Here is a 144,179-nt window from a genome sequence, read left to right as displayed (position 1 = left end):
ATTCACTGACTCATTTACACATGCATTTGACATGTTTTTACTGGGATCCCTAGAGTGTTTATAATTACAGTATGTATAGGTGAATTAATCACAGCACCTGTCCTCCAAGTATTTACCATTCATAGGGAGGAGTTTACAAATATCTATGGTACAAGGAAGTGGCAAAAAAGTATCATGAGTGGACTAAGCACTTGAAAAAATACAGAGAGCTTTGTGGAACCACGCCCTCCCCATGGAGTCCTGGGCACAGGCTCCCACACCTCCGTCCCCTGCACCCTCCCTAGCACCTGCCCTTTGCCTTCTGGATTCCTGCTGTGCCCTTCTGACCATCTCTGCCCCAGTCTAGCCTCTCCCTGGCTCAGCTTACCTTCTGCACGACTCTCTGCTTGTTCTTCTGCAGTCCTTTTTTGGGGGGCCATTCTCTGTGGAACACTTTAGTGTCTCCTTTACCCAATTTTATAGGTGCTGTGCATGACTCCAAAGAAGATGAATGAAGACAGAGATGACCAGAAAAATCCCAGGCTCCTAAGCAGGATGCACACAGCCCCTCATGATGTGACCACAGCTTGCTTGCTTTCTACCTTTGTTGCTGTCCACCCTTCCTTAACCCTCTACACTCCTGCCATCCTGAATTCCTGGGGTCCTCACAGGCATGCCCAGCAGGCACATCTCCTGCCTTTACAGTCATCTTCCACCCCTCTCACACTGTCCTTAAAGTTCAGCTTATGGTTCACCTTGGCCTGGACATGTTGCCCACCATCCTCTTGACTCTGGGGAGAACTTACCATTTCCTGGTCCTTTAGGCACTGCTCCCACAGCACCTGTGGGTTTCTTTGGGTGCATTTTTGTTTATTTACACAATACACTCTTCACAAGCCTAGAAATGGCTTGAGGAGAAAGACAACATCTTCTGCATCTATGTAGCCCAGGGTTAGATGAGGGCAGTGTTGAATGAATGAATGAATGAATTTATTAGTGTCCTACTGTAATTGAGAGGAAGGGGAGGTGATGAGATGATGAGTCTGGAGTGATCTAAGGAAGAATTTCATTTTGCAACAAGGTAACTCATCACATATCTACTGAGGCCCATGTGTGTCAGACACTGTTTCAGAATCTAGAAAAACATTTGAATAAGTTTTAGAATTTTCTTAACTGTTTATGAAAAGAAATTCTGGGCAGAAGGAATGGAGAAAATAAAGTTATAAAGGTAGAAAGATACAGAGCATACTTAGAAAAGAGAAGACAAATTTGGCTTCAGCTTTTTTTTTTTTTTTATAAACTCATTTATCCATTCAATCCTAAAACAACTTTTGAGTATCTCCAATTTGAGAATTGTGTCAAGTTCTGGTCATACTGAGATAAATCTGGGAGTTTTCTGCCCTCAAGAAGCTTGCAGATTCCTAAGAGAGCTAGATATTCCCATAAATAATTATAGGATGGTTTGCTGGAATGATTCTTGGCCTGGGAGAAAGATCCCAGGAAAGATGGTATTTGAGCTAAACATGGTCGAATGTCAGTCAGAGAGCCAAGAGCTCAGGAAATGTGACAGATGCAGAAGCTCTTGAAAAGCAAGTAGCAGAAAATTGGCTCTCATACTTTTATTTGAGCTCAGAGTGATGAAAAGGTAGGTGTGTTAAAATCTACAGACTTCTCTTGGGTTTTTACAATGGGAATGTGGTGTGGAATTTTAGAAACAGGACTGTAAAGATCAACCTTGCTTTGATGCTTCAATGACAGTGTGCAGCACCTGCAGCCTGGAAGGTGAGAGGAAAGGGTTGACACTGTAGTCAGAGACCACAGTGCCTTCCATGATGACCACCTCGCTGACCAGGCCAGCCTTTCCTGGGCCCTGGCCGCCAAGTGAAAGAGAGCACCTTGCTGACAAGGGGTTGGTGTTCTGCTGGGATTTGGGGGGATTGGACGGTTGGATGCAGACAAAACATGACTGTAGTGCATTCCAAGTGCTACCTTATGGGAAGGCAGAAGGGTCTCTGGGGGCAAACAAACGGGTGCCTAGCCTGGCTGGGGAAGTCAGGGCACGTGGAGAGTTGTACTATGTCATGGCCTAAATTGTGTCTCCTCTAGAATTCGTATGTTGAAGTCCTAACCCTAGCACCCGAAAACATGACTGTACTTAGAGTTAGAACCTCTAAAGAAGTAATTAAGTTAGAATAAAGACATTGGCATAGGCCCTAATCCAGTATGATACTGGCATAGGCCCTAATCTAAGAAAAGGAGATTAGGACACAGACACACACAGAGGGAAGGTCGTGTGGAAACACAGGGAGAAGATGGCTGTCTATAAGCCAAAGAGAGAAACCTCAGAAGGAATCAACTCTGCTGACACCTTGGTCTTAGACTTCCAGACTCCAAAACTGTGCAAAAACAAATTTCTGTTTAAGCTCCCCAGTCTGTGGTTTTGTTCATCTGCAGCCCTGGCAGATGAATACACCATGTAATAGAGGGCAGATCCCTAAGGCAGAAGGGCTGTGAAGAAAGTGTGACTTTTTTAGGAGATGTGCTCATGTTTCAGGATATAGTAAGTGTCCTTTTAGGGAAAATGGTTTGGGCTCCCAGGGATAAAGGAAGCTTGACCTTGGTGGGTGAAATAAGCAAATAGTGTTGACATCACATCATCTCACAGTTGAGTGTGGTCTTGACACTTGGGGCCTGGACCCAGCCACAGTGGGCTGCACTTTATAAATTCACATCATCTCTTTTAGACATTTTGATTCCTCTCACGCCCATAGTCCTACAGTGGGAAGAGAGACATAAAACTGGCATGTTGTCTCCCGTCGGTGGGCCTGAAGGAGGAAGCCTGAGCTCCTCTGCCCTGAGACCCTTATGATGGCTCAGTGTTGGGGGACTGAGCAGACAAGCAGAGGGACCAGTGGCGCTTGAGTGCTCTGAAGTGCAGGGTACTGGGGGAACTAGAGGTCATTCAGAGTTCTCCCTTGTGCCAGGGAGGCAGGGATGAGCTGGATCTGTCTTGGGTGGAGCTTGGTGGGACCATGCGCTTTGTTAGTGTGGCAACCGGGCCAAGTAACTGTGGTTCTCAGAGGGCACAGATCCACATTTTTAGTTGTGTTTTTCCTACTGAGTGATTTTGCAAAGCACAGTGAAAGATAATAATCTTACAAATGTATTGTGTATCACAGTTCACAGAGCACTTTTATGCCCGTTGCCTCATCAAATCAACCCTCCTCGGGAGACAGTGCCCACAGCACCATGCCCATCTTACACAGGAGCAGACAGGAGGCTGGCGGATCCCTAGATGCTTGAGTTGCTGACACAGACCCAAGACCCTCCTGTCATAGGTGTCTCCTCTTAGCAGCTAGATTTGATGGTCAGGCTGATTCTTGGGTCCCACTCCAGGGAGGCGCTTCATTAAGATCACCTGGGCCCTGAGGCAGTGAGGCCTGGGGTTTCCCTGCATCGTTTGATGCCGAATGGTTTCCCACGAAAACCTCCGAGCTTCAGAAGAAGAGGTCTCTGCTTTTTTGTGTTTTAGGAATGGGAGCATGCTGACACACTACAGTGTGACCCCAGTGCTGAGCCCCACACTGAGTTCCAGTCTCCTCTCTAACGTTTAGAGGAAGGGACATGTAGTGGGAAAAATAGTCTAGGAGCTGGGGTCCCAGAGCTTGCACGCCAGCTCCACCACTGTGAGCTCCAAGCCCTGAGGCAGGTTAGCATGTTCAACTTTTCTGAGTTTCAGTTTCCTCATCTGTGAAATGGAAGTGATAATCTCCATCAGTCACAACCACTGTAAGTGCTAAAGCAGATGGAATAAATGGGAAGTGACTGGAACATGGGGAAGGTTGGCCAAAGGGTCAGGCCTTCTAGAGAAGAACAAAGCAGAACAGCACAAAAAACCCAGTTCTGTGATATTTACCCTACTCCAACTACTACATGTGTCTCTTCACAGTCACAGCAAAACTCATCTCTATTCTTGATTCTTCTTTTTTATAAAAATATATTTATTGGAGTATAATTGCTTTACAATGGTGTGTTAATTTCTGCTTTATAACAAAGTGAATCAGCTATACATATACATATACCCCCATATCTCCTTCCTCTTGAGTCTCCCTCCCAACCTCCATATCCCACCTCTCTAGGTGGTCACAAAGCACCGAGCTGATCTCCCTGTGATATGCAGCTGCTTTCCACTAGCTATCTATTTTACATTTGGTAGTCTATATATGTGCATGCCACTCTCTCACTTCGTCCCAGCTTACCCTTCCCCCTCCCGGTGTCCTCAAGTCCATCTTTATTCCTGTCCTGACTCTAGGTTTTTCAGAACCATTTTTTTTTTTTTTTAGATTCCATATATATGTGTTAGCATATGGTATTTGTTTGTTAGCATATGGTATTTGTTTTTCTCTTTCTGACTTACTTCACTCTGCATGACAGTCCCTAGGTCCATCCACCTCACTACAGATAACTCAATTTCATTTCTTTTTTATGGCTGAATAATATTCCATTGTATATATGTGCCACAACTTCTTTATCCATTCATCCAATGATGGACACTTAGGTTGCTTCCATGTCCTGGATATTGTAAATAGAGCTGCAATGAACATTGTGGTACATGACTCTTTTTGAATTATGGTTTTCTCAGGGTATATGCCCAGTAGTGGGATTGCTGGGTCGTATGCTAGTTCTATTTTTAGTTTTATAAAGAACCTCTATATTGTTCTCCATAGTGGCTGTATCAATTTACATTCCCACCAACAGTGCAAGAGGGTCCCCTTTTCTCCACACCCTCTCCAGCATTAATTGTTTGTAGATTTTTTGATGATGGCCATTCTGACTGGTGTGAGGTGATACCTCATAATAGTCTGAATTGCATTTCTCTAATGATTAGTGATGTTGAACCTCCTTTCATGTGTTTGTTGGCAATCTGTATATCTTCTTTGGAGAAATGTCTATTTAGGCCTTCTGCCCATTTTTGGATTAGGTTGTTTGTTTTTTTGATATTGAGCTGCATGAGCTGCTTGTAAATTTTGGAGATTAATCCTTTGTCAGTTGCTTCATTTGCAAATATTTTCTCCCATTCTGAGGGTTGTCTTTTTGTCTTGTTTATGTTTTCCTTTGCTGTGCAAAAGCTTTTAAGTTTCATTAGGTCCCATTTGTTTATTTTTGTTTTTATTTCCATTTCTCTAGAAGGTGGGTCAAAAAGGATCTTGCTGTGATTTATGTCATAGAGTGTGCTGCCTATGTTTTCCTCTAAGAGTTTTATAGTGTCTGGCCTTACATTTAGGTCTTTAATCCATTTTGAGTTTATTTTTGTGTATGATGTTAGTGAGTATTTCATTCTTTTACATGTAGCTGTCCAGATTTCCCAGCACCACTTATTGAAGAGGCTGTCTTTTCTGCATTGTATATTCTTGCCTCCTTTATCAAAAATAAGGTGATCACATGTGCGTGGGTTTATCTCTGGGGTTTCTGTCCTCTTCCATTGATCGATATTTCTCGTTTTGTGCCAGTACCATACTGTCTTGATTACTGTAGCTTTGTAGTGTAGTCTGAAGTCTGGGAGCCTGATTCCTCCAGCTCTGATTTTCTTTCTCAAGATTGCTTTGACTATTCGTGTTCTTTTGTGTTTCCATACAAACTGTGAAATTTTTTATTCTAGTTCTGTGAAAAATGCCATTGGTCGTTTGATAGAGATTGCATTGAATCTTTGGGTAGTATAGTCATTGGGTAGTATTGCTTTGCATTGGGTAGTATAGTCATTTTCACGATGTTGATTCTTCCAATCCAAGAACATGGTACATCTCTCCATCTGTTTGTATCACCTTGAATTTCTTTCACCAGTGTCTTATAGTTTTCTGCACACAGGTCTTTTGTCTCCTTAGGTAGATTTATTCCTAGGTATTTTATTCTTTTTGTTGCATTGGTAAATGGGAGTGTTTCCTTAATTTCTCTTTCAGATTTTTCATCATGAATGTATAGGAATGTAAGAGATTTCTGTTCATTAATTTTGTATCCTGCTACTTTACCAAATTCATTGATTAACTCTAGTAATTTTCTGGTAGCATCTTTAGGATTCTCTATGTATAGTATCATGTCATTTGCAAACAGTGACAGCTTTACCTCTTCTTTTCCGATTTGGATTCCTTGTATTTCTTTTATTCTCTGATGGCGTGGCTAAAACTTCCAAATCTATGTTGAATAATAATGGTGAGAGTGGACAACCTTGTCTTGTTCCTGATCTTAAAGGAAATGGTTTCAGTTTTTCACCATTGAGAACAATGTTGGCTGTGTGTTTCTCATATATGGCCTTTATTATGTTGAGGTAAGTTCACTCTATGCCAACATTCTGGAGGGTTTTTATCATAAATGGGGGTTGAATTTTGTCAAAAGCTTTTCCTGCATCTATTGAGCTGACCATATGGTTTTATCCCTCAATTTGTTAATATGTTTTATCACATTGATTGATTTGCATATATTGAAGAATCCTTGCATTCCTGGGGCAAAACAAACTTGATCATGGTGTATGATCCTTTTAATGTCCTGTTGGATTCTGTTTGCTAGTATTTTGTTGAGGATTTTTACATCTATGTTCATAAGTGATATTGGGCTATAGTTTTCTGTCTTTGTGACATTTTTGTCTGGTTTTCACATCAGGATGATGGTGGTCTCATAGAATGAGTTTGGGAGTGTTCCTTCCTCTGCTATATTTTGGAAGAGTTTGAGAAGGTTAGGTGTTAGCTCTTCTCTAAATGTTTGATAGAATTCACCTGTGAAGCCATCTGGTCCTGGACTTTTGTTTGTTGTAAGATTTTGAATCACACTCTCAATTTCAGTGCTTGTGATTGGTCTGTTTATATTTTCTGTTTCTCCTGGTTCAGCCTCAGAAGGTTGTGCTTTTCAAAGAATTTGTCCATTTCTTCCAGGTTGTTCATTTTACTGGCATATATTTTCTGGTAGTAATCTCTCATGATCCTTTGTATTTCTGCAGTGTCAGTTGTTACTTCTACTTTTTCATTTTTAATTCTATTCATTTGAGTCTTCTCCCTTTTTTTCTTGATGAATCTGGCTAATGGTTTATCAATTTTGTTTATCTTCTCAAAGAACCAGCTTTTAGTTTTATTGATCTTTGCTATTGTTTCCTTCATTTCTTTTTCATTTATTTCTGATGTGACCTTTATGATTTCTTTTCTTCTGCTAACTTTGGGGTTTTTTTGTTCTTCTTTCTCTAATTGCTTTAGGTATAAGGTTAGGTTGTTTATTTGAGATGTTTCTTGTTTCTTGAGGTAGGATTGTATTGCTATAAACTTCCCTCTTAGAACTGGTTTTGCTGCATCCCATAGGTTTTGGGTCATCTTGTTTTCATTGTCATTTGTTTCTAGGTATTCTTTTATTTCCTCTGATTTCTTCAGTGATCTCTTGGTTCTTTAGTAGTGTATTGTTTAGCCTCCATGTGTTTGTATTTTTTACAGATTTTTTTCCTGTAATTGATATCTAGTCTCATAGCGTCGTGGTTGGAAAAGATACTTGATAAGATTTCAATTTTCTTAAATTTACCAAGGCTGATTTGTGACCCAAGAGATGATCTATCCTGGAGAATGTTTCATGAGCACTTGAGAAGAAAGTGTATTCTGTTGTTTTTGTATGGAATATCCTATAAATATCAATTTGCCCGTCTTGTTTAATGTATCATTTAAAGCTTGTGTTTCCTTATTTATTTTCATTTTGGATGATCTGTCCATTGGTGAAAGTGGGGTGTTAAAGTCCCCTACTATGATTTTGTTGCTGTCGATTTCCCCTTTTATGGCTGTTTCCATTTGCCTTATGTATTGATGTGCTCCTCTGTTGGGTGCATAAATATTTACCATTGTTATATCTTCTTCTTAGATTGATCCCTTGATAATTATGTAGTGTCCTTCTTTGTCTCTTGTAATAGTCTTTATTTTAAAGTCTATTTTGTCTAGTATGAGAATTTCTTTTCCAGCTTTCTTTTGATTTCCATTTGCATGGAATATCTTTTTCCATCCCCTCACTTTCAGTCTGTATGTGTCCTTAGGTCTGAAGTGGGTCTCTTGTAGACAGTATATATATGGGTGTTGATTTTGTATCCATTCAGCCAGTCTATGTCTTTTGGTTGGAGCATTTATTCCATTTATATTTAAGGTAGTTATTGATGTGTATTTTCCTATTACCATTTTCTTAGTTGTTTTGGGTTTGTTATTGTAGGTCTTTTCCTTCTCTTGTGTTTCCTGCCTAGAGAAGTTCTTTTAGCATTTGTTGTAAAGCTGGTTTGCTGGTGCTGAATTCTATTAGCTTTTGCTTCTCTATAAAGGTTTTAATTTCTCCTTCAAATCCGAATGAGATCCTTGCTGGGTAGAGTAATCTTGGTTGTAGGTTTTTCCCTTTCATCTCTTTAAATATGTCCTGCCACTCCCTTCTGGCTTGCAGAGTTTCTGCTGAAAGATCATCTCTTAACCTTATGGGGAATCCCTTGTATATTATTTGTTGCTTTTCCCTTTCTGCTTTTAATATTTTTCTTTGTATTTAATTTTGGATAGTTTGATTAATTTGTGTCTTGCAGTGTTTCTCCTTGGTTTTATACTGTATGGGACTCTCTGCATTTCCTGGACTTGACTGACTATTTCCTTCTCCAAATTAGGGAAGTTTTCAACTATAACGTCTTCTAATATTTTCTCAGTCTCTTTCTTTTTCTCTTCTTCTTCTGGGGCTCCTATAATTCGAATGTTGGTGGGTTTAAGGTTGTCCTAGAGGTCTCTGAGACTGTCCTCAATTATTTTCATTCTTTTTTCTTTATTCTGTTCTGTGGTAATTATTTCCACTATTTTATCTTCCAAGTCACTTATCCATTATTCTGCCTCAGTTATTCTTCTATTGAATCCTTTTAGGGAATTTTTAATTTCATTTATTGTGTTGTTCATCATTTTTTGTTTGTTTGCTCTTTAGTTCTTCTAGGTCCTTGTTAAACGTTTCTTGTATTTTCTCCATTCTATTTCCAAGATTTTGTATCATCTTTACTATCATTACTCTGAATTCTTTTTCAGGTAGACTGCTTTTTCCTCTTTATTTGTTTGTTGTGGTGGGTTTTTACTTTGCTCCTTCATCAGCTGTGTGTTTCTCTGTCTTCTTATTTTGCTTCACTTACTGTGTTTGGGATCTCCTTTTCACAGATTGCTGCTTTGTAGTTCCTGTTGTTTTTGGTTCTGCCCCCAGTGGCTTAGGTTTGTTCAGTGGGTTGTGTAGGCTTCTTGGTGGAGGAGAGTGGTGCCTGTCTTCTAGTGGATGAGGCTGGATCTTTTCTTTCTGGTGAGCAGGACCATGTCTGGTGGTGTGTTTTGGGGTGTCTGTGACCTTATGATTTTAGGCAGCCTCTTTGCTAATGGGTGGGGTTGTGTACTTTTCTTGCTGGTTGTTTGCCTTAGAGTGTCCAGCACTGTAGCTTGCTGGTCGTTGAGTGGAGTTGGCTCTTAGCATTGGGATAGAGATCTCTGGGAAAGCTTTCACCATATGATATTATGTGGTGCCAGGACGTCTCTGGTAGTCCAGTGTCCTGAACTTGGCTCTTTCACCTCAGGGGCAGAGGGCTGACACCTGGCTGGTGCACGAAGACCCTGTTAGCCACATGGCTCAAAAGAAAAGGGATAAAAAAAGAAAGAAAGAAAGAAAGAAAGACAGAAAGAAAGAAAGAAAGAGAGAAATAAAGAAGAAAGAAAGAAAGAAAGAAAAGAAAGTTATTAAAATCAAAAGTAAAAAAAAATATTAGAAATTAAAAAAATTAAAAAGTAATAAAAAAGAAAGAAAGAAAGAAGAGAGCATCCAAACCAAAAAACAAATCCACCAGTGATAACAAGTGTTAAAAAGTATACAAAAAGAAAACCAAACCAAACCAAACAAACAAACAAACAAAAAAAAACGGAGAGACAGAACCCTCGGACAAATTGTAAAAGCAAAGCTATACAGCCAAAATCACACACAGAAGCATACATATACACACTCACAAAAAGAGAAAAAGGAAAAAAATCCATATATTAAAAAAAGGAAGAGAGTGGTGAAATCAATAAACAAATCTACCAATGATACTGAACTCTAAATTCTAAGCTAAGATAAACATAAGATCAAAAACAAATTAGATGCAGAAAGCAAACCCCAAGTCTACAGTTGCTCCTAAAATCCATCGCCTCAATTTTGGGATGATTTGTTGTCTATTGAGGTATTCCAGAGTTGCTGGGTACATCAAGTTGATTGTGGAGATTTAATCCACTCCTCCTGAGGCTGCTAGGGGAGAAATTTTCCTTTCTCTTCTTTGTTCACACAGCTCCTGGGGTTCAGCTTTGGATTTTTCCCTACCTCTGTGTGTAGGTCACCTGAGAGCGTCTGTTCTTTGCTCAGACAGGATGGGGTTAAAGTAGCAGCTGATTAGGGGGCTCTGGCTCACTCAGGCCTAGGGGAGGGAAGGGTACGGAATGCATGGCGAACCTGCAGCAGCAGAGGCCAGTGTGACATTGCAACAGCCTGAGGTGCACCTTGTGCTCTCCAGGGGAAGTTGTCCCTGGATCAAGGGACCCTGGCAGTGGCAGGTTGCACAGGCTCCCGGGAGGGGAGGTGTAGATAGTGGCCTGTGCTTGCACACTGGAATGTTGGTGCCTGCAGCAGCTGCCTTAGCGTTTCATGCCCGTCTCTGGGGTCTACGCTGATAGCCGCACTTCGTGCCCATCTCTGGAGCTAGTTTAGATGGTGTTCTGAATCTCCTCTCCTTGCATACCCTAAAACAATGGTCTCTTGCCTCTTGGGCAGCTCCGGACATTTTCCTGTACTTTCTTCCAGCTAGCTGTGATGCACTAGCCCCCTTCAGGCTGTGTTCACGCAGCCAACCCCAGTCCTCTCCCTGGGATCTGGCCTCCGAAGCCCAAGCCTCAGCTCCCAGGTCCCACCCGCCCTGGCATGTGAGCAGACAAGCCTTTCAGTCTTTTGAGTGCTGGTCGGCACCAATCCTCTGTGCAGGAATCTCTGCACTTTCCCTCTGCACCCCTATTGCTGCTCTCTCCTCCATGGCTTCAAAGCTTCCCCCCTCCCCGCCAACCCCCGTCTCCACCAGTGAAGGGGCTTCCTAGTGTGTGGAAATTTTTCCTCCTTTACAGCTCCCTCCCAGAACTGCAGGTTCCGTCCCTATTCTTTGTCTCTGTTTTTTCTTTTTTCTTTGGCCCTACCCAGGTACGTGGGGGAGTTTCTTGCCTTTGGGGAAGTCTGAGGTCTTCTGCCAGCGTTCAGTAGGTGTTCTGTAGGAGTTGTTCCACATGTAGATGTATTTTTGATTTATTTGTGGGTAGGACAGTGATGTCTGCATCTTACTCCTCCACCATCTTGAAGGTCTCCTTGCCTCTTTTTAAGTTATAAAATATGTAAAGTATACAGAAAAATATACTTTGCCAAATGTTAGCATTTTCCCATATTTTTTGCATATCTCCATAAACCCTAACTTTGTAGATATACATTTGTAGCTCTTGTCTGTGCCTTTTCCCTCCCTGCCCACCAGAAGTAACTGCTTTCTGACTTTGGCTTTCAGCATTCCCACACACGTTTTAAAACCTTTACTACATGTTAAAAATTTTTACTGCAGATGTGTATGTATGGTAACACTCTGATGTCTATTCTGTTGAAGACATTTAAGATGTTTCCAAATGTTTATTACAAACAAAATTATGGTAAACATTTTTGTACATGTCTAGTAGTATGTGCGAATAAGAGCTTTGGAGGTAGAGTGTCTTTCAAATAGCAAGTCTTGACCTATTAGTGAGTCATAAAATCAAGCAGTGGGTCAAGGCCAGCATTACAAAGAAGGTAGCATGATAGAATTAAAAAATTACAGTGCATCACATGTGAGAAGGATGAGTATATTTAATGGAATACACACACATATACATATATTGTGTGGGCCAAAAAGTGCCTTTGGTTTTTTAAGTAAAAATAAAAGGCACATTTTTCATTTTCTCCAAGAATTTTATTGAACAGTGTATTCACCCTTTTATTACACTTTCAGGAAACTTCATAATTTTTGCCATTTTTCAGGAAACTTCATAATTCCATCTTCCCAAAGTATTTTATCTTTTTGAGCAAAGAATTGTTTCAGGTGCCTTTTACAGTCTTCCAGGGAATTGAAATTTTTTCCATTAAGAGAATTTTGTAAAGACCAAAATAAATGGAAATCCAAAGGTACAGTGTCTGGTGAATACAGCAGATGAATCAGAACTTCCCAGCAAAGCTGTAACAGTTTTTGCCTGGTCATCAAAGAAACATGCAGTCTTGCATTATCCTGATTGAAGATTATGCATCTTCTGCTGACTAATTCTGGATGTTTTTCACTGAGTGCTACTTTCAGTTGGTCTAATTGGGAGCAGTATTTGTTGGAATTAATCATTTGGTTTTCCAGAAGAGCTCATAATAGAGGACTCCCTTCCAATCCCACCATATACACAACATTACCTTTGGATGAAGACCAGCCTTTGGTGTGGTGGTGGTTCATTTCACTTGTCCTATGATCTCCTCTGTTCCACACTGTTTTACAGTATTCATTCTTCATTGCCCATCACAATTTGTTTTAAAAATGGAACATTTTTATTACATTTCAGTAGAGAATCGCATGTGGAAATATGGTCAAGAAGTTTTTTTTCTCTTAACCTATGTGGAACCCAAACATCAAAGCGATTAACATAACCAAGCTGGTGCAAATGATTTTCAATGCTTGATTTGGATATTTTGAGTATGTTGGCTATCTCCTGCATGGTATAACATTGATTGTTCTCAATTATTGTCTCTATTTGATCGCTCTCAACTTCAACTGGTTTACCCGACTGTGGAGCATCGTCCAGCGAGAAATCTCCAGAATGAAACTTCTCAAACCACTTTTGACACGTTCAATCAGTCATAGCACCTTCTCCATACACTGCACAAATCTTTTTAATTTTGCGTTTCAGTTGAGTTTTTGCTTTTCTTGAAATAATAAAGCATAATATGCCAAAAATGTTGCTTTTTTTCTTCCATTTTCAATATGAAAATGGCTACACAAAAATTCACCAATTTTGATAAGTCTTTTTAAAAATGCATGCTGATATGACAGCTGTCACATACAATCTAACAAAATTGTTTCCAATGAAGTTAAAGACAACTAAGTGCTACTAGAGCCATCTTACAGAAAAAACCAAATGAACATTTTGGCCCACCCAATACATACACACACACAAACACATACACACCTATGTGTTCTGTATATTGGGCCATGGTATAAATAAATGGGTCTTCTACATGGAACAAGGTAAGAAGCATTTAAGAACCAGTTATCTACCTAAGAGCAATTTGCTAATCACATGGTAGGCACACCTTTTGAGGATTAGTGGTGCAGGCTGAGCACTTTACCATATTTATTGCCCATTCAAGTTGCATATTCATATCCTCCATCCATTTGTTGAGTGAATTGTTTGCTTTTTCCCTTTTGATTTATTAGACATATACATTTGACATGAATCCTTTTACAATTATGTGTATCACTTATTTTCTCCTTCACTGTCTTATCTTCTCATATTATTTATTATGTCTTCTGCATAAGTTTTTATTTTAACATGTCAAAGATGATCAGTCTTTTCCTTTATGGATTGTTCTTTTGGAAAAATTTTAGGATCTTTTGGAAACTTCTTTTTCCTTACCTAGAAGTCAGAAAAACCTTTTCCTATGGTTTCTTCCGAAATATTTAAAGAACTAATTAACTGTTCCTTGCATTGAATGGCCCATGCATTCTGCATTGATTTGTCACATAGAATGTGTGCATGATTTTGTGTCTTGAGTTTTCTGTTCTCACCTTGAGTCTACCTCTGATCCTACATCAGCATTCCACTGTCTTAATTTCATTATCATATGCCCTAATAGGGCCAAGCACCACATTCTTCTTTACAACTGTCTTGGTTCTCTTTGTCTCGTTGGCCCCTTTATAAAATTATAGGATCCTGTAAAATTTCATGAAAATATTTATGAGATTTTTATTAGAATGACATTGAATTTATAAATTTGGGAACAACTGACATTTTAATGATATTGAACCTTTAAATCTATGGATATGCTATATCTCTCCATATATACAGGCTTTCTTTAATGGCTTTCAGTCATAATTTTAAAGTTTTCCTACACTGTCTTTCATGTATTTATTCCTATGGACGTTAATAGTTTTTGTAACTATTTTGAAAATTTTTTCATTATATATTATAGTCGGTAATTATTGACATGTAGATGTATTATTTGTGTTGTATATTCTTATATCCAGTCAGCATGTTAATCTCTCTCTTTAGTTGTGATTTTATCCATAGCTCCTTTTTATTTAAAAAAATTTTTAATTTAATTTTTGACAACATGTAGAATGGTTTCTTTGAAAGTCCATTTAAATATATGATAAATTAGAAATCTTAAGGAGTATTATATTATTTGGCAGCCTTTCTGGAAAAAAAAATGAAGAGTAAAATGTAACCAAAAAATAAATGAAACAGAGACAAATTCATTTCTAAAAATAGCACTTTACAATTTACAACTCAGAACAATTATTTCTAAATTAAAAAAATATAAGTACAAGATCAAATTGAAAAGATATACTATCTTAGTAGTGAAATTTATGAATTTCTTCAAGAATGGGACTTGACTTCTTTTTAAATGTTTATCCAAAAAATTTTGCATTTGGATGAGTTAAGAACAGCACACTATCACCACCCCATTACAATTTGAACAATTTCCTGTAGCTAAAAAATGTGTCCTTTTAGAATTTTCAAATGCAACATCATTGCTTTATTTATTTATTTTTAATAGCATATTCTTTTTTTAACTTTTTATTTTATATTAGAGTATAGTTGATTAATAATGTTGTGATAATTTCAGGTTTACAGAAGATGATTCAGTTATATATATACATGTATCTATTCCTTTTCAAATTCTTTTCCCATTTAGGTTGTTACATAATATGACATAGGCTATCATAATAAAGTAAGGATGGTTTGATCTCTTCCTTCACAATTCTGATAACTTTTTTGTTTAACTTTTACAGCCATATCTTTAATAAACATATTTTTTCAAACTGTAAATGTCATACACACATTGGTTAACAGTGTTTAGACTGAAGAAAAGTAGAATGAAGAAAATAAAACCCCTCATGCTGCTACCAGGATAAACTATTGTTAAAATTTTCTTTTTACTATTTAAAAGTTTTTAATTTAAATATAGTAAATTTTACTGTTTTTTGGAGTACAGTTTTATGAATTTTGACAAATGTATCGAGTCTTGAAACCATCACTACAATCAGGATAAAGAAAAGTTCCCTCATCTCCAAATATTCCTTTTTTCTGCCCCCTGTAAACTCTTTTTTACCTATAACCTCTGGCAACCAGTGATCTAGTTTCTCTCAAAAGTTTTGACTTTTCTAGAATGCCATATAAATGGAATCACATACAATGTGAGCTTTTGAATCTGAATTCTTTCACTTTCAATAATGCATTTGAGATATATCATTGATGGGTATATCAGTTGTTCGTTACCTTGAATGTTGCATAGTATTGCATTGTGTGGCTATACCACATCTGTTTATTCATTCAACTGATGAAAGATATTTGAATTGTTTCAGTTCTTGGCAATTATGACTAATGATGTCATAAACATTCAAATACAGGGTTTTTGGTGAACGTATGCTTTTATTTCTCTTGAATGAATCCCTAATAGTGAGACTACTGGGTCATACTTGTGAGTGTATATTTCAAATATAAGAGAGATCCAAACTATTTTCCATAGAAGATTTACCATTTTGCATTCCATCTAGCAGTGTATGAGATTTCAAATTGTCTGCATCCTTACCAGCACTTAGTAGCCATGTGTGTTTCTTCTTCAATAAAGTGTTTGTTCAGATCTTTTATCCATTATTTAATGGGTTATTTCCTTATTGTTGAGTTTTGAGAGTACTTATATAATCTGAATACAAGTTCCTTTGTCAGATTTGTTATTTGCACACATATGCTCCCAGGCTACAGTGTGTTTGTCCATACTTTGGCCAATGTCTTCCACAGAGCAAACATTTTTTAAATTTTGATGAAGTACAATTATTATTATTTTTTCTTTTTATGATCATGCTTTTGGTGATGTATCTAAAAATCTTTACTAATTCAAAGACACAACAAAGATTTTCTCCAATTTTTTTTTCTTAGGAGTTTTATAGTTTTATCTTTAGATCTATGATCCATTTTAAGTTACTTTTGCATAAAGTGAGACATTTAGGTCAAGGTTTATTTTATTTTAAGGATACATAATTATTCCAACACCATTTTTGGAAAAAAACACCTTTCTTTTCTCCATTCAATTGCCTTTGAATCTTTATTAAAACCTAATTGACCTTACTTGGTGGCTTTATTGCTGAACTCTATTCTGTTCTATTAATATATGAGTCTATCAGTTCCCCAGTACCAGAGTCTTGATTACTATAGCTTTATAGTACTCCTATTGTCAGAGAGGGAAAACCCATCCACTTTTTTCTTTTTTTTTTTCAAAATTATTTTGCTGTTTTAATTCATTTTCTTTTCCAGGCAAAATTTTCAAATTAGCTTGGAAGTTTTGGCAAAAATAAAAATGATATTTAAAAAAATAAACATTTTATTTTAGGACATTTTTACATTTACAGAAATATTGTGAAGATAGTATAGAGAATTCCCATATACACTCAATTAGAATTTTGTTTCATGTTTTTCTCATGATTAGATTGGGGTCATATGTTTTTGGGAAGATATTTTCATCACATCATATTAAATGACTTATTGTTGAAGTTAACCATGAACATCTGGCTAGCAACTCTTTGTCAGCCTTCTCCACTGTAAACTTACTATTTTTCTCTTTGCTTTCATATTGAACTCTTTGGGAAAAAGTCACTATGTATAATCGCCACTTAACAGGAATAGACTTTTACTTCAGCTCTTTAAGGCAAAGTAACTACATAAATCATTTTGATTTCTGTAGGTCAGGAGGTTTTTCTCTTCCCCCACATATTTATTTATTTATTCAATCACTTATTTATATCAATAAGGACCCGTAGATATGTATGTTATAGTTTGGGCCATAATCCAATACTCCCTTATTTATTTTTTGCCTAATCTGTTCCTGTTTTGACACTCGAAGCTCTTTTACTTGGCTCCAGTGTCCCTCTGAAATATTCCCCATCATGGTGGGATTTTATTTGTTTGTTTTTTAGCACTTTCTCATCTCCTGGCACTACAACATGCTCAAGGTTCATTTTGTAGATTTCCTGCTCCAGTTCTAGAATCAGTCATTTCTCTGAGTCCTGCTTCTTTTTATTATAGAATAGTATTAGAAACCAAGGTCTAGGGCTAGGTATGCTCATTGTTACAAGGATTTCATTGCTTTTAGTCCCTTTCAGGTAACAGAGCAAGGAAATACCTACATGTATATAGAGTATATTTTTCTATATGTAAGTACCTGAATATATTAAGCTAGAAATGAGTTCATAGCAATCTCTACAACTCTAATCCATTAACCTCATGGATCATTCTAATAGTATATGTATCCTCTCACTCCAACAGTGAGGAACTTGGCTCCCACCATCTACCATTTATTTACTTAATTACTCAATTCATGAATAACATAGCAGAATTGTTAGCCTGTGCCCCTGTTAACGTAAAATATGAACCGGACACAGACAAGCAGAGAAAACTTTATTTGATTTTATTGCAATAGGGGAAAAGGGCTGAATTCAACTCCCCTGAAACAAAAGGTGGAGGGTGTCCAAGTGCTGGTCAGCTAATAGGAAAGTACTGGATGAGGTTGGGTGGATGGTTGATCAAAGGGATGTGTGGAGAACATTGAGTTATTTCTGGGTTTGCAAATGGTTTTCTCTGTGATTGGACCACCTGTGTTTGCTAATTGGCACCAAAGTTAGGCTCCTTCTCTCCAACAGAGAATTGGAGAAAGGAGTCTTATCTTCCTTGATGACTGCATTTTGAAGCGGTGATTCCCAGGTTCTTAGAAAGATATTTCCCGGGTTTTAGAACTAACAAGATGCTGGGAGAAGATTTGTATATATTTCAAAAGGGACAGAGCAAGAATTTACAATTACAAGTTTTCTAAAATAAATGCTCTAAAGAAAGGGAAGTCAGGGATCTCCAGGCAGAAAGAAGCTTGTCTAAAGTTGAGTCAAACTGAGGGAAACTTGAAGGTTGTCTTGATCACCCCTGTGGGGAAAATATATTATCATTAAGAGTTCTGTGCTTACGTGCATTTTCTTTTGCACACGTTCCCAAAGTTACTTAGGTCAGCAACTTTCCCCCCACTCCTGTCAGTGAGGTTGTTCCGTCAGTGAGTTTGCAATAGAGTTAAATTGTTTTGTCACATTCTGTATTTCACACCAGAATACTCCAACCTCCTAAAATTTTTTTTGAATTTTGCTTATATTCAGACTTACTCTTTGTGTGATAAAGTTCTACAGGTTTTGAAAAAAGAATAATGTTATGAATCCACTGTATTAGTTTGCTATGGCTGTCGCAACAAAGTACCACAGAATAAGAGGCTTAAACAACAGAAATTTATTTCCTCACAGTTTTGGAGGCTGGATGTCCAAGATCAAGGTGTCAACAGGGTTGGTTTCTTCTGAGGACCTTCTCTTTGGCTTGGAGATGGTCATTTTCTCCTTGTGTTTTCACATGGTCTTCGTTCTATGTATCTCTGTGTCCTAATTTTTTCTTCTTATATGAGACCAGTCATATTGAATTAAGCCTCATCCTAATGTCCCTATTTTAATTTAATTGCCTCTTTACAATTCTATCTTCAAATATATTCATAGTCTGAGGTATTGGGAGTTAGAATTTCAATATATGAATTTTGTGGGGACACAATTCAGCTCATAATATCTACCATTATAGTACCATACAAACTAATTGCACTGCCTTAAAAAATCCCATATGCTTCACCCATTCCACTACCTCCCAAATCCAAACCCCTGACAACCATTGATTTTTTACTGTCTCTGTAGTTTTGCCATGTCTGGAATATCATATAATGAAATCACATCATATGTAGTCTTTCCAGACTGGCTCCTTTCAGATGATGATATGTATATAAGATTCATCTATGTCTTTCTATGGCTTGATGTCTTTTAAGAGCTGATTCTTTTTACCCATTTGATGAATACACCACAGTTTGCTTATCCATTCATTTACTGAAGATTATCTTCATCACTTTCAGTTTTTGGCAATTATGAATAAAGTTGTTATAGACATGCATGTACAGGTTTTTATGTGGACATAAGTTTTCAGATCAATTGGGTTATTGCCTAGCGGCACGTTTCTTGTATGATATGGTAAAACTATGCATAGCTCTGTAAGAAAATGTCAAAATGTTTTTCAAAGTAGCTGTACCATTTTAAATTTCCCCACCAATAAATGAGTTTTTGCTCCATATTCTTGTTAGTATTTGACATTTTCTGTTTTGGGATTTTAATCATCTTAATAGGTGTGTAATGCTACCTCATTTCAATGTGAAATTATCTAATGCCAAAAAATGCTGAGTATCTTTTTATATGCTTATTTTCCATCTACTATGTATCTACTTTGATGAGATGTCTGTTCAGGTCTTTTGTCCATTTTTTAATTGGGTTATTTCTTTCATTATTTTTGACTTTTAAGATTTTGGGGGTATATTTTGGATATAAGTCTTTACTATATATGTATATTTCACATATTTTCTCCAGCTCTATGGCTTACAGTTTCATGCTGTTAATATTGTTTTCACAGCACAAAGCTTTTAATTTTAATAAAGTTGTACTTATCCATCCTTCTCTTTCAAGGATCATCCTTTTGCTGTTACATGTCAAAACTCACCACCAAACCCAAGGTTACTTAGATTTTCTCCTATCTTTTCTTCAAAAAGTTTTATGGTTTTGCAGTTTATGTGTAAGTCTATAATCCTTTTTGAATTAATTTATGTGAAAGTCATAAGGCCTGTGTGTAGGTATTTTTTCATAGTACTGTTTAATTATTGTAACAATATTTGTTGAAAATATTATCTTTTCCATTGAAATAGTCTGTTCCTTTTCAAAGATCATTTGACTATAGGTGGGTCTATTTCTGGGATTTCTATTATTTTTTTATTAATCTACATGTCTCTTATTTTCCTGACACCAAACTATCATGATTACTTTAGGTTTGTAGTAAGTCTCAAATAGTAAGAGTAATGCAATAAGTCTCAGATAGTTGAGTCCTCAACTTTGTTCTTCCTATTCACTATTGTGTTAGTTACCCTAGGTCTTTTGCCTTTTCATATACACTTTAGAATTTGATTTTTCACCTCTACAAAAAACTTGATGGCACATAGAATTTCAAGGGAACCCAAGTTGCCAGAACAATCTTGAAAAAGAAGAACAAAGTTGGAGAACTCACACATCCTGATTTCAAAACATAATACAATGCTACAGTGATCTAAACAGTTTGGTACTGGCATAAGACTAGACATATAGACCAGTGGAATAGAACTGATATTCCAGAAATTAATCATTATACTTATGGTCAGTTGAGTCTCAACAAGTGTGCCAAGACCATTTAATGAAGAAAGAATAGTCTTTTGAACAACCTGGGCTAGGACAACTGGATATCCACATTCAATACAATGAGTTCGAAATCCTATGTCACACCCAATTTAAAAAACCTAATTAAAACAACCTAATTAAAATCTGGGCAACCCTCAGAATGGAAGAAAATATTTACAAATGAAGCAACTGACAAAGGATTAATCTCCAAAATTTACAAGCAGCTCATGCAGCTCAATATCAAAAAAACAAACAACCCATTCCAAAAATGGGCAGAAGACCTAAATAGACATTTCTCCAAAGAAGATATACAGGTTGCCAACAAACACATGAAAGGATGCTCAACATCACTAATCATGAGAGAAATGCAAATGAAAACTACAATGAGGTATCACCTCACACCGGTCAGAATAGCCATCATCAAAAAATCTACAAACAATAAATGCTGGAGAGAGTGTGGAGAAAAAGGAAACTCTTGCACTGTTGGTGGGAAGGTAATTTGATACAGCCACTATGGAGGACAATATGGAAGTTCCTTAAAAAACTAAAAATAGATCTACCAGCAATCCCACTACTGGGTATATACCCTGAGAAAACCATAATTCAAAGAGAGTCATGTACCACAATGTTCATTGCAGCTCTATTTACAATAGCTGGGACATGGAAGCCACCTACGTTTCCATTGACAGATGAATAGATAAAGAAGATGTGGCACATATATACAATGGAATATTACTCAGCCATAAAAGGAAACGAAATTGAGTTATTTGTAGTGTGGTGGATGGACATAGAGTCTGTCATACAGAGTGAAGTAAGTCAGAATGAGAAAAACAAATACCGTATGTTAACACATATATATGGAATCTAAAAAAAAAGGTTCTGACGAACCTAGGGTCAGGACAGGAATAAAGATGCAGACGTAGAGAATAGACTTGAGGACATGGGGAGGGGGAAGGGTAAGCTGGGACGAAGTGAGAGAATAGCACTAACATATATACACTACCAAATGTAAAATAGATAGCTAGTGGGAAGAAGCCACATAGCACAGGGAGGTCAGCTTGGTGCTTTGTGACCACCTAAAGGGGTGGGATAGGAAGGATGGGAGGGAGATGCAAGAGAGAGGAGATATGGAGATATATATGTATATGTATAGCTGATTCACTTTGTTATAAAGCAGAGATTAACACACCATTTTAAAGCAATTAGACTCCAATAAAGATGTTTAAAAAAAAATCTGGGCAAAGAACTTGAATAGAGATTTCTACAAAGAAGATATACAAATGGCCAAAAAGCACTTGAAAATGTGTTCAATATCATTAGTCTTTAGGAAAATGTAAAGCAAAACCACAATGGGATAACGCTTCACATTCACTAGGATAACCACGATAATAATTTTTAAAAATAGAAAACATATGTTGATAAGGATATGGAGTAATTGTAATCCTCATACATTGCTGGTGGGAATGTAAAATGTGTAACTGCTACTAAAAACAGTTTGGTGGACCCTCAAAAAATTACTATAGAATTACTATATGACCCAGAAACTCCATTCCTAGCAATATACCCCAAAGAATTGTAAAAATGTACCCAAACAAATACTTACACACAAATGTTCTTAACAGCAATATTCACAATATCCAAAAGGTGAAAACAACTCAAATATGTATCAATGGATGAAGAAATGAACAATATATTGTGCATTCATACAATGAGATGTTATTCAGTTATAAGAAGGAATGACATGTTGATACATGCAACACAGGATGAGCCTGAAACACATTATGTGGATTGAAAGAAGCCAGACAAAAATGGTCACATATTATAGGATTCCATTTATATGAAGTATCCAGACAAGTAAATCCATAGAGACATAAAATATATTAGTGGTTGCCTGCATATGGGGGGAGAGAAGAATAGGATGTAACTACTTCAGGGGTAAAGGGTTTCATTTTGAGATGATGCAACATTCTGTGGTTTCAGTATGGAAAAATGAAAAAAAGTTCTGGAGATAGGTGATGGTAATGGTTGCCCAACATTGTGAATATAATAAAGGCCACTGAACTGTATACTTTAAAATGGTTAATTTCATGTTATTCGAGTTTCACCTCAATTTAAAAAAATAAACCTTGCTGGGATTTTGATTGTAATTGTGTTGAATATATGGATCAATTTGGGAAGAATTGGCATAATAATATTGAGATTTCCAATCCATGAGCATGAAATCTTTCCATTTATTTAGATCTTTGATTTTTTTATCACTGTTTTTTCGTTTTCTACTTGTAGACCCTATAAATATTTTGTTAGACATACATAAGTATTTCAATTTTATTTTTGTTGCTAGTGTAGATGGAAATTATTTTCTGATTCAAATTACAATTTTTTATTGCTGATAAACACAAAATTTATTTTTGTATATTTAGCTTGTATTCTGAAACCTTGATATACTTGTTTATTTGTTCCAAAATATGTCTGTTGATTCTTTGGAAATATCTACATGACTTTCAGGTCATCTGTGAATATAGTTTAATTTATTTCTTTCCAATATGTAGCTTTTATTTCATCTTTTTGTCTTGTTGAAATAGCTATGACTTCTTGTATGATATTGAATAGGAGTGTTGAGAAAATATACCCTTTCCTTGTTTATGATTTTGTGGGAAAACATTATCTTTCCTACCATTAAGTATGATGTTAGCTCTTGGATTTTCCTGCTTTTTAAAAAATCAAGTTGAGGAAATTCCTCTCCACTTCTAAACTGCTGAGTCAAGATAGTGTATAGTTACCATTTTACCTCCTTTCCATACTATGCTCTTTGATGGAAGTCAGCATGTGGAAGCTCTCAGTTAAGGAATGGGAGGTTATGCTTAACTTCCTTGAGGGCAGTCTCTATGTAATTTGCTTAGAATTCTTATGCACAGTATATTTGTCTTTTCTCCAATCATTTATTTATGTATTCAATAATTTAATAGCATAAGTATAGACTCATGGATATGTATTTTACTCTATGAGTTATAATCCAATATTACTTTTTTGTGCAAATTGTTTAAGACTTGGCCATGGGAGCTTTTCCAGTTGGCTCTTGCACCACTTTGTAGTACCCCCTTTTTTGGGGTTTGACTTCCTTACTTTATGGAACATATGTTCTAGGCTAACATTGTAAATTCCCTGCACCTACTCTTATAATCAGCCAATTCTCCAAGGATCCATGATTTGTTCTATTGGAGGTATCAGAAAACAAGTGCACCTGCATCTAGTGCACTAGGTGTACTAATTGCTACCAGAGTTTCATTGATTCTAGGCCCTTTCAGCTGATATGAAAAAGAAATATATGTTTATATACTAACTGATACAGTATATATAAATATTTATATATGTAATCTTTGGTATCTATATTGATCTAAACATGAGTTTATACTGATATCTATTACCCCATGGATCATCCTATCCTCCCCTTTCTTGTCTGTAATATCCCACTACAGCAGTGTAAACATGACCATATCTGCCATTCACGTATTTAATTGTTTGGTTCCAGTGTACATATATGTTTTTAGAATGATTCACCCATATTCCACAGGTAACAACTTTATCATGTAGAATGCAGAGCTTATGTGTATTTCCTTTTACATTTAGTTTTGCAGACTCCACTTATTTCCAAAGTTACATAACTTTTCCCCCACCTTCAGTGTAGGTTTTTTTGTTTTTTGTTTTTTTTTAAAGAGCTCCTGACTCCTATTTATTTATTTATTTTGGCTGTGTTGGGTCTTTGTTTCTATGTGAGGGCTTTCTCTAGTTGCGGTAAGCGGGGGCCACTCTTCATCGCGGTGCACGGGCCTTTCACTGTTGCGGCCTCTCTTGTTGCGGGGCACAGGCTCCAGACGGGCAGGCTCAGTAGTTGTGGCTCACGGGCCTAGTTGCTCCGTGGCATGTGGGATATTCCCAGACCAGGGCTCGAACCCGTGTCCCCTGCATTGGCAGGCAGATTCTCAACCACTGAGCCACCAGGGAAGCCCCAGTGTAGGTTTTTGATGTATGGTTTTAAATGTTTGTTCTCTTCCCCTTTTTTGTTTTTGATGCCAAGACCTACAGTTGCACATATTTTTTATATCATTTGCTTATCTTCTATGTTTATTACTTTGGGGATAATTCACCATTTCTTTTTATTTTTCTAGGCAATTTTAAAATCTCCTTTATATAACTTTATGTAGATTCAATGATGTCAATTATCTTTTTTCCCCCTGTAATCCAGTTTCCATTTCTGAAGTGATTTTGTCTTTTTTGTTCATTTATTTCTGAATTCTGTGAGTTCCCTACATTTTCCTATTGTCTGTCCATGAATTCTCTAAGGTTTTGTTTTGTTTTTTTTTTAAGGCATTTCATTATGTTCTTTCTTAACTGTATCTGCTCATTTAAAAAATATGTTGAAATGTTGTGTTGCTAGTCTCCTCTGATTTGTGGCTGTATTTTCTGGTAAGTTTTATTTTGCTTCTAACAGGCTCTGATTTTCTTTCTTTTTAAATTTTTTTAAATTTAAAAATAATGTGGCATTTTTTGTATTAATAATTGAATGAGTTAGCTCATCCTGGGTCACTTATTAGCAGAATAACCCTACTGTTGAGATATTTAAGGTCACTTTCCCTATTTCTCAACTTAAGGTCTCTCTTCTCTCTTGTCACAAGGAGGACTTGTTCTTTCATATGAAGCTTTCTCTTTAATATTCCTGCACTTATACTCCTGTTATCTCAACTCTTCATTTTCTTTTGTTCTTATCTATTGGTTCTTAAATGTATCCTCATTATTTCCACACTGAGTGAGGTAACTTCTGACTTGGAGTAAATATTGCTGATATTTTTTGGATACTTCCTTCTTTTGTGTGTATTGTGATAAATTACTCATATTGGCCATGCATGTATGGTTTTATTTCTGGACACTTGATTCTAATCAGTTAGCCTATATATCTGTCTTCGTGCTAATATTACACTTCATTGCTTACTGTAGCTTTGTAATAAGATTTGATATTGGAAAGTGTCAGTAATTCAACTTTGTAATCTAAAAAGTTCTACTTTTTCAAGATTGTTTTGTCTACTTAGGGTCCCTTGCAATTCCATATGAATTTTTAATATCAGCCTTTCCACTTCTTTATAAAAGGCCACTCGGATTTTGATAAGGATTTCAATGATTCAGTAGGTTGCTTCGGGGAATTTACCATATTAACAATATTAATTCATTCAATTTATGAACATGGGATCTTCCTGTTTATTTAGGTCTTCTTTATTTTCTTTCAACAATGTTTAGTAGTTTAAAGTCTTAGCCTCTTTGGTTAAATCTATTCCTAAGTATTTTATATTTTAATGTTGTTGTAAATTAATTATTTTCTTAATTATTTTTCAGATTGTTTATTACTAGTGTATGGGGATACAACTGATTTTTGTGTGTTGATCTTCTATCCTGAAACTGCTAAATTCATTTATTAGCTCTAAAAGGTTTTTTTGGTGTGTGTGTGTATTCTTTAGGATTTTCCATATATAAGATCATTTTATCTGCACCTAGAATTAGTTTTACTGCCTTCCTTCCAATTTGGATGCCAACTATTTCTTTTCCTTATCTAATATCTCTGGTTAGAATTTCTAGTACAGTGTTGGATAGAAGTAAGAAAAGAAGGCATCCTTGTCATGATCCCAATCTTAGGAGAAAGCTTTTGGTCTTTCAAATTTAATGTTAGCTATGAGTTTTTTCATATATGCCTTTTTCATGTTGAGAAAATTCCTTTCTATCACTAGTTTGTTGAGTGTTTTTATTCTGAAAGAGTATTGGGTTTCTCAGATGCTTTTTCTGTGTCAGTTGAGATTATCATATGCCTTTTCCCCTTCATTCTATTAATGTTGTATATTACACTGATTGATTTTCATATATTGAACCACCTTGCATTCTTTGGAGAACCCACTTTGTCATGGTGTGTAATTGCTTTTAATGTGCTGCTGTATTCATTTTGTTAGTATTTTGTTGAAGATTTTACAACTATATTCACAGGAAATTGGCCTGTAGTTTTTTTTTTTTTTCTCTTGATGTCTTTGTTTGGCTAATCTGGGTAATTCTGGCCTCACAGAATGCGTTAAGAAATGTTACCTTGCCCTTCTATTTTCTAGAAGAGTTTGAGAAGTATTAAGTTATATAAATGTTTGGTAGAATTCACCTGTACAGTCATCTCGTCCTGGTCTTTTATTTGTAGTGAGATTTTTGATTACTGGTTTAATCTCTTTACTTCTACTATGTCTATTCACATACTCTTTTTTTTTTTTTTTCTTTAGTCAGTTTTGGTAATTTTGTGTTCCTAGGAATTTGTCTGTTTCATCTAGGTTATCTAATTTTTTGGCATACAATTTTTCACAGTGTTCTCTTAAAATGTTTTTTATTTCTGTAAGATCCTCGGTAATGAGCCCAATTTTATTTTTATTTTAGTAATGTAAGTTCTTGCTATTTTTTATCAGTCTAGATTAAGCTTTGCCAATTTTGTTAGTATTTTCAAAGAACCAATTTTTGTTCTATTGATTTTCTCTATTGTTTGTATAGTCTATTTTGTTTATCTTTACTCTTTATTATTCCATTTTTTTTCTGCTAGTTTTGGTATTATTTTGTTCCTTTTCTACCTTTTTAAGGTGTAAAGTTAGGTTTCTAATTTGAGATCTTTCTTTTCCTTAAGTGTAGACATTTACAGCAATACATTTCCTTTGAGCACTGCTTTTTCTACCTCTCATTAATTTTGGTATGTTGTATTTTCTTTTCAGTTGTCTCAAAGTATTTTCTAATTTACCTTGTGATTTCTTCTCTGACCTCTTGGTTGTTTAAGAGTGTGTGGTTTAATTTCTATGTATTTGTAAAATTTCCAGTTTTCCTTCTGTTTTTGATTTCTAGTTTAATTCCATTGCAATTGAAAAGATATTTTGTATGATTTCAGTCCTTTTAAATTTACAGAGTCCTGTTTTGCAGTCTGATACATGAGGAATGTTTCATGTTCACACGAAAATAATGTGTATTTTGTTGTTGCTGCATGGAATGTTTTGTATATATCTGTTAGAACCAATTCGTTCATATGTTTTTTGAGTCCTGTGTTTTCTTACCAATCTTCTCTCTAATTGTTCTACCCATTATTGTAAGTGGAGTATTCAAGTCTCCAACTATTATTGTAGAACTGACTATTTCTTCCTTTATTTCTACCAATGTTTGTTTCAGATATGTTGAGACTCTGTTTTTAGGTGTCTATATGTTTATAATTGTTATATTTTCTTTACTGATTGAACCCTTTACAAAGTTCTTCTCTAACCCTTATAGTAATGTTTGACTCGATGTCTATTTTTTCTGATATTAGGATAGCCACCCCACTCTCTTTTGGTTGCTATCAGCAGGGGATATCTTTTTCATTCATTTACTTTCAACCTATTTTTGCTTTTGGATTTAAAGTGAGATTCTAGTAGACAACGTATAGATGGATCTTGTTATTTTATTTATACTGACAATCTCTTCCTTTAAATTAGAAGTTTTAATCCATTTATATTTAGAGTAATTACTGATGACAGACTTATTTCTGATATTTTGCTTTTCGTTTTCCACATATGTTATACCTTTTTTTGTTCTCAGTTCCCCAACTACTGCTTTCTTTGGTACTTAACTGATTTTTTTTTTTTTGGTAGTGCACCATTATATTTTCCTTTTCATTTTATTTTCTGTATAACTTTTCATTATTTTCATGGGAGTTACTTTGAGGTTTACAATTAAGATCTTAAACTTATAATAGCTAGTTTAAATAAATACCAATTTAGCTTTGATAGTATCCAAAAACTCATCTCTATACAGCCCTGTGCCTCCCTCCTTTGGGTTGTTGTTGTCACATCTTTATATATTGTGTGCCCATTAATATAGATTTATAATTATTGTTTTTGGGTTTCTTTTTAAATCACACAGAAATAAAAAGAGGAATGACAAGCCAAAAATATGTTAATACTTATTTACATTTACTATGTACTTACATTTACTAGTATGCTTTATTTCTTATTAGTGTTTTGAATTAGTCTAGTGTCCTTACATTTTGGCCTTAAGGACTCACTTTAGCATTTCTTGTGGGACAGATCTACTAGCAATGAACTCCCTCTGTGCTTGTTTCTCTGGGAATGTCTTACTTATTTCTTAATTTTGAAGGGTAATTTTGCCATATATAGAATTCTTGGTTCGTAGGGGTTTTTTTGTTTGTTTTCTTTCAGCAGTTTAAATATTATGCTGCTTTCTTGCCTCTGTGGCTTCTGATGAGAAATCAGCTGTTAATCTTACTGAGTATGACTTTTCTGTATGAATCACTTCACTTTTGCTGCTTTCAAGATTCTCTCCTTGTCTTTGGCTTTTGACAGTTTGATTATAAGGTCTTGGTGTAAATCATTTTGAGTTTATCCTACTTGGAATTTGATAAGTTTCTTGGATGTGTAGTTTTATGCTTAAATCAAGTTTGGTAAGTTCTGACCATTATTTCTTCAAATATTCATTCTGTCCCTTTTCCCTTATCTTCTCGTTTTGGCACTCCCATTATGTATATGTTGGTACCATGAATAGTGCCCCACAAGGCTTAGGTTCTGTTCATTTTTTAAAAATTCCTTTTTTTCTCTCTGCTTCTCAGACTGGATAATTTCACTAGACTTGTCTTCGTGTTCACTGATTCTTTCTTCTTCTATTCAAATGTGGGTTAAATCCTTCTAGGGCATGTTTCATTTCAGTTATTGTAATTTTCACTCCAATATTTTTATTACTTTGTTCCTTTTTATAGTTTCTATGCCTTTATTTCTATTTCCTTTCCTCTGTTAGTTCATACATTGTTTGTCTGGTTTTCTTCAGTTCTTTTTCTATGTTTTCCTTTAACTTTTTAAATATATTTAAGTATATTTTAGGCAGTTTATTTAAAATCTTTGTTCAGTACGTCCTCCAGGACCACAGTGTGCCATCTTCAGGTCAACCACTGCATCAGGGCATAGGGATAGAGCAAGTGATTTAAAGTGTTATCAGAGTTCTTCCACTATATTTCAGTGCACTTCTCCTTGTTAAGCATTCACTTGGATGTTGTATACCTTTGACTAACTTCCACTGTTCTGATAAGGTTAATTTTGACATTTTTGGTCAGATTTTTGTTGTTTCTGGGGATAGATGGTCACTCACAGTTCCCTACTTTTCCACTTTTGCTGATGTCACTCCCTTCTTTATATGTGAAAGATAATTTTTCAGAATATAGATACTAGGTTTCATGGTTATCTTTTTCAAGCCTATAAGTATTTTTCTCCATTATCTACTTGTCCACATGATTTTTGAGGTAAAGCCTGCAGTAATTCTTACCCTTGTCTCTCCACCAGTAAGACTCTCCCCCTCCTTGGGCTTCTTTTAACATTTTCTCTTGGTCTTGCTTTTCTGCAGTTTGAATACACTTTGATATGTTTCTTCTGGTGTTTATTCTGTTTGGTGATATTGGAGCTTTCTGGCTCTGTGGTTTGGTGTCTGCCATTAATTTCAGAAAATTCTTAGTTATTACTTCAATTTTTTTCTGCTCTATTTTCTCTTTATTCTCCTTCTGGTATTCCAATTATGTGTATGTAACACTTCTCAAAATTGTCCTGAAGTCCTGACATGTTTTCTCCTCTTACTCCTTTTTGTTCTTCTCCTCCTTTTTCTCTCTTTTCTTCTCCTTCTCCTGCTTTTATTCTCATTCTTCTTTCTATTTTTATTTCAATTTTGGATATTGTCATTAATCTATCTTCAAGCTCATTGATTCTTTCCTTTGTCTTGTCTAATCTTGATGATCTTACCAATGGCATTCTTTATTTATGTATAGTGTTTTTGACTACCAGCATTTCAATTTAATCCTTTCTTATTTTCTCTGTCTCTTCTTAAATCACGCATCTTTTTTGACATGTTTCTTTTTCCATTAGATACCTTAAATGTATTAATCATAGTTATTTTAAGTTTACTGTCCAATAATTGCAGCAATTTTAAAAATATCTGAGTAAGGTTTGGATGTTTGCTTTGTCTCTTCAAACTTTTTCTTTTCTTTTCTTGCTGTTCAGGAAAGGAATAATGCAGCAGACCTGGGATGTTCAAACCCTACATGCTCCCAGGAATAGTCAATCTTCAAGGCTGTCACTTGATCAGATCCTGAGAGATATGCTTTAAGCCCCTGAAATATTCTTCCTGGAAAGAGTATTGTATGCTGGAGGCCTTCAGTCATGTGGTATTAGTTTGATTAATAGTCTGTGCTAACAGTGTGATTTGTGGTGAAAATATGTTTTTGCTCTGAGGGACTAGAGTCTCAGTAGCTGAGGTCAGTCATGCAGGAGATGTATGCTCTAATGAATGACCCCACCCCCAATAAAAACCTTGAACATCAAGGCTTGAGTGCTCTTCCCTGGTTGATAAAATTTCACATGTGTTACCACATATTATTGCTGAGTGAACTAAGCAGGTCCATATAATTCTGTGATCAACCATTTTTATGGCTATAACATCTTTTCTGAGTCCTGTAGTCCTAGAAAATCTACAAGTCTGAAGGTAGTCTTAGGGACTCCTGACACATTTATCTTTTAGCTTGCCTTGTAATTTTCTCTTTGTTAAAAATTATTTTTGAGTTGCAGCCCCAGTTCAGGAAAATGGCTTCATTATTATTATTGTTGTTGTTATTTTCCTGTTTAAAATTTTTGAAAAGTTTTCTGTCTTTGCCATGTGATTGGAGGAAACAGAGGGGCAGAGGGGGAGATTAAGATGTAAACTCACAACCTTATCTGACTAGGTTTGATTTCCTCTCTTTTATTTTGCCTTCTATTAACTTTTTTCCCCTTGCCTTCTTTAATCTATTCCTCTTCTTTTTAAAATTTCTTCTGTCCTCCTCGATTTTTAAATATTTTACCTATCTGGAACTTATTCCTGCCTTTCCTATCTTCCTTTCTACCTGCCTGCCTGCCTTACTGCCCTTCTACTTTCTTGCCTTCCATAGCTACTGTTGTGTTTTTAACATTCACACTTGACCCAAGCAGTTCTATCATTAGTTAATAAGCTCTACCAATTCTTGAATAAGACAAGGACTTGGAGTGCTTGATTATTATCCTCTCCTCTCATACGTTTTAGTATATTATTTCCATCTCATTTTATGTCTCTCAAATTAGGAATTATTGTTGTTGTTATTCATAAATAAATGGTTTGCATTTACCCAGCTCTGCCAATTTCTTCTCTCATCATACTTTCTCCCATTATTTTTTTTCCTTTGAGATAAATTTCTTTATTCTTGAATTGAATTACAGTTATACTTTGTTTTATAGCTCCTTACAGATATTGTGATTTTTACAGATTGGAGGCTTATGGAAACTCAGTATGGAGCAAGTCCATCAACATCATTTTTCCAACAGCATTTGTTCACTTTGTGTCTCTATGTCACATTTTGATAATTCTTGCAATATTTCAATTTTTCATTATTATTATATTTGTCATGATGATCTGTGATCAGTGATCTTTGATGTTACTACTACGACTTGCTGAAAATTCAGATGATGGTTAACATTTTTTAGCAATAAAGTATTTTTAAATTAAAGTACGTACTTTTTTTAAAAGACATAATGCTATTGCACACTTAATAGACTACAGTATGGTGTAAACATAACTTTTATATTCACTGGGAAAACAAAATATTTGTGTGACTTTCTTTTTTAAGATTTTTGCTTTATTGTGGTGGTCTGGAACTGAGCCCACTGCAAGGTATCCCTGTATTCTGTAATTCTTTTGATAAAAGTTTGTGAGTAGTACCTCTCAAAAATTGTTCAAAGATATCTTGATTTTGTCCATACTCTTGAATAATAGTTTAGGTAGGTATATGAATCTAGATTGACTGTAATATATATTCTATGTACACTGAAGAAAGTATTTATGCTCTTTTGGGTTTTGTTGTTACTGTAAGTCTGCTGTCAGTCTAATTATGTTTTCATTGCAGGTAATATAATTTTTAAGAAATCTGACAGCTTTCAGTATCTCAATGCCTTTGACATTTTTCTATTTTACTATATCTATATATCATATTTTTATTTAGTTGACTTGTAATTCATTACATTTATTGAATGTGAGAAATTATGCTTTTAATCAAATTTGAGAAACCTAAGCTGTTTTCTCCTCAAATATTTCTACTCTTCCATTCTATATTTCCAGAATTCATATAAGGCATAAATTGGATCTTATAAGTCTATCTTCTCTCTTAATTCTCTGTATGTTTCTGCAATTGTTTTAATTTCTGCATTTAAAAAAACATTCTGAAAGTATTTTTTCTTAGTGACTTGTTTTTTATTATGATTTTCATTTCTTTTGTGTGTTTAATAATTTTAAATATACTAATTTTATACTCTTATTATGTGAAATTTAGGGGACTCAGTCTGCTCTTTATTTTGATCATGCATGATCATTTTCTGATTTGTTTTATTACTTTGGATTGTGAGTTCATTTTGAAATTTTGCTTAAACTGTAGGAATCCTTTGTAGCCCACATTGAAGACTTTCCTAACAAGCTTTTTTTTTAATTAATTAATTTTTATTGGAGTATAGTTGCTTAACAATGTTGTGTTAGTGTCTTGCTGTACAGCAAAGTGAATCAGTCATACATATACATATATCCACTTTTTTTAGATTTCCTCCCCATTTAGGTCACCACAGAGCATTGAGTAGAGTTCCCTGTGCTATACAGTAGGTTCTCATTAGTTGTCTATTTTATACATAGTAGTGTATATATGTCAATCCCAATCTCCCAATTCATCCCACATCTGCTTCCTCCCTTGGTATCCATAAGTTTGTTCTCTACATCTGTGACTCTATTTCTGCTTTGCAAATAAGTTAATCTGTACCATTTTTCTAGATTCCATATGTAAGCAATATTATATGATATTTGTTTTTCTCTTTCTGACTTACCTCACTCTGTATGACAATCTCTAGGTCCATCCATGTCACTGCAAATGGCACTATTTCCTTCCTTTTAATGGCTGAGTAATATTCCATTGTATATATGTACCACCTCTTCTTTATCCATTCCTCTTTCAATGGGCATTTAGGTTGCTTGCATGTCCTGGCTGTTGTAAATAGTGTTGCAATGAACATTGGGGTGCATGTATCCCTTTGAATTATGGTTTTCTCAGGGTATATGCCCAGTAGTGGGATTGCTGGGTCATATGGTAGTTCTATTTTTAGTTTTTTAAGGAACCTCCATACTGTTCTCCATAGTGGCTGTATCATTTTACATTCCCACCAACAGTGAAAGAGGGTTCCCTTTTCTCCACACCCTCTCCAGCATTTATTGTTTGTAGATTTTTTGATGACGGCTATTCTGACCGGTGTGAGGTGATACCTCATTGTAGTTTTGATCTGCATTTCTCTAATAATTAGTGATGTTGAGCATGAATTGGTTCTGTAAGTTACTCTAGGAGCATCACTGACCTGACACTGATATTTATGTTAATGTCTTGGGATCATGTATTATTCCAGGTTCTCCAGAAAAACAGAACCAATAGGATATCCATCTGTCTATCTATCTATCTATCTATCTATCTAGCTAGCTAGCTAGCTAACTATCTATCTATCATCTATCTATCATTTATCTAACATCTATCTATCATATATAAAGAAATGTATTGTAAGGAATTGGCTAATAAAATTATGGAAACTGGCAAGTCCAAAATCTTCAGAGACAATGTCCTCATTTGAGTCTGAAGCAGCTTCTGAAAGAGCTGCTATCTTGGTTTGAGCTCAAGTCCAGGAGGCTGCTGTAGAACCAGGAAGAGCTGATGTCCAGTTTCAAGGCCGTCAGGCAGGAGAATTCTCTCACTTGAGAAAAAGTCTGTCCTTTGCTCTATTCAAGTGATTGAATGAGGCCCATCTACATTATGAATTGCTTTACTCACTCTACTGAGTTAAATGTTAATCTCATCCAAAAATAAACTCACAGAAACACTCAGATTAATGTTTAACCAAATATCTGGCCCAGTCAACACATAAAATTAATCATCACAGCTCATGTTGGTAAATTCAAATCTCAATTACAAGTGTGAAAGAGCTCATATTATGTATTCTTAGAGGAGAATTCTTTTATCTTGAACCCTGAGCCCAGGCAAAATGAACTAAGTTTTGTTGTTCTTTGTTTTTTCTCTTTAATCTTATGCTGGGTGAATTATTTCAAATTAAATAATTTACTGAAGATGCAGATATATTTAGATAATGGTCTTAGTCCCAATTCCCTATCTAATACTCCTTTAAGAAACAGCTTATTATCACCAAAAAGGTATTAAATTCTGGTTCTTGAGTTGCAAAGACTGGGGACTCTCTCAGCCTATCTCTCTCTTAGGACGGTTGCTGCATGAGCTCTTATGTTTATTGGTCTTTGTTTAATTTCTATTCTCTTGGAATTTGAGGATTTCTCCATCACTCACATTGTTTTGTACCAACTAAATTTTGCATTTAATGTAATGTTTATTAAATATTTCTAACATTAGTAGGTGCTTGTAGTAAGAAATTTCCAGTGTATTTAGTGTCCTATTATGCTAATACCCAGAAGCCAAATCAATTAATGTTATTTTACAATTTTGGGAACCAGTTTACACAAATATAGTATTATTGTATTCTAAAACTAGTGGATTAGAACCAGTAGTTTCTAAGAATACCTGAGCCAAGTCATGATCCCATTCAGTTAAATTCCTTTATTTATTGTAGCATTGCTGAATTCTATCTTTCCAAACTTGATTTTATTTTTTGGCTAGCTCAGTTTAATTCTTTATTAAATTGCACATGGATAAATGGGAAAGCATACCTTCCTTTTGTTTACCATCATATATATAATTATGATTAGAAGGGGAGATAAGTATTTTTATTTTATTCAAAGATAATTCATGTTTAATGTTTTTATAGTATTTACTGGAAAATATAAAATCACAAGCTTGCTACATGCTCCAATGTACCACAGTCTGTGTTTGAAAATCAATAGGATAAATCAGCTTTTATTCCCAAGGATTATATATTATTCCATGTATGGTCACCCTGGACACATAATGATAAAATATTCCCTGCCTCAATTCCTGCTGAGTCACTTGTATGGAGACTTTTAATTAGATTCTGGTGCTGGTTTGATCTTCTATAGAGAGAAAGGATTGCTGAATGTAGATATTCATTGCACAGTTAGCTCAAAGCAGCTGTAAGATCCAACTGGGAAATTGTAAATATATGGATTCCAACATGGCATTTTCAGGGAAGGTAATTATTCTAGACCTAACAGGAGTTACTTGGAATGCTCAGGAAATTTCAAATAAGGCTACTTCTTTTTTTTTTTTACTTGTTAAAGAGACTATTTTACAATAAATTTATAAAATATAACATAAATAAATTTAATTTTATGATAGATTTTGATTTACAGAAAAGTTGCAAGATAATACATAGATTTCCCATATAATATAGACCCAGTTTCCCCTATGATTAATATTTACATTTGTATGGCAAATTTTCACGATGAATGAATTACTACTTATACATTATTATTAACTAAAATCCATACTTTATTCAGAATACCTTCGTTTTACCTTTACTCTTCCAGGATTACATGCAGGGAGTCATCAAGTCACTTCAGGATCTTCTTGGCTGTGATAGATTTTCAGACTTAATTATTAGGACATTGAGAGATTTTAGGAATACTGGCCATATATTTGTCAATTGGGGGTTTGTCAGGTGTTTTTCTCATGATTAGGATGGAGTTATGAGATTTTGGGGGGATGACTACAGATGCAAAATGCCACTTTAATCACATCATATCAAGAGTTTATACTATTACCAGGACATAACTGTTAAAGTTAATCTTGATCACCAGGCTAGTAGAGTTGTAAAGCCACTCTTCTTCCACCTTTCAATACAATGCTCTTTGGCAGAAAGTCACTATGCATAGTTTGCACATAAAATGTGGGGAGCTATGCTTCACCTAATTGAAGGCATAGTATCTACAGAAATTATTTGGAATTCTTCTGTTTGAAAGATTTGTCTACAGTCCCCTTTTTAATTGATTAATTTAATTATTAATTTATGTCTGTATGGACTCATGGATATTTATGTCATACTTGGGTTATCATCCAGAAATACCTTGTTTATTTATTTTTTGCTCAATTTATTCCATCTTTGGCTATTGGGAACCACTTCCGTTGGTTACTTTGTCCCTTTGACATATCCTTATCATTGTAGTTTGAACACTTTATTATTTTTGAATTCTTCATACTCATCTTATATATTTCCTAATTTGGTCCTAGAACCATCCATTTTCTCAAGGATCCATAGTTTCTTTTGTTGGAGAATGATATTAGAAACAAAGATCTGAGTACTAGGTGTGCTCATTGCTTCTGAGGTATTATTGCTTCTAGGCCCTCTCAGTGGACAGAGAAAGGAAATATGTGTGCATGTATACTAATCTGTGTACATACACATGTCAATACATATACCTGTTTTTACAATCTATATCTATATAAAAAAAATCATGAGTTCATACTGATGTCTCCAACTCCAGTTCACTACTGTATGAATCATTTTAGCCTCCTCTGCCTGCTTATCTGTAAATTTCCCCTCCAACAGTGAGAAGCTTGGCTCTCCTTATCCACTGTAATTTTTCAGTTCCAGTACACATGTATCACGGTAACAAAATTATTTAATCCATACCTGATGTGAAACTACTTTATCAGTTACTGTTGTGTTAATGTGCAGATTCTTTTGCCTTTAGTTTACAGACTCCACATTTCCAGAGTTACATAGGTCAGTAATTTTTCTCACATTCTTTCCCATAATAGAAGTTAGATTATTTTATCATGCTCTGCATTCCATTATGGATTCTGCTGACCTAATTTTTAAAAATTTGCATACATAAATATTCATGCTTCCAGCTGTAGAATTTTACTGGGTCACATGTCCATCATTCCAGTGTCATGCAAAATAGTTTCACCGCTCTAATAAAAATTCCTTGGGCATCTCCTATTGAACTTTTCTCTCCCTGAATCTGTGGTAACCACTGATCACTTTAGCATCTCTGTAGTTTTCCATTTTCCATTTTGCCATATACTATATAACCTTTTCAGACTGACTTCTTTCACTTTAGCAATATACATTTAAATTTATTGTGTCTTTGCATGACTTGATGGCTCATTTCTTTTTATCGCTTCATAGTAATGCATTATGAATATACCACCATTTGTCTATCTATTTCCATACTGAATATTGGTAGCTTCCAGGGCTTTTCTTGTCATTATGAATAAGGTTTCTATAAATATTAAGTTGCAGATTGTTGTGTGGACATAGTTTTCAAATCAATTGGATAAATAAGTAGGTGCAAAATTACTGGATTGTATGGTGTGATAGACTGAATTATGGCCCCCAAAGATATCCAGGGCCTATTCCCTAGAACTTGAAATGTTACCTTATATAGAAAAATGGACTGTTTATATGTGATTAAGCTAAGATTTTGAAGTTAAGAGATTATCCTGGATTATTTGGGTGAATTCTAAGTGTAATCACAAGTGTCTTATAAGAGAAAGGAAGAAAATTGACTACATTGTAGAATATGACATAACAAAAGCAGAGAGAGGTTTGAAGATGCTACACTGCTAGCTTTGAAAATGGAAGAAAGTATCAAAAGCTAAGGAATGCAAGGAAAGCAGCTCTAGAAGCTGGAAAAAGCAACATAATTAATTTTATTGAAAGTGGATATTGATTCCCTGCTACTATTGTGTTGCTCTCTATTTCTGCCTTTAAATTGTTTATATTTGCTTAATATATTTAGATACTCTGATGTTGGTTGCATATATACCTACAGTTGTATATTTTCTTGATGATTTGATCCCTTTATCATCATATAATGACCTCCTTTGTCTCTTGTTACAGTTTTTGGCTTAAAGCCCATTTTGTCTGATATTAGTGTAGCCACTTCTGTTCTCTTTTTGTTTTTCACTTGGATGAAATATCTTTTTGCCTCCCTTTGCTTTGAGCCTTTGTGTGTCCTTGAAGCTGAAGTGAGTCTCTCCTAGGCAGCATGTGTTGGGTCTTTTTAAATCCATTCAGCCACTCTATGTCTTTCAGTTGTGTAATTTAATCCATTTAATTTAAAGTTATTATTGATAGGTGAGGACTTACTCTTCCCATCTTATCATTTTTTGATTATTTTGTAGTTCCTTTATGCCTCTGTCCTCTTTTGCTCTCTTTCTTTGTGGTTTGATGATTTTTCATAGTGGACTGCTTTAATTCCTTTGTATTTTGTGTATCTAGTATAGGTTTTTGCTTTGTGGTTACCATGAGACTTACATAAAATATTTATAGTCATAACAGTCTATTTTAAACATATCAACATAACTTCAATTGTATATGAAACCATACACTTTTACTCCCTCCCTCCACATTTTGTGTTTTTAATGTCACGATTTACACCTTTTTGTCTTGTGTAACCATTAATAAATTATTGTAGTGTCGACTTAAAATAATGCACAGCATGAGAGTTGAGAGTTAAGTTTTATTTGGGGCAAAATGAGGACTGCAGCCCAGTAGACAGCATTTCAGATAGCTCTGAGAAACTGCTCCAAAGAGGTAAGGGGGAACGTCAGTATATATGTGATTTTGGTGCAGGGAGAGTACATGCAACTGAGCACATACATTTTTTGCAGATATCTTCTGCTAGTCTCATGAAAGTTACTGCCAGTCACGAGGAGCAGTCGTCACCATGAAGGATTTTAGTATTTTCTAGTTATGAGGAGATACAAGAATTGGGCTCATAAAATTGGCTCCTGAAAATATCTAACTATCTGAAGACCTGTTCTGCCAGTTTTTCCCAGAGCACAGAGTGCCTCATTCCTGATCTCCACCTGAACTCCTTTCAGGGGCTGTTGAAAGTCAGCAGCTGCAGCAGCACATGATTTAATCCTTGTAAAGGTAGATGGCAAGTGACAATTTGTAGTTGATGGTAGCTATAATTATTTTTAATAATTTTGTTTTTTAAACTTTATACTAGAGTTAAGTGATTTATACACCACCATTATAGTATAGATTATTTTGATTTGACTATATACTTACCTTTTTAATAGGTTTTATGCTTTAATATGTTTTAATCTTAGTAATTAGAGTCCTTTCATTTCAGCTTGAAGAAATCTGTTTAGAATTTCTGGTAAGGCAGGAAAAGTGGTGATAAATTCCCTCAGCTTTTGTTTGCCTGGGAAAGTCTTTATCTCTCCTTCATTTCTGAAGGACAGCTTTGCTGGGTAAAATATTCTTGGTTGGCAGTTTTTTTCTTTCAGCACATTGAATATATCATCCTACTCACTCCTTGCTTGCAAGATTTCTGCTGAGAAATCCACTGATAGCTTTATGGGATTCCCTTGTATGAGATATATTTTCTCTTGCTGCTTTCAAGATTTTCTCTTTGTTTTTGATTTTTGAAAGTTTGATTATAATGTGTCTCAGTGAAGGCTTCTTTGGGTTGAATTTGTGTGAGGACCTATAAGCTTCATGTACCTGGATGTCCATATCTCCTCCCAGATTTGGGAGGTTCAGCCTTTATTTCTTTAAATAAGCTTTCTGCCATTTTCTCCTTCTCTTCACCTACTGGGACTCCCATAATACAAATATTGTTTTATTTGATGGTATTCCATACTAAATTTAGGCTTTCTTCAGTCTTTCAATTTTCCATTTTCTACAATGATTGGATAATTTCAAATGACTTGTCTTTAAGTTCACTGATTTTTTCTTCTGCTTGCTCAAGTCTGTGGTGGTTGCTCTCATTACATTGTTCATTGCATTCATTGTATTTTTCAGCTCCAGATCATTAATTGTTTCTTTTAATTATTTATATTTCTCCATTGACCTTCTCATTTTACTCACTGGTTTTGTGATTTTGTTGAATTGTCTATCTGTGTTCTCTCTTAGCTTGCTGAGTTTCCCTAAAACAATTATTTTCAATTGTTTGTCTGGCAATTTGTAGTCTATTTCTTCAGGCTTGGTTGCTAATATCATTGTGTTTCTTAGTGGTGTGTTGTTTCCTTGATTTTTTTTTTAACATCTTTATTGGAGTATAATTGCTTTACAATGGTGAGTTAGTTTCTGCTTTATAACAAACTGAATCAGCTATACATATACATATATCTCCATATATCCTCCCTCTTGTGTCTCCCTCCCACCCTCCTTATCCCACCACTCTAGGCGGTCACAAAGCACGAGCTGATCTCCCTGTGCTATGTGGTTGCTTCCCACTAGCTATCTATTTTACATTTGGTAGTATATACAAGTCCATGCCACTCTCTCACTTCGTACCAGCTTACCATTCCCCTCCCTGTGGCCTCAAGTACATTCTCTACATCTGCATCTTTATTCCTACCTTACCCCTAGCTTCTTCATAACCATTTAAAAAAATTTTTACATTCCATATATATGTGTTAGCATATGGTATTTATTTTTCTTTTTCTGAATTACTTCACTCTGTATGACAGACTCTAGGTCCATCCACCTCATTACAAATAACTCAGTTCTGTTTCTTTTTATGGTTGAGTAATATTCCATTGTATATGTGTGTCACATCTTCTTAATCCATTCCTCTGTTGATGGACACTTAGGTTGCTTCCATGTCCTGGCTATTGTAAATAGAGCTGCAGTGAACATTGGGGTACATGACTCTTTTTGAATTATGGTTTTCTCAGGGTATATGCCCAGGTGTGGGATTGCTGGGTTGTATGCTAGTTCTATTTTTAGTTTCTTATGGAAACTCCATACTGTTCTCCATAGTAGCTGTATCAATTTACATTCCCAACACCAGTGCAAGAGCGTTCCCTTTTCTCCACACCCACTCCAGCATTTACTGTTTGTAGATATTTTGATGATGGCCATTCTGACTGGTGTCAGTTGTTACCTCATTGTAGTTTTGATTTGCATTTCTCTAATGGTTAGTGATGTTGAGCACTCTTTCATGTGTTTGTTGGCAATCTGTATATCTTCTTTGAAGATATGTCCATTTAGGTCTTCTGCCCATTTTTGGATGGGGTTGTTTGTTTTTGATATTGAGCTGCATGAGCTGCTTGGAAATTTTGGAGATTAATACTTTGTCAGTTGCTTTATTTGCAAATATTTTCTCCCATTCTGAGGGTTGTCTTTTCTTCTTGTGTATGGTTTCCTTTGCTGTGCAAAAGCTTTTAAATTTCCTTAGGTCTTATTTGTTTATTTTTGTTTTTATTTCCATTTCTCTAGGAGGTGGGTCAAAAAGGATCTTGCTGTGGTTTATGTCATAGAGTGTTCTGCCTATGTTTTCCTCTAAGAGTTTTATAGGTACTGGCCTTACATTTAGGTCTTTAATCCATTTTGAGTTTATTTTTGTGTATTGTGTTAGGGAGTGTTATAATTTCATTCTTTTACATGTAGCTGTCCAGTGTTCCCAGCACCACTAATTGAAGAGGCTGTCTTTTGTCCATTGTATATTCTTGCTTCCTTTATCAAAAATAAGGTGACTATATGTGTGTGGGTTTATCTCTGGGCGTTCTATCCTGTTCCATTGATCTGTATTTCTGTTTTTGTGGCAGTACCATATGGTCTTGATTAGTGTAGCTTTGTAGTATTGTCTGAAGTTAGGGAGCCTGAAACCTCTAGCTCCGTTTTTCTTTCTCAAGATTGCTATAGCTATTTGGGGTCTTTTGTGTTTCCATACAAATTGTGAAATTTTTTGTTCTAGTTCTGTGAAAAATGCCATTGGTACTTTGATAGCGATTGCATTGAATCTGTAGATTGCTTTGGGTAGTATAGTCATTTTCACAGTGTTGATTCTTCCAATCCAAGAACATGGTATATCTCCCCATCTGTTTGTATCATCTTTAATTTCTTTCATCAGTGTCTTATAGTTTTCTGCATACAGGTCTTTTGTCTCCTGAGGTAGGTTTATTCCTAGGTAACTTATTCTTTTTGTTGCAATGGTAAATGGGAGAGTTGCCTTAATTTCTCTTTCAGATTTTTCATTCTTAGTGTACAGGAATGCAAGAGATTTCTGTGCATTAATTTTGTATCCTACTACTTTACCAAATTCATTGATTAGGTCTAATAGTTTTCTGGTAGCATGTTTAGCATCATCTATGTATATTATCATGGTATCTGCAAACAGTGACAGCTTTACTTCCTCTTTTCTGGTTTGGATTATTTTATTTATTTTTCTTCTGTGATTACTGTGGCTAAAACTTCCAAAACTATGATGAATAATAGTGGTGAGAGTGGGCAGCCTTGTCTTGTTCCTGATCATACGGCATATGGTTTCAGTTTTTCACCATTGAGAATGATGTTGGCTGTGGGTTTGTCATATATGGCCTTTATTATGTTGAGGTAAGTTCCCTCTATGCCTACTTTCTGGAGGGTTTTTATCATAAATGGGTGTTGAATTTTGTTGAAAGTTTTTCTGCATCTATTGAGATGATCATATGATTTTTCTCCTTCAATTTGTTAATATGGTTTTTCACATTGTTTGATTTGCATATATTGAAGAATGCTTGCATTCCTGGAATAAACCCCACTTGATCATGGTGTATGATCCTTTCAATGTGCTGTTGGATTCTGTTCGTTAGTATTTTGTTGAGGATTTTTGCATCTAAGTTCTTCAGTGATATTGGCCTGCATTTTTCTTTCTTTGTGACATATTTGTCTGGTTTTGGTAGCAGGGTGATGGTAGCCTCATAGAATAAGGATATACAATGGAGAAAAGACAGTCTCTTCAAAAGTGGTGCTGGGAAAACTGGACAGCTACATGTAAAAGAATGAAATTAGAACACTCCCTAACACCATACACAAAAATAAACTCAAAATGGATTTGGGAACTAAATGTAAGACTGGACACTATAAAACTCTTTGAGGAAAACATAGGAAGAACACTCTTTGACATAAATGACAGAAAGATCTTTTTTGATCCACCTCCTAGAGTAATGGAAATAAAAACATAAATTAAAAAATGGGACCTAATGAAACTTCAAAGCTTTTACACAGCAAAGGAAACCATAAACAAGACAAAAAGACCACCCTCAGAATGGGAGAAAAGATTTGCAAATGAATCAATGGACAAAGGATTAATCTCCAAAATATATAAATGCTCATGTAGGTCAATATTAAAATAAACAAACAACCCAATCAAAAACTGGGCAGAAGACCTAAATAGACACTTTTCCAAAGATGATATACAGATGGCTATGAAGCACATGAAAAGCTGCTAAACATCACTAATTATTAGAGAAATGCAAATCAAAACTACAATGAGGTATCACCCCACACCAGTTTGAATGGGTATCATCAGAAAATCTACAAACAACAAATGCTGGAGAGGGTGTGGAGAAAAGGGAACCCTCTTTCACTGTTGGTGGGAATGTAAAATGATACAGCCACTATGGAGAACAGTATGGAGGTTCCTTAAAAAACTAAAAATAGAATTACCATATAACCCAGCAATTCCACTACTGGGCATATAGGCAGAGAAAAACATAATTTAAAAAGACACATGCACCCCAATGTTCATTGCAGCACTATTTACAATAGCCAGGTCATGGAAGAAACCTAAATGCCTATCAACAGATGAATGGATAAAGAAGAAGTGGTACATATATAAATGGAATATTACTCAGCTGTAAAAGGAAACGAAATTGGGTCACTTTTAAAGATGTGGATGGATCTAGAGAGTGTCATACAGAGTGAAGTAAGTCAGAAAGAGAAAAACAAATATCATATATTAATGCATATATGTGGAACCTAAAAAAATGGTACAGATGAACCGGTTTGCATGGCAGAAATAGCGACACAGATATAGAGAACAAACCTATGGTAACCAAGGGTGGAAAGTGGCAGGGTGTTGGTGGTCTGATGAATTGAGAGATTGGGATTGGCATATATGCACTAATATGTATAAAATGGATAACTAATAAGAACATGCTATATAAAAAATTAGTAAAATAAAATTCAAAAAATATATATGACATTAATGATACTAAAATTCCTAAGCACTTAAAAAAAGAGAAAAGAGAAAAAAAATAAAAATAAATAGTTAATAAAATGAAAAATAAAAAAGTAATTATTAAAAATAAAAAAAATTTAAAGTAATAAAAAGAAAAAAAAAAAGAGAAAGAAAGAAGAGAGCAACACAAGCAAAAAACAAATCCAGCAATGATAACAAGCACTACAAATGATACTAAAAAAATAAATAAAAAATAAAATAAAATAACACCAAAAATAAAATCACAACAAAAACAGATAGACAGATCCCTAGGACGAATGGAAAAAGCAAAGCTATAGAGACAAAATCACACAAAGAAGCATACACATACACACTCATAAAAAGAGAAAAAGGAAAAAAATATATATATCATTGCTCCTAAAGTCCACCACCTGAATTTTGGGATCATTTGTTGTCTATTCAGGTATTCCACAGATGCAGGGTACATCAAATTGACTGTGGAGATTTAATCCGTTGCTCCTGAGGGAGCTGGGAGAAATTTCCCTTTGTCTTCTTTGTTCAGCTCCTGGGGTTCAGCTTTGGGTTGGCCCGCCTCTGCGTGTAGGTCGCCTGAGGGCATATTTTCTTCACTCAGGCAGGATGGGGTTAAAGTAGCAACTGATTAGGGAGCTCTGGCTCACTCAGGCCAAGGGGAGGGAGGGGTACGGAATGTGGGACAAGCCTGCGGCTGCAGAGGCAAGTGTGACGTCGCACCAGCCTGAGGTGCACCGTGCGTTCTTCCGGAAAAGTTGTCCCTGGATCACGGGAGCCTGGCAGTGGCAGGCTGCACAGGCTCCCAGGAGGGGAGGTGTGGAGAGTGACCTGTGCTTGTACACAGGTTTCTTGGTGCCTGCAGCAGCAGCCTTAGCGTTTCATGCCCGTCTCTGGTGTCTGCTCTGATAGCCGCGGCTCGCACCCATCTCTGGAGCTCGTTTAGGTGGTGCTCTGAATCCCCTCGCCTCGTGCACCCGAAAACAATTGTCTCTTGCCCCTTAGCCAGTTCCAGAATTTTTCCTGGACTACCTCCCATCTAGCTGTGGCACACTAGCCCCTTTCAGGCTGTGTTCACGCAGCCAACCCCAGTCCTCTCCCTGGGTTCCGAACTCTGAAGCCAGATCCTCAGCTCCCAGCCCCTGCCCGCTCCGGTGGGTGAACAGACAAGCCTCTCAGGCTGGTGAGTGCTGGTCGGCACCAATCCTCTGTGTGGGAATCTCTCCACTTTGCCCTCTGCATCCCTGTTGCTGTGCTCTCCTCTGTGGCTATGAAGCTTCCCCCCTGCTACCCCCGTCTCCACCAGTGAAGGGGCTTCCTAGTGTGTGGAAACTTTTCCTCCTTCACAGCTCGCTGCCAGAGGTGCAGGTCCCATCCCTATTCTTTTGTCTCTGTTTTTTCTTTTTTCTTTTGCCCTACCCAGGTACATGGGGAGTTTCTTGCCTTTTGGGAAGTCTGAGGTCTTCTGCCAGTGTTCAGTAGGTGTTCTGTATGAGTTGTTCCATATGTAGATGTATTTCTGATGTATTTGTGGAGAGGAAGGTGATCTTCTTGTCTTACTCTTCCACCATCTTGAAGGTCTCTTCGTTTCTTTGATTTTTCATGTTTCCTGTAGGCTTGCATTGATGCCTGTGCGTATGATGGAATAACCAGCTCTTCCAGTCTTTGTCGACTGATTTTGTTGGAGAAGGAATTTTGTCTGTGGGTGTGTGTAAGGGTAATGGTAGGGTGGGGAGTGGTGGTCACAGATCCAAGGGACGTCCAGCAGCATATTCTCCATGCAGCTTTTACAACTGAGTTCAGCTTTGACAAAGATTTCAGAGATCCTCAATGGCCAAGGCTACAGGTAGTCTACTGTGCTGGTGAAAGCTGTTGGTTTCTTCAGTGGCAGGGAATCCAGGGAACCCCTTGATCTATTTTACTCCCATGGGGGATGTTGTGGCTGAGGGCATCCTTCTTGATACTTGATCTGACTTGTGGTTGACCTTAGGTTGGTGGTAGCACTGGTATCTGATTTACAGAGATCTGAGGTACTGGCTAACCTGCAGCAATCATGACTCCAGTGCCTGAGTCATGGGTGGTTGAAAAACGATGGAGTCATGGACTAGAGTGAGGGCACTTGCAAAGTCACAGGTTTTGAAGCATGGACTAATCCACAGCAGTGGTGGCACTGGCATGTGTAATGAAGGTGCACACTGAGCAGCCAAGGGCCAGGGTCTGAAGTATAGGTACATATGGAGAAACAGGAGCTCTGGAGTTGGGATGCTGGCTAGCCCACAGCAGTGGTGGCTCTGGTGCCTGAGATACATGTGCATGTGGAGCAATCACAGAGCCATAGTCTGAAACATGTATGTGCACAGCACAGCTGCAGAGCTAGGATCTGGATTGTGGGTTGTCACTTATCTCAGTGGCAAAAGCTCCTTGTGTCCTATGTGCAGCAAACTTCTGGGGTCTGCACTGACAAACACTACTGGGTCTTCTACTGTGAAAGCTGTGGAGAATTCACGGCTGTCGCTAAGGATGTTAAGGTCTTCAGTGGCAAAGGTTCTGGGACCTTCTGCAGAGCATCCCACTGGAGGAGGACCACGTTAGTACTCACTGAGTGGCTGATGGGCTGATGCTTCTTTGTTCCTAGCCATCATCTTTAGACATCTCAGTGATGCTGGACTCTGCAACGATCCTTTCTTTGTGGTTATTCTCTGGTGTTTTTCCTCCATTGTGTTGTTGTATGTTTTTAATTGGACAATTGAGCTCTCCTGGGCTATTTTTCTTCATGGTCAGCTGTCTAATTGTCTCATTTTGGGGTGGGTGGGTACAAAGACTGATATTTCCTACTCTGCCATTTTACTGATGTCAATCAACCTGCATTGATTGATTTTTGAATATTGAACCAGGTTTGCACTCCTGTAATATGTATCACTTAGTTACACAATTAGGAGTATAATTCTTTTTTACATTGTTGAATTTAATTTGCTGATATTTTGTTGAGAGTTTTCACATGTGAGATATCGCTCTGTAGTTTTCTTTTCTTGTGTGTTATCTGATTTTGGTTTTAAAGTAATGTCAGCCTCATAGAATGAGTAGAAAATGTTTCCTCTGCTTCTATTTTCTGGAAGTGATTATGAAAATTTGTTATTATTTCTTACTTAAATATTTGGAAGAGTTCACTACCTTAGCCTTGTAATTTGTTTTTTGACAGTGACTAATTCTTTAATAGATAAAGGACTATTCTGTTTTTCTTTCCTTGTATGCATTTTGTTCATTTGTATCTTTCAAGAATTGTTGCATTTCATTTAAATTATAAAACTTAAGTGAATAGAGTCATCATAGCTTTCCTTTATTATTCTTTTAATTGCCAGGCAATCAGTTACGATGATCCCTTTACAGTTTTAATATTGAAACGTGCAAATTCTTTCTTTTTTCTCCTGTTTGGCTTGACAAGAGATTTATCACCTTTATTGATCTATTCAGTCATTTTATTGATTTCCTCTATTGTACTAATTTCAATGTCATTTTACTGTATTTTTTCTAATTATTTATTTATTATTTTGCTTGCATTAGGCTTAAGTTGTTTCTCTAGTTTCCTAAGGTAGAAGTTTATGTTATTAATTTATTCTTCTTTTCTAATATATGTATTTATTGCTATAAATTTCCCTCCAAGTATTGTTTTTCACTGCATCCAACAATTTTGATAATTTATTTTTCATTTTTATGTAGTTTAAAATATTTTTTGAGAATTCTTTTACCCATGTGTTATTAATAAGTGTGTTTAATTCTCAAATCTTTGGGAGACTTTCCAACCATCTTTCTGTTATTGATTTTTAGTTTAATTCCCCTTTGGTCTGAGAACATACTTTGTATGATATCTATTCTTTTAAATTTGTTAAGGTGTGTTTTATGGCCCAGATCTTGGTGAATGTTCCACTTGAGCTTGAGAAGAATGTGTGTTCTGCCACTGTTGAATGAAGCATTCTATAAATGTCAATTAGATCTAGTTGATTGATGGTGCCATTCAGTTCAACTATATCATTACTGATTTTCTGCCTGCATCGTCCGTCAATTACTTTAAGACAGATGTTGAACTCTCTAACTATAATAGATGAATTGTCTGTTTCTCCTTCAGATTTATAAGTTTTTACCTCATGTATTTTGATGCTTTTTATTTTCAAGTACATATGTATTTAAGATTGTGTGGGGTTTTTTTGTTTTTTGTTTTTTAGCAAATTAAACCCTCTATTATTAGGTAATATGACTCTTTATCCCAGATAATATTTCTTGCTCTGAAGTCTGCTTTGTCTGAAATTAATAAAGCTACTGAAGTTTTCTTTTGATTAGTGTTAGTATGGTATATTTTCACCATTCTGTTACTTTTATCCTATCTGAGTCTTTACTTTTAAAGTGGATTTCTTATAGACAACTTATAGTTGAGTCTTGTTTTTTTAATCAACTCTGACAACTTTGGTATTTTTATTGATGTATTAATATCTATATTTGTTACTCTTTTCTATTGATTGCATTTCTCCCTTGTTTTTTCTCCTCTTGATGTCTTCTCTTATTTTGAGAATTTTTTATAAATTCATTTTATTTCATGGCTTACCATATCAAACATTATTTTAAAAAAATTGTAGTTGCCCTCGTGTTCACAATATACATTTTTAACTAATAAAACTCCACATTCAAATAACAGTATAACATTTCACATGCAGTGGATGTACCTTATAATACAGTGTTCTTTATTTCTCCCTCTCACTCTTTTGGATATTGCTGTCATTCATCCAATTCGTCCAGATACTGTAATCACACAACAAATTGTCTATTATTGTTTTAAACAGTTACCTTTTATTTATTTGTTTTGAATTTTAGTTTTTTTTAATACAGCAAGTTCTTATTACTTATCTATTTTATACATAGTAGTGTATATATGTCAATCCCAATCTCCCAATTCACCCCACAACCACCACCACCCACCACCCCACTTTCCTCCCTTGGTGTCCATATGTTTGTCCTCTACATTTGTGTCTCTATTTCTGCTTTGCAAACTGGTTCATCTGTACCATTTTTCTAGATTCCACATATATGCGTTAATATACAATATTTGTTTTTCTCTTTCTGACTTACTTCACTCTGTATGACAGTCTCTAGGTCCATTCTCGTCTCTACAAATGACCCAATTTCATTCCTTTTTATGGTTGAGTAATATTCCATTGTATATTTGTACCACATCTTCTTTACCCATTTGTCTGTTGATGGGCATTTAGGTTGCTTCCATGACCTGGCTATTGTAAATAGTGCTGCAATGAACATTGGGGTGCATGTGTCTTTTTGAATTATGGTTTTCTCTGGGTATATGCCCAGTAGTGGGATTGCTGAGTCATATGGTAGTTCTATTTTTAGTTTTTTAAGGGACCTCCATACTGTTCTCCATAGTGGCTATATCAATTTACATTCCCACCAACAGTGCAAGAGTGTTCCATTTTCTCCACACCCTCTCCAGCATTTGTTGTTTGTAGATTTTCTGATGATGCCCATTCTAACTGGTATGAGGTGATACTTCATTGTAGTTTTGATTTGCATTTCTCTAATAATTAGTGATGCTGAGAAGTTTTTCATGTGCTTTTTGGCCATAAACAGTTACCTTTTAGATCAATTAAGAATTAGAAAAATAAAATATTTTACACTCATTTATTAATTTTATGATTATCTTCCTTAATTTATATATATCTTAGTGTCTGACTTACATAATTTTTCTTCCACCTGAAGAATTTTTTCAACACTTCTTGATGGGCATTTATGCTGATGATGAATTTTCTCAGGTTTTTAAAATTTGTTTATTTTTTTCTGAAAAAATATTTCTCTTTGACATTTGAACAATATCTTTCTCAATATAGAATTCCAGGCTGGTGGCTTTTTCTTTCCATACTTCAGATATTTTTTCCACTCTCTTGCTTGCATGGTTTCTGATAAGAAGTCCACTGTAATTCATATCCATGTTTCTCTGTATATAATGCCCCCCCACCCCAATTTGGGCTCTGTCCTTTTTTCTTTGTCTGGTTTTCTGCAACTTTAATACAATATGTGTTGGTGTATGGGAAGAGGGCAGTATTTCTCTTGCTTGGTGTTTTCTGAACTTCCTGATCTATGGTGGTTTGGTGTTTATTTTACATTTTGGAAAGTTTTTGACTATTATTATTTCAAATATTTCTTCTGCCCCATTCACTCATTCTTCTCTTTCTGATATACTAATTATTCATGTATTACATCTTTTGATATTATACCACATTTCCTAAATGATTTGTTCTGTTTTATTTATTATTACTATTATGTTTTTCTTTTCTTTTCTTTTTTCTTTTTCTTTGCACTTTAGTTTGGGAAGTTTCAGTAGTCTTATCTTCAAGTGTGTTGACTTCTTCCTTGGCTGCATCAAGTTTACTGATGAGACCATGTAGGCATTCTTCATTGTTACTGTAGTATTTTTGATTTTTACTATTTCTTTTTGATTCTTTCTTAGCATTTTAATTTCTTTTGCATGTTGTCTACTTTTTTCACTAGAGACCTTAACAAATTAATCATAGTTCTTTTATGTTCTCTGATAATTCCAGCATCTGTGCCATATCTAGGTCTGGTTCTTATATTGCTTTGTCTCTTCAAACTATGTTTTTTTCTTGGGTCTTTTCACACCTTGTAATTTTTTGCTGAAATCCAGCCATTTCAAATCTGGCAATAGAAACTGAGGTAAATAGGCCTTAAGTGTGAGGATTTATGTTACTCTGGTTAGTAGTTGGGCTGTGTTTAATGTTTGCTGAAGCTATAGGTACCAGGGGCTTCAAATTCCTCTCATGTCCCTGTTTTAGTCAACACTAGACCTTAGGGGTTTCCTATATACTCCTCCTCAGAGAGAATGTATGTCTCATAACTTTTTCAGTTTTAATTTACTGCTATTGTATTACATTAGGTTCTTTTTTTGTGTAATGGTAAAGTGTGGGTTAGAAATAGCATTCTATAATTTTCTTATTAAATCTTAGTTTTTTTTTTCCTAGAATGTGACCTTCAAAAATATTTCTCCATTGAGGTGGTTGTTGGTTTCTCTGTCCTCTAACTACAGAATTCACAATCTGTTTCCTTGAAGACCTAATCCCTTTTGATTATTTTTTATCCTTAAATGAGACATGAAATGTGAAGGGGCCTGGGATGGAAGTAATTCACTTTCTCCACCTGGGACAAGTCTCTGGCAAAGTTCTTTCCCTTGGAGACTAGGTCTTTGTTATGGAAAAGTCTCTGGGCTTATTTCACAGTGGTTATTCTTCTCTTTCCTATGCTAGAGGCCTGAAGGTATCTTTCTAGATCTTCACCACAAGAATCTAGCTGTTTTCTCAGAGTTAAAGCCCATAAAATTCTGGGGTGCCCTAAGACTGTGGCTCTTAAGAGCATTTTAGTTTTAGGTTAGTCCACACATGTCCTCCAACTATCTGTCAAAATTAGCATTTACAAGTTTCTACTAGGTATTGGTTCCAGCAGCTTCACCTGAGGTAAGTAGACCTCAGCCGTGTCTCATTCACTCTAAGTTCTGGTTTCTCCAGATTCTGGGGTGGCAGTTTGCCCTGCAGGTTCAGTTCTCTAATGGACCTAAGTAAAGTTATTGATTTTCAGTTTGCCCTGCTTTTTCTTATAACAAGGTTGGGAATTATTACCCAAGATCTCTGTATACTAGAACTGAAACTGGAAATTACAAAGAAGAATTTTGAATTTACTTTGGAGTTTAGGTGTGGCTTCTGCCTTCTACTTGAGAAGGATCCTCTCAGTGCCTGAGTCCATTTATAGTTTTTTACCAGGCATGAGCCTGTGAGCTTTTACTGTAATCCAAAACAGTGGCAAAAAAAGGAGAAAAATGGAGCTGGATGATCGTAACTAGTGCTAATATAAGGAAATAATCTTAAAAGTTGTCATTTAAAAACAAACATAACAAATATTGCATATTAAGCTTTTGGTGCCTGAATTCCACCTTATCTCTTACTAAATCTTTTCCTTATATCAATAAAGGGTGATATAAACAACAGTATGAAATAACTATTTTTTAATTAATATCTGGGCAAATGTCTTCACCTCAAAACCAGGCTCCTGGGAAAGATAGACCGGGGAATGTGGTTTTGGCCAACCTCAGCCTCCTCCACGTGTGTGTGGGGCTGAAGCACCAGGTGAGAGACAGAACCAAGGCATGATTAATACCTTCAAATGTATTTATGGACATCCTTCTGAGATTCTGGAATCCCAAGAATATCAAATGCAACCAGACCTATCTCCTTAGTGGACCTCATCACCCATGTACAACAAAGAACTTGGGTGAAATGATGGAATAAGCATCAGCTTTGGAATCAGGCAGACCAGGGTTCAGCTGACAGAACTGTCACTCCAATGGTATGGAAGGACCCCTCAGACCTCCCTGAAAAAAGTGCACTTAGATGACAGCCCCCAGAGGTTAGAAATTTCAGAAGCCAATCTCAGGTTCTGAGCTGTTACTCTTCCTTAGCAGCTCCGGCCAGTGACTAAACATGGCTGAGATACCAGAGTCTGGACATTCCAAACTAATATAGGACTCTCTTTTCAGGCAATCTTTGCTCTCGAGCTACCAGCTGGATTGACTGAGACTGTCAGATTCCATTGAGATGTGAGGCTCACCTTGCCCAATGCTGATTTCTCATCCTCTTTTTTATTCCCAGGTATAAACCTCTCCCTCCCCAATCTCTTACACTCCTAGCTCCTGGTGGTTGTGAAAAAAAAAAAAAAAAAAGATGTGGGGAAAGTCTTAATGGATCCATTACAGGATTCCATTCCTGTAACTCTTTTACTTAGGTTGTGTCTGACAAGTACAGTGCACTACCCTCCATATCTATATACACTGTACACATTTTCTATGTTGTAGGATGATTGTTCAAGGTGAACTGAAATAAAAGTGAGAGGTAAGAGAGGAGATAGATCAGGAGATGGAAATGGAAAGAGGTGGGGGAAAGACAACTGGTTGTAACAAAATTTACCTATTAATGAATATTAGGTCATCAGGTCATGTGGGAAGACTATATGTTTGCCTTGTCTTGCCTTATAAGAATCATCTGCCAGAATACTTTTGCTTCTTTACATACTCAATTGTTAAGAGGTTTGGAAAAAGAGGTGGGTTGGAGGTCCTGGAATTCAAGGTAAACACCAATGAATAAAATCTGAGGTCTGCAGAAAGTCCTGGGGTTGGAGTAATTGAAATCAAGGAGCACATGTGTATCTTAAATACCTCAGTCACAAATATCTCAAAAACAGTTTTTGAAATATACTAAATTCATTAAAAGTCCTTCATATAAATTACCTCTTGTACTTACAAGAGTTTTGCAAATTAAAAATTATCTTTTCATTTCGTTAGAGGAGGAAAATAAGACCAAGCCCTTTCCCAAAATCACACAAGAGAAAGTGATGGGCCAGATTCAGAATATCAAATCAACAGCGTCTGCACCATCGCCTTTATTTAAAACATGCTTCATGAGCAAAATTGTTCTGTTCAAGCAGAGCAGAGTGTCCAATGTCTGCTTAGAAACATTCATTTTTAACACAGTGGAGGAAATGCTTATCTTTAAGTGCAAATTATTTACTAAGTGGAGAAACCATGAAACATCAGAGAATCTGGCACATGCATGTAAATGAACCTTGAACGTGCCCTGGACTAGCATTGTAAGAACAGTGATAAACAAACCAAGTCCAGTCACCCCATTTCACAGCCAGTGGGAGGGGTATGTGGCAGCTGCAGCTCCAGGTGCCTGTGTATTGCCAGTTCCCTTCCTGCTAATGGAGATTCTCCACACTGACATCTATCTCATTTAGTTTTATTCCAAGACAGAGTTTTTCAAAAGGTAAGATTATTGCCTAGTTATTAAAACAATTATATAACAAGGCAAATCCCAGTAACTAGCCTAATGTCTGGTATACAGTAAGTACTCAAATGCTTCTTTAAAGAATGAATAAAGCATTTAATATCAAGAAACTTCTATTTTCCTACATAGTTTCCTAAACAAGGCAAATATTTAGTAGTTTGGAAAAGGTTTTCATGAAGATTAGGCAAAATCATTATTATTTATTAAATGCCTACACTGATACCTTTCAACTATGTAATTTACACAATCTCATTTAATCCCTATGCTCATCTTGAAAGCTGTCTTTTATTTAAAAAGAAAAGAGAAAATAATCAGATAAATTTAAAACACACCCATGGTGACATGCAAGTAAATGGTGCCAAAATGATTTGAATCAAGGACAGACTGACTTCAAACGCAAAGCATGTTTTCTATCACATCTGGTTTCTAGGTGTGGTCCTTGGACCAACCAACAGCATCAGTTAGAAACTTGTTAGAAATGAAAATGCCTTGGTTTCAACTCAGAAATACTGAAGCAGAAACTCTGGGGATAGGGCCCAGCAACATTGTTTGGACAGATCTCCAGGAGATCCTGATGTACCTCAAGTGTGAGAGTCATTGTACTAGACCATCACCTTCTCAGATTTTATTTGCTGGCCTTTCACTATGTCTTTGCTCTTATTCCTGAACTTGTGCACAGGCATACACTGGGGATATATGCAGGTTCAGGTCCAGACCACTGCAATAAAACAAATATTGCCATAAAGTGAGTCACATTAGTTTTTGTTTCTCAGTGCATGTAAAAATTATGTTTATACTGTACTGTAGTCTATTAAATGTGCAGTAGACTATACAATAGTACAATAATGCCTTAAAAATGTACATACCATAATTTAAAAATATTTATTGCTAAAAATTCTTCCATCATCACCAGGTCATAATTATTTTGCTGGTGGAGGATCTTGCCTTGATGTTGATGGGTGCTTACTCATCAGGGTGGTGGTTGCTGAAGGTTGGGGTGGCTGCAGCAATTTCTTACAATAAGACAAAAATGAAGTTTGCTGCATCGGTTGATTCTTCCTTTTGTGAATGATTTATCTGTAGTATGTAATGCTATTTGATAGCATTTTACCCACAGTAGAACTTCTTCAAAATCGGAGTCAATCCTCTCAAACCCTGATGCTGCTTTATCAACTAAGTTTATGTAATATTATAAATCCTTTGTTGTCATTTCAATAATCTTCCAAGTCTCTTCACCAGGAGTAGATTCCATCTCAAGAAACCACTTTCTTTGCTCATCCATGAGAAGCAGCTCCTCAGTCATTAAAGTTTTATCATGAGATTGCAGCAATTCAGTCACATCTTCAGGCTCCACTTCTAATTCTAGTTCTCTTGCTACTTCTACCACATCTGTAGTTCCTTCCTTCACTTGTCGTGAACCCCTCCAAGTCATCCATGAGGGTTGGAATCAACTTCTTCAAAGTCCTGTGTATGTTAATATTTTGACCTCTTCTCATAAATCACAAATGTTCTTCATGGAATCTAAAATGGTGAATCCTTTCCGGACGGTTTTCAATTTAGTTTGCCCAGATCCATCAGAGGAATCATTATCTATGGCAGGTATAGCCTTACAAAATTTATTTCTTAAATAATAAGACTTGAAAGTAAAATTTACTCCTTGATCCATGGGCTGCAGAATGGATGCTGTGTTAGCAGACATGAAAACGACATTAATCTCATTGTACATCTCCATCAGTACTCTCGGGTGGTCAGGTGCATTGTTAATGAACAGTAATATTTTGAAAGAAATCTCTTTTTTTTCTGAGCAGCAGGTCTCAACATTGGGTTTAAAATATTCATTAAACCATGTTGTAAACAGATGTCATCCAGGCTTTGTTGTTCTGTTTATAGAGCACAAACAGAGTAGATTTAGCATAATTCTTAAGAGCCCTAGGATTTTCAGAATGGAAAATGAACACTGGCTTCGATTTAAAGTTACCAGCTGTGATAGCCCCTAACAAGAAAGTCAGCCTGTCCTTTGAAGCTTTGAAGCCAAGCATTGACTTCACCTCTCTAGCTATGAAAGTCATAGATGGCATCTCCTTCTAACAGAAGGCTGTTTCATCTACAATAAATATCTGTTTCTTAGTGTAGCCACCTTCATCCATTACCTTAGCCAGATCTTTTGTATAAGTTGCTGTACCTTCTACATTAGCACTTGCGGCTTTACCTTGCACTTTGATGTTATGGAGATGACCCTTCCCTTAAGCCTCAAGAACCAGCCCCTGACGGCTTCAAACTTTTCTGCTGAAGCTTATTCACCTCTCTCAGCCTTCACAGAATTGAAGAAAGTTAAGGTCTTGCTTTGGATTAGGCTTTGGTTTAAGGGAATGTTGTGGCTGATTTGATTTTCTATGTAGACCATTAATAAACTTTCTCCATATCAGCAATAAACTTTCTCCAAATCAGCAATTTTGCTTCCTTACCATTCCTGTGTTCACTGGAGTTGCACTTAAAATTTCCTTAAAGAACTTTTCCTTTGCATTCAAAACTTGGCTAACTGCTTTCAGCCTATCTCAGCTTTCGACGTGCCTTCCCCACTAAACTTAATCATTTCCAGCTTTTGATTTCAAGTGAGAGACATGTGACTCTTCCTTTTACTTGAACACTTAGAAACCATTGTAAGGTTATTAATTGGCCTAATTTCAATATTTTTGCGTCTCAGGGAATAGGGAGGCCCAAGAAGAGGAAGACAGATGGAGGAGCAGCTGGTCAGTGGAGCAGTCAGAAAACACAACACATTTATCAGTTACATTCGAAGTCTTATATTGGAGGGATTTGTGGTGCCCCAAAACAACTACAATTGTAACATCAAAAATCACTGATCACAGATCACCATAAAAAATATAATAAAGAAAAAGCTTGAAATGTTGTGAGAATTGCCAAAATACGACAGAGACACAAAGTGAACAGCTGCTGTTGAAAATGGCACTAATAGAATTGCTAGACTCAGGGTTGCCGCAAATCTTCAATGTGTAAAAAAACACCATATCTGTGACGCACAATAAAGTGAAGCACAATAAAACGAGGTATGCCTGTATACTATTGACATGCATTGTACTGACCAAAAATATTTTCTCTCGGTTTCAATAATTTGTCAGACCATTTCTGCAATGGAAATATTTTTCACACATAAAAATTAAATTACATTGCATTACTTCTTCTGGGGACACTGAGTACCCTGGAAAAAAACAATTTTTAAGTAAGGACATTCCTTCCCCAAAGACAATTGCTGCTCTCTACAGTTTTATCACAAATCTTAACAGAGTTTTATTTTAGTTGCCAAATTTTTTCAGTATGAAAAATGATCCTACAATTAAATGTTAAACAGTGATTCATTGTGTGACATTTCCTAATAAAGATAAAAATGATCAATTAAGTAAACAAGTTGTTGAGGTGGGATTTGTTCACCATCATTGTGAATGATTCATTTGTTTATCAATGTTATCTGAAGGTGGCCCACATTATGTGGCACTTTCTATTTTCCCATGAGCTCAGAGTCAGCGCTTTACTGCATCCATCAATGACCACAACGCAACAGCACAGTAAGAGAAACCCTGACTCTGACACCAGCAGCAGTAGTATGCTGTGAGGAAGGTTTCGAGGAAAGCCAGAGGAAGGGTAACCTTGCAGCACACACAGAAAAACAAAATTGTGTTCTTATAACCCACCAGTCCCAGGCCTGCTCTCTCTAGGAGTCTCCATATGCTCTGTTCCACTGTGCTGGCTTCAGCCTCCTCCCTCTGGTCTTTTCACTCTGTCTCTTCCTCACTGACCCTCTGCAAACAAAGAAACTTCCTTGAGATCCATTTCCCCAAGACACAGAGCTAATCATAAATATTCTTTTTCTATTATACATATTCAAAAAGAAGAAAACATCTAATATTTGAAACCACCCGCTTTTTTTCAATTCTAAGACAACTCCATAGTGGAGCATAGAGACTCCATAGAGGTTTTCAGTAAAAGCAGGGATAGGCAATAGAACAGGTGCTGCCACTGCCATGGCTCCTGATGTCCAGATGTATCAGCTGGGGCTGGGCCTGAACAATGTTGCTGGTCCCATGATATGACATAAGCCTTCCCTTTAGATAGAACCAGCCAGAGGATAATTCATCCTTTTGCATATGAATTTAGACTTAAATTTCTGGTTTCTCCTCAGCTCTCTGCTAGCTCCCCATTATCCTTCCCTGGGGAAAGAATGACCTTGATGACAAGAAAAGACCTCACCTTGTCTAATTTGGTGCTGATTATTGTTGAATCTGTTTAAGAAGCACAATGTGGTTATACATTTTACTGAACAGATTTTTATACTCTCTTATGTCCTTAAGGAAATAGTCACTACGGCTTTGGAAAAGGAAAACATCCCACAAGCAAGACAAACACTTGAGCTGATATGAAAATCACAGTGATGGTCTTATGGGCATCACAGTATAGAGGTCTCTGAAGCACAGAGCTTAGTAATGAAGGTGAGGCAGCTGAGTGGGGGTCAGGACCCAAGACAAGCTCATCTGGCTCCCAGTACTTCTTCCCTCCCATCTGGTCTTGCAGCAAGTGGTATAGAAAACTGGTTAGGAGTAGACATTCCAGAACCAGACAGTTTGGAGATTAAAATCCTGGCTCTGCCACCGAGTAGCTGCATCACTGTGGGGGAGTTAAGTTTTCTGTACCTCAGTGCCCTCATTGATTAAATGGGGGATAATAAAAGTACCTGTGTCTGACTATCATTTATTGCTGCCTAATAAATCACCAAATGTAGTGGTTTAGAATGGCAGCCATCGTGTTCTCTCTCACAGGTTTTGTGGGTCATCAATTCAGAAGGGCTCTGCTGGACAGAATTAGCTCAGTGTCTCTGCTGGGGTTGTGGTAGTTGGGCAGTGACTGGAGCTGGAATTGGGGGTGAGTACATGAAGCAGTGGGGGATGGCTGTCATCTCTCTCCTCAGGGCAGTTGGGTTGCTATAAGGCAGCTGAAGGCTCTGAGGAGTATTCTAGGAAGCAAAGTGGAAGCTGCATCATCTTCAGAGAACCGACCTCAGAAATCACTCCACCAGACTCCACAGATGGAGCAGTCACAACAGTTCCACTCTCAAGGAGACACCACTTCTCTGGGAGAAGCATCAAAGTCTCATGCCACACTCACCCATAGGCAGGGTGGCAATGGTGTGGTCATCTCTGCAAAGCACAATCTGCTGCAAAGGGGTGCCCAGGGGTGTAAACAGGTTAGTTCACATAAAGCACTCAGACTGTGCCAACCCTGACAAAGCACGAGGCTTACAGAGAGGTGCAGCCAAATCTCCAAAACAGGCATCTTTGAAAAAGCCAGATGAGGAGCCTGCATCCTGCGTCTGGGGAGAGGCTCTCAGGAGCAGAGGCTCCAAGTCAGCTCTACAGAGGATGTGCTCATTTAGGAATCCCTGTGCTCAGGCCTGGGGCGCCTCTCAAGGTGTGAGGAGTAGAAAAGACAAGGGCACCTGCTAAATGGCAAAAGGTGGTTCCATGTGCTATTTGTGCCGACCCTGTATGGACTCCCTGTGCTCGTGTGAGAGCTGAAAGAGGATTTGGTTGAAATTCCAGAGACAGGGTCTCAGAGGTTGCTTTGGTCTCCACATGCTTACGTTATCAGGGAACAGAACTTGCCAGGGGTGCACGGTGCAGCCGTCCTCTGCCTGGCTTTTGATTCAGGTGGACAGAGTCAGATCTGAGCACTGCTGCTAAATGACCATAGGATCAAAGGAAACAGAGGAGGAGGAATCCATCACCACTGGTAGCTTCTGCATAGGACTCCTACTCTCTTGCTTTGCCCTTGACCTTGCCTCTCTTGGGCTTGCCTTTGGACTTTGGCTACTGCTTCTGGCTTGGCCTCACATGGATGCCCTTTGTGATCCCTCTATACGTACTCTGTAACCTGTCTCTAAGTTTTCCTGGTTCTACTTCTGAATCACTCTCCAATCTATCTCTGCTCCCTCCCCACTGTCTCTGCCTTCTCATTTCTCCCTAGTTCTCCTTCCTCACAACTCGCCCCTCCTTCTAACTGGTCCCAGTGCAGGTTGGTGCCTCCACCCCATTCTCTGCACTCCAACTGGTAATCTTACCATAGGGCTTCAAATACAGGTTTCATCACTATAAGAAATGCTGTTATTATATAACAGACCTCTTTTTAAGAATAAGAAAATAGGTTATGGAAAATGTTAAGAGGTTCTGAGTAATAATTTGAACTACATGTTCTGATTTTTATGCAGTTTCAATTTAGCCCCTACCATGACATATAAGATCAGGATTTCTTTCTCATTCTCTCAGCTTCCCTCTCTGCAGCTCATGACATTGTTCAGTTATTATTTTTATATTGTCAATGTTTGTAATGTTTATGTTCTATTCTATAACACAATTTCCGTGCTTGTTTAGCGTTGATACGAAGTGCAAACTGTTCCGAGGTTCAGGACCAGTTTTACTTCCCCATCCCATGCCTAATTTTTCAGTTGACCTCCTTTCACTGTTGGTAGGTCTTATGTTTATTTGTTTTCATTTTTTTTTCAAATTGAGCTTAAGGGTGTTGTGCTTCTTGAGATCTATCATGTTTGAGATGATCTGCCTAGAGCTATAATACTGGTATGTAATCTTTGTTTAGTGTACTATTCTTGGTCATGCTTTATGTCCCTTGGAATACTTAGAACTAATTTCACGTCCTTATAAAATTGAATAGTGGCTAAGAGAAATCCAGTACTGTGTCCATTCCTTTCCTAAATGCCCCTTTATAAGTGATTCCCTTGATGTTAATTAGTTTACTTGATCTTCCTGGATTATGGTAATAATTATTTTTGATCTTCAGAATTAGGACAGTTTTCTCTCTGGGGAAGTTTTTCCTTGTGTATAAGAATGTGTGTTTTGTTCCATTTGTTGGAGGTGACTTTTCAGGGACCTAGTTATCCTTATATTATATCTTTGTCTCTCTTCCATATCGATCCTCTTCTCTCTAGTTAGTTTATTTATTTAAAAATCAAGGCTTTCTGCTTGTAATTCAGTTGTCAGTGGTGACCATTCAGTTCTTTGCTGTTATAACATTTTACTGGGTCTGAGATAATGTGATCACGGTGTTGTTTGGTTCCCAGTTTGACTTAGGTCTGTAGTGCTACTTTTGGTCTCATTCTATGGTTTTATCACCTCTTCTTTGAAATTTTGAATTCATGTTCTTATTAACCTATTCTGCAGAGTAAAGGAATATTGGTAAATTTTCCTGTATTTCTCTGCTTAGGTTTTTTTTTTTTTGAATATTTTAATGTGCCTTTGGCATGATACAATACCTGTATCTACCTATCTATCTATCTATTTATCATCTATCTATCTATATTTTTGCTTCAGTGAGTCTACATACTTGTCATGGTGACTCTTTTCCTCCTGCTCAGGCTACTACATTTCTATGGTGTAGTGTGAGTGATTCATTCCCTCTCACCACACAGTGCCTGAGGCCAACCTGTTTCTTCTTCCTCATAACCACTGGAAGGCAAGTGTTGAGTGCTCAGAATTCTGGCAGGTCTTGGTATCCTGGGGGTATGGTGAGCACCTGGAGGAATCTAGGTTCCCATTGTAGACAGCCTTAGTTGGATGGCCTAGGTGTAACTCTCCCTGTGAGTTTCTTTCAATGTTTTACACCAGAATCCCTCAGCTCCCCAAGTTGAGGTGTAAAGCCCATTCCCATGAGGGAGGACTCAGTGAGGGCAGTGACACCTCAATGTCAAGATGGAACCAGCACTGTTCTGTACTGTTCTCTCCCTTACTCATTTCTCCCCAGCTCTTACTATCTCTCTGCTTTAAGAACAAGAGGAAAATGGGAAGGCCAACCACTCACTTTGCTTCTTTTCAGTTTTAGGGTTACTAGTGCAAATTTTCACAATTAGTGGGCTTCTGGGTTGTGGGAAGAAGATTAACATTTGAGTCCTTCTGTGCCTTCCAGATATTCTAGAATGGTATATTTTTCTTATTAATCACCAGTTTTTTTCAGTTTTTTGTGTTATATTGTAACCCCGGTCATCTGTGCTTTCTCGTGGCCAGTTTTACTGCTGTGCTGCAATTCCAATCTGTCATCTTAGTCATGACTTTTCTCCTAAATGAAATCTTCCATGGAATCAATGCTCATGTAGTTCAGACTCAAAGCATTGTTGTATCTGAAGTGCAATCTGCCACCAAAAAGAAATAATAAAATAATTTTAAAGGACTGTGTAGCTCACTTGCACCTCCTGGAGGGTGTTAAGTGGCAGGTGGGTCATTAATCACTCACCTGTTTCTGCAACACCCCTCATGTTCCCCTTTTCTCCCTCTTGATTTTCTAACACCACACACACTCTTCCAAACTCAGAAACATTCTTCAGTCAGCTCTAGCCTAGCACAACTTGTGTCCCTTTCATCTTCTCTTTTCTCCCCAATTCTACTTCACAGAAGGTAAAATAACAGTTTAGGAGGAAAATCTTTCCCTCCTTGGAAGGTGGGAGAAAGGAATAAGCTGAATCCCCCCTAGAAGGGAGGGGAACAGAGACTGGAGACTTTCATATGGTCATCACCTTAGTGCTGTGATATGTAAGACAGATAGAAGTGCCTACAGCTATTTTAACTAAAGAAAGGGTGGATACCCCCATCCCAACTTTAACCCCCCTGTCTCTCCACTGGCCTCATTCCAACTGTATGGATTTTGGGAGACACCTTATAGGACCCTATCACTTAGCAGAAGCCCCAGCTTGATGAGCACTCCCAGGAATATAGACAATGAGAAAACTCGGCATTGCAAATTGATGGAGGAAAGTCTGGACTTTTCAGTTTATGTGTTGGGACAATTGGCTTGCTTGTGATAAAAAAATAAAATTAGCTCACTTTACACGAAATGTATGTCCTTTGTGGGCTGATAATTTAAACGCAAAAAATAAAAATACGAAAGTTTAAAAGAAAATACATCTTTACTACATCAGGGTAGGAAATAGTTTCTTAGAAAAGACAAAAGAGCAGAAAACATAGAGGAAAAGATTGATAAATTTTATATATTGGAATAATAAAATAGTTATGCTCCAAAAAAGCCAAAATAAGCACAATTTTTTAAAAAAGCTGCTGGGTAGAAGGAGCTATTTGCCAAGCAAATTCTGGTAGCCAGAATACATAAATAACTCCTACAAATCAAGATAAAAACCAACAGTACAACAAAGTACAATAAATGGGAGAAAATATGTGCAGGAGAGAAAACCACCTGGTCCATCAACATTTAATAAATCCTTTACCTCCTTAGAAATCAGGGAAACTCAGTGAAAACAACAAAGGAATGGTATTTCATTCTCATCAGACTGGAAATAAACACCCAAAAAGCAAAAAAGCAACTATGATAGTTTAAAGTGTTAGTAAGGATGCAGGTCTGCAGATTCTACTAGTGAAAGTGAAAATTGGTATAACTGCATTAGACAGCCATTCGACAATGTCTGTAAAAGAGAAGATGCACATTCTTTAGGTCTCTTCAGTTCTACTAATAAGTAAATATTCTCCAGATGTTCTTGCACATCAAAGGAGACATGTCAAAGAGGCTCATTGCAGACTGGTTTGCAATAAAGTAAAAGACAAAACAAAATGTAAATGCTTATCAGTAAGAAAATAATTAAGTTATGATGTATTAATACAATTAAATAATATGCAGACTTAAATGTATGATCTAGATCCACAATGAATGAGTCTCAGAAAATAAAACCAAATGAAAGAAGCTTGCTATTGAAAAGCACAGTATGTCATTTTTGTAAATTTAAAATACTTAGAAAAAGTATTATATGCTACTTACAAATTCATATAAAAGGGATACAAGTGTAAAAACACTAACTTCATGGTGACTCCCCCAAGGAAGAGGGGAGAGGAAATGTAGGGGATATGATAGGGGTGTGAAGGATATTACAACAATCTAAAGTGTTTTATTTGTAAAACAGAACATGAAGCAAATAGGACAAACACATCAACACTTGTTTGTCATATTACTCACCTTACTTTTTTTTTAAATTAATTAATTAATTTATTTATTTTTGGCTGTGTTGGGTCTTTGTTTCTGTGCGAGGGCTTTCTCTAGTTGCGGCGAGCAGGGACCACTCTTCATCGCGGTGTGTGGGCCTCTCTTGTCGCGGAGCACAGGCTCCAGACGCGCAGGCTCAGTAGTTGTGGCTCACGGGCCCAGTTGCTCCACGGCATGTGGGATCCTCCCAGACCAGGGCTCGAACCCGTGTCCCCTGCATTGGCAGGCGGATTCTCAACCACTGCGCCACCAGGGAAGCCCTCGCCTTACTTTCTGAAAGTTTGAAATATTTCCTAATAAACACCAGGAAAGAGAGAAGAAAGGAAGCCGGCTGCTGCAGGATGAAGTCCACTTGCTCTGGTGGGTCCTGCAAGTCCCCATGATGTGTCCCAGCCTCCTGCTTCAGCCTCATCTTTGTCCACATCCTCCCTCAGACCACACTTGTGCTTTCAACGTATGAATCCCCTGTAGATTCACACGCGGTGCTCCTCCCTCACACCTCCATCCTCCTGCTCCTGTGGGGTCCTCAGCATTTCCTCCTCTGGGAGGCTGACCCTCCCATCTGGGCTAGTTGGCTGTTTTCATATCATCCCATACTTAAAATTTTTATTCATTTATCACAACAGTTTGTACATATCTACACATATGTCCCGCTGGATAGATTGAGAACATGCTGAGGGCTGAGCTTATGTTTATACCCAAAATTCAGTCTAAAACCAAGTGGGGCTCAGGGAGTGCTTGTTGAACTAGTTGACTTGACCTGAGGCATGCTCTTGGCCGTCTCCTGGTGGGTCACCTGGAGCTGCCATGGAGGCCAGTGCCCCCAGACCTGCCTTGGGCTGGTGGGGGAGAGCTACAATCACGTGGTACAGGTGAAGGCGTTGCAAACAGCACTGACCTTGTTTCTTCTCATTTGGGGAATGAAGAAGCATTTTTTAAAAATGAAGAATTTTTTAAAAATGGCTTTTATTTCTATTTCAGCTTTGGGGGCTTATAAAAGTCTTACCCTCCATCCTCACAAGCCTGCTCCTATCTTGATTCTTTGCTTTCAAGGACTGGATTCATTTTTTTCTGCTCTAGTGATGGAGAGCTAACTCATTGCTGTGGGTCTCTACTCTTAAGTACCTTCCATAATTACATCATTTAATCGTCTGACACTCCTGCGAAGTGTGTAATCCTGTCTCCATTTCACAAATGAGTAGACAGAGATTCAGAAAGGCAAAATAACCCCTGCAGCTTGCAGTCATGCAGCAAGGACCAGGTCCAGACATTCTCCCCTGGATGGTGTAATTCTGTACTCAGTGCTCTGCCTCTTCCGACCACCCTGCTCCTCCCCAAAGCTCCCTGCCCCTACTGCTCCTGCCCCTGGGGTCCGTGGTCCTCACTGTCAGTGTGGTCGAGGATTGGATCAGCAGAGCAGACATGCTGATAGCAGAGATGTGTCTGAACCAGTCTGGAGGAAAGGCAGTTAATGACAAGCAGCCTCATTACTCTGGGGCAATCGCACACAATTAACAGATTTGCTAATTTTATAATTCCTACCTTTCTAATAAACATACAGTTTCATTTCATATGTGGGGTTATTATTCATTTATCATTATGAGATTGCTCCACTTTGAAGCATAAGTAGAAAAGCAGTGGGAGGGAGCATCGGAGCTGAGCGATGTCCAGGGTCACATGGGCAAAGGCAGAATGTGCTACTGTTCATAAGCTTTGTCAGTGAGCTGGCATCTCTGAGGGCAGAATACTCTATGTAGATGAGATCATTAGCAGAATTGCACAGCTAATGAAGGGCAAATTAATGAAACTGTAGCATTTTATAAGCCTGTACAAACAGCAACTTGTCATACATCATTGGTAAATAATCGCCAGAGAGTTGTTTGGAACATATTCATTAAGTCTTAACAATACCAGCTGGACAGTTTATCCTCCATGGATCAGCTTGTTCAAGTGTGTTTCTCTCTTTATCTCAGGCTCTGAGAAGTAAATTTCAGGTTGTGATTCCAGACAGGTATCTCACCTCCTGGGTATATCTGGGGAAGAGCTGGAGGAGATGGAGAGAGATGTCCCACTCCCCAGCAAAGGGCAACAAACCATCAAACTGCAAAAATGTTGTCGGTGTTGTTACAACAGAATTCCTTTTCTGCTCTTACTTTTCGATACTTACGTTTAAAGTATTGAAAAGGACAGCAAAGGAAAGATGACACCTGTTTGGACAAGTGAGTACATGTGGCTGCTTCTAGACAATGCCCTGCAGCCCCATCATACACACCACATGGTGAGGATAATATAATAGCATAGAATGGGCACAATTATATTTAAAATGATTAGCATTCTTGCCATGCACTCTCATTAGGTTGGAATGTGACTAGCCTAAATTTGGAAGTCCTTTTACAAAGGTTCATGAGGCCATAAATTAAGTCTGCTCTTTGTGGAGTTGCTAGTGCAAAAACAAGTGGTGCAATCAGCCCAAAGACCATTGTGTGCTAGTTGGGCTGTGCATGGGGCCAGTGTGGATGGATGTGCCTGGCTGAAAGCTTGTCTGTGTCTTCTAGTGTCACCCTGAGGTCACTGTGAGTAGGTTAGTGTTGTGGTTCTGCTGGATGGACAAGGGTGCTGGCAGGACATTCATGGTTACTGAATTAGGAGGGAGAAAAGAGAGAAATAGGGAGAGGTTGAGATAGAGAATAAACATGGAGAAGGCAGTTATAAGAACAATGTGGTTACCTCACAGGACCTGTTCAGTCCTTTCTCTTCCAGGGCCTTGGGGTCTATCTCTTATCTGAGGTCATCAGGAGAGGCAACAAACCAGCTCTTACTGGACGTTGGAGTGGTTTGTGCCGTGACAGGTTCTGGGCTAACTCAGAAGCTAATGGTTACAACTATTCCCTGTGGGACCAGTGGTGACAGGAGCCTCCGTGCAGCCAGGTGGGCATCTGGGGAGAGGGAAAGTGAAGCAGCTGTGAGAAAGAACACGGCCAGCTCTGCAGAGACGGGATGGCCAGCTCAAGTCCTCCTTCACTGCTCACTAGCTGTCCAAATGCTAACAAGCATCAGTCTCTCTAAGCTGAGGATTATTGAAAAAGTTGCTATTATGGACTGAATTGTGTCCCCCCCCCAAATTCATATGTTGAAGCCTTAATCCCCAGTACTGCAGAATGTGACCGTATTTGGACATAGGGTCTTTAAAGAGGTAATTAAGTTAAAGTGTGGCCATTGATGGGGGCCTAATCCAATGTGATGGTATCCTTATAAGAAAAGGAGATTAGGACACAGACACGCACAGAGAGAAGAACAGGTGAAGACACAGGGAGAAGGCAGCTGTCTACACGCCAAAGAAAGGCCTTAGGAAGAAACAACCCTGCCAACACCTTGACTTCTAGCCTCTGGAACTGAGGGAGAGACAGACAGAGAGAAAGACACAGAGGCAGAGAGAAACGGAGGCAGAGAGAGAGACAGAGGAAGAGAGAGAGAGAGGGAGAGGAATTTATTTTAAGGAATTGGCTCATACAGTTATGGAGGCTTGCAAGTTGCAAATCTGCAGGGTGAGTCAGAAGGCTGGAGACTCAGAGAAGAGCTGATGCTGCAGTTCTGGTTGGAAGGCAGTCTGCTGCAGAATCCCTTCTTGCTCAGGGAAAGTCAGTCTTTTGCTATTCAGGCCTTCAACTTATTGGATGAGGCCCACCCACATAATTGGGGGCAATCTGCTTTCCTCAAACTCCACTAATTTAATCTCAACAAAAACCACCCTCATGTTTAACCAAAATATAGGCCTCCCAAATTCAAATTCTTCTTGGCTGTTTACTAGCTATGACCAGGCCCAGTTAATCTCTCTGAGCCTCAGTTTTCCTACCTGAAAATGGGGATAATGATACCTATGCTGGGTATCATCTGTTTCCTGCTCCCTGCATCCTCCTCCCATCGCTGTCACATGCTCTATGCTGTATGTTCTGGAAGGCTGACTTATATGGACGGCTTCACCTGGGCTTCCTTGTCTTCTTGTTTCCAAAACAATGACAGCGTCGAGGTTGAGAACCCTGCCCTGTGGTGCTCAGAGCTTCCTGGAAGCATTTCATTTCTTCACTCCTAATATAAGCAGAAAGCCAAGGATCTTCAGACATGTGACAGAGCCTGTAATATGACAAAGATCAAAACAAACAGAAAACACACTTAGAGGAAACAGAGACAGGGAGAAGGAAAAAAGCCTGTTCATTGTATCCTCAGAGAAATAAGGGAAGGCAATGCTGTGAAAAAGTGATAAAGAGGATGTCATAGAAATTTAAGTGAGAAAGTAGACATCCAGAGAGCACAAGTGCACATGCTAGGGTTTTTGTGAAATGTAAATATGATGAGTGACTGTGGTGCTGGGCAGGTCCCAGTACTGATTGCTTGTTTATCACTTGGTGGGGGGAGGGGGACTGCACAAGGTACCTGTTTCCCGACATTCCAGGCACTTCTTATTCTGGGTCTTTAGTAGCAATACCTCTGGTGATCCACTGGTATATTAACTTCTCATTGCTGTTATAACAAATTACCACAAACTCAGTGGTTAGAAACAAAAAAAAATTATTATCTTACAGTTCTAGAGGCCAGAAGTCTAAAATCAAGGTGTGGGCAGAGCCACATTCTTTTTGGAGGCTACAGGGGAGAATCGGTTTCCTTGTCTTTTCCAGCATCCAGAGCTGCCCGCATTCCTTGACTTCTCCTTCCTCTGCCTTCAAGGCTCATCCCCCAACCTCTTCTTCTGTCACCACATCTCCTTTTTCTTAATTTAAACCCTTTTGCCTCCCTCTTATAAAGACCCTTGTGACTACATTGGGCCCACCTTGATAATCCAGAATAATCTCTCCATCTCAAGATTCTTAATGCAATTGCATCTGTAAAGTAATTGTAATTGTGGTGTGTATGATGGGGCTGTAATTACATCCCTTTTGCCATGTAAGGTAACATATTCCCAGGTTCCAAGGATTAGGGCGTGGACATTTTGGGAGATCTATCATTCTGATGATACCAATTCATCATGATGATGATCTATCATCATAGTTGGTATCTGTCTTTATAACTTCTACAGTCCAGCTAGCATTTATTGAGTGACTCCTCTGTTCTAGGTCTCATTCTTGAATCTGGGGACACAGAGCAGAGACTTCACAGTCTGCAGGAGACATGGTCAAATAAGCAGATAACTCTAATGTCTGCAGAATGACACTTTGTGAAGGACTTCTGCAAGTGACTGAGAGATGGTGCAGACTGGGTCCTTGCCTTCAGGGAGATTACAATCCAGTGGGGAAGAAAACGTGTGAATGAATGTACCTGGTGTCATTAGGAGTGCCTCCAGCTCCTACCTAGAAGATGGTTTTACTTTTCCAGTGACTGCCTGTTGAAACTCCCTTCCCAATGGGAAGTAGCCACCTCAACAGTTCTGCAAGGCTTCCAGACCTCTCCAGTCACACGTTTTTGATTGATAAAGAGTCTCATTTCTGTTCTTTAAGATTCAGCCATGTTCCTTTTAAAGCATCAGCTTCACAAAAGCTTCCCTTCCCTCCACCCAGTGCAGGCTGGACTTGTGGCTCTGACTCTTGGTGTGGATGGGCGGAGCAGGGGATATGGGCTGCTCTTGGGCACCTCCCCATCACCTCATGGAGGGAGAGAGAACAGAGGCAGATGACTCTGACTTACCTGCCCATGCTCATTGCATAGCAAGGTGTGGATCTTAATGTTTCTTTGTCTGCCTTTGACTGACCATTGGGTCCCTCAGTGTGGGAGCATTTGTTGGTTACTTTGGGGCCAACTGGCTCAGGCTTGGCCTCTTCCTCTTTGCCAAAGCCCCACAGGAGACATTTCCCTTACTCCAGCTTCTCATCAACAGGATTTCTTTGCCTATCAGACAGGCTTCTAGGGTGAATTCCTTCCATGGGACTCACCTCATGGAAAAATCAGTCTCCTTTCAGCCCTACCATCTCTCTCCTATCCCTTCACCCCCAACCCAGAAGGATCTGGTGCCCATTCTAGAGGCTCTTCAACTCTGAGTAAAAGGTGATCTCCAGCCTAGGCAGGTGCTGGTGGGCAGGGGTGATGCAGGTCCTCAGAGATTGTCCTAGACCCTTCCTCCCTGGACTCAGCTTAGAGAGTTGCTTCTCCCAAAACGTATATTTCCTCTTGCACAGAAAATGTAAGTCTGAGACCTTGGTGCTCCATCCTGAGTGGTGTCAAGTTCAAAGGGCTCAGCTTATAAGGCAAAGCAACACAAGCTTTCCTCTTCAGCTCTTCAAGGATATTAAGACTTAAAGCTCAATACCAGCAATATTTTCCATGCTCCCTTTTTCAAATCTCTATTTTTTATACCTTACCCTCTCCAGTGTTTTTCACTCACAAACCTGCCCTCATATAAAACATAAAACCATCTCCTTGGTGTCCACAGCCAGGGCACCCTGCTTCCTGCCCTCTTTTCCATCTCCCAGTGCTGTGCTGGGAACATTGACCTAGTCTCCCACAGTGTAGATTCCTGTCTGGCCACTTCCTGCTGATCGTCTCCATCCCACAGGCCTGGGAGACCAAAGTCACACAACAGGTGCTGGAGAGCAAGAGTCCTTTGAAAGGCAGAGGTAGGGGAGGGAAAGAGGAAGGGGAAATTGGACTGGCAATTTCAATATTTTCATAGGAGATTGGGGGAGAGGAAAGTCTGTGCAACCCACAGTGGTCATTTCATCTTGTCATATATGCAATAATATGCCTGTAGTATAGAAGGTATATGAGGTAGAGAAACAGGACTTAATACTAGCTTTCTCTTAACTGAAAACCAACCTTGCCAAAATATTTCATGAATATTAAATGAACTGGGAAGTGCCTTGAAGTTCTCTGGGTGCTAGGCTGGGCACATGGTAAGCACCCTGATAGACTGCCAGAATGGTAGAATGTGATGTCTAAAGGGGAGGGAAAATGGCTGTGGATAAAGAAAAGAGCTGTTCTCAGGTGTCGTGAGTGTCCATTTCTTGTGTTGACCACACTCTAGTCATGGATTCTTTGGTTCTACCCAAAGCCTTGCCTGTGAAGCTTGGGCCTAATGTCCCCACAGTCCCTCCTCCCCACCCCCACACCACAGTTGTCTGTGTGTGCCAGAGGCTGGGCCTTCCTACAGTGTATTTTTCTCTGCTCTCCATTGCATCCCCAAGTTAGAAGACACCTGGGTTGTAAGGCAGCACTGTATAGGGTTTGCTCTTAGAGCTATCTAATGAACTGTAAAGGACTCTATAAATGATGGTGCAGGGTGACTGAGAGCCTGCTCCAAAGGACAGTAAAACAGGTGCCATAGAAAATCGTGATTCATTGTCCAAGCTCCCTGAAGTCACTGGTTTCCCTGCAGGACACAGCACAACCACACAAGCTGTTTCCCCAGATTACCACTGAGACAGCCTGCTCTTTGTGGAGTGATGCACGCACCCGTCAGACTGTCCTCAATTTGGTACTTGCTAAGCAGTGCAGGATCATCTGCAGGTGATATAATACTCCTTACCGCCCCAGTGACAAAAGGAGTCGTGGAGAATGAATGAACAATTTTTGTGCTGAGCCGTCACTGGTACGTCTCCATTTGGGCTGGATTCATAACATTTATAATGGGTTTGAGCAGAGAAGATCTACTGCTCTGATAAGAAGGTCAACAGCTGTCAGCCAGCCTTTATGATTTCTTCCTTTGAAAAAAAAACCATGTTTGGAAATGTCCCACATTCATTTTCTCCTTCTTCATTCATACTAAATGGCTCCTAGCATTGCTGTGTATGCATGGTAACACCTCAAATTGTCCCCACTCTACTTTTATAGTGCCATAGTAGTATTTTCAATAATGCTAGACAAGATAGCAACCTGGCATTCAGAACTCAAATTGTCAATCTTTCCTTTCCCTCCTAGAAAACTAGGCAAGCACATACAAGAGAACAAGACAATGACGTTGGAAATGGGTATTTAGGAAGAACAATGATAAATTACTACAATGGATTATTTAATAATTTATTAGGAGATTACACTTGCATTAGCAAATTTGAGCCTCACCAACACTTTGTAAAATTGACAAACCATGTATTGATGTTCCTCTTTATGAGGGAGGAAATACCCAAGAGTACGTGGTTATTAAGAGACAGGCTGGATGGAACTGGGTCCAACTACAAACCCAGGACTTTTACTCCTATTCTCTGTGAGAACCAACTTGGCAAAGATACCACTGAGAGGGTTTTATGACAACTGAACATACTTTATAACAGAGCTTAACTAAATAAGCATATTCATACTACACAGAGTATCTAAATGGGGTGTGTGTGTGTATGCGCGTGTGTTATATGGATATTTCAAAAATCAAACTACAGCTTTCTGAACTCTTGACTGACAGACTGTTTTACAATTTTATTTAACTTTTTAATGTGTGCATGTTTGTTTCTCTAATACAGCAGGAAGACAAAACAATTGGTCCAGAGAAAGAAGCTGGAGCTGGCATCCAGCTGAAGTCCAGCTCCTGACATGAAGGCCAGTTGGTCACCTGGCCTGATGTCATTTCCTCTTCTTGTGACCACTGAGTGGATCCATTAAGATGGGGACCTGTGGGTCCCTGCAGCTCTCTGGGGGATTTCATCAATGCAGGGCTGTGTCCGAGACACAGAATGGTGCTGTCCACATAGCAAGTGATCAATACCTGTTGTTGTTAGTTATATTCCAAGATATGAGGACTAAGGTGTTTTCTTTCCTCTAGTTCCTTAAAGAATAATATTGTATAAAGAGTCTTAACTGAAGAGGAGACTATCAAATCTCTGAGAAAAATGTATATCAAAGAGGGATAGAGTAGTCTCACATTTAGCAGTTTGCCACCAAGTCTTGCAGTTTTAGTGGAACAAGACACAGTTAAGCAGTGCTGAAAGGCAGGCTTTGTCTTCCTGGCTTCAAGGTTTTACTGTCAGAACGAAGTCTGGAAAAGACATCAACAACTGCAGCAGACACATTTGTTCTGATATGATTAAGAGATTGTACTTGTATGGGGATATCTTGTGTTTAACTTGCAACTTTTTTCCTTAATTAGTGGCTAACCTCACTAGATATTGTTAGAATATCAGAACTGATATTAATTAGTTGACTGCCCAGAGACACCAGTATAGCTAAGGGGCACTGTTAGGGGGGAATCCTGCTACGTGAAGTACCCAGCCCAGAGGCTGCTCTCCAATCTCCACAGGCAAGGCAGAACCAACCACAACAAACACCCAGCCAGGGAAATCTCTGTCCCTGTGGGTCTCAAATTCCACTCCTCCTCCAAGAGATATCAAGTAGCCTGTCCTGCAGAAATGCTTTTCTCCAGCTGCCCCGTGGGTGCCCCAATGGCCCCATTTAAATCAGGCATACCAAAATAACATCCCAGAGGTTCAGGTCAGTAAATTGTCATTGGAACCACAGCCCACAAAGTAAGCCCGGGAGCTATGTGCTAAACCTAAACATGTGCTAAACTATACGATTTAAATAGAATCCAGTCTTCTACATTTCAGTTAAAATGTCTAGGATACAATAGAAAACCACCCACCATAGCAACATATAGGAAAATCACAACTTGAATGAGAAAAGGCAGTCAAACGATGCCAACAGTAGCACATCAGATGTTAGAATGAGCTGACCATGATCTTAAAGCAGCCATAGTAAAAATACTTCAAAAATATTCTCTTGAAACAAATGAAAATCTCAGTGAAGAAATAGAAGCTATGAAAAAATAATCAAATGGAAATGATCGCATTGTACATTTTAAATATATACAAATTTATTTGTCAATCGTACCTCAATAAAGCCTGGAAAAATAATACAAGAAATCAAATAACAGAAATTTAGAACAAAACCTCCTCATGGGGCTTAACAGTAGAGTGGAAATGACAGAATATAGAGTCAATGAACTTGAGCACCTATCAACAGAATTATTCAATCTGAATAATTTGTAGTAAACAGACTAAAAAAATAAATAGCCAAAGCCTCAGGGACATGAGGGATAATAATAATAATAATAATAATAATAATAATAATAATAATAATAATAATAATAATAATAATAATAATAAACCTATCTTTGGTACAAAGGATACAAAGTCCCAGAAAGAGGGGAGAAAGAGTGAAGATAAACAAGTATTCAAAATTATAATGGCTGAAACTTCCTAAATTTAGTGAGACACAAATCTACATAATTTGGAGCAAACTCCAAACAGGATAAACTCAAGAAAACCCATGCCAACACATATAAAAATTAAACTTCAAAAATTTAAAGACAGATATGGAAGCAACCTAAGTGTCCATCAACAGATGAATGGATGGGCAAGATGTGGTATATATATACAATGGAATACTACTCAGCCATAAAAAAGAATAAAATTTTGCCGCTTGCAGCAACGTGGATGGACTTGGAGGGCATTATGCTAAGTGAAATAAGTCATACAGAGAAAGACAAATACTGCATGATATCACTTATATGTGGAATCTAAAAAATACAACAAACTAGTGAACATAACAAAAAAGAAGCAGACTCACAGTTACAGAGAATGAACTAGTGGTTACCAGTTGAGGGTGAAAGGCAATATAGGGGTGGGAGAGTAGAGATACAAGCTATTGGCTCAAGGATGTATTGTACAACACGGGAAATATAGCCAATATTTTGTAATAACTGTAAATGGAACGTAACCTTTAAAATTGTATAAAAAATTAAAAAATATTAAAAAAAATTTAAAAAGTGAAAAAATTGAAAGACAAAGGAAAATCTTAAAAACAGCCAGAGAGAAATTATACATCATTAGAGCAACACAAATTTGAATAAAAGTGCATACCTAATTAGAACACATGGAGACTAAAAAAAGATGTTACAATGTTTTAAAGTAAAAATTTATGTTCATATAAAAATTTGTACGTGAATGTTAATAGCAGCTGTATTCATAATAGCAAGAATTGGAAAGAAGCTAGACATCCTTCAACAGGTAGAATAATTAAGCAAACTCAAACTGTGGTACTCAAAAACAGAAGATGGAGAAGGAGGAGGATTAGCGGGGAGAAGGAGAAGTGGATGGGGAGGGGAAGGGCTATTGATGCTTGGATGCATCTCAAAGGAATCATGCTATTTCAAAAAGAAAAAAAAAGCCAACCACAAAAGGTTATGTGTTGCCTGATTCCATTTATATAACGCCTTAAAACAACTTAATTTTAGAAATAGAGAACAGATTAGGGGTTGCCAGGGGCTAGGAATGGATTGGCAGAGGGAAGTGGTTGTGATTATGAAAGGGAAACACAAGGTATTCTGTGGTCATGAAATTGTCCTGTGTCTTGACTGAAGTGATGGATACACAAACCTATGGATGTGTTAAATTTGTATGGAACTAAAACACAACACAGCACACACACACACACACACACACACACACACACACACAAATAGTAAAAATATACAGGGAGAATCTGAACTGGAGGATTGTATCAATGTAGGTATCCAGGTTGTTATACTGTAGTATGGTTTTGCAAGATGTTACCATTAGGGGAAACTGGGTAAAGAGCACATGGGATCTGATCTCTCTGCATTATTTCTTAATTAATATTATTTCTAATACATGTGGAGTTATAATTATCTCAGTATACTTGTCAATTAAATAAGAGTAAATCCACAGATACTCTGAACAAGAAATAAACATTTCCAGCACCTCATCCGCCCTCCCCACAATCCATTCTGATCTTAACCTCCTTCCTTTTTCCAGGTAACAGCTATCCTGATTTTTAACAAGGTGTTTAAAATTTTTAACAAGATTTTAACAATTTAAACAAGGATTTTAAACTAACAATCAGGTAGTACTTGTCTCTGCCTTCTTTCTCTCAACTTTATGTTAATGAGATATTATTCATATTTATAATATTTAATTGTTTATCCATTTGGATAGTTTAGTCACTTGGATAGTTTCCAGTTTGGAGCTCTTGGGAATAATGCTGTTATGATCACACTTGATGTGTCTTTCAGTACGCATGTGCATCTCAGTGAGTGCATACCTGGGAATCAGATTGCTAAGTGATAGAGTATGTTCAACTTTAATAGGTTCTTCCAAACAATTTCCCCAAGTTGTACAGATTTACACCCCGATAGGTTTGTTTAGAGTTCTGGTTGCTCCATATACTTGATAATGCTTGATGTCAGTCTTTTTTTAAAATTGTTTTATTTAACATCTTTATTGGAGTATAATTGCTTTACAGTGTTGTGTTAGTTTCTGTTGTATAGCAAAGTGAATCAGCTATATGTATACATATATCCCCATATCCCCTTCCACTAAAAAAAAAAAAAAGGTTCTGATGAACCTAGGGGCAGGGCAGGAATAAAGACGCAGACATAGATAATGCACTTGAGGACATGGGGGGGGGGGAAGGGTAAGCTGGGAAGAAGTGAGAGAGTGGCATGGACATATATACACTACCAAATGTAAAATAGATAGCTAGTGGGAAGCAGCCGCATAGCACAGGGAGATCATCTTGGTGCTTTGTGACCACCTAGAGGGGTGGGATAGGGAGGGTGGGAGGGAGACGCAAGATGTCAGTTTTTTTAAACTTCAGCCTTTCTAATTCCTGTGTATTGGTATCTCAATATGGTTTTAATTTGCTTTTCTTGAGAATAAATAACATTGAGCAATTTTCATGTGCATTATAACTTTTTAGTGTTTTCTTTAGAGAAATGTCTCTTTATTGACCGTTTGAGTAGGTTTACCTGTCAAAGTTTACAAATTCTTTACATATTCTGTATATAGACTGATTTTGGTTATACGTGTTGCAAATAATTTCTCCCATTTTGTGACTTGAGTTTTTACTATCTCTTAGTGGTTTCTTTTAATGACTCAAATTTCTTAGTCTTAATGAAATCCAGTTTTATCAGTCTTTTCCATTACACTTAATGAGATTATTAAGATTATTCTTAATCTTGTTTAGAAACTCTTTGCTTACCCCAAGGTCATGATTTGTATTTGCATAGTATTTTGCAGCCTTTTTCTTTCAACCATTTTGCATTCTTACTATTCAACTTGAGTCTCCTACAAGCAGCATATTTTTGTTATTTTTAATCCACACTGATGCTCTTTGCCTTTTACTTGGAAAGTTTAGTTCACTAACATTTAGAGTAACTGTTGATATATTTTCTTTCTATTTGTTCCTCTACTTCTCCTTTCTCATCTCTGTTCTTTTTTTCTCTCTTTTTGTCTTATTTTAATTCATTTTTACTGTAACACTTTCATCATATTTTCTTGTGAGTTATATGTTCTTAATTATTACATTAGCAATTGCCATAGAGACTACAAGATTAATTCCAGACTCATTAAAGTTTAATAAAATTAGTCTTTTTCACTTTGTGGACAGTACAAAGGCTTCGGAGTACTCAGTCTCCTGCCTGATTCCTATTACATAGCTCTTCAGTGTTTACATTTTCTGTAATGTAGTTACACATCTCAGATTTTTGGTGTTGTGTTTGTTTGCATTACTTAGTCAATAATCACTTCGATTTATCCTTTGTGTTGCTCTTCATTCTCTCCTGCATCTGAGGACAGTCAATTGCATGATGCTTATGATTCTTAATGACCCCTCTATTGACTTTGGCCTTGGGCAGTGGGATATAAACAGATGTGATTATACCATGTCTGGGCAGAAGCTTTATGCATGATTTTGTGGGTCAGCTCCACATTTCACTCTTCACTGCTTCCATAAGAATCCATCACGTTCCTGCTAAGGGCTGTTCTTTCCTATCCCATCACTGCTGATGAGTAATAAATTTGGTTGTGTGAGGTATTAACTTTGTTATGCAGAAAAGATAGTAAACTGAGCTTCCATTTAAGGACATTTTCCTTCTACCTATAGAATACCTTTAGTGCAGGTATGCTGGGAAATTGGAAAACTTTTTCATTTCACATTCACTTCTTTTGCATTCTTTATTGAAGTATAACATAAATACTAATAAGTACACAGATAGATGAATTTTCACAAGGGTAAATACACCTTTGTAACCAGGACCCAGGTCCAGAAGCATAACACTATCAGCATCACAGAAACACCCTCCTGCCGCCTCCTCCTTGGTGTTGGTAGAACTTTCCAAATTGATTGGCTACCCTGATTTTAAATACCATACATTCATTTTGCCTATTTTTGAACTTTATATAAAGGGACTCTTACAGTGTGTATCCTTTATCTGATTTATTTTGCTCATGAATCTGTAATATATAATTATATCTAGTTTTACATATTTAATATATTAGGCTATTTCTCTCTTTCTTTGTACCTCTTCAACCTTGCTAGGACTATGTCACTTTTTAAAATACTTGATTGTTTTGTTACTTTTTCTTTCATGCATATGCTTTGTGATTCCTGTTCTTCTCCTGCATGTCAGACACTATGTAGCCAACGTGAATGCAGACATAACCAGCACGCTGTCTTGGCTTTCATAGGCTCACAGTCTAAGGGGCTCACAGGTAAATAAGTAGTGTGATGACTGTTACAATTGAGATAACTATAAGATCCTGATTATTTTGTAATCAATGGATAAAGGAAGGACAAAATGAACTGTTTGCTATGTCCATGGCAGCCCAATTCAATTATTAATTATATCATTATGAGCACTTACGTACTAGGTACATGGCACTAGTCTAAGATATAACAAAAGTTGTGACTTCTAACTTTGCAGTGGGGTTAGCACACACCCTGCACAAATAAAACAATAAGTGAATGATGTCAATCAGTGATGCCTGCTGTAAGTGGAGTGCAGCAGAGTGCAGTGAATGAGAGGCACTTGGCGGGAAGTGTTGAGGCTCTGAGGTGGTAACAGTGTAGCTCAGTCAAGGACAGAAAGGTCAGTGTGGCTGTGTCCTCATGACCAGGGTAGTGGTGAGTGGCATGGCATGAGACCGATGAAGCCAATGAGACCCACATGGAAAGTTTTAAAGGCCATAATGGGGAGTTTGATTTTCATTCTGGGTTTAAAGAAAGCCAGTGCACTCCTTGAAGCTGAAGGTATAGAATCAAAGAAGGATGCTCAATGTGCTCAAAGAAAGAATAGAAGTGATAACCCAGGGGGCAATGAGTCCCTAGTCTTGCTGCAATTTCAGGTGCAAGAAATGGTGGCGATAAGACTGAAGAGACAGATCGTGAAGGGCCTTGAATGCCAGAGGCTCAGAGTCTGAGACTTTACCCAAAAGGGCAACAAAATTTACTGAAGGATGAAATGTGAGAAAGGGACATTAGCAAAGAGAAGTTTTGGATATTGATCTGAGGGTGTGTGAAGCATGGCTTAAAGTAAGGAGGACACATATTACCCCTTAGACCTGATAAGGCTCGTGCTTAGCAAACTTGTATATTCGATAAGACACCTTAGGAAGAAAATTAGAGAAAACATGACCTTTTTGCCTTCAGACTTCCTGTTTGCAGACCACTGTCTGTGGAGCCTGATAAATGGGGACCACATCCCGAGGGGGAGGGCTGTGAACAAGGGCACGGGAGTGGGAACATGGCCTCAGTTCCTCCTCCTGTTCTCTGAGGCATGGTTCTTGATCATTCTTGTCCCTCTAAGAGAAGGCAGTCCATGACTGATCTTTCTGTGCTGTTTATGGAAGAGGCTGAGTGAGGGTGGGGAGTGGACCACATCGATGGTTGGAAAGCCTGAGTGAGGAGGAGTTGGAATTAAACACAATAAGGAGCCACTGGTGGCTTTTGAGCAGGGAAGAGTGTGGAAAAACAGATATCTAGGAAAATTTGCCTCGCAGTGGTAGGCAAGATAGCTATAGAAGCATCATTTTGATAATGGAGCCAGTAAAAAGCAGTAGGATTTTTAAAAATTCATTACTTATAAATGTTGGTCTTCATTCAAAAGGGATTATATAGATATCTGAATATTTATGTTTCTAAATATGGAGAAAGCATAGTTCTCAGAGGGACATAATGATATTTTTGAGTTTTAACCAGAAAGATATTATATGAATTGAAATTGTTTCTGTATATATTATCACATTTTATTCCCATCACCCTTAAGAAGTAAGAAAGTGCAGGCAATAGTCTCATCTTCAGAGAAGGAAAATAAGCCAGCATTTAAGCCCTTTCCATAGTTGAGGATGGCCACAGAGCTTAGAGGACAAAGCCTGGAATCTTTTTAATCAGGTCACTGGGGCTAATTCTACAAGTGGGGCTAATTCAAGTCCATATGAAGGCCTTGACTCTAAGTTTCAGCCCTGTTTGTCCAATAGAACTTTAGGCCATAATGCCAATGTTCTGTACCTCAGCTGTCAAACACAGTATCTACTGGCCACATCTGGCTTTTGTAGACTAGAAACATGGCTGATGTGACTAAGAAATCTTATTTTTTTAATTTTAGGTAACTTAAACTTACATTCACATGCCTACATGTGACCAGTGACTCCAGCTGGAGCTCACTGCTCCTCCCTGGACTGTCTCCTGGGCTTTTCCTCATCCATCTGTCAAATCTTGGGTTGCTTTTTCATGCTCATGGACCAGAGAAACAGCTTTTTACTGGGGAGGAGGGGGAGGCATCAGGATACTGGTTCAGAGTCTTTCAAGGTGCATTTGATATGATAAAAGGTCTCTGTAGTCACATGGGGTTGAGCAGATCTGAGTTAAACAAAGGTAAATGAGGTCTTTACTGCAGGACATTTTTGAGCCTTTTCAATGCTAACACCCTCTTTAAAACCAAAAGAGAAGAGATTCAGTAACTATAGGCACATTTTCACAGGACAGATAGCATACAAGGGAGTATATTTTAGAAAACTGGCTTTGGAGAAAGAAAACGTGTCTGAGCCACTTACTGGCTATGTGACCTTGAACTACTTCTTTATCTTGCTTATCTTCAGGTCCCTTATTCACAAAATGCTAAAAATATCTCCTAACTCAGAGGGTTGCTGTGAGTATGTGCTTACTTAGAGACGATTAAGACATCGTCGCCCCCTTCAGTGAGCCCAGGTCTGGCTGTTAATCATGGACATGAACTCTACAAAGATGTGCAATTCTAACAGAAATGACACAAAACCTGCTGATGGACAAAAGGTTTTAAACTCTCTCCTTTCACCTTCATTCTCTCTGACTTACCCAGAGATACGCAGTTTCCTGAGTGGGTTTGCATTTATAAAGTGTTGTTTCCTTGAGCAGTCTGCATTGCCCTCCCCTGCATTTGTAGCCTTCTTGATATGGGTCTAAATATTCCTTGTCTGGTTTATACCATTGAATTTTAATGTGTTGATATTGGGTAATGCAGGAACAGCTGTGGACAAAGGAAGGACACACAGCTTGGCAGCCCCATACTCCCAATCACTGACAGAAAGCGGTCTTGTGTTTTGAAATTTGACTCACTGCAGTTCTGTGTTTGGCCAATGAATGGAAGCCAGGAAGGTAGAATATTAAGTCAAGGAGGATTATTTCTGAGTCTTCAGATCTGATGGAATTTGCCTTGCTAGGTTTTGGACCGTGAGACATAAATGTCTGTTATTTATGCCACTCAACCTATGGTATTTTGTTATAGGGGTCCCAGCTGACTAAGATAACCACCTTAGAGCATGCATTTTTTGTTGTTGTTGGCTGTGATTGTGTCTGATGATCCTCTACATAGCCAAGTAAAGACTATGCATGTCCTGGCATGCAGTAATTGTCCAACAAGTGTTGATGGAACTGCACTGTGGGGCAAGCCTGGGCATTCCACACAGCTCAACACATACTTTTTTACCGCCTCTGGACTCACATCGTGGCAGAGCAACTATGTAATTGGGAAACGCTTGTTTTTGAGAGAAAGGGCAGAAAGTAAAGCCAAATGGATTGGTTTTACCTGAAAAAGACCCTTCCCCTATGAAAGGTGGGAAGGGGGTATGGGAGCACGAACACGGAGATGAAGGTCCTGCATGAGAAAACAGGTCTGTGTCCACAGGGGGCGGCGAGGGGGGATGAAGTAGATCCTTGAGGTGTGGGGTCCACCAGAGCCCGTTCTCAGGGCAGGGCTGCTTCTCTGACGGGTCATGGCTGGGACCTGCCAGCTGCCCTTCATTCTTTCACCTGCTACCCCAGCCTGTGAAGTTATTTCCCACATTTATTTTGCTTTTCCTTCACTCTGAAAGAAAGCCTGTTACTTTAGGGTGGCAATCTGGAGAACTGCTGGCCAAGCTGTTCTCTGATAGCAGAGATAGTGGGCGTGGAGCGTGGGCTGTCAGCAAAGTAGGATTTCCCAGGACAACCCTGGAGAGAGAGCGAGAGAGAGACACAGAGAGAGAGAACGAAGCTGGCAGCTGAAGTGGGGGCACCTGAGTCCCTGTGAGGAAGGTGAATGCTCTTTGGGGTACACAGTGTCCTTGGGCAGCTCTGGGGAATAAGCCAACAGAGCAGAGGGTCCCCCGGCACCCGCGGCTCAGCAAAGCATGCTGAAGAGGATACGCTAGCCTTCACTGTCCCACACAAAGGAGAAGTGGAGTGTCTGTATCTGCCCATATCCCAGAAACACAAAGCAGCGGTGACTGCCAGCACCCCAGGTAATCAAGGTGGCCGCAGCCAGACTCCCCATCCCCCCACTGAGCCAGAATGGAAGAGGAAGGAAAGGAACTGCAAAGGAAGTGCTGCTACTTTGGGGCAAGAGCTTCTGAAACCTGTCCTGGGACACGTGCCGCAGAGAGGGCCATGTCCCGACAGGTGCTGTGATCCTGCAGCAAGCAGTCCAGAAAACCATGCCACTGTAGGGAACATTCCTCGGGTTTTGGCGAAAGTCAGGTTGCCATCGTTTTTCCAAAGTTCCCAAGAGGGGAGGTGGGCTCTATCTCCCATCATGGTGTCACCTGAGGTGTCTCAGGAGTGCAGCCAGATCGATTATTGCCATTGTGACTAGGCAAGATTTATAATAATGAGTTAGGTCAAGTTTAATAATACTTACAGAACATCATGGCTCCAAGGCTTTATCAGGACATCCTGAAAAAGAAAACCGGACATGTACGAAGGAAGGTTGCGTGGTAATAGAAAGGGTCTGTCTATGCTGGGTTCAAATTCAAATTCAAATTAATTGTTGAATGAAATGTGAGGTCTTCTGGAAGATGTTCAGCCCCATAAGCCTCGACCTCCTCATCTGTAAAACGGGATGGGGCTGTGCCTGCCCACAGCTTTTTGGACAAATTTTGTACAGATCTAGTGTGAGGATACTCCTTTGTTTACACAATATTGGTTCATACATTGAACTTAGAAGGTAACCCACTTATCTTGGGCAAAAACATACAGTTGCATAAAATTATAAACACTTTCAAGTAGGATTTGGAATTCATCTTGTTTAATGAAGGAAAAAAAATCTTTAAAGAAAGGGATTTTAGGCAAAAACCAGGATTAGTGGGATCTCTCATCCTTCTTACATACAACAGATTACTACAGCTCTTTGTGAAGTATTTTCTAAGCATCATTTCCAATCAAACACTCAAACTAGTAGTTGCTAGGTTCAGAATCATTACACCATTAAAGAAAGAGGGGTCACCTCTTTCGTTCAAGTCAGGAAGTACCTTTGTGGTGTATCAAGAACTAAACATAACCCCTCCCCACACCCCCAAAGAAACAGAATGGCCAAACAGGGAAGAGTCCACAATGTAGAAGGGGCTGTGTCAGTAGCAAGTCCCTGGTTTGGAGTCAGAAAACTCCACGACCCAATAATGGCTTCACCAGCTGTGGGGCTTCAGGCAGGTTCCTCCATATCTCTGATCTTTCTGCACCATCTGTTGTAAAATGAGGATGATAATGGCTCACAGGGCTGTTGTGTTACATAATATAATGGTTTTAAAAACAGTTAATTTTTATAACTAACAAATACATTGGCATAATGCCTGGCATCTAATGAGCACGCAAACATGATCTCACTTCACTTGTATATTAGTGACATTATTTTTAAAATGTTTGTATGCCAATTTTAGGGCCCAATGGAGGAGAAGAGCTGTCATCCCATTTGCACATCCCTGGGCACACTTGCCTTTGGATTCACAGTTTCACTTGCCGAGGGATGCTTCGCTCATGGTGCACTCTGACCCTGACGGCTTTCTCAGCCATCTGCCTATGTGAATGGGGATATTCCCTGTTACCTACTACATTTTCTTTGCTCAGGCCCACAAAGCTGAGTAATAAGTAATAGGATACTGATGGTTATAGTTGCTGACAGATGCAGGAGATAGGATAACCCATGTATGCCTGATACTAAAACTACTGAATTTCTGTCTTATGAATGTCTCTCAACCTTTGTGTTCCTCCCTCTTTCATTCTAGAAAGGGAGTTCCATGAAATAATAGGTTATAATCACAAATGCCAGTTCTGACTTATTCATTTTTGGTTTTCTTAAGGGCAGTCTATTATTTCTTTAGAATAGTAGCAATAACACTGATAACAGTGATAATAATAATAGCACTTTCTAGACATTTGACATATTTATACTGTACAATACCCTCAATGGTCGCTATTTATTATTCCCATTTTATGGATGAAGAAACTAAGGCTCAGAGATGTTAAGCAGTTAACTTCAGGCTATTCAGCAAGTAAAAGGCAGAATTTAAATTCAAACCTAGGTCAGTTTGGTGCCAAAGCCCTGTGAACTTTCTCCTGTACGTGGACCTCTTTTTTGGTTTGGTATTTCCAGTCTCCTGCACAGGGTCTGATTCTAAGTATCTGTTAAATGAGTAAACGGATGAATGGCTGAGTGAATAATGGATGGTTGGAGTGGTTTACTTCAAACTCCTTTTGTAACCATGATTCATTGAGAGACACATTTTTTTTTTCTGGCCAAATTAACACATTTTTCTCTTGCTTGGTCATGTATCCCCTTGGGACAAATGACTCTGATGAGCTAACCTACTGTTTATGCTTCCCAGCAGCTCTTGCCAGGTGGGGAATTAGCTGTGTGCATCTGCACTTAGAATACGTTCTAGCAGGAGAGACAGAGCCTGGGCAAGAGGGAGAAGAAACGGGCTTCTGCATTGTTTTCCTCTCCTGCAATGTTTGCAGGAATCTAGAGATTAACAGAGCGTGAGGGAACTTGCGTGGAGAAATTTACCGACAGGCATGATAAGAGGAAGAAGTCCCTGTGCCCAATAACAGCATGGAGCATGCTGGAGGGTTCCTGCCTGTAGAGAACTTCCCTGACTTAGGGACCTGGACAGGTGGTCTCCTCAGGCTGCTGTTTATTGAAAACAGGAAAACAAGGCAGACTCAAGTACAGATGCAGTTGCCACTGTGAGGGTCTCCTACCTCGAGAGAGAATAGAAAGTCTAGATGTGAGTGCCTGGAAAGTGCATGGAACCAGGGCTTCATAAACAGCAGCTGTTTTAATGGGTCTTCCCATCTGACGTGAACTCAGCCTGGCCGCTTCCTCCACCACTACAATGCTCTTCACCCCGAAAGCCCCAGTTTCCCACCCCCAGCAACTTGCTCAAGGTCACAATATTCAGATACCCAGCTGGTGCTGGAACTCAAGGCATCCACTCTGTCATCTGTGCTTTCTAACCCTGACCCAGGGCTGCTCTGTGCCCGGTGCTTTCCTGAGCACTTTACACCAGTAATCTCATTTCATAGCCATGACTGCCCTATTTTTACAACAACTTTATGTACCAAAAAGCTCAGACTCAGGTAAAAACACACCCAGGTCATATCGTTGGCAAACTGTGCCTTGAGGTATGTGCCCATGTGTGGCTGAAACTTTAACCTTTAGTCACCATTTGTGATGCTCTTTTCCTGTTGTGCCATCTTGCTGTTAGGTGACAAGGTCTTTGCACTTACCTGGCTGAGCTCTGGGTCACCAGCTGCTGGCACCCTCAGGTCCGAGACATCTCAGCAGGGAGTGGCCTCTGCAGGGACCTTCTGTCTATTTTGGAAGCCTGTCCTGTTAGGTCCTCCTGGTTTTCTGCCGGGGCTTCAGAAAGATCATTGCAGGGCCTCTGTCTGCCAAGAGCCTGAGAAATCCTTGGGCGCTTTTTGAGCCCCCGTTAATTAAGAGACAGCACCAGAAGCTGCTAGAGAACTGGACATCTATCTTTGACTAAACGGTCGCCAGCTGAGGGACAAGGGGATGAATCAAAACATTTAGGGTCAAGCTTTCACACTGAAAGTCATCCACAGCCAATGCGTGATTTCATTTTGAGTAGCATGTGCTGTGTTGTACAGACAGAGATATGCAGCTTTTCTCATTCTTGTTTTGACACTGAATCACAAACAAAACCTTGTCTTTTCTCCTTTGTCTGCATGCACATTATTTAACAGAGGATGGAGTACAGGGGAAGCGTTCTCACTAATGGCTTGTTCATTAATTTAAAACAGTTTTGTAACCATAAGTTCATTCTCTAAGTCTGTGAGTCTGTTTCTGTTTTGTAAATAAGTTCATTGTATAATTTTATTTTTAGATTTCCCAGATAAGCAATATCATACGATATTTCTCTTTCTCTGTCAGACTTACTTCAAGGCCCTACTGTATAGCACCGGAAACTGCTCAATATTCTGTAACAACCTAATTGGGAAAAGAATGTGAAAAAGAATAGATACATGTATACGTATAACTGTATCACTTTGTTGTATGCCTGAAATTAACATTGTTAATCAACTATACTCCCATATAAAATAAAAAGTTTAAAAAAAGACTAAAAAAAACAGGTTTGTCTCAGATTCTTCATTCATTCATCCATTCATTGATAAAATATTAACCCACCATCTGCTAAGTAATTGATAGTGAACTGAGGTATGGTTATAATCATCATACAAAATAGAAATGATTCTTGTTCTTGTAGAATCAGCCTGGTTGAGAGATAGCCAGTAATTAAAGAACACACTTGAGTGTAAAATTTAAAAAGTCCTAGCCGGGTGTTTGGCCTAGTCAGGTGGGTCAAGAGAAGCTTTGTTGAGAACATGACTCTTCAGCTGATATCTGACTTAATTAAGTGAAGAGAGGAAGGAAACACTCCAGATAAAGGAAGCAGCATGTGCACAGGCCCTGTGGCAGGTAGGAGTATGCTGATTAGGAAAGACCTAAAGATGGTGAGTGGGTGGAACAGAGAGGCCCCCAGGAGGCTGAGGAAATGGGGGAGGAGTGATGGACCAGACAGAATTTGGGCACCATATTCAAAGGGTTGCTTTGTCTATTTTTGTTTCTTGTTTTTATCCATTAAAGGGTTTTTAGCAAATCATTGGCGCTATCACATGTGTTTGTTTGCTTATTTTAAATATTACTCTGGCTATGGTCCAACGAACTGATTACAAAGAGTCAGAGAGGATTTGAGGAAACCAGTTTAAAGACAGTTGCAGCCATCCAGGGAAAAAAGGAAGGTGGCTTGGACCAGGTGGTGACGGTTTTGACAGTGAAGGAAAGAGGACAGATGTGCAAAATATTTAGGAGATAAAAACCATTTATGCAAATAGGGGTTTGGCTTGAGCAGAGCTCCCACCAGCCTCCTGAGCAGCTTGAAGCCAGGGAGAGACTCTGCACACTCAGATCTGGCATCCAGGTAGATCTGCAAACTCAGCTCCATCCCCTGTTCTCTGCATGTGTGAAAGCTTTTGATTGTACTTTTCTGCAGCTCACCTGAGCCCCTGTGAGTTACAGTAGGCTGCGTGCAGGGTATAGTTCCTGTTTGGCCTTAGTTTCCTACTTTGTTAAATGAGGAAGGAGGACCAGACTTTCTTCAATGCCCCTCCCAGCTCTGTGGCTGGCAGTTCTTATGACAAATGTGCATTTTGAAGGCCTCATGGAGACGCTTGTATTCTTGACTCCTAATATTCACTTGTTGACTGTAGCCCCTTATACAACAGGGATGGGTTTACATTCCTTTCCACACTTCTCAGTGGGTGCACCATGAGCATTTGTTGATTTGATTTCATTTGATTTGACTTGAATGTTGGCTTCAAAGCCAAGATTTGAACCAGCCAGACTGAGAAAACCTGGCAGTCTTGACCTGTGTTCTGGCCTGTCAGTCACTGCAGTGGGATATGGTGTGACCTAAGTCAGCATGCATAAAAAGGAGGTGGGTGGTAAGAAGAGATGGGCGCCCCTTAGCTGATACAGGCAGAGGGGCGTCCACAGGATCAACCTCTTAATTTTTATACTTGGATTTGTAATGCATGCACATGGTTAAAAGATCAAACAACACTAAGATCACAATAAAACAGCTGACCCCTCACTGCATAACTCCCCAGCCTTCAGTTTCAAGATTTTTGACTTTCTTCTTGCCTTTACTGTCATATTTCTAAATATCATGCCAATACTACTGCTTTTGTACTTATCATCTTCATGTATCATTTGTTGATACATGAGGTTAGGATTTAGCCCTCTCATATCTCTCACCACATCTCTTTCCTGTTTCTTTACCCTCAGAGGTCCCCCCATCTTTCCAACTGAGTTATATCACTATTTGCTTTTTACTAAATCTATGTTCACAAATGAACTTATTTACAAAACAGAAACAGATTCACAGACCTAGAAAATGAACTTACGGTTACCAGGGAGAAGGGTGGGGAGGACGGGGAGGGATAGTTAGGGAGTTTGGGACTGACATGTACACAATACTATATTTAAAATGGATACCCAACAAGGACCTACTGTATAGCACAGGGAACTCTGCTTGATACTCTGTAATGACCTAGATGGGAAAATAATCTGAAAAAGAATACATACATGTGTATGTATAACTGAATCACTTTGCTGTACCCCTGAAACTGACACAGCACTGTAAATCAACTATACTCCAATATAAAATAAAAAGTTAAATGTATGTTCACTCTACCCCACACTCATCCATACTCATCCAAATTGTGTTTAGGTGCACAGGTCCTGGGTCCTAGATGTCAGCACAGGGAACTGGGAGAGGCTGAAACAAGGAGGAATTTTACCCCCATCCTCACTTTCCCTCAAACCCCATTGAATTTTCAGGCACATGTTGTTTGGGAGATGGCACTTTTTCTAAGAAACATGCATTATCTGGGTTCTGTCTGAGGAATATCTTTTTTTTCTTCAATCTGTGGGTGTGAAGCCAATATTGTGATACTTGTATATGTTCTGTTAACTGTTAAACTCATTATAAAAATGAGGCGAGAGGGAATTCCCTGGTGGTCCAGTGGTTAGGACTCCATTGCAGGGGGCATAGGTTTCATCCCTGGTTGGGGAACTAAGATCTTGCATGCCTCACTGTGCGGCCAAAAAAAATGAGGCCAGGGATTATGGGATGATCAACTCAACTCTGGACTTGCTGGAGGGATGACACCGTTTCCTGGCTGAAGACAGTTCATGCTCCAGCTGTTGAAAGAATCCTGACACTCTCCAGATGTTAAGGATTTCTCAGCATGAGAATAAAATATGAGCTATAAATCTGAGCAGAATTTGAAGTAGGGGGATAACATAAAATTCTTTGGATATTTTGCTTCTGGGAAAATGCAAGAGATATGTTTTCCTATTCTTTTTGCTAAGTAAAACTAAAAATCTTGGATGTTATATAGAAAACAAACCTAGGAAGCCTCTGAAATGTGGAGACAAGAGGGTAGCCTGGCTACGCACCTCAGACCTGAGGAACAACATGGTAGAGTTTCATGGAGATTTCTTTCTTTCTTTTCTTTTTTTTTCCTCATATATCCCAGACTTGTGAAAATCCCAGTGGGCACAGACTTATGTCCTGATGTGTTAATAATTACCTTGAATGTAAATGGTTTAAGTATGCCAATTAAAAGACAGAGATTAGAAGAGTAGATTTTAAAACATGACCCACCATATCCTGCCTGCAAGAAACTCACATCAAATACAATGAATTAGGCAGGTTGAAGGTGAAAGGATAAAAAAATAGATATCATACATATATTAATCAAAGGAAGACATAAATGGCTATGTTAGTGTCAGATAAAGTAGACTTCAGAGAAAGAAAATTACCAGAGACAGAGAGGGACATTATACAATGATAAAATGGTCATTCAACCAAGATGACACAGTAATCCTAAATGTGTTTGACCAAGCAACAGAGCTGCAAAATATATAAAGCAAAAACTGATAGAACTAAAAGGAGACATAGACAAGTTGACGATTATAGTTAAGAGATGTTAAGATTCTTCTCTCATCAATTGATAGAACAAATAAACAGAAATACAGAAAGGAGGTAGGAAAACTCAACAACATCAGAAAGCAAGAGGATCTAATCGACATTTATAGAGCATTCTGACCAAAAATAGCAAAATAACATTTTTTTCAAGTGCACATGGGATATATACTAAAATAGATACTATCTGGGGCCATAAGACAAACTTCAGCAAAACTTAGAAAAATTGAAATCATACAAAGTGTGTTCTCTGATCACACTGGAAATCACTAACAGAAATAAAACTGTAGTTTCCAAATACATGGAAACTAACAACACATGTCTAAGTAATCCATAGTCAATGTCTCATAGGAAATTTAAAAACACACTAACTGAAAGAAAATGAAAATACCACATCTGAAAATTTGTGAGACACAGCTAAAGCAATGTTGAAAGGTAAATTTATAGCATTAGATTCATACATTAGAAAATAGGAAACATCATAAATCAGTAATTTATTCTCCAATCTCAAGAACATAGAAAAAGAACAAAATGCATCCAAAGCAGATAGAAGGAAGGAAACAATAAAGGTAAGAACAGAAGTTAATGAAATTGAAAACTAAAATAATTGGAAAAAACAACAAAGCAAAACTTACTCTTTGTAAAGATTTTTTAAAATGAAAAATATGTTGCAAAACTAACAAAATAAGTGAGAAGTTACAAACTGCTAATATCAGAAATGAAACAGAATATATTACCACATTTCCTGCAGACACCATGGGGATAATGAAGGAATGCCACAAACAATTCTATGCACATAAATATACAAGTTAGACAATCCTTCAAAAAACACAAAATACCACACCTCATCCAATATGAAAGAGATACTGTGAATAGCTGTGTAACTATTAAGGAAATTGAATTCTTAATTTAAAAACTCTACTCAAAGATCTCCAAGCTCAGATGATTTCACTGGGAATTTTTCCAGACATTGACAGAAGCATTATCAAATCTAGACCATTTCTCACGGATTATGGAAGAGGAGGAAACACTTATTGATTCATTTTTAGGAAGGTAGCAATTACCCTGATTGCAAAACTAGACAAAGACAGTTTAAAAAAAAGAGAGAGAAAACCATAGACCAATAATCTTCATGAATATAGATGCAAAACTTCTTAAAAAATATTGAAACATAGAATTCAACAATATATAACAAGAATTATATACCATGACAAAGTAGGGTTTATTCCAGAGTTGGAAGGATGGTCAGATTGATTTGAAAATCAATTTATGTAATCCATCATGCTATTAAGCTAAAGAGGAAAAATAACATGAGTGTATCAATCAATGCAGAAAAATAGTTTGCCAAAATTCAACACCCTTTCATGATTAAAACAAACAAAACAAAACAAACAAACAAATATGTCTTTCAGTAAACTAGGAATAGAGGAGAACTTACTCAAATTGGTGAAGAACATCTACAAAAACCTACAGCTAACATTATCCTTATTGGTGAAAAATTGAATGCTTCCCCCCTAAGATTGAGAACATTGTAAAATTGTCTGCTCTCATTACTCTTATTCAAAAAGGTGCTGAATGTTCTAGCTAGTACAATAAGGCAAGAAAAGGAATTTAAAGTTATATAGGTTGGAAAGAAATATAAAATTGTCCCTATACACAGATGACATAATTGTCTATGTAGAAAATTCCAAGGAATCTACAAATAAACACTAGAACTAGTAAGTGAGTTCAGCAAGATCATAGGAATCCAGATAAGCATACAAAAATAAATTGTATTTGTACATACTAGCAATAAACACATGGACACCAAAAATTAAAATACAACAATTTATATCTGTAAATCTATCAAGGAAATGAAATACTTAGTTGTATTTCTAACAAAACATGTATAGAGCTTGTAATTTTGAAAACTACAAAACATTGATCAAAGAAACCTAAGTAATATCAAAGAAGGCATTCATGAGTTAGAAGACCCAATAGTAAAGATAACAATTGTCCTCAAATTGGTATATAGGTTTAACCCTGTTGCTTTCAAAATCCCAGCAAGATATTTTTGTAGCTATAAAGATTATTACAAAAAATTTATGGAATGGCAATTGAACTTGAGTGGTTAAAATGATTGTCAAAAGAATAAAGTAATCAGCCTACCCAATTTCAAAATTATATAGCTCCAGTACAGACTATATGGTCTGGGAGGAATGCTAGATACATATAGTTAAATGGAACAGAATAGAGAACACAGCAGTAGACCCACACAAATATGCCCAACTGATTTTTCACAAAAGTGTAGGAGGAATTCAATGGAGGAATGCTAGCTTTTTCAACAAATGGTGTTGGAGCAATCAAACATTCATAGGAAAAAACAAAACAAAGCAAAACAAAACTTCACCTAAGTCTCACATCTTATACAAAAATTAACTTAAAATGGATCATGGGCATAAATGTAAAACTATAAAACTTTAGGAAAATCACAAGAGAATATCTTCAGGACTTAGGGATAAAGAGTTCTTAGACTTGACACCAGATGCACAATTCTGGGGAAAATGATAAAGTGGGCTTCATTAAGATTGAGAAGTTTTGCTTTGTGAAAAATACTGTTAAGAGGTGAATGAAATATCCCAATCCCAAAATGTTACACACTATATATAATTCCATTAATATAACATCTTTTGAATGATAAAATTATAGAAATTAAGAACAAATTAGTGATTGCTAAGGGTTAAAGAGGGGATGAGGGTAGGAGAGAGGTGGGTAAGGTGTGGTTATAAAAGGGCAGTCTGAAGGATCCTCGTGGTTATGAAAATATTCTGTATCTTGACTGCATCAATGTCAATATCCTAGTTGTAAAATTGTTTTATTGTTTTATTAGTGATCATGTCACTTGAGGAAATTATGTAAAGGATACACTGAATCTCTTTATATTATTGGTTACAACTGCATGCAAAACTAATGTATATGAAAACTTTTAATTAAAAAATTATCTGGACATTAATTTGAGAACAAAATTGGATTTTGGAGATTGATTTCTTTATACTTTAAACTTTTCTCCTGGGAACTTCATACTGAGATGGATTTTATATTCAAATTTGGGGTGTCTATCAATATGTTGTTGGCATTTTATGACTGAAATATCTCTAGGTTTTTAATATCATTGTAAAATTTTGATGAGCTATTTTAGAATGGTAAATAGAAAAGCAGATTCATTTTCAATCTTGGGTACAGAGTGACCTTGGAATTAACTTCTATTTTGGAGTCTTCTGGGGACAATGTCCATACTGCCTGCCAATGTTCACAAAGAAGTGTTCTCATATATTAGGATCAGGACTGTATCGAAAGTCACATGACTGGCTGATGGTAGGTTCATAGTATGTCCATTATGTTAATAAAAAAAAAAAGATGATTATTGGGGGTAGGTATGATGTGGAAGAAGTGCCCACTGAGTGGAGGAAGATTCCTAATTGCAAGTTTGAGAGAAGCAGTTGAGTATTCCTAACCCAATCCTTCTTCTCTCCCTCTTGGTGCTTCCTGTGCGAATCTTACTCTCTGTTCCTCCCCACCATGGATTCCACAGGGGCAGCCCCCTAAGAGAGGCACATGAGGGTAGAAGTGACCTTATAAAATTCTGGAAAAAGACACAAGACACAGAAATATAGATATCGACAGTTAGAAACTGCTGAGCTCATTAGAACTGCTAAGGTCAGAAGCACATGGGTGGGTCACATAAAGCATCTGCTTCAACTTATCACACATGCAGAATTCATCTATCCATTATGTATGTATCTATCTATCTATCCATCCATCCATATATCTATGTCTACCCATCTGTTTATGGTTCTGATTTTCTTAGACCTAACCCAATGCCTGGCACAGTGAAAGAACACAGTGTGTATAGAATGAACGAAAGAATGAATCTATGGGTGAAGTAAGGTAAGGATATCCAATATGATTAATTTCATATATTTTCTCTCTGGCAGACTTTGGGAGGGGGGGCGTTTGTAGGGCATAGAGAAAGGCAGTAAGCTTTCTCCAAGGAATTTTTCCCATGTAGATGAAAGAAAGGAGAAACATTTAACAAACTTATCTTCGTTGATTAATGTGGTAATTAAAATATTGCCTTTAAATTTTTTAACATAGTAATATATTTAAAGAGTCAAATTGTTCCATAAAGTTGTCCAGAAAAGAGTAGTCCCTCTCCCCAACATTTCCCCAATTTCCCCTTCCCCAGAGGCAATTGATTTACTTTGTTTTAGCTGTTTTCTCTTTCTGTTTTGGTATTTACCTCTGTTTCATTTAATACAATGCCTTTATTTCTGCCTCAGTTTTTCAGGTTCAGGCATTATGCATTGGCCTTTCACTATATCAGTAGAAGAAGATTTATTTCTTTCACCACCATTCCTCCTGCCATACACCTCCCTTCCCACCCCACCCACTCAATTATACGTTATTGTAATTATGCAAGTGCCATCACCAGGTAAACCATGTAATTATATACCACAATTGCTTCTTCATTCCAAACCACTCTTTTTTTTTCTTCCTTTACCTTGGAATATTTATTTCTTTCTCTCTTGCTGTCTTTCTATCTCCATTTTCTATGCATTTATTATAAATTTGGCCCCAAACTATCCTGAAATGTTAAGACAATTCAGTTATTTATAAATCTTATCTTCATGAAGAAACCTCTCCCAGAGCCCTTTCCAATCTGTATTGTTGCCCTCTAAGCCTGGTACATAGCTGTTGTTTTTGTGACCTTCATTTCCCATTATACTTGGAATTCCCTTCTATTTACTGGTATCCCCTACTCTTTCCTGCATCCCTATGAGGGCATATCTTGGAGATGTTGCAGACTCAATTCCAGACCACTGCAATAAAGTGAATATCACAATAAAGCAAGTCACCCGAATTCTCTGGTCTCCCAGTGCACATAAAAGTTATGTTTATACTATAATGTAGTCTATTAAGTATACAATAGCATTATGTCTAAAAAAACACTATACATACCTTAATTAAAGAATACTTTATTGCTAAAAAATGCTAACCATCATCTGAGCCTTTAGTAAGTCATAATATTTTTGCTGGTGGAGGGTCCTGCCTGGTTGTTGATGGTTGCTGTCTCCTCAGGGTGGTGGTGCTGAAGCCTGGGGTGGCCGTGGCCACTTCTTCAAGTAAGACAACAGTGACGTTTGCTGCATCAATCAACTCTTCCTTTCACAAGTTATGGATGTGCTGTTTGATAGCGTTTTACCCACAGTAGAACTTCCTTAAAATTGGAGTAAGTCTTCTCCAAACCTGCCACTGCTTTATGCAACATTATAAATCCTTTGTTGTCATTTCAACAATCTTCACAGCATCTTCACCAGGAGTGGATTCCATCTAAAAGAAAAAAACACTTTCTCTGCTCACCCATGAACAACAGCTCCTCAGTCATTAATGTTTTACCATGAGACTGCAGCAATTCCGTCATATCTCAGGCTCTGTTTCTAATTCTAGTTCTCTTGCTATTTCTACCACATCTGCAGTTACTTCCTCCACCGAAGTCTTGAACCCCTCCAAGTCATCCATGAGGGTGGGAATCAACTTCTTCCAAACTCCTGTTAACTTTGATATTTTGACCTCTTCCCATGAGTCACAAATGTTCTCCATGGAATCTAGAATGGTGAATCTTTTCCAGAAGGTTTTCAATTTACTCTGTCCAGATCCATGAGAGGAATCACCATCTATGGAAACCATAGCCTTTTTAACCATAGCCTATTTAAGAAAATGTATTTCTTTTCTTTTTTTTTAAACATCTTTATTGGAGTAAAATTGCTTTACAATGGTGTGTTAGTTTCTGCTTTATAAGAAAATGTATTTCTTAAATAATAAAACTTGAAAGTAAAAATTACTCCTTGACCCATGGGCTATAGAAAGGATGCTATGTTAACATGGATAGCATGAAAACAACATTAACCTCCTTGTATATCTCCATCAGAGTTCTTGGGAGACCAGGTGCATTGTCAATGAGCAGTAATATTTTGAAAGAAATCCTTTTTCTGAGCAGTAGTTCTCAATAGTGGGCTTAAAATATTCACTAAAACATATTGTAAACAGATGTCATCCAGGCTTTGTTGTTTTATTTACAGAGCACAGGCAGAATGGATTTAGTGTAATTCTTAAGGGCCCTAGAATTATTCAGAATAGTAAATGAGCACTGGCTTCACTTAAAGTCACCAGCTGTGTTAGTCCCTAACAAGAGAATCAGCCTGTCCTTTGAAACTTTGAAACCAGACATTGACTTCTCCTCTCTAGCTATGGAAGTCCATAGTCTCTAGCTATGGAAGTCCTAATAGAAGGCTGTTTTGTCTCCATTGAGAATCTTTTAGTGTAGCCACCATCATGAATTATTTTACCTACATTGCCTGGATAACCTGGTGCAGCTTCTACATCAGCACTTACTGCTTCACCTTGCACTTTTATGTTATGGAGACAGGTTCTTTCCTTAAACCTCATGAACCAACCTCTGCTGGCTTCAAATTTTTCTTCTGCAGCTTCCTCACCTCTCTCAACCTTCATAGAATGGAAGAGAGTTAGACCCTTGTTCTGGATTAGTCTTTGGCTTAAGAGAATGTTGTGGTTGGTTTGATCTTCTATCCAGACCATTAAAATTTTTTCTGTATTAGCAATAAGGCTGTTTCACTTTCATACCATTTGTGTGTTCCCTGGAGCAGCAGTTTTAATTTCCTTCAAGGATTTTCCCTTTGCATTCACAAGTTGGCTAACTGTTTGGCACAAAACTGTTTGTCCAGTTTTCAGCCTATCATGGCTTCTGACGTGCGTTTCTCACTAAGCTTAATCATTTCTAGCTTTTGATTTCAAGTGACAGACATGTGACTCTTCCTTTCACTTGAACACTTAGAGGTCATTGTAAGCTTATTAATTGGCCTAATTTCAATACTGTTGTGTCTCAGGGCATATGGGGGCCCAGGAGAGGGAGAGACATGGGGAAACAGCTGGTCAGTTGGGCAGTCAGAACACACACACACTTATCGATTAAGTTCACTGTCTTATATGGGCACAGTCCGTGGTGCCCCAAAACAATTACAATAATAACATCATTGCAGCTCTATTTACAATAGCCAGGACATGGAAGCAACCTAAGTGTCCATCATTGGATGACTGGATAAAGAAGACGTGGCACATATATACAATGGAATATTACTCAGCCATAAAAAGAAACGAAATGGAGTTATTTGTAGTGAGGTGGATGGAGTTAGAGTCTGTCACACAGAGTGAAGTAAGTCAGAAAGAGAAAAACAAATATAATATGCTAACACATATATATGGAATCTAAGGAAAAAAAAAAAAGGTCATGAAGAACATAGTGGCAAGACGGGAATAAAGACACAGACCTACTAGAGAATGGACTTGAGGATATGGGGAGGGGGAAGGGTAAGATGTGACAAAGTGAGAGAGTGGCATGGACATATATACACGACCAAATGTAAAATAGGTAGCTAGTGGGAAGCAACCGCATAGCACAGGGAGATCAGCTCTGTGCTTTGTGACCACCTAGAGGGGTGGGATAGGGAGGGTGGGAGGGAGCGAGATGCAAGAGGGAAGAGATATGGGAACATATGTATATGTATAACTGATTCACTTTGTTATAAAGTAGAAACTAACACACCATTGTAAAGCAATTATACTCCAATAAAGATGTTAAAAAAATAATAACATCAATGATCAGTGATCAGTGATGACCATGACAAATATAATAATAATAAAAAAGTTTGAAATACTGTGAGAATTACCAAGATATGATACAGAGACATGAAGTGAGCAAATGCTTTTGGAAAAATAGTGCTAATAGGCTTGCTCAACTCAGAGGTGCCACAAACTTTTAATTTGTAAAAAAAACCCAAAACTGCACAAAAACCCTGCGTATCTGTGAAGGACAATAAGTCAAAGTGCACTAAAGTGAGGTGTGCCTGTGTTTTCCTTTCTTGGTCTGCTTCTTTGCTATGTAGAATGTATCTTCCAGTAGCTTCCTGAGAAAGAGTGCTTGGACTGTCAATTTTTGAAACTGTGTCTATAGAAAAACTTATTTATTCTATCCTTATATTTTAGTGTTAGTTTACTGGGTATAGATTTGTTTCAAAATTTAAAAGATCTCTTTATTTTCTTCTGTCTTCCATGGAGGTTGTTGAAAGTCCAGGATACATTTTATTCCCTGATTCTCTTGTATTTAACCTTGTTTTTTTTCTGTCTAGATAGGATCTTTACTTTGTCCTCAGTTTCATGATTTTGTGCTTTGTGAATATCTGATTTTATTCCCTCTGCAGGCCTTTTCAAACAGAACATTTGTTTCCTTTGGCCTGAGAAATTCTGTTGCATTATTTCTTTGATAATTTCTTCCTATACTTTTTCTCCATTCTCTTTTCCTGGAGTTTCTAATTTTTTATATGTTGGCTGTGCTGGGCTGGTTCATATCTTCTTCTTCATATTTTCCATTCTTTTTGCTTCCCTTCTTGGGAAATTTCTTCAGCTTTATATGCTGAACTTTCTATCATATTTTTATTTCTGCTATCTTATTTTTAGCTTTTACAAGTTATTTTTTCTTATTTGCATATTCAATTTTGATAGCATCCTACAATATCTTCTCTTACATTACTGAAAATATTTATGACACTTCGGTGGTGGTGTTGTTTCCCTGCATAGTTTCTATTTCCTTTGATTTTTAAAAAAGTCTTTCTCAGTTTTGGTCTTTCATTTTCACGTTAACCACATTCCTCAATTATCTAGTGATAGTTGGTTTTCTGATTACATTTAAAATGAGGCACTAGGAGGCTGACTGAAGACTGGAACATGAGTGGGGTTCACCATTTGTGGGGTTCACTGCGAAATGACATGTCAAGGCATTTCCTTGGAGAATCCCCCAATGTCGGCATCTTCACGGTTTTTTTTTTCTCTTGGATTAATCAGATTCTCTAGAGAATGTATATTTTGATTTCTGACTTGGAGTGTAGAGACCAGAATTCTGAAAACTGTGTGGATAAAGGGTTGGTGGCGCAGGTGGGGGTCTCATCAGTTCTTCACGTGACCATTGACTTAACCCATTTTAAAGCAGGAAAGCAAAGAAAGAGTGTTAACTAATTTAGCAAATCCACGAAAGCTGGTTCTTAAACCCAAAATGGGAAAAGACATAAATTACTTGGGATGCACAGTAAACCACTAGAAAGCTCAGAATCTATGGTATCTGTTGTCTCTGTTGGGGTAAAAGCAAGGCAGGAAGACAGACACACCCAGCAGACTGAGGCAGCAGGCCTCCCAGGCACCCTCCCCACCCTGGCAGAGGACTGGAAGGTTCTCCTCTGGAAGGGGACAAATGCGGACAAAGTCTGCAGTCAAGAATGGCCTTGCCCCTGACACCATGACCTCTCCTTGGTTTCCCTCAGGACCTTGCTCCTTCCCCATCATTGTGAGGGACACTGCAGTGGCAGAGTGTAAGTCAGTGCTGCGTTCACGCCCCTGTTGACCTTCACAAAGCCTGCACTGGGTAGACTTTTATAGACTGAGTATTTCCTTTCTAATAAATGACTTACTGATGTCAAAAACTTAATCAGATGTTTAAATGCTTCTCCCTGTCCTCTCCCCTAGCATCCTCTAACCCTTTTGGCATGTGTGTGTTACAAGAAGTACTGGGTACAGACCTGAGTGGGTTTTCTGTAACAAATAACACAAAAGGAAACAAAATGCTTGCAATGTTTCTTAACATGGAAACATGATAATGTATTTTCAAAATCATGAAGGTCAATCCACACATGAACATGCAAACTTGGGGTTATCCCAAGACAGTAAGCCACAATAAGAATATTGATATCTTTGCCATGTTTTCTAACATTGTTCTATTATTATAAATAACAGGGGCTCATAGTCTTTACCAGACAACATGTGTTGTGATACCAAAAACAATAGAGCATTCTCATCTTTTGTATTTTTAATATTTATCTTTTAAGTTTTTTTAAATGAGTGACACTAATCTGACCCTCATTAAGTAAAAATTGCCTAATACTTATGATCCTTTTGCAAACACACTAAAAGGCTATTTTTTCTTTTTCTAAGACTTTTTAGCCTTTCTTAAATGACACATTAACAACTCAAAGCACCTGAAGAAAAATATTAAAAATACAGCTGTATTTTATGGAAAATTCTTTCTGTAATATTTCACAACACAAATCTAATATTTTTTTCTTAGGAAAATTTATATTTTATTGTATAAGTAATGGATGTAGCAAATACCTAAAACCCCCAAAGCATAAAGAAAACAGTCAAAGATATCCATTATTCCACCTCTCATGGGTAGCCTATGAAAGTAGCATTTTGGTTTTTTAAAACTTTTTCTCAAATGTATACGTTGTGTTTTTCACATGGGGAATGATTCTATAAGAACAATTGTACACCTTGCTTTTTTTTTTTTTTTTTAAATCAACAGTATACCAGTCCTCCACATCACAAAATGTGTTTAACCATGGTTTTGTACCATTATTTATTTACTAATTCCCCATGTTGGAGGTTTAAGTCACTTAAAGTTTGTCACCATTATAAACGATGTTGCCAGGGACATCAGCGTGCATCAACCTTTGCCTACATTTCTGATTCATTCCTTAGTATAGATTCCTGGAGGTGGAACTGTTACTTCAAAGATGCTATATATAAGGTTCTGATGCATGTTTCTGAATTGGCTTCCAGAAAGATTGCAGGAGCTTCTCGTGCTCTACACAATACCACCAGAAAGGCTACTATAAAAGCACTTGCTGGTGCTGGTGACAAGTTCCCTCCCACACAGAAAAGTCCACATCAGATCATGTAAAATTTCCCTGTCAGACCTTGGTCAGAGTCAAGATATTTGCAATGCTTGGCTTTTGCCAGACTAGCTTTGAAGGCTTCATCTAAAGCCCTTTCTGTTAAAATGCCTGTATTTGGCATTCTACCATGTACCTTTCCCCCTTCCTTGCCAAATAAAGTGGCTTCATGGCATACAGAACCCATGAAGGTGGGACTCTGAGACAATCTAAAGAGTAAACAAAGATTTCTCTATACGTTCCCTCACTCATTTGTCCGTCTGTCCATCCATCCATCCACCCATCCATCCATCCATCCAACCTCTCCGTGGGGATGGGTATTGCTCTGGATACAGGGAATGATGAAAACAAAATTCCAGCCCTAACAAGCTCTCAATATATAAGGGAAGACAACCATCTAATTATTTCCTTTGTCATTTTCTACTATATGAATAGATCATGAATTTTTATTGCCCTGTGTTAATTCAATCCTCTTTCACCGAATAACTGGGGCAACAAATTGTCATTTATTGAGGAGGTGATCCCCCAAGCTTGACACACTTATTCCACATCCTCGTGCCAACTACAAGAGGATGATGTTACCACATCCATTTCACAGAGAGGGAAACTGAGGCTCAGAGCGTGCGAGTTGCCCACGGTCGCCGTATGGCTTTGCCCACCACAGAAGTCCCCTGTGGCCCTGGTCCTCCTGCTGCTGCATCAACTGATCAACACAGCAGGGGCAGCCCATGGGACTCAAGCAAGCTGAAGTTTCCTCCAGATTAATTCAGCTTCTTAAAATCAAATTAGCAGCATCTCCCGGGGTATGTGCCCTAGAAATATAGAGGTGGCACATGTGAGCACAGAGACTGTGCCAGTTTCGAAGACAGAAGGCCAGGGGAGTGGGCTGCAGCTGGGTGAGGTGCATTCCATCTGTCTGGGGACCGGGAATGTGAGAGCATCCCATGGGTCAAGTGGCTGCTGCAGAATGGAGCCAGGCTTAGAGGTCTTGAAGGACCCTCCTGCCAAGCTGCTGCCCAGGTTTAAAGCCTACAGGGCTAGACTCCAGGGGCAGGAGCTGAGAAGGGCTGTCATAAAAGAGGCAGGGGGCAGAGGAACTGCAGGTCCTAGCAAACAGTCTTTGAGGCCCTACCAGTGGGCTTCATGTTGAGGCAGCAGCATATGCCTTTGTCCGTGGCTTTCAACTTGGGTGCAACAAGGAGACCTACAGGCCAGCCCTGAGTGAGAGCAGGGCTGTGGTTATGCTGCTGCCTTTGCTGGGAGGACTACTTGGAAGAATACGGGACTTGGGAATTAACTCCAATGACTTTTTGTCTTTCTCCATTTAACAGCGGAGCAATGTCAAGCTCAGAAAGATCAAGAAACCTGCCCAAGTCTCAAAATCCTAGTGAGTGATGTGCTTGAGATATTGATCCTACACATTACATCATTTCTTAGGAGGAAAAATAGTGTTAATTCTTTATTTACTTCATTTATTCAATTATTAATTTATTCAAAAATATTGATTAAGCACCAGCTGTCGGCCAGCATGGCCTGGTCCTGGCTCTCTGCCGACGCATTAGACCAGCCCTTGGGCTCTGCCCCCAAAGTCCAGGACTGGATGGATACATCTTGGCGTGGATGTAGCACATTAACTGGCATTTTCTGTGACAATGAATACTACTCACTTTTTTAGAGTAAAAGTTAATATTGTTACAAAATTATGTGTGTTCCAAGAAAATCACAAAGCAAAAATAAAGAACTGCTCACATTCTACCTTTAGTTCTTACCAGTCCACTGTGGTTTTATTTCCAGCCTTAATATAGGTTCAACCACATAAAATTGCAGGTAGGTCAAAATGGCTAAATAGCAATCTCAAATCATTCAGCCCAAGTAGAACCAACCTTGAGATATTCCTGGAGTGTCTCCTAGGATGGAACAGAAATGCTGGCTCACGGCTCTTCATCTCCAAGGTGGTAAGTGCAAAGTTTCTCAAATGTTAGACCACCTCCCACATTATGGACATAGAGGAGATTGTGCCTGCCCTCAGGCTCTTACAGAGTAAAAGGAAGAACTGGAAGTTGGCTTGAAGGTGTGTCAGCTTCCATCACCTTTATTAAAGGAGAGAATTAATAATCACCAGCACCCCTACACACACATTCTAAAATGGCAGGACCCTCACCGATTCCTCTGGGAGTTTTCTGCACAGTCAGCCTGTCTATCAGCGCCTTTTGTTTATTTGTTTGTTTTTGGATAGCTAAAGCTGGTGCTTCTGCCAATTTAAAGAGAATAACATTTACGGGATGAGCCCAGCCCAGCTCAGTCCTTGGCAATGACTTAACAGTCTCCCTGAGCTGATTCTGATTCAGCCCAGCATCAGTTATGCTGCAGGCTTATCAGAGCATAGCTAAAGCACACGTATATGAAACACTAAAGAGGGTTTAAAATGGGCATGTCCAGTGGCTTCTCCTCGTTAACATGCAGGGTCAGATTACCTTAATGGGACAGAGTCCCTGGGGTGAGCTTTATAAAGGTGAAGGACTTATGGGTATAGAGCCTCCAGTTTCTATGTGGTCTGACCTGGCTTCACCAGGACACATGCCCTTGGGCAAATCATCTTCTCTAGCTTCAGACTTACAGAGTCAGCAAAGTTCACAATGTGTATGTTTTGCACATGCTGAAGTCCTCCATGTGGTTGGCATAGCTGCAGCCAGATTAAAATAATGTAACCTACTAGTCATTTACTTTTTCCTCCAGAAAAAGAGAAGGAAAAGGGACTACGCTTGAATTTGTAAACGTCAGGGCACGTGGAGCTGTGTGGGTTTGCATGCAAGTTCCCCAATATATGAATGTTTCCATTGGAAGTCTTAGTGATCACAACCTTGTAAGAGGGTTACAAGTGTGCCAGAGACTATAGGGTCAAAGCCAGAGGCAGGTTTAATTATTGTTTCTCTCTATAGGTGTTCCCATGAAGAACTGTGCTTGAGACACGACACCCCAAGACTCACACCATACCCAGCAAAGCACCCCATCAACTCACTTCTGCTACTCACTTCCTTAGGCCCACCACACACAGGTCTCTCCTGGCCTGTCCTCCTCTTTCTGCCAGCTCCCTCACAGCCCAGCACGGAGTCTTAGCTCCAGAATGTCCTACTCCTCTAGAAAATTGTCTCTGAATAACCCCCACCCCAGCCATACCTCCCCCAGGTTGACCTGCACCTCCGTAATATCTTCTGATCAGTTCTGCAGGCACTTATCATGTATCTTTATAAGGATTGTTTACCTTACTCTCTTCAAAGTCCTTGGGGACAGGGACAATCTGTTATTCACTTTTGTATCTTCAGCATCCATTGCAAGTTGGCATATTGTTGGAACACAATAGAAATACAAATTTTAAAAAATGTTTGTGATGGCTAATTTTATGTGCTAACTTGATTGGCTTACAGTGAGTGGAGATATTTGGCTAAACATTATTTCTGGGTGTGTCTGTGAGGGTATTTCCAGATGAGATTCACATTTGAATTGGTGAACAGAGTAAAGAAAATGGTGGGACTGAACAGAACAAAAAGGTGGAGAAAGGGAGAACACACCCTCTCTGACTGCATGAGCTGGGACACTGGTCTTCTCCTGCCCTCAGATGGGAACTCACACCATCAACTTTCCTGGGTCTCCAGCTTACACACAGCAGACTGTGGGACTTCTCACCTGCCACAACCATGTGAACCAATTTCTTACACTACATCTTCATAGATAGATAATCTCCTATTGGCTCCGTTTCTCTGGAGAACTAACACACTATGGAAAATATAATAAAAAACCCTTCTACCAGTTCATTTTGTGGGGAGGGAGGCCTGGAATCCCCTCCAGTGTACAAGTTCCTGGCATCGCCTGGCCAGCAGTTCTCCTCAATCACCCACAGCTCTACTCCCGACTACAAGTCTGGTCCAATGTAAGCCCAGGAAGAGTTAGCACTCAGGCCACTGAGGATGAGGCCTGAGTGATGAGGAAAGTGCACTTGAAATAGAATTTGATCTACAGCAGACCTACCATGTTCCCCTGGGACTGGGTCTGAGTCATGTGAATTGACTTGAGTTTTTATACTTGAGACGTTTATGGGGTTTGGCACAGAGAACTTAATCTTTGGAGCAAATATTAAAGCTGCATCTACTCATTTATTCCCTTCTCCTGTGTGCTGCATGCAGCTCAAAGCCCCATTCTCATGCAGACAGACAGTAAACACACACCTGTGTAGTATGTCCAGTGCCCCTAAGTGTCACCAAGAGGGTGGATTGGAGCAAAGGGGTGGAGAGTAACTGGGGGGTTTGTTTTAAAGGGGAGCCCCTCTGATGAGGGGATATTGGCAGAGCCTGCATGAGGTGAAGGAGCGGCCATGGCATCCCTGCAGAAGGAGTCCAAGCAGGGCCAGAGCTCGTGCAGAGCCCTAAGGGAGGGGCAGGTTTGGCAAACTCTAAGCACAGAGGAAGAATGAGAAGCAGGGCTTGGGGCAAGGGGAAAGCCGGTGCTGAGCCAGGGTCAGACGGCCTTGACGTAGGCCATGGTCACTGACTTGGAATTTCTTTGAATGAGATGGAAAGATCTGAACAGAGACATGACATGGTCTGACTGAACTTCTGAAAAAATTCCCTAGCTTCTGTGTTGGAACAGTGTGAAGGGCCAAGGGGACAAGAAAAGAGGTTGGTTAGGAGACTTCTGATGAGTGTGGCCAGACCAGGGTGATGGGGGTGCCAGCAGGGAAAAGATCTCCAGGAAGGTGGCAGGATTTGCTGCAGAGAGAAGGAGAGGAATCCAGAGCAGCTTTGAGGACCATGGCAGTGGAAGTCCACGAGGGCTGGGATGCAGAGCTCAGCTCTGGGAAGGATGACTCTGAAATGCCTCCTACCCATGAGGGGAGATGTTGGCTACGTAGCTGGACATCTGGTCTGGAGTCAGGAGCCTGATTAAGACTGGGAGCCACCCACACAGAAGAAGAATGCCCAGTCTATGTAGGGAGTGAGGGCAAGGGCGGGGGAAGGGGGCTGATGCCCAAGCCTGAGGGAGCCCGGGAGATCCAGCCCAGAAAATGAAGACAGGAAAACAGGGGTGGGGGTCGGGTGCTGAAGGTCAGACTGCGGAGCTCAGTCCTAGAGTTAGGTGCAGACAGTCTCTTAATCTAGACCTGCCTTTTCCCCACTTGAGCAGTTGGAGACTTGATCTGGAGGCTCAACGCACAACACTGAGTGCCCACTGTGTGCCAGGTCTGTATTCATGTTGCGGATGCATGTCTCTGCCCTTAGGGAGCTCCATCCATGAGGGTGTCCCCTGGGGCAGACATGCAGGGAAGTGGATGGGCCGTTCCATTGATGTGGGTGCATGGGTGCAAGCAGGGGCACCTACCCTACCCCACCCGGCTGTCAGGAGAGGCTGAGGAGGGTGCTGATCTTGAAAGATGAACAGGTTATCACCAGGCCCACAGCGGGGGCCATGGCAGGGTGGGGAGGCCTGGGGGGGGATGTTACATGCCACTGTAACTTCCCTCATGTTTGTGCCAATGCGAGGGGTTCTCCAGCCCACCCTCCAGCAGGCCCTGGTGTATGTCTCCCGATGTAGCATATTCTTCTCTTGCTGAAGACACAAAGGCTCAAATCACCACGTCCATTCATTCATTCATTCAGTAATTATTAACCTCTGATATGTGCCAGGCATGGGAGAGCCTTGTGGAATAAAACATTCCTGCCCTTTAGGAGCTGATCTGTGGGGACTCTGAGTGATAAACATGTTAGCTGTAAGATTTATGAAGCAAATAAAACACAGATATATGGGGAGGGGCTGTGGGTAGCTGCTGGTCAGGGAAAACCTCTTCAGGGAGATGACATTTGATCCAGATGGTCATGTGTGTCTGGAGGGAGAAGCTGGGCTAAGCCAGGAGGTGCCCCAGGAACCACCAGGCCAGCAAGTGAAGGGGGGGCTGGTCCAGATTGAGTCACAGTATTCAGCAGGGATAGAGCATATTGGACTTTGTTAAAAAGGAGAGTTTTATTCTAAGCGGGAGGTAAAGCCATTGCTCAAAGTACTGAGAAAGGGAAGACATCTCTGGCTGCTGAGGGGAGAGTACCTTACAGGGGAGTAGCGGGGAGTCTCTGTGGTCTGGGTGAGAGGGGGGGGGCCTGGATATACCTGGAGTGGTAGCATTAGGGATGGTGAAAAATGGTTGGATTCGTGCTGTGCTTTAAAGGTAGAGCTCACAGTCTTGCTAAGGGCTTGCGCTTGGAAAGCAAGGGAAAGCGCAGTCTCAAGGATAACGCCTAGGTTTTTTGCAGTGAGCCATTGGGCGATGCTCCTCAGACATGGGAATGACCTTCCTCCCTCAACATGGAGGTCATTCACCTTGAAATGCCCCAAGGACGTGGCCTCCTCGACCACAGCGACTCTGCTCGGCTGCTTCCAGTGGCAGGAGTCACTGCCCAGCCCACTGGTCCTGGCATCCTGCTCTCGGAGCGCAGCAGGCTGAGGGTGGGTGCTCAGTCACACTGCCAAATGGATTTACAGGACTGAGGCCCCTCCGGGAACTGTTCCAGTTTCTCCTCTTTTTATTGATCTGTTTGTTTGTTTTTCTCCTAATGCTGCTGCAGAAGCCAGCAGAGGGCTTAGCACACATGATCATGGTCAGGTCTCCTTTGTAGCATTTCATTTCATCACATGTGAGAAGGTGACAGCACGGGGAGCCACGGGCCAGCAGAGGTGCGTATTTTCCCTCTGCATTGAAGCATTTTACAGAGGATGTCGCGTCAAACACCCAAGTATGTCTTAGAAGGCTAGTGTGCACTCGGAGCCGAGCTGAATTTAAAACGTTCCCCTTGTCTTATTAGCTCCAGGATCTTGGCCAAGTTACCAATCTTTTTGAGTCTTCGTTTCCCCATTTGTCAAAGAGTTCTTACCTCAAAATTATCATGACTACCTCCAAAAGCAGTGGGGGGCTGTTTCTCCTCCATAGTTTTATTTTGCGGGGTAAATGAAAAGATGCCCTGCAGCTGGGAGCACAGGGCCAGGCACGGAGTAAGTATCCCATCACCGTGAGCTCTTCTCCCCTGCGGCTTGCCCTACTCGGAGGTGTGCCAGTGGGGCACTCGTGTCAAGCAGCTGCTGTGCTTCTGTGACTCTACCTTGTAGTTTGGGGGAGGTTTCTGGGTTCTCTCTTTTCCCCAGTTTGGGCTGGGACACAATGGTCCCACATGCCATCCGTGCTTGTAGGCGCAGACTCTGCATCTGCTCAGTGCTTCTAATCCATGTCCAGCCAGTGAACTTATGAGGCAGACGTAGCCTTAGTCCCTTTGTTAGAGCTGGTGCCAGATAAGGTCAATGACTCACAAAACATTGGTGAAGTGAGATGACAGTATCTTTCTTAGAAAGTTATGCTGGGCAACTTGAAAGCTCATGGCACCATACCCGTCACGTAGTAAGTGCTCAGTTTAATGAGAGAAACAGAGAAAGAGAGAGAGAGACAGAGAGGGAGAAATATGAAATATTGGGTTCGTCTAGGTTTTAGAGGTAGAGACTATCCATAACTTCTACTGATGGAACTGGGCACTCAGCTCACTTCACTAAAAGCCCATCAGATGCTAGTTTGCAGAAGAGGGAGTGCAGACTCAATAAGGCCAAGTACTTCACCCAAGGTCCCAGAGCCGGTCAGCAGGAGAGCTAGGATGTGAGCTCCGCTGTGACTCCAGAGTTCCTTCTAGTTGCTCCTTCCAGCCTGCTGTGTTGTCATCAGGAGTGGTTGATCTGATGGGGTCCGGGGGGGAGAGCCAGCACCAGGGGGAGGGCTCCGTGTGCAGGGGCAGCAGGGTCTGAGGAAAGAACACAGGTTGGAATGGGGTTAGGGTTTCCGAGCTGGATCATGGGCCAGCTGTGGGGCGGGTGGAGACAGAGGAGAAGTAGATGCTCCGGGGAGTGTGAGTGGACTGGTGGTCAGGCAGGTGACTGTCCACGCCCGGCAGCTGAGTGGAAGAACAGAGAAGGAGCAGATCCGGGAGAAAAAAACAGACTTCTGCTTGGGGTGAGCTGGATTTGAAATGTCTGTGAGGGATCACAGTGGATTGGCCGATATCAGTTGGGGAAGGGATGTGAAGCTCCAGAGACGGGCTGGGCTGGTCCTTATCAGGGGAGTTGTCTGTGCAGTATGTGAGGATTTGGACCCTGGAGCCTCTGGCCTGTGCTCAAGTCCTCCTCAGCATGTGCCTGGGATAAGATTCCCAAGTCCTTGGAGTAAAACAGGGGCCGTGATCATTCAGGGGCTGAATGGCATTGTTCTGGAGAACCTCTTTGAATAGTGCCTGGCACATGTAGTATAGACTTAAGAAAAAGTATGGGTGAAAGCTGGGCTCAGGAGAGAATGCGTGACCTCTAAATTTGGTGAAATCTTGTCTCTTCAGATATCATTAAACATAACATCCATTCCAAGAATGTTTTCAACCAGGGCTCTTTGATTTAGACTGAGTTGCTATGTTTTGGGTGTTTACAGACTTTGAATCGTGTTCATACCTGTGAAAGAGATAGGATGAGTCAGCTGCGTGGGCTGTAGGGTGTCTGGAAATTGGTTTCTTGTTTACAGCCAGGGTGGCCATAAAATTTATAATCCAGACTAGGACATTGAAAGTGAAAGAGGACAGGGCACTGTTATTAATGACACAGGGAGAGCAGGTGTCAGCCTAGGTCACCCCTGGACATGTAGCCAACTCTTATGTTGAGGGAAAGCCCTCCCGGCAAGAGTGTGCTGCCCAGTGGCCTTGGACAGCTTTGGGAAATATCCCAGGTCAACAGAGGAAGCGGGAAGTCCAGCTGATGTTGGAGGTTCCAGCCTCATCTCACACTCGTCTTTCCTTCCTGTCCTTCCAACTCACTCGCTCAGCTCTGGCCTTACTGCCCTGGAATGAGCCCTGGGCACTCACTGTGTCCTCTCTCTGCAGCGTCTTCCACCAGCAACTCCCATGCCTGCTCCTTCCTCACCCTCTGACATTATGCCCTCCTCAGACTCTGGTATCCTGCCATCCAAAAGAGGTGCCTCTCCCCCAAGTTATGCACTGCCCCCCTTCTCTCCAGCTCTCCTCCCTGCATGGCTCTTATCACAACAATTAGTTCATTCTCTCTTTGCCCTATTTTGTTTTTGTCCACCTGGCTCGTGGGATCTTTGTTCCCCTACCAGGAATCGAACCCCGCAGTGAAAGAGCTGAGTCTTAACCACTGGACCGCCAGGGAATTCCCTCTTTCTGCGCCATTTAAATGTGAGATCCACAAAGACAGTGACTGAATCTGCCCTGTTCTCACCTATATTCTCAGCACCTAGAACAGTGCCTGGAATACAGTAGCCACTCAAGAAACATGAATTAAGGAAGTAAAGTAGGCAGGCAAGGCTCCAAGCTGATTCTATGGGTATCCCCTGCTTTGAAGGCTTATTGGATCTATTCCATCTATTTTCTTCTTGATTTAAGGGTTTTATTTCTGTCTATCTGAGGCCAATGGTTGATTAAAGAAATGTGTGTGCTTTCCATCAAAATAGCCCATTGGGTGCCGCCTGAAATAACCCGCCTGCCCTCTCTACTTCTTCTCCCAGCTAGCTTCTCAGGCCTCACCGCCTCCAGATGGCCCTTGCTGCTGCCCTGTAGCACCCAGAGTCATTCTTTGTCTCTCTCCCACTACACTGTGTTGGCCCACTTCAGGGTGGGCCTGCCTACTCCTTGAGCTCAGGGCAACAATGCCTGTCACAGGGCAGCACTCAGCTAGCTCGGTGGGTGTGTGAAGGATGGGAAGTGTCACACAAGCACACCGGTGGCCAGGGACCCTGAAAGAGGGGCTTGTCGAGGAAGATCCTACCCCATGGGGCATTACTCGGGCTTCTGTCAGCCGTGGATGCCAGTGGCTAATGGTGGAGGAAACTTATTCTGGATAAAAAGATGATTAACATTCTGCAAACATTTTCTATCTCAGACACGCACAGAGTAATTTTGATGGAATGTGTTGGTTTACGGAACCTTTGGTATTATGCACATTCACTGAAATGCATTTGGACTTGACTCTGCCTTGGAGGACTGTTGTGGAGGAATGTAATCAAATCACTTGTGCACTCAATACTGCTTTCCTATGGATTATTTGGATGTGGCTCTAATAAAAATGCTTGCTTTTATTTTTTTCTCTCCAGCAAATCACTGCTGTGTGCAGCCATGAGATGTTGTTGCACTCCTACTTTATTGCAGATTTAAATTACTTGGATTATTTTACTGGACAGTGGCTTCCCGAAACACAATGAATCAAATCATTAATTACTGTGTGTGTGTGAGAGCCATTGGCAAACATTAAACTCCACTCAGGAGCTCGTTTGGGGACGAAGCCTTCTGAGTCAGTTCCTTGGGGCCCAGATCAAATGGAAACTTCCAGACAAGATGTTACCATTTGCTTCTCTGGTGCTGAAGGTGGCAAACACTGTGTGTCCCCGACGGCCACCTGGCACCCTGGGGCTGCTGATCTCACTGGAATGGGCCCTCTTTCCTTCCTCCACTCAGTGGCCCTGGAACAAGTGCTCTGGTGCCTGGATTTCCCCACAACAGCCTCCTGATTTGCATCCTATACATCCTTTAGTGACGACAAAGAAAATGAGCTTTATAAAACGCAAAGAGCGTCACTCCCTTTCCCTTGAAAAACGCTTCAAGGCCTTTCCATTGCCCTTCAAGGTCAATAAAAGCTTCTCAGCTGCAGACCGACATGGCCTGGCTTTTTCTACCACTCTGGCTTCATTTACTGCTACTCCTCCAGTAGCCCTTCCCTCCCTGCCCTGTGCTGCCTGCCAGACTGGCCTTCTGGGGTCTCCCCTGTGTTTTTGTGTCTATGGACAGTCCCCAGCTTCCACCACTCTTCGTGTGATGGACTTGCAGGCACTGTGCTCACATGAGTCTGCGCAGGAGTCTCTGATCAGACCTCTGGCTGGGTGAGCTGCCAGTGCCCCCTGGTTCCCAGGATCCATCCCACCATGAGGACTGGAGGGCATCCCTCTGTGTTATAAACGGGGGGAGCAAGTTCCCCCTTGTGGGGTCTTTAAGGATCACTCCAATGGGGACACAGAAAGGCATATGAAACTAAAGGATTTCTTATACTCACAAGTCCTAGAGAAAGGGGCAGGCACCCCATGCAGGTGACCACGTGGGAGGAGCACCAGGGGATTGAGCTCAACCACGATGGTGGGAAGCCGAGAGTGAGGACCCACAGGCAAGTCAGGGGTGGAGACCACAAGCAAGAGGCACGAGGGGTCACAGCCAGAGGAAGGCAGGAGGGGAACTTGTGGCGGAGACCATCCTTATCACACTGGTGCATCTGACCGGGACTGTTGTCCATGTGTGGGGATGTTGAGGCAGCAGGAAAGTAGAAAGTTTTAAAAATTTACAAAATCCTCACATGCCCACAAGCGCCACAGGTGGGCCCTGTGAGGGTGCTGGCTCTGAGGGACAAGAGGAATGTGGGGTCTGAGGCAGAGTGGAGGTGGGAGGGCACCACCACCACCCTCCAGGTGAGGCCGTGGGGAAGGCCAGCTCCGTGGGGACAGACCCTTCCACAACCCAGGAGGCAGGAAGGCCAGATTCACTGTGAAATCTTTCTGGATTTTTCCTGGACTTTTTACTGTCATAGCAAAAACTGAGTTCTTTTGTGTAGTTTGCTTTACAAATGTATTTTCACACCCCCTGTGTGTCCTAAACAAAACACTTCTGCCTGTCAGATGTGGCCCATAGGTCACCAGTGTTGATTTCCTCTGGTTTGGATGTGGACAGTGGATGAGAAAAACTGATTTTGTTGTAGGAAAAATGGGGCATGAGAGGATGGTCATGTCCCAGGTCTCAGGTGAGTCCCTGGGATGGGCCGCCAAATGAGGGTCCTTGGTTTCACGCAGGAAAGAATTCAAGAGTGAGCCAGAGTAAAGTGAAAGCAGGTGTATTTAGAGAGATACACACTCCATAGACAGAGTGTGGAGAGTCTTAAAAGGCGAGAGAGGCCCCCAAGTTTTTATGGGCTGGGTAATTTCATGAGCTAATGAGTGGGAGGATTATTCCAATTATCTTGGAGAAGGGGCAGGGATTTTTAGGAATTGGGGCACCACCGGCATTTTGGCCTTTTATGGTTGGCCTTGGAACTGTCATGGCACCTGTGGGTGTGTCATTAGCTAATGTATTACAATGAGCATATAATGAGGCTCAAAGTCTACAGGAAGTCCAATCTTCCGCCATCTTGTGCCTGGTCAATTCTAAACGGTTTTTGTAGTCTCCTGTTCTTCTTAATGGTTGTGTCATTCTTTTAACGGTTGTGCCCTGCCCACTTCCTTCCTGTCTCAATTGGTTTATTGTCATCAGCCTCAGGAAGAGGCACACACACCTCTCTGGGTGAACCCTGTGCTTTGGGTTGGAATGGAAGCAGGCAGACGATGGTATGGAGGCAGGTGACTGTCCCCCAATCCATGCTTGCCCCCTCCTGCTGGGCGTACACTCAGCTGGATGACATTTCCCAGAGGTCGTGTGTGTGAAGTGTGGCCACAGGACTGAGCTCTGGCCAGTGGAATAGGCTGGGTGGGAAGTGTGTCATCACTGTGAGCCACAGCCTACAGAAACCTCTCCCTCCACCCTCATCCTCTCGTCCCTGTCTGCGCTGTGGGGGACGACATGGAGGGTGACTTCAGAAACCACAGGTTTAAGAGAGCAGACCCTCTGTCAGCCCAGGTCCCCAAATAACTGGGTGGGTCAGAACCTTCCCCCCATGCTCCAGCCCGCTTTTTACAAAGTACGTTTTACATGATCAAAAACCAAACTTCTACTGTGGTGAGCTGTGGAGATTTTAGAGTTTATCTATGGCATCTCACATTGCTATAACTAATGCAGCAGGGCTATGTCCAGAGTGAATGCCCTTGTCCTCTGGGACAAGCAGGGCCGCAGAAAGCAGAGGGGCTGAGCCCGCCCCAGCCCCCGTCTCATCAGAACAGGGAGAGATGAGTCCTCGCCAGGTCTCGCTTGGTCCACACCCTTGACTGCCCCTCGGTCTTGGCTTCGTTCGTTGCTTTCCTGATGGACAAAAAAGCACAGGAAGCTGGAATGTGCAGTGAGCATGCCCACCAGTCTACCTGAAAGCAGGTCCCCTGTGGGCCTTATGCTCAACCCAGGAGGAAATACTCTCCTCTAATGGCTCCAGTCTCTGTTCTCATTCCAGCTGAGCCACTTCTCCGTGACTCCAAGGATCAATGCATGTGCCTCCACTTTCTCCAGACTCTCTGGGATCTACTCTCATCTCCTCCATCCGACCTTCTGACCCTGGCTCTGACTGTGGCAGCCACCTTTGATCCCGGGCTTCCTGGATTTCCAGGCCCACCCAGGTGCCTCCCTTCTCTTAGTCCTCTGTGTGAGGGTGGTCCAGCATACTGCTCCGCGGAACCCCATCTCATGGGGCAGATTCCAACCCCCCAGTCTTAACCCCAGGAAAGAAGTGCATGGGCTCTTGGACTAGCTCTTGGGCTCTGAGTTTGGAAGACTCCACTTAAGAGGAGAGGAGAGGCCTGTGCCATAAACCCACCACTGCATCATCCGCCCTGTGGACAGGCAGGACCCAGGACCCAAATCTTTGGCGCTGGTCTCAGGCCTCTGCCTCAGTTGCCTGGACCGTGGGGCTCAGATCCTCAGGATCCACTCCCTGCCTACATACATCTGTTCCTTCCCTGTAGGGATGAACTCTGAGAGCAGAAAATCTGTCTATTTAGCAGACACGTGCTGTTTGCCCTGCTCATCCAACTAAAATTTTCCATCCACCAAATTTCCAAATAGAATGAAGACAGGTGTCCTTATGTCCTTGGCTCAGCCCAGTGACTAGACCATTTTTTTATTGAGGCTAATTAACATAGAAAATACAGCCTTAGGGCCACACACACAGGAATTGAAACGTATATCTGAAACGTATTTACCTAAGGATTTTATGAATATTGTTAAGAATAAGTAACATATTAAATTATTATTTAAAAATCAAGGCAAACATTATCCAACAAATAAAGCAATTATTTTTAAAAATTATAGTTTAATTTATTATTGTGAAGAGTTCACAGAGCAAGATGTGTATAGGAGTGTCCGTGTGTGTTCTTGTTTGTGCAGGAGTCGCCCTTGCTCTGGGAGAATACACACCCAGCAGGCAGGAAAGGGAGCCTGGGGGTGGGGGTGAAAGTCTGCGTGTTCCCTTTATACTCTCTCTGTCAGGGTAATTTGATTTTTTTAAATGAGCACACATGCTATTTTTAAATTAAAAAAGAAAGGGGGGGCGGAAGAAGAAAGATAATTAAGGGAAAATACAAAGAAAAAGAGAAAAAAAAAGGAGTGAAAGAGGAAATAATGTGTGTCCTTTGCAGGGGCAGAGTGGAGGGCGGGCAGAAAACAGAAAGATGCAGCAGCCTCTCAAGACAAGCCCTGCTCCTCCTGCCCTCTGCAGGGCTTTGGAACCATGCAATACTGCAATAAATCGGCAACTGCTCTGATATTTTCTTTAACTGCTTTGCATTTTTAAGTCTTAGGGAAGCCCTGCTTTAAAGTCCCACCTCTCCAGGGGTGAGAAGCCCCTCTCCAGTTTGCAGGGCAGAAACCACAGTGCTTGACACACTGTGGGGAACAGGGTCGGGTGATGGGTCAAGGAAACATCAGACATCCCAACCGTGTGTATGGCCCCATCCTCAAAGCAGGAAAATCAGTGGGCTCTTGGACATTTTCCACATTCAATTCTATGTTCACTCTTTGCCAAAGCCATTTGCCAATCAAATAAACCACACTTCAAATGTTCAAATGCCCCCTGTTAGCGCCCCTGCATAAGAGGATGCATTGCATTTACACACAAGCATCAATGCTCACGACATCTGTACCACACCTTCCCATCTTGCCTTGGTGGTGCAGCATCTTTAGACATCAGTGTTGGCTGTACCTTCTGTGTGTGAGCTCTTAAACTTGCTTCAAGGCAAAGGAAGGAAGAAATAGTGTGGAGTCAGGCAGACTTCTCGGTTGACTGGAGGAGGACATGGTGACAGAGGTCTCAGTCCTCGACTTCCTCCCCATTTCTTGACAAGCTAGAACCAAATGAGTGATTTGGTTTTGAATGCAAACAATCTTCAATAGAATATCATCTTCGAATTTCTTTAAAATTGTGTTTTGATTTCAAAGAAAATATTGGAAGCTTCCAGGAGTGAATTTCTTCATTTTCAAGCAATGTAAGTTGCCTGATCGTGTTTTTGCTGTTGCCAAATTGCCTGCAAGTACTTTCTAATGTAGCCTTAAAACTATTCCCAGATGCCCTCTCTGCTCTTTGGGATGTTTGGCTGCCTAACAGAGGACATTGAAGATGCAACAGGGTGTGGCTGGACCACCCCCATTACAGAACATAATCTTTCATTAAAATTTTTAATATGAAAATGTTCAGATGAATTCAAAAGTAGAATCTTATTATGAGTCCTCCTGTCCCTGCTTCAACATTATCAGCATGAAGCCAATATTGTTTCATCTATAGTCAATAACCCTTCTCCCCTTCTTTATTGTTTTTCCCTAGCAAGAAAGAGTCTTGGCAAGTAATAGACGTCATCCTCAAGGCTGTAGCTGAGAGCTTATTAAAGGGTTTCTTTCTGGGTGTAGGGGGAGTTATGGGAATCATCCAGGGCTGGAGGGGATCTGGGTATCATCGACAACATACCTTCCTGAAAGGGCAAGTGGTGAAATAGGGTTCCAATCCTGATGACCATAGAAGCAAAATCCCCCACCAGGAGCTGTGGATGAGAGAGAAGAACACATCCCTTCTGAGATGTGGCAGCGAGAGAGCTGGGGACAAGTGCCACCTATTTCTCATCCCTCTCAGATCCCCTGAGATGCTCTCACATCCCCTGCTTCCTCTCAGATGCCCTTATGATGCCTCTTACGGCTGAGCCCAACCAGAAGCCAGAGGGAAGAGAGCCTGATGGCAATATTTCAACAGTAACTTCCTCAGAAGGGACGTACAGGTAGGGATTTTTTTTTTTCCTTCTCAAAATAATCACAAGGCCAGAGTCACTCCTAACAAAATTAACAAAAATTCCTTAATATAAGCAGACACCCAGTCCATGAAACAGAAGATTAATGCCATCTTGTAAAATTGCTTTTAAATTGAAGTATAGTTAATTTACAATATAGTTAATTATACCATACATATATATATATATATATATATATATATATATATATTTCTTTTTCAGATTATTTTCCCTTATAGGTTATTATAAGATATTGAGTATGTTTTTTTTTTTTTTGCAGTTTCTACTACACTTGGTGACTAGCAATGTTCTTTATAGCTACTTTTATTTTTATTTATTTATTTATTTTTGGCTGTGCTGGGTCTTCGGTTCGTGCGAGGGCTTTCTCTAGTTGCGGCAAGTGGGGGCCACTCTTCATCGCGGTGCGGGGACCGCTCTTCATTGCGGTGCGCGGGCCTTTCACTATCGCGGCCCCTCCCGTTGCGGGGCACAGGCTCCAGACGCGCAGGCTCAGTAGTTGTGGCTCACGGGCCCAGCCGCTCCGTGGCATGTGGGATCTTCCCAGACCAGGTCTCGAACCCGTGTCCCCTGCATTAGCAGGCAGATTCTCAACCACTGCGCCACCAGGGAAGCCCCAAGAGCATGTTTTTAACTTAATTTTTATAAAGTAGTGTGTATATGTTAATCACAAACTCCTAATTTATCTCCCCCTCCTCCTGCTATCCCCATAAATTTGTTTTCTATGTCTTTGAGTCTATTTCTGTTTGTGAATAAGTTCATTTGTATCATTTTTTTAGATTCTACATATAAGTGATATCATATGATATGTTTTTCTGTCTGACTTGCTTCACTTGGTATGATAATCTCTAGGTCTATCGATGTTGCTGCAAATGGCATTATTTCGTTCTTTTTTATGACTGAGTAATATTCTAGTGTGTGTGTGTGTGTGTGTGTGTGTGTGTGTGTGTGTGTCACATCCTCCTTGTCCATTCATTTGTCGATGGACATTTACATTTTGCTTCCATGTCTTGGCTAATGTAAATAGTGCTTCTATGAACACTGGGGCCGTCTTTCTCTTTTTTTTTTTACAGTTTACATTTCAATGCCCAAACCTATTTATATATTTACCTAAAAGACCTTGATTAAGCAATGTCTGTTTGCATTTCTACATGTGAATTTCTTTAGTCTTGAGTTCCATATAAAAGAGCTACTGTGAAAATATTTTTGAAGAAAGCAATAAGCCCTATAAAGCTAGTCTTGAGATAAGACATGTGATCCATTTATTTGAAAGTTATTTCTCTCTGCTGTGTACATTAGCTTGGCTGGAACTTGGTCCCAGACATGGATACACTGATGGCTATTCTAGTATCAGAGCCAGACAGGAAGGGTGAAGGGGAAGAAATTATTTGTCACTAACAACCCAGTACTCCAGGTCAAAATCCTAAACTGGCTAAAAAGAACTAAATTCTACCCACAGGAGTTGGCTTCTCTGGCTGACAAACTGTCGCAGTCTCACCCAAGCTGGCGTCCACTGAACGCCCCAGCCAGAGGCTGACAGGCGCAGTCCCAGGTCAAAACATTCCAGAGGAAAGCAGAGAAACTCATCACTGACACTCGGGGTTCCCGACCACACCACTCTCCTGGGTGAAGGCACTGCCACATTCGCTCTCTAACAAATCTGTTACCTCTCTGGTCCCAATTACTTAGCTCAAGGAATGTCATCTCTGCTAAAGAGAGGATTGTTTGTGAGGGCTCCAAACTGGTACACAGTCCTGTTAACATCATTGGCCTGAAGGAATCTGCCAGCCCATCCCAAGAGGAGGGAATTCAGAGAAAGAGGAATTCCCTCCTCTTTGGAGTGGGCACCATTCTCATTAACTTATTCTGAGAAAGGTTTCAAGGCTTCATTTTACAATTTTAGTTCTCTAAGCAACCTCTCCATGTCATCTGTCCTTAGAGAAGCTCATACTTGGTGACAGAAACATCCTTTGTCCTTCTTTGAAGTCTCTACCTATGTGAACAGAGAAAACATAGATGTACTCTAATAAACAAGAAAAGGGATTTGATCCCAAGACTAGGGTCCCAGAACTGATAAAAACCTTGAAAGGCCATCTAGTCTAGCTTCTGCTTCAGGTAGATGGACATCCAAGGCCACACTGACCAGACAGTTGTCTCATTCTTGATACACCCAGCGACAAAGACCAGACAGACTTTCTCAACTCTCCACCCCAGTGTTTCCAGAGCTTGGCCTGCTCCTGGTGATATGCGGTCTTCACCCCATCTCCTCAAGTCACACAACAAGGAGATGAGAGAATCTGCTTTGATAACTCCTAAGACCAAATCCAGAGGCAGCTCTGAAAGTGGAAGCTTCCAATGATCTACCAAAGCAGGACTTAAAACCAAGGTGCTCTCATCTTACCTCTAAGGAGGAATGGAAGAAAGGAGATGCAGAAATTACATTTGTTGGAAGTATAAACAATATTCCTTTGTAGTAATGTAATAAAAAATCAGGCCGTCTGGGGCCTGGGTGAACTCCCCATGTGACAGTGGCTCACCCCTCCTATGAGCAACAGGGGTTGTCAATGACCAACATGACATTGATGTTATAAGCCTCCAGAAGGTTCATAAGAAAGGTCTGGTCTCCTTGGGGTTCTAGCACTGCAGTGTAATGGTGAGAGTCAGATAATAGGGGGCACAAAAGCCTGGTTTGCAACCTAACACATGCATCATTTTAGGCAAAGGCACTTGGTGGCCCCATCTGAAAATTAGAAATGATGATTCCTGCCTCACAGGGCTGTTGTAGGATTAAATGCTGTGAGGGGGTGAGGACAAGTTTCTTGACACCCCACTCCTTCATCTCACATGGAAGATTTTATTGTTTTCTTATCATTTAGAAATGCTAGTCATATTGGAAGTCTTGTTCTAGAGTCTTAGGTTTTAAAATGTCTAGTTGTAAAATCATAAAATAAAAGGTATTTTCAGTTTAATAACTATTGCAAATCTCATTACCAACTAATCTGTAAGTCTCTGTTTAGCACTATTATTTGCAAGGTGTGTTATCCATAAAGAAGTATAAAATGGTTGACCTCTAAAATGCCTTTCAGTCCTAAATTATATGATTCTTTTAGTATATAACACAGGCAAGTCATTTTCTCCTTTGTATCCTAATTTCTTTATCAGTTCAGATGGGTACAAGGTCTGTCTAAGGTAACCCAGACGGCAGTGGGAATATATCCCACCAATATATCTCACCTGATGTGTTGGATGCTGCATTATTTTCACTTACTAACACTTAAGAATTTTATGATATTGGCAAAAAAAAAAAAAAAAAAAAAAAAAAGGAGTCTGGGGATCTCTTTTATAGATAAGCAAACCAGGGCTCACAAGAATCTAATGACCTGCTCTGTGGCATGAAGGTAGCACTATGATGGCATTAAAAACAACCGCCATGTATTGAGAACTTACTGTGTCCCAGGTATTCCAGTAGATGTTCTTCGTGTTAATCTTTATACTGAGCTGTGTGATGTTATTATCTATGGTTTACAGATGAAGAAATCAAGACACAATAAGCTCAAACCTCTACAATTTGTTGAAAGTCAAACTAGGGTTCAAACTCTGACCACTCTACACTCTGCACCATAGTCTTGCTGCTCTGATCCGGTGGGACCAGTACAAGGATGCCAGGCAAGAAGGGGCCGAGGTTAGGATGACAGCCTGAATGAGGGATTACCATGCAATGGTCAGGGCCCTACACGCTTCCATTCCCTGTCCCAGCCTTAGCTCTGTTTTAGGTGTTCTAACTATACAAAAATCTCCTAGTGTATGGTAGGTGCTCATTTTGATGACTATTCTTATTACTGTGATTCCCATGTGCCTGCAGGCCATGCTGCTCTTTTCCCTTGGTCTGGTAGAAGAAAGATGGGCCAATATCTCTTTAGCCCTGCCTAGAGTCCCTGCAGGAGTTGGAATTGAATGAATCTACCAGCTTAACTCCTGTGGCTCAGATGGCCATGTTTGGGTACCCATAGAATGTTCCTTGAGCACCTGCATGGGCTGCCCTTTAATGGGCCTGAGAACACAGACATCAAAAAGGGAAGTCCCCAAGGGGCTTACAGTCCAGATGGAGAGACTGATGCATAACCAGGAGATTCCTGTGCAGTCTGATGGGTGCTGAGGCAGAGGGACACATGGGCAGCTACCATTGCATGACAAGAACACCTGACTCTGGTTCAGTGCCCTGAACTGAAGAGAACTGACTGGCAACCAGTCCTTACACCTACCCAGCCCTCATTCTCAGACCTGCGACCGTCTGTCTCCATAGACCAGACCTCAGTTTGGACCTTGATTTAATTTTTCCTTCTCCACCCTCATTTGATCTCAGATAGCTTCCACTCCTAAAGAATTTTATCCTCATTCCTGTCATTTTTCACCTCCCACCAGGGAATTCCTCCTCGATTTTCAGTCTTTAGTTGGCCCTGAGCATGCCATACCCACTGCTGGCAGGTCTAGGACACCGTGCCAGACGCCTGCTGAGATGTTAGTAAAACTGAACTCAGCAAAGTCAAGATGGTTCCATCCATCAATAAACACGTATGATGTGTTTTCTATGCCAGACCTAATGCTGGGAACTAAAGATGCCAGGATTACTAATACATGTGACAGCTTTGAGAAAATCACCCATTACTCAGGGATAGGTAAAATGTAGTACACTTTGCCCAGTTCGCTCTTTGCTTGACAGGGACAGACATCACTAATCAACAACAGCATGCTTTCCAGATGAGTTAGAACTTGAGTTTAGAAACCTTGTTTTTAATCTGATAAGAAAAATGAAGTGCTTATGTTCTTCCTGCTCTGCTGTGTAAGAGAATATACTCAGAAGAGTTCAGACCGGAATGGACAGAGATTTTTTATCAGCGTGTCAGCACAAGCAGGTGGGAGAGACCATGAGCTCAAGAGTTCCCACCCTAGTTTTCAGGCTACCTGTGCCATGGTAGGTCCTGTTTCAGAGAGCTGTGCTGCTCATGGAACCCCATCTGTGCCAGGCACTGTACACACATGATCACATTAATCCTCATAGTAGCCCCACGAGGCAGACACCACTATTCAGATTTCACAGATGAGCACAGTGGGCTCAGGGGATGGTAGGCCTTGGCCTAGGTTTGCACAGTGGGTAGACAGGGGGCCTGATTTTGAGTGCATGGTCGGTCTAAGCCCCAAGAACCAGACTCATTCCATTACACGAGGCTGCCTGGCTATAAAGACTGTGCTTCCAAGTGACAGTTCATTCCTGATTCAAGGAAGGAACGTAGTTTTATTATTCCAGGTAAGATCATAGTCACTAATACAATGCTAGAGCAAGGACTGAGTCTTGGGACTTGTAAGTCTGGCATTCTTTCTCCTAAACTGTGAGTTTGCTTATGAAATGCAAGATGTGAATAATTCTCAATATACTAACAATGCAAATGCCTGAGGTGTCATTCACCTAATATTCTGCCCCTTCCAAGAGGATCCCAGGAGGCTGGGGGGAATGACTTGTCCGGGGATCACTTCACCCTAGTGTACAAGTGTACAGGAAGGAAAAAAGAGAAAAGATCCTACAAAGATATTTAGCACTGGCAGATAAGAAGGCAAAGGTGCAAACTGGGCTCTCTTTCTCCTTAGTGGATTTGAGTCAATGCAGCTAACCTATTTTCTTTAACACACACACACACACACACACACACACATAACTCCCAACATAACAGAACAAAAGAGGCCAACCTGACTCAATTAGGCTTCATTCCTCTGTCAAGACTGGTTTGCAGATATGGCTAATGATAAATACAGAAAGTTTCTTACAGTGCTAGGAACGTTAATAGACATAACCCAGATTTGTACCAGACTGAATATGAGAGATTTATGTAATTTTGGGAGTATAAAGTAGGCCAGATTCCTGGCCCTCTTCCACATCACCTCCCCAAAATTGATGTGTGGCATGATAATTGTTTTTGAGAATTGCTATTTCAGTTTCATCTATAGACATATCAATAGTGCTGGTGGTAAAGAGGAAGAGGCAGGAGTGGGACCAGCCAGGAACACAGTCACTTCTTTAAGAAAACTACTTTCTGGAATGTAGACGCAAAGCTGTGTCCACCAGTGGGCCTGGATGGAATTGGTCAATATATCATTGGTGACACCTAAGCTGGCCTTACTGTCATACCATACAGTTCCTCCTTGTCATATGCCCTGTCTGACTGCTGTAAAGCAGGAGCCAGTGAGAGCAAGCACCAAACATCTCTGTTATGGTCACAGCAAGTCCTGAACCACTTTTTACCATTCCTCCAGCTCATCTCCAAGAAGACATCACACCTCCCACAAGAGCCAGTCTGCACAGTGAGTCCTGAGAACTAATTTTCTATTCCAAAGTAGCATAAAGTCCATTCAGTGACTCAGGTGTGTATTTAACCTTCCAATCCAGTCAGTCATTGCCTTTGTTCTTTTGTTTATTTCAGAAGTAAAACCTACTACTTAAGACAATAGCCTTGCCTTTTTGTAAGAAATGGAGTGGGGAATTAAAAGCAGGCATTTTGGAGTCAAGAACACAAGAATCTCAGGAATTTTGGACATTGAAGACGGTGAACTTCAGGTTACATATGTTGGAGACAATGTACCCTGGCTGAGTCTAGGAGTTCCTATTGCATAATTATTTACAGCTCATCAGAAAAGTTAGATTTCCAAGGTTGCAGTTTGGGAACAGTAAGGCTGTCAACCACTTAAGGCAGTCAACCACTTAAATTTCTAAGCCAGTTTTCATGTTTGTAAAATAAGAGTCTACCCCCTCTTCCTGCTCTTCCCTCCATGTTTAAATAGTCCTCACTGAGTTGCTGTATACACAGGCTTTGGTGTACGGTGAACATTGGTTAAAAGATTGTTGCTATAGTTAGAGGACACAAAGTCAAGATGGCATAAAGGTTAGGCACCACAGTCTTAGTAGGGGTGATGGGTCTGTCTATACGTAACAGGTTAAAAGCAGGTGGGAATACTCAGAGAAAGCATCTTTGTGACTGAGGGCTGGATCTCATCAAGGTCTGGAAAAGGAGGCCTAGACTCCCTTGCAGAGTTGGGAGGTAAGAGCTATGTGGTGTTGACTCATATCTGGTCTCCAGAAAAATAGAGCTGGGATGTTGTCAGTCTCTTCCTGAGTGTGGCTGGCTTTTTCCTCCTTCTTGTCAAGATACAGTAGAGCAGGGGATCTTTTGCAAGTCTGTCGTGCACCTCTGGTAGTTGCAGGAGAAAATTGGTAAGTAGTGGTTAAGTTGGTGAGCTGAAGGTGGGCAAGTAGAGCTTTTCATTTAAGCTATGCCACTGTAGGGAGTGGGATTAGCTCCTCTCTGAAGAGTACAACCACTGACCGTAGGGAGGTTGCAGGGAAAAGGTACTCACTTTCACACATTATCAGCTGGAATTTAAAAAATGGTGTCACCCCTATACAGGGCAGCTTGGCAATATTTAAGCAAAGGTAGAGGTGGAGATATCATTGACTCTGTAGTACCATTTCTGAGAATTTATCCTACAGTTATGCATGTGTGTACTCAAGAGAACATATGGCCAAGGTTATTAATTGAAGCAGTTTGTTCTAGCAAAAGATGGGAAACAACTCCAATATCCATCAATATAAGACAGTGTGTTTATACAATGAGATATCTGCAGCTACAAAAAGAAATGAGGTACGTTCCATGAATCGATATGAAAAGACCTCCAAGAGATATTGATCAAGTGAAAAGAGGAAGAAACATCAGAATGGAATGCACAATGTGCTACATTTATTTAAATGGGGAGGGTACTAAGAAATGCTATTAATTTGCTTGTATGTAAACAAAAAAAGCAGAAGGATATATAAGAAACGAATAACTGTGGTTACCTATGAGTGATAGTGGTGAGAACAGGGCAGAAAGTGGGTACCTTTTCAAAGTACACTTTTATATTCTTCTGTTTTCTTTTTTAACAATGTGAATGCATTTATCTACCGATAAACAAATAATTTTTAAAAGCTTAAAGAGAGACCACAGAGAAGCCTGCTCATCTACTTCCTGATGGTGACACTGAGATCTCCAGTTCAGTTCCATACTATCTGGAGAGATGGTAAATCCAGAGTCACAAACCAAATCTGCTTACTCAGAACAGAAGCTGCTGGAGTCATAACTAATGGGATCTCATTTATATGGCAATTTCGACAAATTCCTGGAGGCTGACTGTGGACTAGTGTGAGACTGAGAAACTTCTGGGGGCTTCAGTCTTAGGGTCCTCCATGCTCTTGTCAGTTTTACCACTAGGAATCCACCGTGTTCTCATGGAGAAGATCTGAGAATGAAATTCTAGAGGCTCTGGCAGGGGAAGGGGAAAGGGAAGAGTAATCCCTGTGAAATATGCCCAGAGTGTTCTATCTAATGTAGGCGTCTTTCCAGGGGAAAAGAATTTACCAGAGCCTCGTCCTCCCTGGGGGAAGGTATTTCTCTCACTCCAGCCCCCTACAGTCTTCCTATCTAACCCAAGAGTAAAACAAAATGAAAAAGCTAACACTTTTGAAGATCCAGGCCCAGAGACACAGTCCACTAAAAGACTGGGATTTAGTCACAAGATTATGGAACACTTTCTCTCCCCATGACTTTCCACCACAACAGTATGATAAAAGAGGATGACAGATAAAAGAGCTGCAAGATGCAGACTCTGTGGGGATGAGTATTTGGGGAAGCACAAAGCTAACATGGGAGAAAATAAAGAACACCAGACAAATTTGAAGTGTGTAGCACCTACAGTTACAGCCAACATTAAAAGTAGCTGAACTTGTAGCCAGATTAACATAAATCCCCACACACTAAAGGCTTATTTACCTTCATTTCTGTTACTTGATATATCATGTCTGGCTTTCAGATAAAACCACAAGCCATGCCAGAAGTCATAACAGCATCATCATCAACAACAACATCAACAACAGTCTGAAGAGACAAATCCCTCATCAGAAGCAGGGTTATTACATAATACAGATGTTGGAATTATCAGACAGGAGATTTAAATTTTTATTTATTTATTTATTTATTTTACTTATGGCTGTGTTGGGTCTTCGTTTCTGTGCGAGGGCTTTCTCTAGTTGTGGCAAGCGGGGGCCACTCTTCATCGCGGTGCGCGGGCCTCTCACTACTATCGCGGCCTCTCTTGTTGCGGAGCACAGGCTCCAGACGCGCAGGCTCAGCAATTGCGGCTCACGGGCCCAGTCGCTCCGTGGCATGTGGGATCTTCCCAGACCAGGGCTCGAACCCGTGTCCTCTGCATTAGCAGGCAGATTCTCAACCACTGCGCCACCAGGGAAGCCCCCAGACAGGAGATTTAGAGGAACTCTGATGAATATGTTAAGCATTGTAATTTTAAAAGTATACAACATGCAAGAATAGATGAGTAGTATGAGCAGAGAAATTGAAATTCTAAAAAAGAATCAAAAAGAAATACCAGAAATTAAAAACAAAAATGAAAAATGTCTTTGATGGGCTCATAAGTAGACAGGACAGAGTGAGAAAAACAATCAGTGGCTTTTGAAGACAAGTTAATAAAAAATTCCCAAACTGAAATGCAAAGACAAAAATAATAATAAAAACCCCAAAAAGCAGAACATCTAAGAATGGTGGGAAATTTTCCAAATGTGTAACTTATGCAAAATTGGAATGTCAGGAAGAAAAGAAAGAGTTGAAGTAGAAGAAATATTTAAGGTAATAATGGCCAAGAACTATCCAAAATCAATGGCAGACACCTAAACACAGACCCCAGAAGCCTAGAGAACACTGAAACAAATGTACACCTAGGTATATGATATTCAGACTGATGGAAGCCAAAGACAAAAAGAAAATCTTGAAATAAGACTGAGGGGGGAAATATTTAGTGACAAGAATAAACATTAGTTTAGTACAAGAATAAACATTACATTGGACTTTTCTAGAAGATTGAAGTAAAATAATTAAAATGTTGAAAGAAAATATCCACAATGTAGAATTCTATATCCAGCAAAATTATCCTTCATAGTAAAGGAGAAACAAAAACTAAAGGACTTCTATCTACCCTGCAAGAGATGTTGACACAAGTTCTTCTGGGAGAAGGAAATGGTACAGATCAGAAACTTGTATCTATATAAAGAAAGGAACAGTGTTGGAGAAGAAATAAATGAAGATAAAATAATTTTTATCTTTAATTGAATTAAAGATTTTGTTTAAAGTGATAATAACAATATATTAGTCAATTACAGGATGTGAAAAATGAAATGAATGAAAGCTATGCCATAATGGGTGGAAGAAAGGAGCTAGGAATACTTTGTTCAAAAATACCTGCACAGGGCTTCCCTGGTGGCTTAGTGGTTGAGAATCTGCCTGCCAACGCAGGGGACACAGGTTTGAGCCCTGGTCCAGGAAGATCCCACACGCCGTGGAGCAACTAAGCCCATACACCACCACTACTGAGCCTGTGCTCTAGTGCCCACAAGCCACAACTACTGACGCCCACATGCCTAGAGCCCATGCTCCGCAACAACAGAAGCCACCAAAATGAGAAGCCCGTGCACGGCACTGAAGAGTAGCCCCCACTCGCCACAACTAGAGAAAGCCCTCATGCAGCAATGAAGACCCAACGCAGCCAATAAATAAATAAATAAATAAAATTAAAAATAAAATCTACACGACACATCAAGAGGTATAATGTTATTTGAAAGTGAACTTAGATTAGTTTAAAAATGTATATTTCACGCTCTCAGAAAACCACTAAATTTTTTTCAAGTATAATTGATATGCTACTAGAGGAGATAAAATGAGATTATGTAACGTAATTAAAACCAGAGATGGTGGGAAAAATAGGAAAATAAATAATAAATTAAAATCATATTAAACAATAACCAACATGATGAATATATGTCTAGTTATATCAATAGTCACTTTAAATGTGAATTGTCTAAATACAACAATTAAAAGACAAAGATTGTTAGAGTGTATAAAAAATAAACAAGATCCAACTACCCATCATCTAAAAGAAACTCACTATAAATATAAAGGTTCAGATAGGTTAAAAAAAGTAAATGGATGAAAAAGAATATACTATGTTCACACTAATAAAAACCTGGACTATATATATACATATACATATATATATATATATATGTATATATATATATATATGTATATATATATATATATATATATTAGACAATTCTATATATATAGAATTTATATATATAAATTCTAGACAAAGCAGACTTCAGAATGAGGAAAATTATCAGGCATATAGAGAATAATTACATAATGATAAAAGCAACAATTCTCCAAGAAGACATAAAATCATTCTAAATGTGCATGCATCTAACAACAGTGTTAAAATATGTGAGGTAAAAGTAGAGAGAACCAAAATTATAAATCTATGAATCCACTGTTAGTTGATGATTTCAACACCTCTCTTTTAGTAATTGATAGGTCCAGCAGGTTGAAGTCAGTAATGCCCACCACTGTCAATCAACTTTATCTAATTGATTTGTAGAACACCATACCATTCAACAACAGCAGAAGGCACATTTTTCTCAAGCTCACATGGACAATTCACCAATACAGACCTCATGCTGGGCCAAAAATCATACCTGGAAAATGGGGTAAATGGAGTAGCAAAGCAATGAGCTAGAAACACTACTTACCCCACTTAATCTCACAGGCTTTCATTTATTCAACCATTCATATATTCACCAAATATTCATTGACTCCTACTGTATAGAAAGTGCTATGCTAGATGCTGAAAGACAGAGTGGAAACCATACAGTTTAGTAAGGCAGGGAGAGAAGGGAATACAGAGAAGTGAGAGGAGACATAAGACAGGTGTATGAGGTATATTAAACACAGGATGGTTACTATATAAAAACAAACAAACAGAAAAGAGTGTCTACAAGGATGTATAAAAATTGGAACTTTTCTTAATAGCCAAAGCAGTCTTGAGGGAAAAAAAACATAGCTGGAGGAATCAGACTCCCTGACTTCAGACTATACTACAAACCTACAGTAATAAAGAAAATATGGTACTGGCACAAAAACAGAAATATAGATCAATGGAACAAGATAGAAAGCCCAGAGATAAACTCATGCACCTATGGTCAACTAATCTATGACAAAGGAGGCAAGGATATACAATGGAGAAAAGACAGTCTTTTCAATAAGTGATGCTAGGAAAACTGGACAGCTACATGTAAAAGAATGAAATTAGAACACTCCCTAACACCATACACAAAAATAAACTCAAAATGGATTAGAGACCTAAATGTAAGACCGGACACTATAAAACTCTTAGAGGAAAACACAGGAAGAACACTCTTTGACATAAATCACAGCAAGATCTTTTTTGATCTACCTCCTAGACTAATGGAAATAAAAACAAAAATAAACAAATGGGACCTAATGAAACCTCAAAGCTTTTGCACAGCAAAGGAAACCATAAACAAGATGAAAAGACAACCCTCAGAATGGGAGAAAATATTTGCCAATGAATCAACGGACAAAGGATTAATCTCCAAAATATATAAACAGCTCATGAAGCTCAATATTAATAAAGCAAACAACCCAATCCAAAAATGGGCAGAAGACCTAAATAGACATTTCTCCAAAGAAGACATACAGATGGCCAAGAAGCACATGAAAAGCTGTTCAACATGACTAATTATTAGAGAAATGCAAATCAAAACTACAATGAGGTATCACCTCACACCAGTTAGAATGGGCATCATCAGAAAATCTACAAACAACAAATGCTGGAGAGGGTGTGGAGAAAAGGGAACCCTCTTGCACTGTTGGTGGGAATGTAAATTGATACAGCCACTATGGAGAACAGTATGGAGGTTCCTTAAAAAACTAAAAATAGAATTACCATATGATCCAGCAATCGAACTACTGGGCATATACCCAGAGAAAACCACAAATCAAAAAGACACATGCACCCCAGTGTTCATTGCAGCACTATTTACAATAGCCAGGTCATGGAAGCAACCTAAATGCCCATTGACAGATGAATGGATAAAGATGTAGTACATATATACAATGGAATATTACTCAGCCATAAAAAGGAACGAAATTGGGTCATTTGTTGAGACATAGATGGATGTAGAGACTGTCACACAGGGTGAAGTAAGTCAGAAAGAGAAAAAAAAATCATATATTAACGCATATATGTGGAACCTAGAAAAATGGAACAGATGAACCGGTTTGCAGGGCAGAAATTGAGACACAGATGTAGAGAACAAACGTATGGACACCAAGGGGGGAAAGCCGTGGGGGCATGGGGGTGGTGGTGTGGTGAATTGGGCGATTGGGATTTACATGTATACACTAATGTGTATAAAATTGATGACTAATAAGAACCTGCTGTATAAAAATAAAAAAAAAAAAGGAAAAGCTTCTAAAGAAGCTGGATTCTGGGAAAGGTTAAAACAACCAAAGATATGAGATATCTATCTATCTAGATTGAACTAGAAGAGAGAGAAATATTAGAAGTAAATAAATGGTACCCAGCATTTGTAAAAAAAAAAAGAAAATATTTTGAACTGAGCAAAAATGAAGGTGAAACATCAATATTTGTTGGATATAGCAAAAGCACTGAATAGATAGAAATTTGTAATATTAATACTTAGAAGAGCAAATTTTATGAAAACAATAGCAATTACAAATGCATTGATAATGATGTTGGCTGTGGGTTTGTCATATATGGCTTTATTATGTTGAGGTAACTTCCCTCTATGCCTACTTTCTGGAGAGTTTTTATCATAAATCGGTGTTGAAATTTGCTGAAAGATTTTTCTGCATCTATTGAGATGATCATATGATTTTTATCCTACAAATTGTTAATATGGTGTATCACATTGATTGATTTGTGTATACTGAAGAATCCTTGCCTTCCTGGGGTAAACCCCACTTGATCATGGTGTATGATCCTTTTCACATGCTGTGGGATTCTGTTTGCTAGTATTTGGTTGAGGATATTTGCATCTATGTTCATCAGTGATATTGGCTTGTAGTTTTCTGTCTTTGTGACATCTTTGCCTGGTATTGGTATCAGGGTGATGGTGGCCTTGTAGAACGAGTTTGGGAGTGTTCCTCTCTCTGGAAGAGCTTGAGAAGGAGAAGTGTTAGCTCTTCTCTAAATATTTGATAGAATTCGCCTGTGAGGCCATCTGGTCCTGGGTTTTTGTTTGTTGGAAGATTTGTAATCATAGTTTCAATTACAGTCCTTGTGATTGGTCTGTTTATATTTTCTTTTTCTTCCTGGTTCAGTCTGAGAAGATTGTGCTTTTCTAAGAATTTGTCCATTTCTTCCAGGTTGTCCATTTTATTGGCATATAGTGACTTGTAGTAATCTCTCATGATCCTTTGTATTTCTACAGTGTCAGTTGTTACTTCTCCTTTTTCATTTCTAATTCTATTGATTTCAGTCTCCTCCCTTTTTTTCTTGATGAGTCTGGCTAATGGTTTCTCAATTTTGTTTATCTTCTCAAAGAATCTGCTTTCAGTTTTATTGATCTTTGTATCATTTCCTTCATTTTGGTTTCATTTATTTCTGATCTGATTTTTATGATTTCTTTCCTTCTGTGAACTTTGGGTTTTTGTTTTTTTTTCTTCTTTCTCTCATTGCTTTAGGTGTAAGGTTAGGTTGTTTATTTGAGATGTTTCTTGTTTCATGAGGTAGGATTGTATTGCTATAAACTTTCTTCTTATAACTGCTTTTGCTGCATCCCATAGGTTTTGGGTCATCATGTTTTCATTTTTATTTGTTTCTAGGTATTTTTTGATTTCCTTTTTGATTTCTTCAGTGATCTCTAATGAAACCATTTCCTCTAAGAGCAGGAGCAAGACAAGGTTGCCCACTCTCACCACTATTATTCAACATAGTTTTGGAAGTTTTAGCCACAGAGGTCAGAGAAGGAAAATAAATAAAGGGAATCCAAATCGGAAAAGAAGAAGTAAAACTGTCACTGTTTGCAGATGACATGTACTATACATAATGAATTCTAAAGATGCTACCAGAAAACTACTAGAGCTAAGCATGAATTTGGTAAAGTAGCAGGATACGTAATTAATGCACAGAAATCTGTCACATTCCTATACACTAACAATGAAAAATATGAAAGAGAAAGTAAAGAAACACTCCCATTTACCATTGCAACAAAAAAAATAAAATGCCTAGGAGTAAACCTACCTAAGGAGACAAAAAACCTGTATGCAGAAAACTATAAGACACTGATGAAAGAAATTAAAGACAATACAAACAGATGGAGAGATATACCATGTTCTTGGATTGGAAGAATCAACATTGTGAAAATGACTATAATATACAAAGCAATCTACAGATTAAATGAAATCCCTATCAAACTACCAGTGGCATTTTTCACAGAACTAGAACAAAAAATTTCTCAATTTGTATGGAAACACAAAAGCCCCCGAATAACAAAAGTAAGCTTGAGAAAGAAAAATGGAGCTGGAGGAATCAGTCTCCAGACTTCAGATTACACTACAAAGCTACAGTAATCAAGACAGTATGGTACTGGCACAAAAACAGAAATATCGATCAATGGAAGAGGACAGACACCCCAGAGATAAACCCACACACATATGGTCAGCTTATCTTTGATAAAGGAAGCAAGAATATTCAATGAAGAAAAGAGAGCCTCTTCAATAAGTGGTGCTGGGAAAACTGGACAGCTACATGTAAAAGAATGAAATTAGAACTCTCCCTAACACAATACACACAAAAAAACCTCAAAATGGATTAAAGACCTAAATGTAGGGCCAGACACTATAAAACTCTTAGAGGAAAACATAGGCAGAACACCCTATGACATAAATCACAGCAAAATCCTTTTTGACCCACGTCCTAGAGAATTGGAAATAAAAACAAAAATATACAAATGGGACCTAATGAAACTTAAAAGCTTTGGCACAGCAAAGGAAACCATAAACAAGACAAAAAGACAACACTCAGAATGGGAGAAAATACTTGCAAATGAAGCAACTGACAAAGGATTAATCTCCACAATTTAGAAGCAGCTCATACAGCTCAATATCAAAAAAAAAAAAAACAACCAAATCCAAAAATGGACAGAAAACCTAAATCGACATTTCTCCGGAGAAGATATACAGATTGCCAACAAACACATGAAAGTATGCTCAACATGACTAATTATTAGAGAAATGCAAATCAACACTACAATGAGGTATCACCTCACACTGGTCAGAATGGCCATCAGCAAAGCATCTACAAACAAGAAATGCTGGAGAGGGTGTGGAGAAAAGTGAATCCTTTTGCACTGTTGGTGGGAATGTACATTGATACAGCCACTATGGAGAACAATATGGAGGTTCCGTAAAAAAATAAAATAGAAGTACCATATGACCCAGGAATACCGCTATTGGGCATATACCCTGGGAAAATCATAATTCAAAAAGAGTCATGTACCACAATGTTCATTGCAGCACTATTTACAATAGCCAGGACATGGAAGCAACCTAAGTGTCCATCGACAGATGAATGGATAAAGAAGATGTGGTACACATATACAATGGAATATTACTCAGCCATAAAAAGAAATGAATTTGAGTTATTTGTAGTGGGGTGGGTGGACCCAGAGTTTGTCATACAGAGTGAAGTCAGAAAGAGAAAAACAAATGCCATATGCTAACACATATATATGGAATGTAAAAAAAAAAAAAAGGGTTCTGATGAACTTAGGAACAGGACAGGAAAAAGACACAGACGTGAGAATGGACTTGAGGACATGGGGAGGGGTAAGGGTAAGCTGGGACCAAGTGATAGAGTAGCATTTACGTATATACACTACCAAATGTAAAATAGATAGCTAGTGGGAAGCAGCCACAAAGCACAGGGAGATCAGCTTGGTGTTTGTGTCAACCTAAAGGAGTGGGATAAGGCGGGTGGGAGGGAGATGCAAGAGGGAGGAGTTATGGGGATATATGTATACATAAAGCTGATTCACTTCATTATACAGCAGAAACTAACACAACATTGTAAAGCATTTATACTCCAATAAAGATGTAAAAAAATATTAAAAAATAACAGCAAACATTCATATCCAAAAAAACACACAAAAAACAACAAAAAAATGCATTGATAAGAATAAAATACCTAAAAAAAAAAAAAGAATAAAATACCTAGTAATAAATTTAATCAAGCAGGTGAAAGTCCTGTACACTGAAAACTACAAGACATGGATGAAAAAAATTGAAGAAGACATAAATAAAGGAAAGGTATTCTGTGCTATGGATTAAAGGAGTTAATATTATTAAAATGTCCATATGCAAATCTACAGAATGCCCAAATCAATCTGCAGATTCAATGCAATCTCTATAAAATACCAATGGTATTTTTCATAGAATTAGAACAAACAATTCTAAAATTTACATGGACCCACAAAAGGCCCCAAATAGCCAAAGCAATCTCAAGAAAGAAGACTAAAGTGGGAGGCATCACAGTCCCTGATGTCAAACTATGTTACAAACTATAGTAATCAAAACGGTGTAGTTATGGCATAAAACAGACACATAGATCAATGGAAGAGAATAAAGGGACCAGAAATAAACCCACACATAAATGGTCACTTAATTTATATCAAAGGGTCCAATAATATATAACAAGGAAAGGATGTCTCTTAAATAAATGGTGATGGAAAAACTGGACAGCTACAGGCAAAAGAATGAAACTGGACCACTGTCTTACACCATACATAAAAATGAACTCAAAATGTATTAAGGATGATCATAAGACCTGAAACCATAAAACTCCTAGAAGAATACATAGGCAATAAGCTCTTTAACACTGAATTTGGCAATGATTGTTTTGGATCTGACACCAAAAGCAAAGGCAACAAAAGCAAAAATAAACAGTGGAATGACATCAAACTAAAAAACTTCTGAACGGCAGAAAAAACCATTAACAAATGAAAATGCAATTTACCTAGTGGGAGAAAATTGTTGCACACCACGTATTTGGTAAAGGATTAATATTCTAAATATATAAAGAACTCATAAAACTCAAGAGCAAAAAAAATCTGATTAAAAAATGGGCTGATAATTTGAATAGACAGTTCTCCAAAGAAGACATAAACATGGCCAGTAAGTACACGAAAAGGTCAGAACTTCACTAATCATCAGGGAAATGCAAATCAAAACCACAATGAGATATCACTTCACACCTGTTAGAATGTCTGTTTTAAAAAGGACAAGAAAAAACATGTATTGGTGAGGGAGTGGAGAATAATATTACGTATTATATAATATGTATATAACATATATAATATGTTAAAATATATTAATATGACATATATTAATAATAATAGAATAATATTATGTAACATATACATTCTGTATCATATATAATTATATATTATATATGATACATTATGTGTAATATAAAATTTATATAATATACAATATTTAAATAATATGTATAATACACTTTATATAATATATAATTTATATAATCTATAAAATATTTATATAATATAATATATATTATATAATATATAATATATATTATATTATTTAATTATAATGTAATAAATCATATTATTATATATTATTATATAATATAATATAGTTATATAGTATATAATAATATAACATAATATTATTAATTATAACATTGTTATATTAATAGATTATTATTATATTAATATATTATTATTTTAATATAATTAATGTGTTATTAATACAATAATGTAATTATATAATAATATTGTTATAGTAATATAATATATTATAATATAATATTAATATTATATTATAATATATTAAATTATATATTATATAATACACCATAATAATATCTTGTATTATGTATAATAATATACAATATATAAAACATTATATATTTATTATATGATATATAAAAATATTAATATATTAAACACATACTATTATATAATATATTATATAATAATATAGAAAATATATAATTATAAATATATATAATAAATTATATAGAATGCATTATATATAATGTATAAATTTACTTACATGTAATATTAATATATAATTGTAAATGATACTTTTTTATATAATGTATATATTTATATATAATATTAATATATAATTATATATGTTATATATAATGTATATATAATACTAATATATAAGTATATATGATATATTAAATATAATGTATTTATAATATTAATACATAATTATATATGATATGTATAATATTATATATTTTGTCAATGAATGCTATCCCATTGTATATATGGGATATAGCCAGAAAAAAATGAGGAAATTTTGCTATTTGTAACAACATGGATGGATTTTGAGAGCATTATGCTAGGTGATATTAGTCAGACAGAGAAAGACAAATACCATATGATCTCAGTTATGTAAAATCTAACAAGAACAAAACCCCTAGCTCATAGATACAGAGAACAAATTTGTGGTTGCCAGACACAGGAGTGGATGACATGGGTAAAGGGAGTCCAGTTATAAAATAAACATGTCATGGGCACATAATATACAGTATGGTGATTACAGTTAATAATACTGTATTACATATTTGAAAGTTTCTGAGAGTTGATCTTCAAAATTCTCATCAGAAGAAAAACATTTTTTTGTAACATGTATGGTGATGGATAACTAAACTTATTGTGTTGATCATTGTGCCATATATACAAATATGAAATTATTGTGTTGTATGCTTGATACAGTGTTATATGTCAATTATACCTCAATTTAAAAAAGAAAAAAATCCTCATATCAAGAATCTAAGCTGCACCTCAATAAACTAGAAAAATTAAAACAAAACAAATAAAAAAAAACTCAAAGCAAGTACAAATAAGGAATTAGTAACCATAAAACAGAAATAAAAGAAATTGAAAGTTGAAAAAAAATTAGCAAATCCAAATTTGGTTCTTAGAAAAAGCAAGAAAATTGATGTGTGTAGCAAGACTAACCAACAGAAAGGAGAGAAGACATAAATTACCACTATGAGGAATTAAAGAAGAGATATCTCTACAGAGTTTGTCTAGGACCCCTAATAAGGGTGCCTATAGGCTAATAAGGAATCCTATGAATAACTCTAGGCACATAAATTCTATAAGTGAGTTAAAGAAGACCAATTCCTGGAGACCTACAAACTACCAAAACTCATGTAAGACTAAATAGATAAATGGTGCTAGAATGATGAAAGACATGAATTTTTAGTTAAAAACCTTCCAATAACAAAAATCTTCAAGCTCATATTGTTTTACTGGAGGTGTTTATGAAACATTTAAAGATAAAATCAAACCAATTAAACACACCTCTTCCAGAAAATTGAGGAGGAGGGAAAACCTCCCATCTTGTTTTATGAGGCTAGAAATTATTCTCATACAAAAACCAGGCAAAGGCAGTACAAGAAGAAAAAATTACCAACCGATATTCCTCATGAGAAACTGACATAAACTCCACAACAAAATATTAATAAATAAATGTCCAGCAATATATAAAAAAATAATACCATGGACAAATAGGGATTTATCCTGGGAATTCAAGGCTGGTTCAATATTCTAAAATCTGTAATCCATGATATTAATGGTCTGAAGAAGGAAATACACATTATTCCCTCAGTGTCAGAATATGCACTGGACAAAATGCAACCTCCATTAATGATAAAAACTCTAAGAAAACTAAGGATAGATGGGAACTTCCTCAACCTGATAAAGGGACTCTACTAAAAACCTTCAGCTCTCAATGTGTTTTAATGATGAAAGATGGAATGTTTTGTGCCCCACATTAGGAACAAAGCAGGGCTCACGGTTCCTATCAACATTGTGCAGTAATTATGTCACTACAGTAAGATAAGAAAAACAAACACAAGGCATACAGATTGGAATGGAAGAAACAAAACTGTTTCTATTCTCAGATGACATGATTGTGTAGAAAATCTCAAATAATTAACAACACAAACACACACACACACACACACACAAACACCCTTCTTAGAACTAATAAGAGGGATCAGAAAAGTTGTGGTTTTCAAAGTCATATGCAAAAAGCAATCATATTTCTATTTACCTGCAATGTACAATTGGAAAATAAATTTAAATAATAATACCATTTACAATAACTCTAACAAATATACTTCCTAGGTATAAACCTAACAGAACAAGTAGGTAATCTGAATGCTAATAGCTACCACATGTTGATGAAAAAAATATCTGATTTCTTATTTATACCTAAATAAATGGAGGGTTATACCATATTTATGGATTGAAAAATGTAAGAGTAAAACGATGCCATTTCTCCCCAAATTGATTTATAGATTAAATACAATACCAGTCAAAATCCTGGCAGGGTTATTTATAGATATATACAAGCTGATTATAAAAATTATGTAGATAGTATGAATGTGTTTCGTGTTTGGTAATTGCAATCGTTGTTTTTGTTGTGGTCATCCATGTACAATGCTTGGTGTCAGTCTATTTATCTCTTGTAAAAATAATATACAGTGTGTGTGTGTGAAAAAAATTTTTTAAATAAATAAATAAATAAATAAAAATTATGTGGAAAGCCTAAAGAACTAGAGTAACCCAAATATTTTGCAAAAAAGAAGAAAGTCAGAGGAATCACATTACCTAATGCTCAGACTTACTGTAAAGCCACAGTAATGAAGTCAGTTGGTATTTCCAAGAGGATAAACAAACAAATCAAAAAAATAGAATAGAAAGTCCATGTAAACCCATCCAATTGTTTTTTGACAAGAGTACAGAAACAGAATGGGAAAGGATAGTTTATTCAACAAGTGATATTTGATCAATTGTACAACCATATGCATAAAAAGGTTTGATGTAAAAATTTAACTAAAAATGCATTATAGATTTAAATATATAACTTAAAACTATACAATTTTAGAAGAAATATAGGAGTAAATCTCCTTGACCTGGGGTTAGGCAGTGAGTACTTACACATGGCACATAAATGCACAATCCATAGAAGCAAAAAACTAATTCATTGGAATTCATCCAAATAAGAAAAAGAACAACTTTTGTTATGCAAAATACACAGTTAAGAGAATAAAAAGATAGATAGCAGATTGGGAGAAAATATTTGCATATCACAAATACAGCAAAGGATTTGTGTCTAGATTATATAAAGAGTTCTCAAAACTCAAGAATAAGAAAACAAACTACCTGACTAAAAAGTGGGCAAAAGATCTGAATAGACATTTTATCAAAGAGTATATACAGATGGGAAATAAGTACAAGAAAAGATGTTCAATCATTATAGAAATGCAAATTAAAACCACAATGAGATACAAACACACACTTATCAGAACGACTAAAAATAAATACTGGCCACATTGAGTGTGGGTGAGGATTTGTAGCAGCTAGATTATGATATGTTGCTGTGAAAATGTAAAATATTATAGCCACTCTGAAAAACATACACTTATCATAGGTCTCAACAATCACACTCCTTGTTATTTACCCAAGTGAACTAACAATTTCGTTTATACAAATATCTGTGCACAGATGTTTTAGTAGCTCTCCTCTCAATCACCAACAACTGAAGACAACTCAAAAGCACTCCATCTGGTGGCTGGCTGAGCGATTGCAGTACATCCACACAATGGGCTACTACACAGCAATACAAAGGAATAAACTATTGATACACACAGTGATTTGGATGACTTTCAGAGGCATTGTGATGAGGGAAAGAAGCCAGTCTCAGAAGGTTATCTATTGTATCCTTTCTATTACATCCTTGAAGAGACAAAACTATAGTGACAGAGAACAGATTGGCGATTAGGGAGAGGAAAGGGATATGACTTCAAAGAGATGGAACAAATGGGTATTTGGGGTGTTGGAACTGTTCTGAGTCCAATTATCCTGTTCATTTTAATCATACAAGTATTAAACTTCACAAAATTATAAGTGTTTTACTGTATGCTTATTTACTAATAATAATGTTATATTTGTTAGTTCTTTAGTTCAATTTAATAGGTGTTTGAGCACCTACTTTGTGGTAAGACTTGCTTATACAATCAGGCCCAAATGATACTTGCTGCTTCCCCTCAGGAGCCCTTGGTCGAGAGATTTTTTTATTCAGAAGGTGTGAGCACATCCCCCCAGAAGCCCTGTGAGGTGGGGAGCCCGTTGTCGTCACAGAGCTCTGAGAAGTCAAGGCGGTCGCATGAGGCCCCTGCTAGCAGGAGAGAAGTCATCGAGTCCACGCCCACCCTCCGGCTCCAGCCCTTCTGCACCCCCCACACAGCCCCTTGATGAGGCCACAGATGGTATTCCAGGAGCACGTCCTGTAGCCTGGAGGCTGATTAGTATGTAAAGATGACATATTTAGCCTAATTAAGGTAAAATATCCTTAAGTGGGTTATGGCTGAGTTATGAAGGATGCGAGATGCCTGTCAGGTTCCTGTCAGGAAGTATAATGTTGCTGTTGACAGAGATCGGTCAGTGGTAAAAACAGAGGAGACAGACTCTGTGGTCAGTAAGAGCTGATTTCCATCTCAGCTTTACCACTTAAAAGCTACTGTGTAGCACAGGGAAGTCTACTCAATACTCTGTAATGACCTACATAGGTAAAGAATCCAAAAAAGAGTGGATATATGTATATGTATAACTGATTCACTTTGCTGTACACCTGAAACTAACACAACATTGTAAATCAACTATACTCAAATAAAAACAAAAAAACAAACAACAAAAAACAAAACAAAACAAAATCTTATAACCATCCAGGAGACCCAGGAACTCCCATTCCCCTCTGTCAATCAGAAAAATGAGACAATACTTTATTCGTAGACTGCTGTGAAGATTAAATTAGATGGAATAATTTATCTAAAACATGCTACTCAGGTCCTGGGCCTTTAGGGAGCAGTCAATTAGTGACAGCCACCTGTCTCTGTGTTAGAAAATTACTAGGAGATATTATTTAATATTATCTTAGTGTTTAATCATACCTGTGATTAAGAACATACATATGATTAAGAATTTTTCCAATTCATTATAATCATTTCTCGTAGTAGTCATTTAAGAATGGTTATAGGCACCCAAGGTTGAAATTATAAGTTCGAGTGAGCCTGGGCCTCTGTATGCCCAGTGCTGGGGTCCTCCCAGTGGGTCTGTTAACACATTGCCTCAACACCCAGCCTGGGAGAGCTGAGGTGGCACAACCCATTGTGCTTGTAATAAACATGTTTAAAATTTCAACTGAAGTTGGTCTCTTCTGGGATTTTCCAGTTGCGGTTGTAGAAGGGGAAAAGGTGAGTAGATATGTGTTGGTCCCCAACTATGCACTGGGCCCTTTAAGTCGACCAGCTTATTTTAGCCTCCTGGCAGCTGCACAGGACGTGAGTTACTATACCCATTCTATAGCTGCATGATTTTTGGTCCTGAGTTTACATTTTATTTTAGAAACTATGACCAAGTGGAAGTATCTATGTGATCAAATCTTTCCTTCCTTGGGCTTGTGTAAAACATTTACCATTTGCCTACTCTGTAGGAGACTTTTAATGTATGCTCTTGAGCACAGGATTTCTGATTCAATTTAGAGCCCCTGAGTGTTTCTCCCAATGCTTTACATGTGTTAACCACTCAAATGATATTTGTCAGATGGATGAAACTATTTATTTGCTGAGGAAAAGATCATCTGTAAGGAGGTAGGGCTATCATTTCAATTCTGACCCACTGGAATCTGACACACGATCTGTCCTTACCAGTAAATACTTCAGCCAATGTGTCAGTCTGGCTGTTAGTGCCACATCTCTGAAATTCTCCCCCAGAAGACTGGAGAAGAAGAGCAAACCTTCTTGCCATGGCTATGGCACTATAAATTGGGAAAGTCAAAGAAGAGACTCTTGGGTAGCTATGCTTCTGTTGGAGCAGGTTATACTCTTTCATTAGATTGAGCGTCCATTGTTTTATGTGATGTCATACTTTTACATTTTCTCACTGTAGCATAAAAAAGTGTAGAATCTTCCATCTGTTATTGTTAGCAGCCCTAAAATTTGATCCAAATGAGAAATTCAGTATGACACACAGAAAATCATCTAAGTTACATTCCACCAGTTCTAACAGTAAAACACAATGACTCTCGGTACAGTGAATGAATTGTTTTATTTGTCACATTGGTCACTGATTTCTTGTTTGATGTGGGCATTGAAAACATTGGATGTTCTCATCCCTTTGCTCAGATTTGGGGGAGGCGTTTCTATTTCTTTCATCTACTAGATTGGAAGCCTCCAAAAATATTTAGTCTTTGTAACAGGTATTGACTGAAGACAGTGTGATACAAGGGCAGTGTATCACTGCCCTTGTATCACACTGTCTTGTATTGTATCATGTATCATATCACACTGTCTTCAGTGTGATACTGAAGACAGTGTGATACGATACATGATACAAAGTCATGCGTATGACTTTGGAATAATAATTGTAATACTTCTGTGCTTCCATTTCCATAAGTGTAAAATGGGGCTATGCATGCCCATCTTTTAAGGGTTGTGAAAATTAAAAATTGTAATACATAAGACAACTGCATGTGTTCTTCAAATATTAATATTTCTTTCACTTCCCCACTACCTAGAAAAAGAGCTGTGGATTTTACTTGTGGGAGTGTGTCAGTTATCAGTTTATTGCCTCTCAGATCTGAATGCACCCTTCAGTATATGCTCTGTGATAAACAATGAAATTTCACTGGGCATTTCTCCTCCACAGTGATATCAATGTTATGCTTTTCAGTAGAGGGTGCTGGTAGGAGGAAAACACTCTCCTGCAGTTTCCAATATATATTGGAAGTTGGTGTGGCTGCAAAAAAAGAAACAAAGGGCATCCAGACTGGAAAGGAACAAGTAAAATTATCTCTACTCATATATGGCATGATCTTACATAAAGAAAATCCTAAGGATTCCACTAAGAATCTCATAGAGCCAATTCACGTGGTACAAGAAAATTCACATGTACAAGATCAATGAACAATCCAAAAATGAGATTAAGAATACAATTTTATTTACCATAGCATCAAAAAGAATAAAATAGGGGCTTCCCTGGTGGCACAGTGGTTGAGAATCTGCCTGCCAATGCAGGGGACACGGGTTCAAGCCCTGGTCTGGGAAGATCCTGCATGCCACGGAGCAACTGGGTCCGTGAGCCACAATTGCTGAGCCTGCGCATCTGGAGCCTGTGCTCCGCGACAAGAGAGGCCACGAAAGTGAGAGGCCCGCGCACCGTGATGAAGAGTGGCTCCCACTTGCCGCAACTAGAGAAAGCCCTCACACAGAAACGAAGACCCAACACAGCCATAAATAAATAAATAAACAAATAAAAAAATAAAAAAAAATCTGTAAAAATCCTAATTGGGTTATTTGCCTTTAAAAAAAAATAAATAAAATAAGGACTATATTAATGAAAGAAGTGCAAGACTTGTATGTTAAAAACTTCAAAACATTGTTGAAATTAAAGATCTAAATAAACAGAAAGACATCCTATGTTCATGGATCAGAACACAATATTGTTTAGACAGCAACGTTCCCTGAACTGAGCTAGAGATTCAACTCAATCCCTGTCAAGATTCTAGCTGGCTTTTTAAAACAAAAGTTGATAAACTGATTCTA

The sequence above is a fragment of the Balaenoptera musculus genome, chromosome 7 (genome assembly GCF_009873245.2).
Source record: "Balaenoptera musculus isolate JJ_BM4_2016_0621 chromosome 7, mBalMus1.pri.v3, whole genome shotgun sequence".
NCBI lineage: Eukaryota > Metazoa > Chordata > Mammalia > Artiodactyla > Balaenopteridae > Balaenoptera > Balaenoptera musculus.
This window is presented reverse-complemented; position numbering follows the sequence as displayed.